The sequence below is a fragment of the Notothenia rossii genome, assembly GCF_949606895.1.
Source record: "Notothenia rossii genome assembly, chromosome: 12".
Lineage (NCBI taxonomy): Eukaryota > Metazoa > Chordata > Actinopteri > Perciformes > Nototheniidae > Notothenia > Notothenia rossii.
Genome location: NC_136911.1, coordinates 14,128,027 through 14,272,205, shown reverse-complemented (window position 1 = coordinate 14,272,205; position 144,179 = coordinate 14,128,027). Strand labels below are relative to the sequence as shown.

The 144,179-nt window shown below is 40.9% G+C and overlaps 6 protein-coding genes across 14 annotated transcripts in view; 3 read left to right on the top strand and 3 right to left on the bottom strand.

Moving 5' to 3' along the window:
* gpr158a (G protein-coupled receptor 158a) overlaps nucleotides 1-4,743 on the bottom strand; it is a 74,322-nt gene extending 69,579 nt beyond the window's left edge. The window contains exon 1 of one of the 2 annotated variants that reach the window (XM_079662080.1): nucleotides 3,397-4,743. In XM_079662080.1, the coding sequence (XP_079518206.1) occupies nucleotides 3,397-4,265 (869 nt within the window). In that variant the 5' untranslated portion in view covers nucleotides 4,266-4,743. The remainder of the gene's footprint in view (nucleotides 1-3,396) is intronic. The other variant, XM_079662081.1, reaches the window with a different exon arrangement.
* Nucleotides 4,744-29,160: 24,417 nt separating this feature from the next.
* thnsl1 (threonine synthase like 1) lies at nucleotides 29,161-34,422 on the bottom strand. 2 transcript variants are annotated; one of them, XM_079660960.1, is made up of 3 exons: nucleotides 34,313-34,422; nucleotides 32,130-33,512; nucleotides 29,161-30,666 (listed from the first exon to the last, which is right to left on the bottom strand). In XM_079660960.1, exons 2-3 carry the CDS (start codon nucleotides 33,480-33,482, stop codon nucleotides 29,863-29,865), a joined length of 2,157 nt encoding a protein of 718 aa, XP_079517086.1. In that variant the 5' UTR covers nucleotides 33,483-33,512; nucleotides 34,313-34,422; the 3' UTR covers nucleotides 29,161-29,862. The 2 variants fall into 2 exon arrangements, with proteins under 2 accessions (XP_079517086.1, XP_079517085.1); XM_079660959.1 differs by lacking the exon at nucleotides 34,313-34,422 and adding an exon at nucleotides 33,676-33,807.
* On the top strand, nucleotides 34,106-36,562 carry enkur (enkurin, TRPC channel interacting protein). The gene is made up of 5 exons (XM_079660961.1): nucleotides 34,106-34,440; nucleotides 34,950-35,095; nucleotides 35,188-35,402; nucleotides 35,558-35,704; nucleotides 36,079-36,562. The coding sequence occupies exons 1-5, from the start codon at nucleotides 34,361-34,363 to the stop codon at nucleotides 36,250-36,252; spliced, it is 762 nt and encodes a 253-aa protein (XP_079517087.1). The 5' UTR covers nucleotides 34,106-34,360; the 3' UTR covers nucleotides 36,253-36,562.
* A 422-nt stretch (nucleotides 36,563-36,984) lies between these two features.
* prtfdc1a (phosphoribosyl transferase domain containing 1a) lies at nucleotides 36,985-46,454 on the top strand. 3 transcript variants are annotated; one of them, XM_079660962.1, is made up of 11 exons: nucleotides 36,985-37,104; nucleotides 37,321-37,392; nucleotides 37,784-37,890; nucleotides 37,988-38,174; nucleotides 40,114-40,179; nucleotides 42,198-42,215; nucleotides 42,778-42,860; nucleotides 43,647-43,693; nucleotides 44,195-44,271; nucleotides 45,605-45,655; nucleotides 45,879-46,454. In XM_079660962.1, exons 2-10 carry the CDS (start codon nucleotides 37,360-37,362, stop codon nucleotides 45,650-45,652), a joined length of 666 nt encoding a protein of 221 aa, XP_079517088.1. In that variant the 5' UTR covers nucleotides 36,985-37,104; nucleotides 37,321-37,359; the 3' UTR covers nucleotides 45,653-45,655; nucleotides 45,879-46,454. The 3 variants fall into 3 exon arrangements, with proteins under 3 accessions (XP_079517088.1, XP_079517089.1, XP_079517090.1); XM_079660963.1 differs by having other exon boundaries at nucleotides 37,024-37,108; XM_079660964.1 differs by lacking the exon at nucleotides 36,985-37,104 and adding an exon at nucleotides 37,189-37,207.
* Nucleotides 46,455-47,839: 1,385 nt separating this feature from the next.
* LOC307025936 (uncharacterized protein) lies at nucleotides 47,840-51,832 on the bottom strand. Of its 2 annotated transcripts, none has more exons than XM_079660944.1 (5): nucleotides 51,762-51,832; nucleotides 51,292-51,357; nucleotides 50,900-51,055; nucleotides 48,922-49,017; nucleotides 47,840-48,445 (listed from the first exon to the last, which is right to left on the bottom strand). In XM_079660944.1, exons 2-5 carry the CDS (start codon nucleotides 51,331-51,333, stop codon nucleotides 48,323-48,325), a joined length of 417 nt encoding a protein of 138 aa, XP_079517070.1. In that variant the 5' UTR covers nucleotides 51,334-51,357; nucleotides 51,762-51,832; the 3' UTR covers nucleotides 47,840-48,322. The 2 variants fall into 2 exon arrangements, with proteins under 2 accessions (XP_079517070.1, XP_079517069.1); XM_079660943.1 differs by having other exon boundaries at nucleotides 51,732-51,808.
* Nucleotides 51,833-55,792: 3,960 nt separating this feature from the next.
* arhgap21a (Rho GTPase activating protein 21a) lies at nucleotides 55,793-142,177 on the top strand. 4 transcript variants are annotated; one of them, XM_079661543.1, is made up of 26 exons: nucleotides 55,793-56,189; nucleotides 57,138-57,359; nucleotides 103,086-103,274; nucleotides 106,169-106,190; nucleotides 118,702-118,794; nucleotides 119,754-119,832; nucleotides 120,169-120,223; nucleotides 122,529-122,552; nucleotides 124,016-126,020; nucleotides 130,207-130,353; nucleotides 130,457-130,559; nucleotides 130,653-130,689; nucleotides 131,111-131,230; nucleotides 131,496-131,795; nucleotides 133,430-133,494; nucleotides 133,616-133,764; nucleotides 133,879-134,021; nucleotides 134,117-134,275; nucleotides 134,457-134,535; nucleotides 134,659-134,732; nucleotides 134,971-135,060; nucleotides 135,149-135,274; nucleotides 135,367-135,408; nucleotides 136,008-136,113; nucleotides 138,236-138,267; nucleotides 139,449-142,177. In XM_079661543.1, the coding sequence occupies exons 2-26, from the start codon at nucleotides 57,282-57,284 to the stop codon at nucleotides 141,063-141,065; spliced, it is 5,934 nt and encodes a 1,977-aa protein (XP_079517669.1). In that variant the 5' UTR covers nucleotides 55,793-56,189; nucleotides 57,138-57,281; the 3' UTR covers nucleotides 141,066-142,177. The 4 variants fall into 4 exon arrangements, with proteins under 4 accessions (XP_079517669.1, XP_079517670.1, XP_079517667.1 ...); XM_079661544.1 differs by lacking the exon at nucleotides 122,529-122,552; XM_079661541.1 differs by lacking the exons at nucleotides 55,793-56,189; nucleotides 57,138-57,359 and adding an exon at nucleotides 98,680-99,182.
* The last annotated feature ends 2,002 nt before the right edge of the window (nucleotides 142,178-144,179 follow it).

Sequence of the window (144,179 nt, the reverse complement as noted above, 5' to 3'; positions counted from 1 at the left end):
CTTTTCTTGACCCAACACAGCAGTCTGTTGTCCCTTATAAGGCCTGTTCTATAATCTATTCACCAGATTATAAAGGATAAACCTACAGTAATGATATTACAGTTATAATCCTTTGAAAGGCAACCAAATGACATCACCATAATAGTATCAATATCACTGAGATTAGCCACCTCATTAGCAGTATCCGTAGGAATAGAATATCTCTGTATAGCAAGCCAGGAAGATGGTAGTTGGATTTTCTGTAACGTGACATTTAATGGCTGAAGGCATCGTATTGACTTAATGAGCAGCGGAGTCCCAGTGACGTCAGCAGTGAGCGAAGGACAACCTCAGGGATATTTAAACCTTGCTTTCTTTAGGTTGCACTTAGCAGAAAGTGTACAAGGTTAGACTCATTTCAGCTGTACTTGTGATTTCTTACATCTTTACTGGTTAAGAAAGCTTCCTTCTCTTAGCCCCGAGTCCCCACTAATTTTCCTCTTTGATGCTTTTTTTTCCGTCCTGCTTCAATTCATTTGAGCTTACCATCATATATTATCATGTTCAACCCAGGGAAATGTGGGGTTTCCTTCCTATTTGTTTCTGGATGGTGTCCATCTAAGCAGATGCTGCTGGCTGCTCCTGGAGCTCGAGGCCTCCCTCTCTGTTTTACTGCTGGGTGTCCCACAGCAGTCAGGCTGTCCAGATTTAAGCTGCCTGTACAGCAAAATAGGGCGATAAGCCAAGCGTAAATGAAGACGATCCTACCATCTAATTACAGTAGAACCTATTTGGCCTTTGGAGAAATATGCTGAAAAAATGTCTCTACAGTTTGCCTGATTATACTGCTGCTGCTGGAGCTTCAAGCCTCGAAGCAATTAACGTCCGTGTTGTGAAAGGTTATTTTGAAGTACAGCATGTTTTCACCTACAACACACCCCACCTTCTTCACCTCCTTTCCTTAAAAAACGACTTTTTGCATTTGTGCGCCTGTGTAGTTACAAGTTTTTGTCTGAAGTCTGAAGAGGGATCTGCCAATTAGGACGGTTCGTATCATGCTGAAACATTTCTCAACCTCTAACAATGGAAAAACACACACACACACACACACGCACGCACGCACGCACGCACGCACACACACACACACACACGCACACACACACACTGCATGCTTGAAAACAGCCACTCCTCCCTGTGGGGTGTAAGCTGCCTCCCCTGTGCCTCTAGTGCAACTGAAGAGACGGACGGGAAGAGAAGAGAGGAAATGTGAGAGGTGCGATTTCTTACACCTTTATAGAAACAAACGGTTGATCCATACCAAACACATGTCAACACACTCCTAGCATTAGATGTTAAACACCTTCAGGTTTCACAAACAAGCGGCAGGAAAAAAAATGCCTCAACTTTTTATTTATTTTCATGCATTAAACAAGTCACCTTGCTGCTTGAGACGTCATCACGCCCAACAGGAAGTGACATTAAAAGGAATCAAGATGGCCCATGCAGGGTGGTTGTTCTACATCATTCATTATTAATTCATTGTTGTATTGATTGTGTATTCATCTGAAGGGACGGCAGAGGAGAGCTGATGTCGGAGGCAGCTATATTATGCCCTCCTCTCCTGTTTCTTATCTGGACGTGTGCTGAAGTACAGGGAGGATGCAGGATGAGCCGCCTCCCACTTTGATATGAGCCTCTGAAAGACGGCTGTTAAGAGACAAACTGAGACAGAATGATGAAGAAATCTTACTGACTGAATAAGCACACAATTGTAACCAAAATCAATTATGACTATTGTAATAGCATACACTGAGATAATCCTAGCAAGGTGTTTAAGGCATTTGGTTAATGATGTGGAAACACGACTGCCTGGCAATCTACGATAAATATTCTCTTAGAAATTGCTAAAAAGCACAGCATGTTTGTTGTTGAATTTTGCTCAAATGGGTCAAACGTTTCGTCAAATACTTTGCATTTTGTTGAGAATTAGATGAGAAAATCTTAACCCATCTCATTTCTTTGCACTAAGAGATGAAGCAGCTTAGTGAGCTTATTTTAGCATAAGGAATGGAAAATGTCCAATGTATTAAGTTAAATATTTGCATTGGTCCTAATTATATAGAATAAATGTTCTACAAGCAACTCACATAATCTATGAGCATCCGTAATTTACAGTAAGGTTACGAGGAGTGTTGATTAAGCATTCAAATTGAATACTTATTTTGACTGGTGCTATACTTTTCCCCTTGTGAGGAAAACAAATGCATGGATGGAGGTTGCTCCCCTGCTCCTTCCTGCACAGTGGGGTGTTTCTTTCAGTGCTGCAGGACAGAACACTCTCCAAGGACTTAAAACAATACCAAACGCCCACGCATGTCACACCTTCGATCTAATGGAGGCCATGAAAGGGGAAACATTTAGAAAACGAATGGGAAGCTTCAACACCAGGAATTTGGCTTTACAGATAAATTGGAGTTCAGACTGTCCATTAGTTTAGTGTACCTTCCTATCAAACTGTTTCAGTATCTGACACTGAGTGTGTGAAGCTGCTCTGAGAGGCTTTACAGTGGGATAACACCAGGTGATAGCCTATTACAGTTTTAATCACTGCAGGTTTTGACTTTGCAATCCATGCCTGCCTGTGAGCAACTCAAGTGTATCAATTAAAGATTCATCATATAGGCTATACACACACACCTAGTTATCTGGATTAAATATTTATTACGAAGATGTTGGTCAGGGTCATAATGGAGCCTTTACACTTAATTATTCCAGTGTATATCAGAGCTGGTGGCATAAACGTGGCACATTTTCCGAGCAGGCTGCAGCAGGGGTGGCTTCAATACTTGGATTGCACAAAACAGCCAAATATTTCAACATTTATTAATCTGCAAATGCCTGCTGATGTGCTTTCTCTCATCTCAGAAAGGTTCTGACTCATTTAGATTTACAGAAAAGGGCACAGAACATTTCCTGAGTAGTAAAGCATGCAGTCTGTGAGTCTTTGAAAAATGAATTAGGGCCTGTAGCCAGGGGTTTCCACCACTGCTACATCCACTAACATTAAGGGTTATTTTTAGCATCCCGGCGCCTTCTCAGACTGGAGGGGAGTAGAAACCCCCCTGGTAAACAGGGGGAGGCCAGTGGGAGGCTTCGGTATGTTTGAGGAGGAAAGAGGCAGGTAAGCTTTATTTATGTTGGTTGCAGATGAAGTGGTGGTTTAACAGGCCAGAACTCACCTTTAGGTTGACATACATCTTTCTCACACATATACACATTTAATCATTCAAGTCATTCGTGCAAGGCTTATGAACAGGGTCTTTCTAATGACAATAAGTGATGTTTTGCTGAGCTTGTTGTTTACCAGATGTTCTATTTTAACCAACATAACTGTTCAGGTTTCATCTGTGTGCCTACCTGAATTCAGGAGCCAGGTTGGGCTTCAGGCCATAGAAAGCAGCCGATAAGGTCAAAAGCCAGCGGGGAACAAAATTCCCATGTTCACACTCCAGGTAGGGCGCAGACCATTTGACATGTTTCTTGTCCGGGATAAAACTCTCTCCCCTTTTTAGAGAATTGTCCAGTGATTTAAAATCTTGACTCATGACCCTCTTATGGAAATTGGGCTTCTTCCTGTCTTTGACACCGTGGTACCACTCTGTGTCTGCTGTGCGGTTGTGCAGATGGTGGTGTGCCATGCTGGAGAGGTCATGGAGAACTATCTCCCCACCGGACCTGGTGGCCTGGAGAAGCACCGAGGGCCCCTCCACAGACGAATCCGCGCTAAAAGTGACCACAGCCCGGTGGATCTTGGCGTCTCCCTCCAAAATACTCCTGACTAAGGCATGGTACCACTCAATGTCTCGCCGGAGACTCTGCTCCCTGGACCTGTTGGCTTGCAGGATCATGTTGAGGAAGTTTGTGGCGTGCAGCACCGTATCCAACACGCTGCTCATGGACTGATGCGGGGTTGATTCTGACCTTCCCCGCAGAGAGGTGAGGTCGTACCTCCGCGAGCAGTTGGCGTGCTTTAAGGTGGTCTTGTCCCCCGTGTGAAGAAAAGCGGTGACCACCCTGGGGAGAAGCTCCTCTAGGTTCTCCGGCGTCTCCCCCGGAGGAGGCTGAGGCGCACGGAGATGCCCCAGCTGCCGACGGTGCGTCTGAGCGCCGTAAACCGCCTCCCGTGCTCTCACATCTTCCCCATGCGCTGACCATTCCGCGTATTTATGGTTTGATCCGATCACAAATCCCACTTGCAGTAGCAACGACAGTCGGAAAACAGCCATCTCGCTCCAGGAAAAAGCTTCCACTGATGTACAGAGGATCAGAATTACAGTGGTTAGGGCGGGCGGGTAAAACAATCCAGCAAATTGCTCCGCTAAACCATCGCCTCACCACTTGTAGGATATTCTGGCGAGCTCCACGCCTCTGATCTTGAAATAAAAAAAGCAGAGGAGGGGGAAAACGGAACCCCCCTCGCTGTCTTCGCTTAAAAGCTCTTCTTCTTCTTGCCTTATACGATGCCTTATACAGCTTGTTGATGTTGAGTATCCGCTTGCAGCTGTTTCCCTCCACCTCTTCCTTTCTCTCTCTTCCTCTCTGTATCTCACTGTAGACTGTCTTGGCTTTGCTGTGCAGCGGACGCTCTCCCTCTGCGTGCACACTACTAAGACTGATTCAAAACGAGGAGGAAGGGAGGGGTAAAGGGGGCAGGTTATTGTTATATTTATATATTTGTATACGAGGCACCGAGTCAGGGAGTTTCTCACTTGGATGATAAACGCACTCCGCCCTCTTCCGACCACAACAGGCATTAAGTAGGCCTACCGAAGCTTCGAAGAGACACATCAGGAGCCCGTCTTCCTTCTCCTGATCATCGGCAGTTGGCTGCTTCTCCTGTCAATCACAACGCCAGTGGGGCGGGAGCTGTCCGGTGCTGAAAGAAATGAGGCCAGCGTCATCTAATTTATCTAAATGAAACACTTAATTTAGATCAATAGGTGGAGATTTTTCTCACTTTGGCATTCAAGAGTCGTTTTTTCAATTGAGCAGTGTTTAAAAGCTTTATCACTTCGAATTTAATTTCGAAGAGTATGCTGTTTGATCAAAAACAAGAAAACTAAACAATAATATGTGGGCAAAAACCTGGTAAACCCCACGCCTGTTTTTCAGGTTTGAGGCTCGAAAATGACATGCCCAGAACAATGACTATATCTTCACTTCTAAAAGTGGTAAATTAATAATGTATTTTCTCAAAACAATGATACACCAGTGAGTTGGATGTAGAAAAGTCAGAATCAATATAGATGTTTTTATTTTAAAGTCAATTCAGATTGAACATAGTAAAAAAAAAAGTAAATTATTGTTACAGCTCTCATACACTCTATATAAAAACTACTCTTATTGACATAAATGTTATGATGGATTATCAGTAATCATTTCAAAGTGACAAAGAGACATTGGATTAACCTTCAGCAGCGTTGAAGGTATATGCAGTATATGCGTTTTAATGCAATTGAACACAACTTTTGATCAGAAAACAGCAAATGTAAGACATATTTGCCGTTTTGGCCCTTAAAGAGAAGTTGTGTGTTGTCTTTGCTTGCCTTCGCTGCCGTTTTGGTCGCACAGTGATTATACCTATACCATTGGAATCTGTGGAATCTCAGCTTTCATATGGTATCTAGCTTGTGCAGATCTGATGAAGTATAAAATTGCTACCTTGAGTTACAGTATGTGCTAAGTGCGTTAGCACTCTTTCGCTTAGTGCTAATTCAGACGCAAAGCGTTTGAGTTGTGTTTTGGTAAACATTGTTCATATCGTCAGTTAGCTGAGTTTCTTCCCGTTAAGTGGGTATGACACATGAATAGGTTGTTAAATGTTAAGAAGCCCTGATACACATCTTCGTGAATATTGTTGTGTTGTGGGGGCATGGGGTTTAACAGGTTTAAAGACACAGGAGGATTTTTCCTATGTCAATAAGTACAATATGGGTTAAATTACGCATATAACCTGAACTGAATGGCTAAAGATATCCCTGATTATATCATTAATGGGTCTGGGCACCATATATTTATTTAAGAACATTACATATTTATGATAATAAGCAACAATCAATGTCCAGAAATCATCTTCAGTTGTTATTTAACACTTAAAAACTAAATAAATTCTCCATCAGGTTTGAATATGGTGTGGTAATATTTGATCCACAATGTCCATCTACTAATTAATACATTTCCGATTTAAATCACGATTGGTGGATGAATGTAAGGGATATTTTTTCTACATTATTGCCTATGGGATTAAGATGAGATTGTATGAAATAATCACATTTGGGTGTAATGTTCGAGCGCCCTTTTAGCCATTTAGTTTGCAAGATCAAGTTTGAAATATGTTTGTTTGGTCAAATAAAAATAAAAAGCAACTCAGCTATCTAACTTCATAGATGTCCTTTGAAACCAACCGCCAACACTGCATCAAGTAAACTATAACAAGCCAAAAACACCTGTCTTTGTAATACTCAAACATATTACTGCATATTCTTTTAATTCTTAAATAAAATTGGCAACCATATCCAAACCTATTTGTGGGAATTCAGCCAAGCCTTCCCTTCAACCTGGATATGTTTCTAATTTTAAAAATGTAAAATTTCTTTTTGTTGAGGCAGGCTGTTTCTCATTCAATATTTGCCAATTACAATACCCTACAGCAGCGTTTCTCAAAGTGTGGGGCGCGCCCCACTGGTGGGGCGCAGAGATGTGATAGGTGGGTCTCGAATGGACGCGTTGAACGGGACTTTTTTTTAATTTAAATTAAAAAAAAATTGGACCTCAGGCCGGAATCGGACCTGGGTCCTCGCGGGCGTTAGTGGACTGTTACAGCCGGAGAGTCGCAACGGCGGTAGACTTTCACAGCGCCGGATCCGCTGGAGCCTCGCAACGGCGGGTGTTTGCGGCGGCGGGTGCGGTACCTGCGCAGCGGCGCTGTGAAAGTCCACGGCCCACTTATGTCAGAGCCAGTGGCCCACCGGGAAAAGTCCCGAATCTCCCAATGGCCAATCCGAGCCTGCTCACACACACACACACACACACACACACACACACACACACACACACACACACACACACACACACACACACACACACACACACACACACACACACAACTGAAACCAAAATCATTTACAGCGTTGCAGTCGGGAAGAAAAGCAATGTGGAGCGGCACCTCACCACTTCATAAGGAGTTTAACCGTGACACTTTTCGAAATCCCGTTTGTGTCCCCCCACTTTACAAATAGGCCTATGTTTATTATAATTTTTTAACGCAAGCCGTCATCGCCACGGAGGAGCACACAGCCTCTGTGAGCGAGCGAGACAGAGAGAGCGAGAGAGCTAGAGAGAGCACACATTTATCTATTTAATATAGCCTAGGTGTAAAAAATAAAGTAAGAAATCATTCCAATGGAAAGTATAGGAAAGTAAAAAAAAAAAAAAAAGTTTAAAAGGGGAGTGATTCGTAAAATATGCATAAATAAAAAGAAAGCATGCCAACTAGGTAACATAAGATAAGAATAAACAAGTTTAAATGACTTGTTATTGGTTTTGATCAGATTCTAAAGAAGTTTGGATTATTGAAAAGTATACAGCTCCCTTTCAGTGTGGTGAGAGCTGTATCCATAAATTCATTTTTTGCTCAAAGTGCACCAGATTGAGGCATTTCACTTCAACATTAAAAAAAAAATCTTCCCAGGGGTGCATGCCCCCGGACCCCCTAGAGGAGGTGAGGTCCGTCCCCAAATAAAGCAGGTTAAAATAATTAAATTGCATACATTTTCTTTTAGTAAACATTGAAAACGGGTCCCACAGACCCAAACAGCACAAAAGGTTAAAGGTAAGCATATCATAATGTTCAAATGTGCTAAATATAGCCTACAGTGCAAAAAAACTAAAAAAAAGAGGAGTAAAAGTAGCTCACGACTTGTTTTATTTTTTGAAAGTAGCTTTTTTAGCTGAGTACCGGCAAGGTGCCAGTGCTCAGTAAAATAGCGGTACTCAGCCGCCGGCGGCACCTCATGACAACAAATAGGCGCAGCCGGAGGCCGGTGTCGGTACCAGATGTGTTCGGGGTACCATATGTGTTCGGGGTCCGTCTCTTACCAGTGACGTCACGACGTAATGACGTCACGCATTGTGATTGGCTCTACGGTAATTTACCCACGCTGTCTAGAGTATAGAGGGGTTTTTTGATCATTACATTACATTGTATTTAGCTGACGCTTAAGTGCATTCGACCAACAAGATAAAAACTTGAAGAAATACAATAAAACTTGAAGAAAAACAAAGACGAATGAGGAGAAGAACAAGAGAAATCGAAGGTAAGAAGTATAAAACGTAATATGGTAGGTAATATGTAATATGTTCAGTGCCGTTGGTACGTTAGTTCAAACAGTAACAACGGACTATTTTTCTTAGCGTATGCATGTCAATTTAAATCAATACATACAACTATTTCACATGTACAATATTTTCTTAGCCCTAATACTTAATACTACTTATTTCGTTTTGATTGTTATATTTGATTATATTATATATTATCAATAAATTATATATTATATATCAATATGATATACTTTTCTATATAATAGATTATCAAAAAAAGTATTTATTAAGTAAGGGATAATGTGCAGCAATCACAATCAAGTCCACAATCGAATCCATAAAGACAAAGTAAATCTGTTTACAGTTGTTTCATATGTATGTTGAGAGGTATCCATATATCTCTTCATTTTGCTCTCAAAGTGCACCAGATTGATGCATTTAACTTCAATATTTAAAAAAAATCACTCCAAATGGAGTGCTTGTTCTTCCTTCTGTCTGTCTGAATCTGCGTATTGTCATGTTCCGATTAACCCAGCCAAATTTTTCTTCTTTTGTGTCTTGATGTGATCTTGAGTCGAGGCTGATCCTCTTGCTGTGGTCCCGCATCCTGGATCCTCTATCCTGAGTTCTGGATTAAGTCGTGGACTTCGGGTCGTGGCTGAACATGTCTCTGCGGTCCTGCCTGGGTCTCGTCGTGCTGCCTCCCTGAAGGCTCCTACAGGATTGTTGACATCTTCGTGGATTCATCCTATTATTATAGACGCATGCATTTCCTAACATTTGGTCTACCTATGTTGCAAATGTATTATCTCCTCGATTTACACACGGCATCTATTGCACGTCTGTCCGTCCTGGGAGAGGGATCCCTCTTCTGTTGCTCTCCCCGAGGTTTCTCCCATTTTTCCCTTTAAACTGTGGGTTTTCTCTTGAAGTTTTTCCTTGTACGATGTGAGGGTCTAAGGACAGAGGGTGTCGTTTTCTTCTCATACTGATATTCTGAACAAACTGCTGTTGTATTTGCTGTAAAATGTCTTTACTGTAGGGTATTTTTTATTATTTGTACAGCACTTTGGCTCGACCAAAAATCGTTTATAAATGTGCTATATAAATAAAACTTGATTTGATTGATTTGATTTGAAAGGGTGTGCGCCAAGGTTCCATATTAGGACCAATAATTTCACCATATACTGTATGTAAATAATCTCGAATAATCTTTCAAATGCTGCTTTCCATTTTTATGCAGATGATACTGTTATTTATTGTTCATCCTCTTCTATAGAGCAAGTCTTGATTTCCTCCAGTCTGCCTTTGATGTTATTCCATCCCATTTATCTCAACTCAAGTTAGTATTAAATGCAGACAACTCCAAACTCATGATATTCTCAAATCGCAAAAAGTTAACTTATTTTCTCCCCAACATTTGTACTGTTCAAGGGACTGACATTGACATTGAAAGGGTCACTACATACACATATCTAGGTTTTATTATTGATCAGAACTTATCTTTCAAGTCACACACTGAAAATGTTGTTTTAAAATTAGGTTTCTCCTTTCAGACAAGGAAACATTTGATCTCTGCAACGTTTTTACCAGTATTGGATTCTGGTGATCTGCTTTACATGAATGCCTCTGACCAGTGCCTAAAGATTTTGGACACTGTGTACCATTATGCATTATGTTTTATTACATATACATATATATATATATGTATATATATATATATATTGTGAGTTTGGAATAAATATGCACTTCATGAAAATTATTAGTTGGTTACTGTTAGTAAAAAAACCGTAAGGTTAATACTGGATGTTTGTTACACTTGGATATGTTTTCTGTAACACTTGTAACATAATTATTCTCCAGTTTATGCATTTGAGTGACTTGCAGTTAATGCTCGACATTCAATTCAAAACCTTTATTTATCCAGGTAAAATCCTATTGAGATCAATGATCTATTTTTCAAGGGAGACCTGCAGCAGTAGGTTCCACATGAAGACATAAAAACATAAACAACAGAACAACAAAAGGACATCATACAGCAAAAAATACAGGGATTACAATTTACATATCTATCCACATGTACAGGTACCAACAGCATCTGACTGTGGAGCATCCAACCGAGCTTTAAAAACATGTAGTGGTACCAGCTTGGTAATTTTACATTCTTTTTGCAGACTGTTCCAAGTTAGTGGAGCTGCACATCTAAAAGCTTTCTTCCCTAAGACAGTCCTAGCACTTGGCACATTTAATAAAACCACAGCATGAGATCTCAGGCAATAAGTAGGCCTACTTTCAATTTGCCGAGAGATCAGGGAGCAGATATAAGATGGTACTTTATCCAACATGGCTTTTCTAAATGAAAATGTACCAGTGACTGAGCCTCAGTACAGTAAGTGATGGCAAAACCGCCTTGGTTTACAGTGTACAGTGATGCGTAAGTGCTTTACTGTTTGTCACAAATCTCAGTGCACTGTGATAGTAAAACCTTATTGTGGTGTAATTATATATCCAAAGCAGTCAGAAGTCAGAAAATCTTTAGTGATGTTTAACCACTCAGAAGACAGCCCATCAAAATGAACACATTGGGACCTTTCAGAGAGGTAGTTAATCTTCTACATATAATAACGGACAAAGTAAAGAATGAAGTGTAGGCTATGTTTAAATGTTCGGAATTTGACCGTGTATGATGGTCCTCTTGAGTTGCCGTACAGCCAATGGCGTACAGCCATGCTCCGTTTTCATGTTTTTTTTAACATGTTTTTCACAAACATTTTCACATGCTAGGAGCATAGGAATAATTCAATTCGGTTCGTCATGATCTGTAGATGTGATTTGCCCCCGAGCACCCCTGGGTAAATTACCGTACAGCCAATCACAATGCGTACAATGCGTGACGTCATTGGTAAGAGACAGCCCCCGAACACATATGGTACCCCGAACACATATGGTACCGACACCGGCAAATATGCCCAGCCGGCGGCATTTCATGACGCATCTATGACGCACCGCAGCGATAGACTAGAGCAGAAAAGACATCACATAACGTTAGCATTTCGAAAATGTTAGCGTGGCTTAATAATAGTGCGAAAAGACAGCGGTTGTCGCCGGACAAGGATTCCCTCTCTCCTTTCCTGCTGAAAGATGGTGAGTGTACTCAGGGACGAGGAGTCATTTAACCGGCTGCCAGTAGGAGTCAGGCTTTACTTTGTTTTATATCCATAAAGAAAAAGTAAATCTGTTTACAGTTGTTTCATATGGATGTTGAGAGGTATCCATATATATCTTCCTTTTGCTCCCAAAGTGCACCAGATTTATGCATCTAACTTCAATATTTTTTTTAAATCTTCCCGGGGGAGTATGCCCCTGGACCCCCCTAGGTTGTCAGGTCCACTCCCCATTTATAAAAATAGCACTTTACCACTGCACCCCCTCTAATCTCAGATGCACCCTGAGTCATTTTGTTTGCGTCCAGTGAGCTTTTCTAAAATATACAGTAAAGAGACAAACCCACCAGCATTATAGAATATAATATATGACTTTGAGCCAAATACTTGTTTTTGGGCTGTATAAATTAATTGACTTGAAACAGTTGCTGATTTAGAGTACTGGCACCTATTTTATTCCAATTCAAGCACTGGGAACAGGTGGGGCTTGAAAAGGCCCACCTGTTCAAAGTGGGGAATGACAGAAAAAGTTTGAGAACCACTGCCCAACAGGAAGTTTTTTTTACAAAGAAACAAAAAGGGGGGTCTGATCCATTTCTCGGCTTTGTCATCATTCTATCAGTGTCTCTATTCCGTGTTAGTTCAAGATCCAAGGTTGCTCTCTCTCTCTCTCTCTCTCTCTCTCAGTCTCTCTCTCTACCGGGTGTAGGGGCATGTCACTTCACGCTGTGTGGGCTAGAGGCATCTCGTCCCAGAAGGAGAGTGAGGAAGACGGGCGTGACGGTGGGTGACGGAGCTGACAGTCAACCTGTGTGATGCTGGGGGCCACCGGGGGGCTGGAAGTTGGAACCTAAAGACCTCCTAGATTTACTTGACCCACCTACATACAGCAGCATCCAAGAGGCTGCTTGCTTGTCCCAAAAGCTTGAGAATTGCAGTAAACCGGCATGAAATAGGACAGCAGCAGTTGCTATCCTGACGCAAATTTACATAAAATAGGCCTCAAATAGCTGTACTATATATTATCATTGCAAAGTATTTCCTTTTTTTATTCTGCTTTCTTTTCTATGTCCATGTTCAAGTTAAAGAGGGAAATATAAAAATATCGAAAATCCTAAACCATCAGTCATGGTGATGATGGCGGTGACGAAGGTGGACATAGCACCTTCTCTTGAGGTGTTAACCATCTGCATGGGTTGTTAATCTTATATGCTGCCAGTTTAAAATATGTATATGTCCTCAACACCAATTCCTTGATTTAAATGCACTTTAAAAAATGTGATAAGTAAGGTACCCTAAAGGAATATCAATTTGTTCTGCTCCATATTACAGGTTTAATATGTTTATTGTGGAAGATCTGCCCCTACTGGTTGTGGGACGGTGGTTACTGAAAGATCGGTTGACCAATTGCATTCACACATTATTAGGTTACATCATTGTAACATGTTGACGTTAACGAAGAAATATGAGTGACATAAGTGTAAATGGCTTGTATATTATGTAATCTTGAATGCCGAATACATTTTTTATAGACAAGATTATGAATGTGTTACAAAAACAAGTTACCTGGTAAGAGGTATCGTAGTTTGATAAACAAATGAGTGATAATAAAGTGTGATTGGCTGCATGTACAGCATAGCAAAAATGTACCATGTGTTCCTTCATTGCTAGGATGATCAGGTTTTTTTGTCATATATTGAAGAAAATACAAAGTCCATAAAAGACATACCTTAAAGAATAGCATAATGAAATGAATGTGAAAATGGAAAACTTCCAGAGTACTAATAGAAACTAACTTACATGTATCTATAAATCATTTGGTGAGAGGCTTTTTTTTTTATTAGAGAGGCTCTTTTTATACTGATTATTTATACTGATTTTCAAAGGACATTTTTAAAAATAAAACATTTGTATACGAACTGGAAATAAATGTGCCTACTATGTGTGAACACATGTATAGGGAATTGATTATAACGTCCAAAAGTGCATTGAAAGCAGTCTCCCCTGCAGTCTCTCAACCAATAAAACAGGTCACCAATAATGAGCAGAGGGGGTCTGGAATCAGCAGAAGAGAGGCAACCAATACCACTGTTTTCATGATTCAAAGACATCCCTAGTGTTTTAATTGATTGCTTGAAAAAAATTGAACAAATCAGAGAAGTGAGATAGATATTTGAGAAAAAATCTACCAATTGGAATCTTTTTAAGGTACATTGCTGAAGTTGATGCCTTTTGGTTTTATCCAGGAATTCCTCACCCACAATAACCATCACAGATGGGCTGTAATCAGAAAAATACCCTTCAAATTGAATCTCTTCACATGGGAATTATCAGCTGCCATATCATAGAGCTCAATCCCCTGTACGTGGACACATCGTACATACTTGTAGCTAAATATACCACATAAAGGGGGATTACAACTCCCTAGGGTTTGATCAAAAATGGGCCGTAATAATCCTTATAGAATGAACTCGCTGGTTGTTTTGTCTCTGCTCCAGTGGTCTTATCCTAAACACCTCCAACACAGTAGATTTTTAATGCAGGTTTAATCCTGGCTTCCCTCCTTCCGTTTAAAACTGGAAGAAGGTGGTTTCATTTAGATATACCTATATGAAGGAGGCGCTGGTGTACAGGCAGAAAGACTGCACTGATGGGAAATCGGCCATGGAACTTGAAGATGTTGGAGAGAAGACAATATTTATTTGTTGGAGTGAGCCATCTTGCAATTTTGTGTGCTGCAATTCGGACACCATGAACATGCTGTTATGATTGATTCCTGGACAAATGATATCAATGATGTTAACATTAATTTCAGTTTTGAGGTACCGGCTTTGTTCAATTATTTAGACTTCATATGTTTACTTTATATTTTTGTATGAAAAACATAAAATGCAATGTTCTGCTACAATCTTATCTTCCTAAGAATATTTCATGCAGTTATCAGTGATCACTTTAATGTCTGCAAGATAAACATTTTACACTGCCACTTTTATGTAAATGCAATATAATGCTTGATGGATGTAGCACTCCAACCTAATATTACAGTCTTGAACAAAAAAGGACAAGGGTGCTTCTGTTTTTACGAAGTTCCAAGAAAGGAATCAGAATACCTTTGTTCGTCCCACAGAGGGGACATTTACAAAGGAGAGCTTGGGACTGTAATAACAAATGGCACTCCAATGTATCGGAGCAGGTGAAAACAGAAAAGAACCGCCAGGCCTGAGGAGAAAACGCCACCCACACCTTGTTCCTTACATTGTCAAAACTGTCAAGGATTAGGGATGGGGTGAGTAATCAAAATCATTTGGCTAATAAATAAGCTAAAAATGTACTGTAAGTGAGGTCCATTTATACCCTCATGCACAGGTTACACACCATACACTAAATATTTCTAATGGTTTCATCCTATTCAATTCATATGGGTGGTAGCAATGCTCCAAGAAACATTGTTATCTGCCAGCCAAGGCAGAGAAGAGGGAGATCGCTAGCTAGCAAATATGCCTTTAAAGGTCACCTATTATGCAAAATTCACTTTTCCTGTCTTTTGAACATAAATATGTGTCTCCTTTCTGTAAAGAGACTTAGAAGTTTCAGGAATATTTTCTCTCTTTTTGTCCTGATCCATTTATATAAAAACCTGTCTGAAAATGAGCTGATCAAATTTTGGGCATGTTATGATGTCACAATGTTTTCTTGGGTTGTGCAACCATTGGCCAATACCCGCCCACCTTATCACCTGAATCTCTTCCTAGAGCACCATTGTGGTTTTTTTAAACAAATCATCTCTCGGAGGGGCGTGGCCAGCAGCAGCTCATTTGTATTTAAAGCAACAGACACAGAATCAGCACTTTTGAAACAGGGCTGAAAGGGGGGGTTTATGGGATGCTACAATCATCTGTTTGGTATTTCGTGTCAAACACTTCGGAGACATGTTTTGTATATATCTGAGACCTATAATATATTGTTAAAAATAATATAATAGGGGACCTTTAAACAATGCAGGATTTCATCTTAACCAAACACTTGATCGATGTTAATTTCTAATTTTCTTCTAAATAGCAGCCACTGTACATACAAGTGATACATATAGGACAATAATGCTAGAGGATGTCAAGCTTTATGTTCAGCAGTGCTTAAAGTGTTAGTATAAGTGTTACCTGCATGTTGTTTGCCTATATCAGTGACTTTGATAAAGTAGATCCCTGCATCCCAGATTGGCTTTCATTCAGGAAATCGCTCACTGTGTGACAGTCACTGATCACTTCTTACCTCAGGCAGGAAATCACCGAGAAGGTGATCGCACGGACATAAGTGATGAGGAATAAAGGGAAGCCATCTGTGGTGTGACTGTCAATCTCCTATAGCCTGGGTTTGGAGGTTTAGTAAGACACCTACAATAAAGTACAGCAGAGGGACGCCAACAGGGAGTCAGAGTAAAGTGTTGACACATGGATGTCACCAAAGCAATAAAACAGTGTGACAGCACAGCTTGGATTCAGGTGATTGTCTGCAACATCACCTGAAAGGAAGTGTAATCAGAGTAGACAAGCTGAAATATTTAGGAAATACATCTATATGCTTATTTTACCGCACATTCTAAGCACAATTTTACCATTAATTTCAATCGACAGCATTTTCAGCTATACCAGATCCACCTTTACATTTGCTCAATGCATTCAAAGTTTAATTTGTTCACAATGTGTTGTAATCCATGCCTAAACATATTAATGTTATATTATATCTGGTAATAGAAGTAGACCTTTAATGACATAAGTATCCAATTGCAAAATAATACCCATGTTTTTTTAATGCTAGGTCTGATATTTTTAGACATTATATCTTTGAATTCCTTTTAATACAATGTGAGGAACAAGGTGTGGGTGGCTGTGTTCTCCTCTGTTCTGGCTGTTCTCTTTTTTGTTGGCTTGCTGCTTCAAATACGAGCGCAATTTCTTATTTCAGCAGCAAGCTGATACTTAGGGAGTAAAAACACCCTTGTCCTTTTTTTATCTAGACTGTAGTTAAGCTCGGAGTGCTTTCATACCGCATTCACATTATAGTTACAGTAAAAACTAATACCACTTTATATTTTTTGGAGAGCATTTAACTGGGCACCTCAACCACTCTCTACTATTGGGAACATACTGTACTGTAATTCCTGTTGTGCTAACTAACATTATATTGTAACTATATTTGGAGATATGAAGTCTAAAATATAAGACTTTGTCTTAAAAAAAAACAACCTGTCATTGCTTACTTTTGTCTATTTGTAAAATAAAAGACAGCCTAGAATAGCCTTTAGATAATAGCCTAAGGGAAATCAAAAATATAAGTGGAAGGTTAGATGAATAAAAAATGTGAACAGAATTTTTTTTCCGAAACGTTGTTTCGTTCATTCCTGATTTGTAACTATGTCCTGGTTTTGTAGTTTACATGTGGGTGATTGAAGCAAAAGTCTTCTGCATTGCATTGTGGTCCAGGTGACTGCAGTTCAATCAGACTTCCTTAATTGCTTAAAGAACATTTATTGACACATGTGCCAGATATCAATGTGAATAGTCTTTGACGATTAGACCCCGATCGTGATATCATATATCTTAATGGGGAAAGGCAGAGGTGAGTATAATAGGAAACCCCCCCGGGATCTAGACACTGGTGGAGATGATGAAGAGATGGGAAGAAAAGGATGCTGAATATCTGGATTAGATGAAGAGATGGGATGAAGAGGAGGTGTGATGAGTTCTTTAGATTAGCTCTCCTTGGCACTTGACATGATGACAGGAGGTGGATGGGGTGGGGGTGGGCCGCAGCATCAACACCTGAAATCACAACTGACTGCAGGAGAAAGGAGAACAACTTCTCACTCTCAGTTTTTAGGAAATGCCTCAAGACCCACCTGTTCCGCACCGCATTTTACTGACTGTCCTTTATTTTATTTATTTATTTTAAACCTTTTATGCTCTTAAAGGTGGGGTAGGTAAGTCTGAGAAACCAGCTCGAGATACACTTTTTGTTATATTCCATGGAATGCTCTTAACATCCCGATAGCAATGAATATCTTAAGTGCTTTGACAACAAATCCATAAAAAGATTTCATCTGTGGAAGCCGTAGCGCTGTAAAAAGCACGACCAATCATTTTAGCCGGCCAGGCTAAAATAACTGGATGGCCTACCTGCCTGTCAGCCTTCCATCTGTGCACAAACTTATCTCGTGCCCTCATTGGTCATGTTTGCGTTCGTGTGTGTTGGAGGAGGGGCTCTGTAAGGAAGTGGCAGATTTCTTCCAGCTGTGTATTTTCAAATTCTAGCGCACTCGAGCTGGTTTCTCCAAAATTACCTACCCCACCTTTAACCTTTTATTTGTATCTTTTATATTACCATATTTTATTCAATATGCTCCTTAGATATCTTTTTATTTCATTATTTTCTCCTTATAGCTTTGTGAAGCACCTTGAGATGACGTTGTTTTTAAAGTGTGCTATATAAATCAAATGTATTATTATTATTATTATTAACTTAAAAAATGTGACTGCAGCACGATGATTGGCTGCTGGAGATTGTGGTGAAATGTAATTGGTTGAAAGAGAACACTCATGATGAGCTGATTATATGCAGCTGTGAGGTGAATGAATGTATAGCCAGTTTTCCTGCTTGAACTTACGCTCTTCATGTGGAGAAAAAGGTTCGAGTTTATCATTCCCAAAATGGATATCAGTCAGATAGTACAAATACATGGGAATAGCATGCTACTTCACACCCAAAACATTTTTAAATGTTCAATGCTCTTCTCATAGATTGTTGAGCTAACTTAAAACTATAATGTTTATATCTTAGTTAAAAGCTCAAAATTGAACAGAAAATAAAGGTAATTATTTAAATAAATTAAATAGATTTACAGGAAAGAAGATACTGGTTTCATCAAAGCGAATCATTTCCAGGAGAAAGTTTGATACACATTCTTCTTTGGCTTTTTGACACAGCGCTTGACAGTCTTTCATCTTGCACAGTGATATTGATGCTCTTATTGTTAAGTTTGATGATGTTCTCAAAGACATATTGTGCTGTTGGTTGATAAAGTAGAAGATGCAGGGTTCCCAAGAGCAGGCTGAACAACTACTGTATAAGCAGTCATTCCTGCTTCTTAACACTCACATGTAATGTAATATACTTTATTTTAATGTTAACTATGTTTGTATACGTACATGTATATGGAACTGCAGGACCGAGTCCAGAACAAATGTCCTTACGGGGACAATAACGTTTATCGTATCGCATCGTATCGTATAGTACCCATTAATGATTAGAGACAGAGTTGCCCTTGTCGTACAACCTTTCCTCTGAAAACATGGACCCATTGTGGGGGAAGTTGACTTTGAGAGTCCTTCCCTGGTTGTGAACTGCCGCTCAATGTCATTGCCCTCGCTGTCTTTGAGAAAATTGAAGCCTCTGCTGAGTGACACTGCGAGTATGAGAGGAATCACATAAAACTAGAAAGGACCGGAGCCCTCAAGAGATCCAAGAATGTTGCATTTCCAGCCAGTCGGTGCATTTTGCAGCTGGTTTTCAGGCTTGCAGGACACATTGCTCAGATATGGAGGAATGGCATATTATAGCCTCGTTCCCACTTAACTTTGGAAGGTCATTTGGGGAAAAAACACTTGATGTGTTCATTCAAACACACAGTTGATACTGTTAAATCAGTTTTACAAATTGTTTGTCTTAATTACATCGAATTGACCTTAACCGTGCATAAAACTGAATGCAGCATTATAAACAATATTTTGTTCTAAAATTCACATTAACATTACAAATACTTCTGAAACCCGCTCTTTAAAGGGTAATCGGAAAAAGTAATCATCGTGTTGATTCATTCATGTAGGCAAAGCAATTGAGGTACTTGTTCAACCAGGCTACATATGCAATCTGTTAAATATGTTACCTCTTTTTATAATGCTCTTTCAACAACTGCTGCAATTCTGAGTGTTAAATCTGACACCAACACAAGAATAGAAAGCTTGACAGGCGTAGCAATGAGGTGTCAGCTAATGGTCAATTACAGCAATATCTTGGGAATCAAGCCACATCCAGACATGAATCAACCCTGCCCTCAACAAAGGGTCCAGCAGGGTCAGTTTTACACCTCTGAGCCAGTTGCAGTTAACCCCTGTCAGTCAGCTGTCAATCTGAACTCAGCGAGTCCTCCGAGACATGGCTCATATCTCATTTCACACAGATCCATCTCAGGGTGCTTGTTTTCTCATTTTGCGAGTGAGAAATGGATTCTCTTCCTGGCAGACGGTCACCAGACGCCAGTTAAATGTAATCTGTTTCAGGACCATTCGGTTATTTGGTTCACCTTGAATTTAATCACAGTTTTCTCTCTATGTGCTTATCAAAAACTGTTAGCAGCAGATAGGCACCAACGGCTACTGTTCAGCCCCCAGTTTGCATCAAAATGCAAATAAGTTCAATCCAATCAAAATCATGTTCTGGTGGAGAGTTCCTGTTGACACCTTCATTAGCTCTTTGTTCTCTCCTCCTCTTCCTCGCACTTTCTTACAGAGGTTTATTGGGGTGCAAATCAATGTCTGAGGTAATTAGCAGGGAAGCCTCGGGTGAACACGATGTTGAGCTGTGTCTGATTGTTTTCTAGAAAGAAACCGTTGATCATGGAAAAAAACACATCGCTATGCAGTAATAATCAATATATCCATCCATCTTAAGTCTACTAATAACGTAGATGTAAAGACATGCATACACACTCTTTTCAACTTGTCGGACTCAGATCTGATGACTTGTTTTAGTATAAAACAAGCTTGTCTTATCATGAGATGTCATGTCACAAAATTGTTTAAGATACTCTATATTTCACAATCAACAATGATTTAATATCGTTGTTTTACACAAGGTTATATGTAGACCTGCATCTACAATGCAATATATTTATAGCTAATTGAAGAACAATAAAATCAAGGAAACAATTCTACATTTTCCTCTAAATGGGATCAAATGCAAAACATGTTTTGTTACATATTACACGTTATAATATCTTATGCCATCAGCTACACATCTTACTCAATTTCTAAAGGTTGTAAGTGTAATAACACACAATCCATAATGGAATAACTCATAATTATACTGCGGAATATTTTATTGCCCACACAATGCTCTATTTGTTTGTTCAAAATGTTTGCCTCTTGGTTGTTTTTCAGATTGTAATAATACAGCACAACATTAAAAAAAAAGTTTGTTTAATTCTTCAGTTTTTTCCCGTAGTCTAGTTCCAAGCTCCCTATACAGTATACCACAGTATATTAGCAGAACAAGACATTATCTCTCAGTGGCTTCCCACTCTGGTACTCACAATGGTATTGGCCAAGCCCCTTGGTCAAAGGCAGAGGCGCTGCTGCCAAGAATTCAGCTCAGCTCTTTGCAGTTATGGGCGTGTGTTTTACCTCCACTTCAGAACCAAAGCCTGGTGCCAGTACTTCATGCCAACATTTATAAATGTGACGATTGTCCGTGCCAATACCGACAAAGATTTTGAGTTCCCCTGTGGGTTTATCATTAGCAGGAGGAGAAAAACCTGTGAGATAGAATTTATTTGAACCATCATGGGACAGAACATTTTCACTGAGACCAAAGCTGATGATTCTCTGCAAGAATGCTTTGATCCAATTCACTTTCCCAATGGGGACATTTAGAAAAAGTCACTTACTAAACAAATGATATTTCATTATTAAAAGGTCTTCAACACTGTATTACACTACTGTGATAAGGTTGTACCAGTAGAAGAAACGTGACTAAATCAATTTTATTATGAAAAAAGTCAACTATAGGAAGAGAAGATTTAGAAAAAAGCAAATAAGTGTTTATCTTTTCTAACTGGCAAGGAGACTTAATTTGGAGGATGGGGCTACATCCCTGCACCCATGTAATCTGAAATGGAATTAAAATCTTTAGATATTCAACAGCATTCTATGCATTAGTGGTCAAGGAGTTGACTTGTCTGTTGTGAAATAACTTGAACTGAAATGAGTTTCCACCTTTGAGCTAGTGGAGGGAAAGAAAAATATGATGGACACAAACCCCTTAAAAAAGGATTCGGGGACCCCGTTAAGACAACAAAGGTGACAGTAGTTGTTAAATCTTTCATACATAAGTTTTCTCAATGAGTATATTTGGAATTCGTTAAGTTGGAAAAAAATGAAGGCAAAAAATTCTAAGTCATCCTGAAAAGACCACATTTGTAGGCAAAAGTGATGCCTATGTGCCAAAATACCGAAATCTCTATACTGCATTGTGGATTGCAGCAGAAGACAATACACTTTAGACTCAGGGATCTTAGGGGAAGAATCTCAAGTAAACCATATTGACCGGATCTTCTTTCTAAACTCCTCTGGTGTGTTCATTTCCTTCCTCTCTCTTTTCTATTTCCCTCCACTGTGAAAGAGCAGTTTCCATTATGCCACAGGTTCACATCAAGGAGATGGGAACAGGCTGGTACCTGCAATTATCCCTGCTCACCCAGCCGTGGGCCTCTAGTGCTGAGCAACAGCTGGCTCTCTCTCCTTCCCTTCACACTGGCACACACACACACACACACACACACACACACACACACACACACACACACACACACACACACACACACACACACACACACACACACACACACACACACACACACACACACACACACACACACACACACACACACACACACACACACACACACACACACACACACACACACACACACACACACACACACACACACACACACACAACTGCACACTCCTCCACCGTCAGACACTTTACCCACCCATTCCTCACATCCACCTGCCAAGCAGCTTGATTAATAAGGCCAAAAGCAGCCATGGACACAGAGAGGGAAGGCAAGAAGAAAAAGAGCTGTACACAGAGAGTATGTGAGCATGTGTTATGTAATGTTCATGCACAACAAACAATTAAAGTGACCAGTCATCCTATAAAAACACTTAGTCAGAGGGGTGATTGTTGAGTATGCACTAATTGAATACAAAATGTATTTTATCTTGATTTCAAGAAGGAAGCACCTTTTTCCTTCTCTGTGTGCCAAAAGCCCAAAAACAGTAAGAGCAATGGATCACTTCAAACCACAGACCTCTTTTTCACTAAAATACTGACAAGAAAACTACTGCAGTAGATGTTGCTCTTATTTCTCACTCACACTGCTGTGTTCTTCCTGACAGTATAATCTTGTTGTGTTTGTAATGTCTATGTTGATGCAGAAATAGCATATTGCTACTAAGATGTAATGTGGGAGATGCCAACCTATACGTAAATGATATAGACAAAACATTGTATTGACCCTTGTAGTTTTTTGGGGGGCTTGTATTAGGGTGATATCCTATTGAAATTAAAAGACATCTTAATGCTGCAGGATGGTATTTTAGCTTGTATGAGTTTTTATGAATAGAAATATTTAAAAGTAACCAGTAATTTTGCAAAAATCCTGTTAAAGGTTTCGCTCTACTAAGACTCAACTTGTGAAGTTATTGCGGTGTGCATTCAGCTCTGAGAGACCTTTGGGAGGAGATAGTGTCCCATACGACGTGTTCATTCCATTCTTGAAATAAAAGCGTGAAAGTAAATAGGGTACAATGATTCCAGAGTTAAAAAATAACACCAGTGACAAGTTGCATATGGCATGTTAATTTATTATTTTATATTTAAATGTAATTTTCTTTTACAATGTGCTTTAAGTTCCCTTAGAAGACAGATAGTTGCACAAATGTCTCTTACAGGTAATTTCCTTAGGATATGTCCTCAAATACACGTTTTCCTACATATTAGATGTCTCTTTTAAATTGTTAAAGGGTTGCACAATTATCTTTTTTACAACGACTACTAAGAAAAAACACTGCTTAACCTTGTGGTGATTGACTTTATTCACCCACGGATCTATGGTTTGGGGTATTGTTCCGCACGGGCATTTTAGTGAACCGGACTTCCTGTTTACGCCGGTTTTCGCTTCCCGGGCTTAAAAGCTGTTTTCATGTGTGTTCAGATGCTAAATAAAAGTCTAGCTTGTACCTTCGATACCCCGCCTCCGACTCCTGTCTCTCTGTACTACATTGGTGACCCCGACATAAGTCTTGTTGAAGGATCCAAGACTGAACCGAGCATGGGAAATAACGCCGTTTTTTTTCAAACTGCCGGAGTTTTGGGAGACATCTGCATGGTTCGCTCAGGCGGAGGCTCAGTTCGCCCTCCGCGGAGTGACTGATGACGCAGCACGCTATTTTCACGTTGTTTCGGCGCAGGGGAGCTCCACTGCGACCTGGACGGTGGGCTTTATTACATCTCCCCCTGCCCAGGATAAATATGCAGCGTTCAAGGCTTTCCTGCTAAAGACTTTTGAGCTGTCACGGTCGGAACGGGCCCGACGCCTGCTCGCTATTCATAGCCTGGGGGCAGCGTTTCCGCCAGGGGGCCGTCTTGCCGTCATTTGACGCCCTTATTCAGTTCGGGACGCCCTGAACGTGAGCCGAGGGCGTCCAAAAAATAATAATAATTCGAGAGAAGATCGAGAGTTTTTATCGCTTGAAATGACGAAAAGGAAAAAGGACAAGGACATCCCTCTGTTGGAGGGGCAAAGGAGTCTGGTGGGATTATTTTCGGAGTATTGAAGATTGTTTCCCCGACATTGAAAGTGCCTGCTACAGGACAACACGGAACGTGCGCGATTTGGACGGGCTGAGCGGGGGGGTTTTAGTGCACGCGCGTGAGCTGAGAGCACCAGAGCCTCGCAGCGGCGAAACTGAGGCTCCGTGGTAAACTGTGGTAACATGAAGAGCCGTTTGGGAGCCGTTTGGGAGCCGTTTGGGAGCCGAAACAGCCGGCGCTTTAAGAGAGCCGAGCCAAATGATCCGGCTCACTAACGTAAAAAGACAGTAGGCCTATCTATAAGGGACGGCTCAAGTCAAAATTCAAAACAACCCCCCCCACCGCTCTTGGGGTGGACGCCCTCTCAGCCCTGGTCTGGCGGAAACATTGCCTGGGGGACAAGCCTTCCGTCCTGCCGGCTACCGTGGAAGACGCCGCCGGTGGGGGCCACGGCCCACCTTTAACGTCCGCTAACGACACCCCGATTCCCACCTATGGCACGAAGACAGTGGACCTTTGCTTCGAGGGTCAGCGGTTTGAGTGGGATTTCGTCACGGCTGACATCTCCTTCGCCCTCCTCGGCGCAGACTTCCTGTGCGCTCACGGACTGCTGGTGGACGCCAAGAACAGCCGCCTGGTGGACGCACTGACGTTTGCCTCGTTCACATGTACCCGCGGCGAGGCGTCAATCAGTGGGCTCTCCAGCTCACTCTCACAGGGCGAAAAGTTTCAGCACCTTCTCAGTGAGTTTCCCGACTTGACGCAGCCCACCTTTTCCGCTGCCACTACCAAACACGGGGTAGTTTGACACATTGACACTGAAGGCCACATTGACACTGAAGGCCACATTGACACTGAAGCCCCCCCAGTCTAAGCTAGGGCCCGGCGGCTCAACCCTGACATGCTGGCAGTCGCCAAGTCAGAGTTCGTCAACATGGAGTGTCTGGGCATCATCCGCCGCTCAGACAGCCCTTGAGCTTCACCGCTTCACATGGTCCCTAAATCAGCCGGTGGCTGGGCCGCCCCCCCTCCCGTCGAAAGTGGAGGCCGTGTCCGCCTTTCCACGACCGCCTACAGCTCGGGCGCTCCGAGAGTTCCTCGGGATGGTGACGTTTTATCACCGGTTCATCCGCCGGGCGGCCCACACCATGCGCCCGCTGTACGAGGCCCTCAAGGACATCTCCGTCCCATCTCCGAGTACACAACGGACATACGACACATCGCTGGCAAGGCTAACATGGTCGCGGACTGCCTCTCAAGAGCGGTCATCGGAGCTGTGCAGCTGGGCCTCGATTACTTCTGCATGGGCGCTTACCAGGCCTCCGACCACGGGTTCCAGACCCTCAAGGCCTCTGTCACGGGATTACGCCTGGAGGTCACGGTCGGTGACTCGGGCACGAAGCTGTGGTGTGACGTCTCCACGGGCCAGCCTCGACCGCTAGTCCATGCGGACTGGCGCCGACCCGTTTTTGAGGGGGTTCACAATCTTTCCCACCCCGGTAGGAAGTCGTCCGTGAAGTTGGTGTCGCAGAAGTTTGTGTGGCAGGGGCTTAAGAAAGACGTGAGGTCCTGGGTCGACTCATGCGTGGCCTGTCAACAGTCAAAGTCCACCGCTATACTAGGGCCCCTTTTGAACTTTTTGCGGTTCCTGAGAGGAGGTTTGACCATGTCAATGTTGACCTCGTAGGTCCGCTTCCCCCCTCTCACGGTTTCCCCTACCTGTTTACAATGGTGGACAGGACGACCCGCTGGCCCGAGGCCGTTCCCCTCACCTCAAAGTCAGCTTCCGACGTCGCCCGCGCTTTCATCGGCACGTGGGTAGCGCGCTTCGGGACCCCGTCTGAACTCTCCTCTGACCGCGGTTCTCAGTTCACCTCGGAGCTGTGGAGCACTGTTGCTGTGGGTTTGGGGGTCAAGCTGCACCGCACCACCGCATATCACCCCCAGGCAAACGATATTATCAATATCCTCATATCCATAACCTTGGAGATGTCCCGCACCTTAACCTTTGACGTGAAATGTTTTGGAGTGATAGCCAATAGAAGTTTGAGTGATTCATAGTGATGGCACTATGATACATAAAGTGGGGCAAAAAAGTATTTAGTCAGCCACCAATTGTGCAAGTTCTCCCACTTAAAAAGATGAGAGAGGCCTGTAATTTTCATCCTAGGTATACCTCAACTATGAGAGACAAAATGAGAAGAAAAAAAACAGAAAATCACATTGTCTGATTTTTAAAGACTTTATTTGCAAATTATGGTGGACAATAAATATTTGGTCAATAACAAAAGTTCATCTCAATACTTTGTTATATACCCTTTGTTGGCAATGACAGAGGTCAAACGTTTTCTGTAAGTCTTCACAAGGTTTTCACACACTGTTGCTGGTATTTTGGCCCATTCCTCCATGCAGATCTCCTCTAGAGCAGTGATGTTTTGGGGCTGTCGCTGGGCAACATGGACTTTCAACTCCCTCCAAAGATTTTCTATGGGGTTGAGATCTGGAGACTGGCTAGGCCACTCCAGGACCTTGAAATGCTTCTTACGAAGCCACTCCTTCGCTGCCCGGGCGGTGTGTTTGAGATCATTGTCATGCTGAAAGACCCAGCCACGTTTCATCTTCAATGCCCTTGCTGATGGAAAGAGGTTGTCACTCAAAATCTCACGATACATGGCCCCATTCTTTCTTTCCTTTACACGGATCAGTCGTCCTGGTCCCTTTGCAGAAAAACAGCCCCAAAGCATGATGTTTCCACCCCCATGTTTCACAGTAGGTGTTCTTTGGATGCAACTCAGCATTCTTTCTCCTCCAAACACGTTTAGTTGAGTTTTTACCAAAAAGTTCTATTTTGGTTTCATCTGACCATATGACAATCTCCCAATCCTCTTCTGGATCATCTAAATGCTCTCTAGCAAACTTCAGACGGGCCTGGACATGTACTGGCTTAAGCAGGGGGACACGTCTGGCACTGCAGGATTTGAGTCCCTGGCGGCGTAGTGTGTTACTGATGGTAGCCTTTGTTACTTTGGTCCCAGCTCTCTGCAGTCTATTGACTAGGTCCCCCCGTGTGGTTCTGGGATTTTTGCTCACCGTTCTTGTGATCATTTTGACCCCACGGGGTGAGATCTTGCGTGGAGCCCCAGATCGAGAGAGACTATCAGTGCTCTTGTATGTATTCCATTTTCTAATAATTGCTCCCACAGTTGATTTCTTCACACCAAGCTGCTTACCTATTGCAGATTCAGTCTTCCCAGCCTGGTGCAGGTCTACAATTTTGTTTCTGGTGTCCTTTGACAGCTCTTTGGTCTTGGCCATAGTGGAGTTTGGAGTGTGACTGTTTGAGGTTGTGGACAGGTGTCTTTTATACTGATAACGAGTTCAAACAGGTGCCATTAATACAGTTAACAAGTGGAAGACAGAGGAGTCTCTTAAAGAAGAAGTTACAGGTCTGTGAGAGCCAGAAATCTTGTTTGTTTGTAGGTGACCAAATACTTATTTTCCACCATAATTTGCAAATAAATTCTTTAAAAATCAGACAATGTGATTTTCCGGATTTTTTTTCCTCATTTTGTTAGTTGAGGTAGTTAGTTAAGCTATACCTAGGATTAAAATTACAGGCCTCTCATCTTTTTAAGTGGGAGAACTTGCACAATTGTTGGCTGACTAAATACTTTTTTGCCCCAATGTAACTGAACAAAGGATTCCAATGGAGGGGTTTCAGGCGGGGAGGGGATGTGGGAGATAAACTAAAAAAAGCATAATAGGTCCCCTTTAAGGTGGACATTAACAAATGCTAAAAATAATACTACATAACTTTTAAAAAGGAGCTCTGTATCATGTTATCCACTTCTTCAACTAACGCCCCATACTCTGCCTGACACACAGTGTGTTCCTTCCTGCTGCAAAGAGCTGTGACACATAATATTATCAATATCCTCATATCCATCACCTTATACACCAAAGACAAAAGCTGTAATATTGCCATATACATGTTATGAAGTGTGCCAGAGGTTTTTTAATGACTCAAGAAAACATTTTTCAGACGTCTCCCTTTTTTTAAGTACAAATCAAACCTTTGTGCCCTACAATTCAGTTTACAGGTAAATAAGAGATAACATAACCAATTATTGAAAATGATAAATCAGACTTTTTTAATCATTATAATTCATAAATACAGCACATAGATTTAAACTGCAAAGCTCATTTTACTTGTTTTGAACTTCAAGGAATCAAGGCTGAAGGTCTGTTTAGTGTGTTGTCAAACTGTAAATGCCTTAGTTAAACATGTTTCTGAGGTATATGTTTGTAAAAAATCACAATGCCATTCCTTGTTGATGAAACATTTGCAAAAACAACGAAGTTGAGCCACTACCCCATGTCCATCAAAATGGTCAAACTCAGCCTCTTATACTGTTTCTCTCAATAGAACAAATAAAAGAGCTTGAACGCTCTTAATAAGGAATAAATGGTGCCGAATGTTAGCAGCTGAGAGGCACCTAAAAGGGAAACAAATCGCTAAATACCTTCAGTAAGGTAGGAAATGAGTGAGTGGACACTTATTGGAGGAGAAAACCAGCTGCTTGAGCTTCACCTCGATATTAGTGGACTATGTAGATCGATTCATTAGCTGTTTTTTAATGCCATGCTGAGGTCTTCCATGCTGCTTTGATAGCTATTCAGCAATCCTAACATCAGCGGAGAAACGTTTAAGTAATAAGAAAGAAGATGATGTAAATAGAAAGGGAATTGTTTTGTCTATTTGTATTACAATGTAGAGTACAATACAAAGTAGTGAAATGACTGCAGATATTGATTTGATAATCGCTATTCACTTGTTTATTTGACCTTCTAACCAGCAATACTACTCTGTTACTGCAACACTTTCACTAGTATTATCACACAGCATTGACCAAAAGGTAGACATCACCATCTAGTGGGCCAAGGTCCTGGATAATGATGTAAATAAATATTGGGTCATCAATCAGAATACAGAATCAGAATATCTTTATTTGTCCCACAGAGGGGAAATGTGCTCTTTCTTTGAATTGAGTCGAGAGATCTATTGGAGTATAATCAGAGTAAACACTTTTTTTCATCATGTAGGCTCAGGCACAATTTGTTTCTTGCCCCTTTTTATTTGAACACAAACCTATTTGTTAATATGCTTTAAAAAATGACCATCTTAAAGGAATGAAGAGTACACGATACTAAAGAACAGTACTGTTCAAGGATGCGTAATTCTGATTGAATTGAACAATAACTTAAAGAGGCACTATTATGCTCATTTTCAGGTTTATACTTTTATTTTCTGCCTCTATTGTGACATGATTACATGCTTTAATGTTTCAAAAATGTCATTATTTTTCTCATACTGCCTGTGAAAGACCTCTTCTCACCCTCTGTCTGAAACGGAAGCCCAGTGTGTTCTGATTGCTTAGCTGGCCGGTTTTGTTGTGATTGGTCAACCGCTTCGAGATGTCCCGCACCTTAACCTTTCACGTAAAATATTTTGGAGCGATAGCCAATAGAAGTTTGAGTGATTCATAGTGATGGCACTATGATACTGTACATAACTGAACAAAGGATTCCAATGGAGGGGTTTCAGGCAGGGAGGGGATGTGGGAGATAAACTCAAAAAAGCATAATAGGTCCCCTTTAAGGTGGACATTAACAAATGCTAAAAATAATACTACATAACTTTTAAAAAGGAGCTCTGTATCATGTTATCCACTTCTTCAACTAATGCCCCATACTCTGCCTGACACACAGTGTGTTCCTTCCTGCTGCTTCCCTCCAGGCACTTCATCATGTCTCTGTGTATTCCAGGTCTGGATGCAGTGGACCCGAGCTTCTTCAGCTGCTCAACAGGATCCTCAGGAATATTTTGGATTTGTAATGCTTTGAACACAGCGGGAGCAAATTTCCCATGGTGAGCGGTGGAACAAAGCACCATGGGGCATGAAGCGTCCTGCAGCCTATCAGCGACGACTTTAGCAACGGCGGTGTGTGTGTCCATGAGGTAGCCTGTGTGTGTGTGAACACTCTGGATGGCGGCCAAGCAGTCTTCTTCAGAGCACCAGCCAGCCAGCACTTCCTGCTGAATCCTGCCAAGAAGAGGCTCAGGAACCTGAAAGTGCTGCTGTCTGTCTAAGCGTGTGAACAGCTCCTTGACAAGATGGCCGTCTCCGTCCGAAACGTGGAAGAGAAACCTCTCAAGGTTGGAGGATTTCAGGATATCTATGGCAGGGGAGTGGGATAGCGCCAGAGGCCGTGAACGGAGATCATACTCGCCTGTGGTGATAAAGTCGGTGATGATGCGGTTGTGGTTGGACGCACAGATGATTCTTCTTATCGGGATGCCCATCTGCTTGGCGTAGACAGCAGACATGGCGTTGCCAAAGTTACCAGAGGGGATGCAAACATCAATGGGCTCCCCGAACTTGATAACTCCATCTCTGCATAGATCCAGATAGGCTGAGGAATGGTACACCACCTGCAAAAGGAGGAATGTGTCAATTTAAATGTGTGGCAAAAGCTTTACTCCTTACTGTCCTTGAAAAAAATCAAAACATACAATAATAGTCATTTAGTGCTATGCTTGGGCGCTATATAAATCCATGTTATTATTATTATTATTATTATTTGTGCTTTTTATAAATCTAGATCGTTCTGGTGTTATTTTTTGAATGTTAGAGATGTATATAATTGAACTATATGGCATGCGGTTTATTGGAGCTCAAAGCGCACCAAAAATATGGAAATACTCAACTCTTGAGTCCTCTTTCCAGATATCAAGACACAGTTACTCTCAGATAAATACAATTCTAATCCTTTGGAGCAGTTTCTTATAGGAACTATTTTTCTTTAATATGCACACATCCCTCTGCATCATGATATGGTTGAAGGGTGTAGAGAAAGAAAATAGTTCACACATGAAACAGCTCACAACAAGGTTTATGGAATATATAGTACGGAAGAGGATTAGGGGCACCTGAAAAAAAAAATGTGGGGATGTGAAAAAAATGTGGCCCTTATCCTCTTCCGTACTATAGTGAGCTCATGATCTTTCTTATTTGTATGATGCTTCAAACACAACGAGATGAGTGCAAACTAGGGCTGCTCAATTAATCGTATTTTAATCACAATTACGATTTTGGCTTGCAACGATTATGAAAACAACATAATAGAAATAATACGATTTTTTATTTTTTTTTAATTATTTTTTGTATTGGTTTTATAGTTGAATTATACTTAAAGTTCAGGGTAATCAACTGTTAAAAACATACCGTTCACATTTTCTTTTCAATAAATTGATGTTTTCAAACTAAATGGATTATCGTTTTTAATAATCGTGATATCAATTATTGACCCAAATAATCGAGATTATATGATTTTTGCCATAATCGAGCAGCCCTAGTGCAAACTTGTTCCGTAATATTAGGAGAAGGGAGACAGTTCTACAGCTGATATCTTTGACTATCTACAACCCACACCAATCCAGACTGATAAACAACAATCACACTAAAACATTTGAATTAATAATGTGTATTTTGGACGTTTGGGGGAACTTCACTTTTAGGAAATAACTACCTACTGCTTCCTGGGACTCTTGAACAGAAATGTTACCAGACCAACCACCAGTGTCAGGGACAGTTTTATCCCACAGGCGATAAGACGGCTAAACACCGTTAAATGCACCGATAAACCGACCTGGCACAAATCCTATTTATCATCTTGCAATCTTCTTATTTATATAAGTACATTTTGTATTTGATTATATATGTTGCATTGTTGGAGGAGCTCAGGTCAGAATGATTTAATTGCCATTTCTACACTGTAGCTTATGTGCATATGACAATAAAAGCTTTGAATGAATATTTGAAACACCTTATCTTTCCCAGTTATTAAGTTAAAATATCGCCAGTAAAAAAAGAAACGTTAATACAAATGTCCTACCTGTGGCAACAGTCGTGCCCAGTTGATGGAGTTTGCGGTGCTGAGAACGGTGCTGTACTCCACAGCGAGGTGACCCGTCAGCCCGCCCTCTCCAAACATCCTCTTTATGCTCCTCTGACAGAAGTCAAAGTCTGACAGGACGCTGACGGCCCTGGCGTTGCCCTCCCTGAAGCTCATCATCTGAAGCTTCTGAATCTCACTCACGCCTTCCTCTGGGAAAAACACCAGCACCCCGGTCCTGTGTGTGTCAGAGCCACTGAGCCTGCTGAAGCCACTGAGCACCGCACTTCCTGTGTCTCCAGATGTGGCTACCAGAATAAGGTAGTTGCACATCTGTGGGAGGCAATAGGCGAAGAGCTGTGGCATTAGCTGCAAGGCGAGGTCTTTGAATGAGGCAGTGGGGCCATGAAAAAGCTCCTGGATATACTGATTGTGGATGAGATGTTTTACAGGTGCTACTGCCTCACTAGAAAAGTTTGACCCATATGCCTTAAATATCATTGTTCTTAGATCCGAAGCAGGGACATCCAATGGGTGTATGCACTTTTCAAGTAAAATTAATGCTCGTTCTGGGTATGACATGTGAACTAGTCGCAGCCATTCACGAGCATCAATGTTTGGGAAGCCATTTTTGGGAACGTAGAGGCCTCCATCTGTGGCTAAACCCTCCACTACCACATCACTAAAGAGTGTTTTTGATTCCACGCTGTCACTCCTGGTTGACACAAAGGTTTCCGAAGCGTGGTTCTGATATCTCTCCATAGCCTTCAGCACCTTCTCTGCTACTTCCTCCACTGTGTCCCCTGTTCCACACAGCACCCGCAGATCAAGCCATCTCTCATAAAACTGTTTCCTGTAATGCAGAATGTCCCTCATGGACGTCCCAGTCTCCTGTCCCACTATCCTGTTCACTTTCATCCTGGTGAGTCTATGTACAATGTCTTCACTGTCCACGTCCAGATAGATGACCAGTCCAGACTCTTTGATGTGTTTCATCGCTCCAGTGTGCAGAGGGTTGGAGCCTGTCAGGGAAACAACACAGCCTGAGGCAGAGAAGTTACACAAAGCATCGCCTTCTTCCTCCAGGAAACGCTCTCCGCCTACTGCTGCCAGCTTTGCAGCCACAGGCATCTTCCATGACTTCTCCAAGACATCGTCATCGACGTCGATGACAGGCAGTCCCAGCCTGTGGGCCACTATCCTGCCCACTGTGGTCTTCCCTGCCCCAGGGGCACCCATGAGCAGGATGTTTCTGTCTCCCAGCAAGGAGGCTTTGGTGGAAAGCCATGATTTTGATGTTGAAAGAGGACTCAGGTAGCATCTGACAGCTCTTAGTGCATTCAGTAAACCCATTGAGGACTCAAATGACAGCAGCCTTTTCTCCTGTGAAATAAAAAGTGGAGTTTTAATTCACATTTATGTTAGGTAAACTGGCCACCTCGTATTTTGACATTGCATTAACTTTGGACTTGTGTTACAGCCAGCTAGTAGTTAACGTTACGTGTTAACATAAATGATAGTACATGAGCAAGACACTCTGACTCACGTGAAATGGTGTCTTTCCGTACTTTAAACCCGAAAATATTGTTTGTGTGGATTCTGTGTCAACTAAACAATGTATTTGTACGGGCAAAGCACCCAGCAGGACAGCTGCAGTAAACAACTACGGTAAGCCTGGAGGGACAAAACTGACCAGAAGTCGAAGCAGAGACGGCATAAATGATATTTGGTCACGGTTGCACACATTTCTCGTTGTAAAATTATATAACAGAATTATTTCATGTTTTATTTTTTGTAAAATCATTAAAAATTCGATAAAACGTTCTGCATGTTCGGTACGAATCTGCTTTTACGAGTGACATGTGTGCAACATTCAAATGCTTCTCAGAAAGTTGTTTTTCAGTGTGCCGTACCAGAATACAAATATGTGTTGTTAGTTTTATAAATAATAAGCATACATATAAAATTAGATGTTAATGAAGTCCAGATGATAAGCCACCAACGTTGGTGAAATGAACATGTGTATCACCGATATTTTCAATGTATCGCTTTACCACTGTAATGAAATGCAGCATTTCTTCCTTTAGTTACCTAGCAACTATGCAACAGCGTGTTGTCAAACAAATCTCACTGGACCAAGTATTGCTAGCGTTAGCTAATGTTAGCTCGGTCAAGTTAACTACCTTAGTCCACTAGTTTTTTCTCCTTTTTCCTGCTTGAAGACCATCAAAATGTCTAAAGATGTGTATCCGCGAGAAAGTGTCTACAATCTCGTTCCAAAGGAAGAGGTTCATCTGCAAAAAACCCAAAGGTAGCAAAAAATAGAAACCTAAATGTTGCGTTAAAGTATGCTAGTTAAAATTAATTTAGTTTTATTAAGGTAACTAGAGAACAAGGTTGTATTTAATATTGTAGACATACAGAGCAATGCATGACTTCTTATTATTTAGCTTAGATATTTCGCCACAAATGATTAAATGAGGCAAGCAAATGTTATCTGGCTCATTAACTATATTATATATATATATATATATATATTATCATTGGCTCATAACATTAGGTCCTTTTTTCGGGAATGTACAGAAATTACTAAGGCAAAATAAGTATTTGAATGTGGTTGTCTGTCTAAAGCTTCATATAAAACTGTAGTCTATAGATATTTTACTTTTTACTTTTTATTTATGAGTAGGCCTACGTGTATAAAAAAAGCAATTCTATCTTAACCAAAAAAGTACTTCTCACTTTAATCTGTTTGATGTCATTCATGTTAAATGAAATATACAATTAATGATAATTGTCTCTATTTTGCTGGATCTGTAGGTATGTGTCGAAGTTTAGGCCGACAGTTGTTCTTGAGAAGAAGTCCACCAAGGATGCAATGAGGACGATGGGACCAGCAAAAGTAGAGGTACCAACCCCTGATAAATACCTCAAGAAGCATTCAAATGAGCCCAAATTACCTGAACGTGAGTTCTCCTACAGACTATTTGAAGAATGTGCATGTGCGTCTTGAAGCAGGGATTCTATACTTTAACTTCATATTTATTTGTTTATTCAGAGGCGCAGAAAGTGGTTCGTAACAGCTACACTAGGAAATCAGCTGTCCCTGCAAGGACAGACAACCCACCGATGGGCTATCAAACCCAGAGAGACTTTATAAAGACAGCTACAGCGGTGCCAATGAAGCCCAAGCCTACATCTGTGGACACCAGTAAGGGACACAAGCAGCTCCTTGAGAATTCAGGACTTGTCCCCAAATACATTAAGAAAAAGGTATTTTTTCAATCATATCGCATAAAAAAATAGCAAACAGCCGAAAAAGTAAATGCAAAAAAAATAGTATATTAAACCTTTTATTGATGAAATCCATCCTTGAGTGCTGATTTAATTAGATTAGATTAATTTATTGCCCTGTTTCCTTTTTGCAGCATTATGGAGAAGTTCCTGAGTATCTGCAGCAACGCAATGAAGAAGAGCAGAGAGCTCAGGAGGAGTACGACATGTTTGTGGAAGAACAGAGGGAGCAGGGAGCCATGAAACATCTGTCGGATGAGGAGAGACACATCGTCCTGGAGGTACACAAACACATCGCAGCACATTTATTTCCCTGAATCAGCAGTTTCACACTGGAGGTGTATTGGAATTTGATCTGATGATTGTCCTTAACATGTCAGGAAAACTATTTTACGTAGCCCTATAACTAGTCAGGATAAAATGGCTTATGCATGTTCGTTATGTCGTTTTTTAGCCACACACGGCAAAATGAATACTAATATTACAACAATATTAACCACAATGCTTGAGAATAACCCCTGTAGTTGTTCCTGTAACACACTAACATTACTTCTGATTTGATGGCTATATAAAAGCTGTTAATCCATGACATTTGCATTACTAAATGAATGTATTGTAACAGTGATGTGTTTCTCTTTGTGTGTTCACCATGCAGGGCCTGAAGAAGAATTGGGATGACCTGCACCATGACTACCAGGGCCTGTCACTGGTCACAGACAACCTGTCCAAGAAGGCCCGCAGGGACAGTCTAGGGACGGCGATGAGGCAGCTAGAGAATGACATCAAACTCATTGAGAGGTTCAAGACTATCTACATACCCAGTTACTGATAGGACATACAAATCTTCATTAAATCAGATGTGCTGCACTGTTTGTTTTCATACTCTCCCCTTCAAATATGACATGGGCTTTAGTCAAATACAGTTCTGTGTTTGCATATTGTTGTGATATGTAATTTAATCAATGAAATGCATATACATTTCTATCCCCAAATTATTGTCATTCAGAAAAACCTTCTGGGGAATATGTTACTTATTAACACATTGAATAGCAGTCTTCTCAGTCATTGAGATATTTCACAGGACTATTGCCATTTTAAGGTCCACCTACACTGAAACAACTGAAACGTTGACTTTAATCAAATGTATTATGTTAAAAAGATTTTGCATAACAGTATGAGGTTAGTTGAAAGCAATAATATTAAGTTGAACCTGATGTTACCTAATATTTGTTGCTTTCAACTAACCGCGTGCAGTTATGTGAAATCTGTTGATATAATCCATCTGATTAAAGTCAAAGTTCCAGTTTTTTCCCAGTGTAGGGGAAGTAATGATCTTTCTAAAAATACTCTGTAAATCTAGGGGAAAAGGTGTCATTTGTAAAAACACTTCAATATATCTGCCCAAATAAAATGTGCTTCATGAAAAACTGAACCAAATATATTTTGCCGAGTGTTTTCATTGTCCTGCAGTGGCTCATTATACGGCCACAAGCCAGCATAGCATCACATGCAGCTGATTATCCCTGTAATTCCCCACGACTGCAACAACGCTGTCCTTTTACGCAAATGACTCAAGCGTGAGCCCACAGTCCATGTGACTGGCCAGAAGGTCTCCGGATTATTTTTTGACTTTCTTTGTTTTTGTGAATTGTCGCTGGAGGGAAAGGAAGGCAACAAAACTGTAAGTAAGTCTTTGGAAATAACAGATTGTTATTGTGGCTTAGCAGATAAATGTAGCTCACATTCACAGACAGAAAGTAACTTCAGGTCAAATTGAAACACTTGTGACTGAGTTACAGGAGATACTTTCATGTACCATAACATTTCAAAGTAAGGAAAGTGTTTCATTATTTGGTCCGGTGTAAGTAAGTAAACTTTCTGTGTATGTCCCTTGAAGGTCACTGCGGCCTGTATCCTACATTTTCATCGACTACAAATGGACAACGCAGGGATGAAAAAAGGAATTGTGGTATGTTTAACGCTAATATCATGAATTCAAAAGTTTCAATTCTCAAGTTTTGATCTCAACAGATAATGAGTCATTGTATGTGTGTGTAATTATTCGCTCAGCTTTTAGAACTGCTGTTAGGAGATAACATTTTCACTTAATTCCCCAAGTCATTTTTGGAGTCATTTAACAATAAGAAGCTTTTGAATAACCTTCACAGCTTCCCTTTATGACATCCTACAGCAAAATGTATACAGAAATGTGAAAGAGCCATAAAAACTAGACTTCTTTAGACATTGGAAATCCAACTGCCTTTTTAAAGTGCTTGAACCCTTTTTTCCTGTTTCCTAAATGTCTACAGTTATTTACTTCCATGCCCCAACTAACTAACTAACTGCTTCTTCTGTCCCAGCTGAAAGATGACTGGCCAGGATATAGTCTGGACCTGTTCACTTACCCTGAACACTACCATGAAGACATAGAGAGTGTTTACATTCCACATGGGATAATCACGAACAGGTAAAAAATACACAAAAAAAACAAAACAATGCAAAGTGATTTGTAAAAACGTTTTTTGCCTTCATTTGTATTTTTTTTCTATGCATTTCTCCTGCAGGGTGGAGCGTCTGGCCCACTACATCATGGATGACTTTGCTGACAACAAAAACATCATGGTGCTGTGCGTCCTGAAGGGAGGCTACAAGTTCTGTTCAGACCTGGTGGAGTTCATCAAGGTGCTCGGCCGCAACTCCAACCAGTACGTGGAGACTCGGGTGGAGTTCATCCGTCTCAAGAGCTACCTAGTAGGTGCATGGCATAATGTACACATAAATGGTACACACATTAATACATACAAACACACATTTGAGATATTAACACTACACAGCAGGCTTTGCATTTTATTTTGTGTCCCCAGATGTATTGGACCCTTACTCAAGTCCAATACATCCTCTACCTGTAAAAAAAACTAAAAACTTAAAAATGCTTTAAAAAAAGGATTTCAAAAAAGATGTCTCCGCTGCAAAAATGTACAGTGTGATTAGCAATTATTTTTATTAAATTCAGAGATTATTAATTGAGAAAAACAACATTTGTATTTATTTGTTGGGTGAAAAGTGACCAAAACAAGCATTTGAGGGCATCAAAATTGCCTCTGGGAATTTATAATAATTATTATTTTCATTATTTTTTTACATGTTATCAACACAATGAATGACACGTTTATATAAATATATTTAAAAAAAAAATTAATGACAGTTAATCAGTACTCAAAATGATCCTTATTATTAAAGGCCCTACATTCATCATGCACTAAAGACACTTTTTAACACCTTATTTGTGACTGTCTGCTACATCTGACTTCTCGCTCAGCCACCAGGTGTCATTGTTGCTCATATTTAGTGAGGAAAGATTACATTCAGGACACCTCAAGGACGATTGATTATGGAGCCACTGCAGAGCTCTGGTCAGGAAAACACCACCCTAATTGGTGCTGTTTTGCTGCCAAGAGAAACAGCTTATGGCACTGTCTATAACCTGGAATGTAACTGAGGAAATAACTCTGGGAATGACACAGTGATGTTTACAATGATTTCACTACGCACTTGTCACCGCAGTTACTTATTTTCTTGAGTGTATTTTGGCAGAGAGCACCTAAAATGATGTGATTTACATGTCTCTGCATGTGGTCACATTCCTCCTCTCCTTTTTCAGCGCAGGGGAGGCTTTATTATTTATGTTTCCAGAATTGGCTTTCACAAAGGTCCAAGGGATTTAATGCATTCTTATCTGAATTATAGATCATTTCCACTTGCTGGGTCAGGTAAACCATGAGGTCAAACGATAATGTCCGATGTTTGCTCAAAGTCACAACACATTTTCATTTAATATATGATATATCATGATCATTATTCAAGTAGCAATGCAACAAGGACAATTAGGACAATATTATGTATCAAGATTAACAGATAAAAACACAAAAAATTGAAAAAAACAATAACTTATAAAAGGACAATATATATAAAAAAGATAATAATATAAAAAATCACAACATATTTCGAAGTAAGCTTGAAGCGTATATGTGAATTAGGTAATAATTACATTAATAAATAAATGAATACATCAGAAAACAGGAAAAAAAACGCAACATTATTTTTGGTATCAACATACAACAGGGCAGTTAGCAGCTTTTGTTATTAGAGGAAGGGTCTGAGTAATGACGCTGTGAGTCCATCTCAACCTCTCTGGTCATAATGGAGTCATGTGACCTGCCCCCAGGGTTGGGATTTTGTCCATGTCACTGCTCCTCTTATCTGAGTGATGCATCTGTGGCCCAAAAATCTAACTTCAAAGCTGTCATCCTTTGAAGCTTTCGGTGGAAACAGAGAGCGTGGCTTTGTTTATGCAAAGAATAATATTTTACACTCATAGTCTCGTATTATTAATCTCCCTGTGTGCATTTGTCTCGCTGCAGACAGCTCTTTCTTGAGTAACGTGCCTTTGAGAAAACATACATTATGCTATTTCTCAATCCGGATTTTCATTGTAATTCCTGGCGGCAAAAAAATGAATATTTCTTCAAAATCTCCTTGAGGAACAAGCAATAGCGCAAGGAATCTGTGTTGCAAAAATAAAATAAACTAAAAAAAATTATATACATTACTTATAATGATTGCATAATATTGAAAAAAATACTTTGTAACAATACCAATCATCTTTCTCTTGCCATCTTTTCCTGCCCAGAATGACCAATCAACAGAGCAGCTGCAAATCATAGGAAGTGGAGATCTGTCGTTCCTACGTGGAAAGGTGTGCATAAATAATTGTGCATAAAAAAATGTGTGTTTTTTTTGTTTTTGAGATGAAATGAAACTTTGGCCTCAAGGGGGGGTTGTCAGTTAAACTTTCAGAAAGTAATCACCTTGTAACAAAAGAGAAATGACTCATTAGTTTCCCTTTTGAGAATAAACATTTTAGATAACATAAACAGAAGAATAACATGTTTTGTTTCAAATATGTTTTCATTGCCCCGTGGACAGGATCACACCCCTATACTTCCACTGTTGAAGCTTTCTCTCCTCTTTGATCCCACCACACGTTGGTCACTTTGTTCAAGCCCCCTGACCAGCCTAACTATGAATTAGGAATTTTAGGAAAATGAATGTTCCCCAAAAGCCAGATTTACTGACTGTTCATCCCTTTTGAGCTCTGACATGGATGACAGAGGAGTCTGTAGGAATGATCCCTTCTCACATGAGATCACTAACTCAGCTCGCGTAAATATGCCCACACGTGTTTGCTTAAAAAAGACTAATGTTGAATTCCTTTAACTGAGATGCATTCTAGCCGCGGTTTAAAAGGTCAATGGGAGTAAAAACAAAAAGGCTGACAACCACCTTGCACAGAACACATGAATCACTCACTTACAATCCTTCACAAGAATGAAAATATCACAGTAAACCTCCCACAAAGTCTCAAATCAAAAAACGAACCATGTGTCATCAGTCATAATCAGAACTGTTGTTGAGTCACAGCTTCAGGTATGAGGGCGGTGATACTGACACCTTCATGCTTGACAGTGGATACACTAATAGCATCCCTTTATTTTCACAAAGTAATGAAAATATAATTTGTTATGATCATTTTTTAAGCCAGGCTAAAATTGGAGCTTAGGACAGGGCAATGTGAGACTGTCTGTGTTGTCCTAAACTTTGTTCCAGAATGAAATAACGCTATAACTATTAGATCGACTGACGTTCATTTATTTTATGGTCCCCAGAGGATGAATACTAAGTACCTTTGTTATCCCCTTACTCTTCATTTAGACCATCGTAAGATAAACATTGGTGATATGTAGTGAAATGTCACAACAACCATTTCATAGATGGTCATGAAATGTTGGGTCACACATTCTTCCACTTTGGATGAATTGTTATAACTTTCATGATTCTATGCCTTTCGTCCAGCGCCATCATCAGGTCAAAATCTGTCATTATAGGCCTATCTGATAAACATCATGATAGTTAGTTATGTCATTTTGAACATGTGAAAGTAAATACAAAAACAACACTATCACCAATTTGTGTATTGGCCTCCTGCAGTTTAATGTACTTAGAGAGCATTTTGGTTACTGCCTGCATTTTGGTTACTGCCTTCATACACTAGCAATGATTGGATAATATCAAAGCTTTTTCTACAGTCATGATTAATTGACTAAACTACAACAATCCCACACTCATGATATATGGATCCTAAGAGAACTATAAATTATTTTAAATGGTTCTATATGCTGCAAAATGACTGCCAATGCACGATTGTTGCCCAACTGACCGTATAGTATGTTTATATTCTCCTGCATGCAGCAGTCATGTTTGAGTTTTTTGTTTTTTTTTACACGTCCCCATCCACTTTCCCTGAGTGTTGTGTAACAGGGTTCAGGTGTAGACGGAGAGAACATTGGCCAAGCGCCTGCATTCTCTCCGATCACTCTCCCCAAACCATAGATACTCTCCACTGGTCTCACAAAGAGCCCCATACACCGGCCAAGGGAACAAGGAGTCATTTGAAACCCTGCAGCAGGGAAAGTGAGCAACACCCGGACACTTAGAAGTGACTTTTGCTCACTGTAGACACAGATGTTCATTACTGGGGAGGAGAGAATAAGCTCTGTTTTTGTTCAGATGCTGGCAACATTGTTGCTATAGACACCATCTGTAAGAAATGTACATTTCACACAAACACGCTAGCCTTTATTCTCACTTAGCTCCAACTCTGTTCAAATCCAAAGGTTACTAATGTTTTTTTTCTTTTTCTTTACATGTACCAAGAGTGTGCTCATTGTCGAGGTGAGTGTTCCATCTGCTCTGACTTGCAAAGCAGTTTCTTTATTTCAACTCAATTAATTCTATCAAGCATGTCCTTCAAATTTGCACCTTGCTAATGTTTTGTTTGCACTTCTTCTGGGTGTCGTGTTGATCGAGAGGCCATTGTGCTTCTAAGAGCCTCTTTTGTTTTTGGTGTACAAAAGGACAAAAAGACTAAAGAAGTATTCTCTCTTTGAGATCATGTTTCATTTGAAAAGGGTTCCGAACTCAGAGCGAAAAAACATATCACAATGGTTGTTAACTCCAATGAAACAGTTGGGAGGCATTTTAAAATAATGTCATTGAAATCTTTTACTGTTCCTCGGCTTATGGAAAAATGATGATATGTAAAACATGCACTCCATGTACTTCTTTTAGTACGGTAATCAATCTCGTAAAAACGTAAAGTTGGAAAAAGTTTTTCATCCTACAATCTACATATTTGGTTTTCAGTTTTCTCCCCTTTCAAAGCATTCTCCACTCAAAGCCCCAGCTCCCTCCTCTTCATCTCTCCCCTCTTCCTTCATCTCTTCCCTCCCCTCAGGCCATAGTTGACACAGGAAAGACCATGAAGGCCCTTCTGAAGCATGTGGAGACCTTTGAACCAAAGATGGTCAAGGTCGCAGGGTGAGCCAGTTTTTCAGTCATCTGTGTTTTCCCCACCGAGGGAAATACCGAGTGTGTGACAACACAAGAAGAAGATATCACTTTGTCCCTATCTCCGGTCTGTGTCTGTTCGGATGCACAGAAACAAGATAAACATCTGTCCTGGGTCATGTTGAGACTTTATCTGCTCAACTGTTTGTTTAACACTTAAGTGTAAGCATGTTGGGTACATATAAGTAGATTTGGTATTTGTTACAGTTCAATCTTTGAAATTAAATGAACAGCAAGACAATTTATAATACTTTTTAAATACTAGGTAAGTCCTGGGCAGTGATGAAATAAATACTTTACTTGATTTAAATGATTCATAATTCAGTCAAAAGATACTCTGTCCTGCACTCATTTCTGAATATAATAGTAGAAAGTATTCATTATGCAGAATGGCCAATGACTTATTATAATTATTATTGAATGAATATGCCTTCAGTGCTAACTTGGTAACGATTAGGTTTATTTGATTACTATTACTGCTGGGTAGCTTATCTTATACAAAATAAGTAATGATTCATTTGTTGATATATACTTTGTATCTTTTATTAAATCAAAAAAGATGTAGCCACTAAAGCTAGCAACTAAATATAGTGACACATGATTTGTATGCTAAAATGTAACACATTATAATATAAAGTAGCAATTGAAGAACCTGAAAGTTGTTATTACTTGTGTACAATGTCTTGGGTCCTGATTAGTTACAGTAAACGTGAGTTGTAGAGTTTGGAAATTAAGTTTATATTTCATGTGTTTCAGTTTGTTGGTGAAGAGGGTTCCTAACATGGCTGAAAGTATGACTGACTGTGAGTACCTCTGCTCAGTCTCCTGTGTCTGATATGTACGCCACTAAGTTACAGGGAATGTGTTGCTATGCAAATGTTGTTACTTGGTAAAGAGAGAAGTAGTACTGTGTTTATTATCAAAACTCTTTTGTGACCTGATAAGCCCGCTCCAGTCAATTCTGATATACATAACTGAAGCAAAAAAGTAAATTTAAATGGCAGATAAGATAATAAGATATACTTTATTTTTCGCAAATTGGGAAAGTGGTCATAATATTCTAAATATTGTGCCCACGTAAACTGATATTGATTTTTTTTTGGTGCTTTTTTTAGGTGTCACATATTTTTTGCTGCTGCCACTTCAAAATATCCAAATGCTCCCTAATTCCAGTAGAATATAACGGCAATTTCCCTGATTGGATTTCAGCTGGGGACATTTGATTCAAATCTTGTGAAATTATGGTGTTAATTAAAAAATACCATTTCAGAATTTAGTGTCCATGTCTGTGTTTGCCTTTACAGATGTTGGATTTGAGATCCCGAACCACTTTGTTGTGGGCTATGCTCTGGACTACAATGAACACTTCCGTGACCTGAATGTAAGTCCACTGCAGCACACAGTACATGACCTTTTGAAGAGCTAAGAGAAAGAGATGAAAGAGACAGGAGGCTGGGGGGGGGGGGGGTAAACATAGCAACTCAAAGAGATGCACTCCTCTTCCTGGAACCTAAACTCAACCAAACAGATATCCTCTCTGCCGGAGGTGACTACATTAAGGCAAAGAAGCTCAGTTAAAGTAGGGAGGTCATCAGGTCAAAATAAGCATTTTTTAAATAAGCATTATTCAGTAAAATGTGTATTTAAAAAAAGGGGTGGGGGACGGGTGAGACAGATAAAGACAGATCACAGCCTAGAAAAAATAAATAATAATAATGACCAATTAAGCCGTCGTACACACTAAAATAAATGCTGAACTTCATGTTTTGAACATTAGAATATAAAAATATGTATTGAAAGTATTTTGCCATACCTATGTTATGATACAGATCATTTATAGACATTATGATGACTTGATAATAAGTTAAACGACTGGCAGTATACTATAGACAGACTCCCCCTTTTTCCTTTCTTATTTTAACATGTATTCACCCTTCAAAGAAATCATACTCATTCTGCATCTAAAAGCATATATGGAATTGTTGGCAGTCTTTCTATTTTCTCTTCTGAATACCTCACTGTTGCTTTAAAGAAAGCTTACTCATCTACAGGCTTTAAGTGCAACTCAGCTCTACTATACTGTTTTCTTTATTGCACTCCTGACAGCTCATTTCAAGCCCGATTTCTCAGTCAGAAATTAGTAAGTGCAAACTTATGTGAACTTTGTCATTTTTATATTTGTAAAGACGTGGCCTCAACTTTACCTCTGACTCAAGTAAAACACTAAGCCGACACTGACTCCCATAGCTTTGTGTGTGAGTGTGTATTCACATGGGGGTGTGTCCTACAAGTACTGTATGTAGTGTACGGTTGTGTGTTTGAGGGGGTTGGTATTCATTCCGAGAGTTTGAAAGGGGGTGACCTGTGGAATGCTGAGGTTAGGATCTCATTATCAGGCAGAGTTAAAGCTTCCCCTCTTATCTGTCCTCATCCTACACAGAAATATGAGTTGAACCCCTGGGACGCCCTAAGTTAGATTAATGAATGTGTCCTATCTTTGTAGATTACCTACCTTGCTTTCAAATTATTGCGAGATGCATCTTATCGTTGAGTAAATGGCATTTTGAGAGTCTTAGGACATACTGGAATTTCCTATAGGTCAGGGTGATCTTAGACAAATATCTTGCCATCATCACATGCAACGTTTTGGGCAAGATTGAAACTTAATATCTACACATGCTCGTTTTTCTCTCTCCCACATATTTCCCTTTCAGCATCTCTGTATCATCAGCAAGACTGGAAAGATGAAGTACAAGGTTTAAAAAGTAATTTCTTTTTATATCAGCAGCAACTAACGGTTTGACTCCCTTCTTCAGCAATGAGTAAAGATTCATTTTTATTAACCTCTCTAAATGATTTGCACTGTTTTGTTTAAATTTGCAATTTTTTGAAGAAAAGTATTTATATTAATGTCGAAATAATTTAATGTCATTTTTAACTCATCCTCTTCCTTTCTTGTATTTTGCTGTGATGCACTCGGGAACAAAGAAAAGGATAAATGAATGAATGAAAGAAAGAAATCCTGCCAACCGGGAGAGGACTGTTGGTGACAGATGGACAGAGCTTATGGACGCTGGCATCCCCGTGCCCAGATGACGCCCACTCTGACTCATGGAAACACACAGTGGGTGCAGCAGGAAGGAAGAACAGTGTCTCCTCACCAGGCTGTGTCTATTTGTCCCCAACTTAAATCAGGCCTTAATGGGAATCCCAACCAAATACATGTGAATTCAACAAATTCAGTGGCAAAACAATGCCACCTGAAATCAAACCTGGAGTCTGTTTATCAAAAGAAAAGCAATCTCATCACCATAGAAGTAGTCAGTCATTAAAATTGACATCTAGACGTTGGGTTATGTTATAAATTACAAATACAAACTACTCCAGAGAGAAAAAGACAAATAGAAACAACTTTTTTCAAATGTATTCCAACCTCCATTATTTAATAAGAAAACAGTGTATTGTTGCAATTGAACTCTAAGCCCTTGATATAAAGGGTGAAAGTGTTCAACATTTAAACTAACATTTAGAAATAAACAACAGGAACAAAGTTCATCTGCAAAACGTGTATTTCTTTCATTGCTTTACCTCGCTGTGAAATGATAAGATCTATGTTTTCAACGGCGAACTGAAGCAGTTATCTGTCCAAATTTGATAGAAGAAAATCGTCGAAATGTTTTTCTTAAAAACCTGAAGTGCTGTGAACCACACACACACACACACACACACACACACACACACACACACACACACACACACACACACACACACACACACACACACACACACACACACACACACACACACACACACACACACACACACACACACACACACACACACACACACACACACACACACACACAGAGAGGTATTTTGTGTGTTTTGTAGCCATCGTCGGTGTGACTAAGAGTCAATTGTGCATGTCGACAGACCGACCAAGACATGCTTCACATCAGACAGCGTGCACTCTGGGATTTGTATCAAGTGGCTACGCACTCTTGATTCTTAATCACCTGAAACTACAAACAGCAGTCACATCATGTGTCAGGAACTAATGCACACACAAGTATAGTTCTAATATGTTTGTGGGCTTTTCATTATGAAAGATGGTGCGTAATCAAAGTGTGTCTTAACCCTGAGACCCCTCAGTGCTCCATGTGCAGACCACCTAGTTTTGACATGACTAATGGCTGAGGTTACAATAATATTTCACATTATTTCCTAACTTTTATGTTGTATAAATATTAGTAAACCGAGTCTTTTCGTCAACTTGTTTTTAAGCCAAATATAATGGTCCAGCTATAGCTACAAGGCCTTTCTGGGTTAAATGACCTGATAAATTTGTTGCTATGGGGATAATATTAGAGTCTGCAAACAAAAGAGAGTTCTGTGAAGTTCAGAGCACTCGGATTCCATGTTGTGCTTTCAAACTACTCTCAGGCTCGAGGTCTTGAGTTGTAAACAACACCTTCACTAATACACTTAGAGGATCCCTAAATTCAATCATGTTTTATAACTTGCCTTTGACCCCTACACTTTTAAAACTACTGGGTTAAAAAATAAGTAACCCAATCATAACCCAGCTGCTGAGTCACTATAGGACAGAACACACGCTGGGTTGTCTTAACCCATGTGCTGGGCTGGATAATTTTAACCCATGTGCTGCATTGTTTATTTGACCCAAGCTAGTGATTGAAATTAACTATATCACTGGGTTAAATATAAACCATACATTGGGTTGTTTATTTGACCCAAGCTAGTGATTGAAATTAACTATATCACTGGGTTAAATATAAACCATACATTGGGTTGTTTATTTGACCCAAGCTAGTGATTGAAATTAACTATATTGTTGGGCTAAATAGAATATAATAATAATAATAATAATAATAATGTATAATAGTGTAATGAATTATCTCCAAACACACTGTATATATATATATATATATATATATAAAATGCATTTATTGATAATTTGAACAGCTTTGGCAAATCGCCAACATTCCATTTCCACTATAAAAGAACAATGCATTTTAGCACAATACAAATTCACGTAACATGAAGCATGTGATTTAAAAAGCTGAGGAGGATGTAACCTTCCTCACATTAATACATGAAACTTGTCTTCAAAGTCCATCAACATTTCCACATTCTTCTCCCAACCTTTGAGGTTTGACTAGTGTTTTTTTTTTTTTTAAATGGCATCGGTTCACAAGAGCGGCTGAAGAAATCCTACAGTCCAGCATGTATCTTGTTCTTCAGTCCAAGGACTTTGGGGGAAAGCCTTTCACCATCCATTTGCAAGAGCACTTTCTGAATGAATTCATTGTAGTACCTTAGCTCTTTGGGGTAAGCAATGTTTAGTGTATAGATGACTCCCAGCATGATGGCACAAGCTCGGGCTACAGATCCAATGTTGTCCAGAATGATTAGTCCTTCAACAAAATCCCAACGTTGTCATAATGTCCAGGTTCTCCACCCTCCTTGTTGATGACATATATGCCCATGGTAGATTTCTGCAGGTCTCTGGTGACGTCATCTCCTTCGATGTCCTGTATATTTAAAGAAAAAACATGCATTTATTCAATATATGTAATTTTAATGACGTATACATTTTTTGTAATATTGCTCCTATTAATCCCTTAAAACAAAGCTGGTCATATTGTATATATTTCTGAATCAAACTAAATATGTGTGAGGTGTTTTTAAAGATTTACGTAGGAACCAATAAGCTTGGTGCTGAGTGTCAGAAGTCAGAGAGGATTGACAGATGGACTAAGACATTGTTGATTATGGTCTTTCCATTGGACAATAAGAAAAATAATGAATAAAGCCAACCTCATCGTATAAAGAACCAAGCTGATGGTTTGAAATGCTTTAGTCTGTTGATGAATATCAACATTCATACATATAAATATTCTCAACCGTCATGCTCCTTATAAGGTAAGACATAATTATTTAAAATTGATGCCTGACACTAGGATCTTAAAACACTACATGTGACTGGCAAATGCAATTTGTGACTTACCATATACTCCCCGAATGAGATGTCCATCGTCCTCACCAAGGTGGATGCAAAGTGCTTGAGGATTGCTTCCCTTTTAAGGTTAACATCACTTGTTGCCTGTGTACAAAAATTACAATTATTAAAATATTTCTAAATACATCAATAATAACAAAATTGTCTATACATTGTAGAAGATTTACAACCTGTAGTAACCTAAATATACAATATATATTAGGGGTGCACCGAATGGGTAATTCTTGGCCGAAACCGATACCGAAAATAGGAAACGGTTGGCCGAAAACCGAATGCCGAAAATGATTAATAGAAATATATATATATATATAAAATGTATACATTTTTTAACAATGTTGTTCAGCTACCTGATTATGGAAAAATAAATGATTATGGCAAAACTTAACTTAAATAATAATCACTATTATGGGTCCATAAAACATTTATTCAGCACTTTTGAATGCATACAGTACATTAATTCCAAGTCAAGTGCATTTTCTTTTCTCTGTAGGATAACTACAACAGAGTGCATTCAGAACAAGAACACGGTGCTTTAAAACTGCATAAACATCTAGGCCAGTAGGCCTACATCAAAATAGTGTAAATAAAGACTGTAACAGCCAGGCCTTCAACAACAACAAATGCACCTATAAGTGCATGCATACAAATGTGCAAACTGGATAAATCCACATGAATGTAACTATTTACAAATGAAATTACAATTGAATTTCAAAAATCTGTAAATAAGTAGTAAACATTGTACAGATACATAAAGTGAAAACTGGATACAAAATCCACAATCAATTACAAATTAAATTGCAATTTCAAGAATCTGCAAATAAGGTGGTCTGTCCCATAGGTCTGCCCTTATGAAGAATGTAAACAACATTGTATCATTTAGATACCGAAAGTACAATATATTGAACACTGTGCTGCTGTCATTTCCCCCTAATGATAACCTGAGATGGTGAATTATAACTCACAATGAAAATTGTTCAGGAAAGTGGGTATAGAGTAGACATGTAGAAATAGATAAGCTTATGATAAGCCAGCCTTGTCTACTTATTAAGGAAAAGTGGGAGGTTCTTTTTAATGAACAGTAGCTTCTCTGCTTTATCAGCAATAAGTCTGTTCCTCTTCTCATCAAGCACATGAGAGGCATCGCTGAACAGTCTCTCGCTGTCAGTGCTTGTGATTTGATCTTACTCCGCCTATTTGTCCGGGTGTTTGGATTTCAAGTGGTGGAGTAATCCCGAAGTGGTGAAAGTCTTTGCAGTTACACCCCCTCGAGAAATGTCAGCTGAACACGTTTTACAAATCGCAATCCGCGCCTCTTTCTCTGATATTTTTAAATATCTCCAAGCGGCAGACATGTTGGCTGTGAGCCAGCCGCGAGCATGGTCGCGCGCCGTGCTTGTCGCCGCGTTTTGATTACGTCATCACAACAACACGTTAGCTTACCAACGTAACCCTGTTCTCTGACATTCGGTGATATTTTTCGGTGCTAGAACCCTTTCGCCCGAAAGGGCCTTTTTAACCATTTTCGGCCGATAATTTTCGGCGGCCGAATATTCGGTGCATCCCTAATATATATTACAAATTCTACTCATCCAGGGACTTTTCACCAAGAGCAATGCTCTGTTCTTCACAGTTCACACCTGGAATCTGCCTAGTACAACCACAGTCTGATCTGTTGGCAACTGAAGATTAAGTGACTTGCTCAAGGCAGGTTCTGCTTATTCACTTTCCCCACCTGGGGATTGCATTTGCACCTTTCCAGTCACAAGCCTGCTTCTCTAACCAGTATGCCACTATTGCCTTATTAAGATCAGATTTCCTTAGAAATGTGTCTTACATTCTTGCACCTGGCAAGTAATCCAGGCTGTTGTGAGGCAAATGGGGCTCTATACGGTAGTAGACAGGTACCTTTCATAAAATTGCTCCACAGAGTATAGGACAATTTGTATAAAACAGTGTATACACACACCTTTTGCAAGATCGCCAGATGTTTGGCTAGTTTCTGACCAACAACTCCTCCCTTCTTCTGGAAGACAGATGTCAGCTGAGGTAGATGGCTGTCCAACTGCGCCATGAAGGCTGTTTCAAGTGGGATAGTTGTTATGCGCTGGAATTCAGCATGTATCTGTTATGCAAAAACAAAATGACAGAAGACAAAGAGCACATTCAGCTGGTGGTGTAATGATATTTTGTATCTACTATATAATTAAAGGATAGATTCTAAAAGTTAGTGAATATTGGACTTATCAGATGGACAGAAACACCATTTCAAATGTATGATCATGTTGCTCTGTATCAGCTCGATGTGTACAGTAAATAGGCATTTCACCATACATTCACCATGTGAAATATATAACTTACCTCATCAATGTGGAGTATTGTGAGTAAGGTTCTGTTCCACATCACACCAACATCAGATAGCAAAACCTGCAATAAAAATAAAGATGAGCAAAAAAAGCATAGTAACAGGCAGTTAACATTCAACTTGTATTATCCACAAACTAATAAGAAAGTCTAACAAGACAAAGATTGAATTTATCACGGATTTAATTTGAAAGCATTATCAAGTTATATTATAATGTTAATGATGCATGTTACACTTCAATTAGGTTACTTAAACATTACTACACAACTAAGCTAGGTTAACAGTAGGCTAACAGTTAGCTAGCTGCTGTAGGCCTATGTTAACGGTTGCTAATGTTAATCTATCAAAACACACAGTCGATAGCGTTAATGTTAGCTATAAAGCTACCTGTTTAAGTATAATATAATACACCCAAGGCTATAAATGAGCTATTTACTTAAAACGGAGGCCCGTGGAGAACGTTCACCTCATGACAGCGGAGCTACGCAGGCAGCTGAGTCCGGTCCTTCAGATTTGGAATGGAAAATGGAGGGAAAATTGGCGGGCTGCTTGTGTATGCACATGCGCAGACAGGACAGTATATGTGGTAATTCAATTGTACATATTTTTTTCTAATTAGGCTACTTTTAAATGAATTAAATGAGCTAATTTTAAACAGTAACAATATATGTTAAGATTAATTAAAAAAGATAAGAAGGATGCAATAACACATTCAAATCTATTAAAAAAAGGCTAGATTAAAACATGTAACATCTAAAAGGGGTCATAATCAGTTTTTTCAGTGTGTTTTGATGTGAGAAATGACAAAAAGATGGTTCCAGAATGATTCAGAAGTGGGAAAATGAATAAAGCAACCTCTGGGTTAAAAATAACCCAGGCAGGTGTTCAACTGCAATTGAAGCCCTAATAACCCCTTTGACCCAGCATGAACAAACCACCAGTGTGTTTACAGTATCCCAAATAACCCATAATTATGACCGAGCCAAATCAACCCAGCAATGTGTTTATAGAAATAACCCAGCATTTTTTAGAGGGTAAGGTGCAGAAGAGGGAGATAAGCGGAAAGAAACTCTACTTTTGGTCTGGGTGTTATCTGTGCAGCCTTAGCCACAAAGAACCCCATTGTACCTCCGGCTGTGTGTCCTTATCATAAAGCATCAGTAGGCTACTTGGCAGTAGTGGTTAACTTATTCCAGCACTGATGCCCCCCACACTGCCATGGGAACCCAGAGGCCATTGTCTTTCACCTTGATGCAAGGTTTGGTGAAAGCGAGATGGGACAAAAAGCAGAGCAGGTTTCAAATGCTGCGGCTTTGTGGTGCTCCGTCAGGGGAACTGAGGATGGATCCGACCGCAGAAAGTAGGCTACAGGTAAACTGCACTCAGCACAAAAGGAACAAAACGGGAATTGTACATTTGAATGGCCACACATTCATGCATTTGACATATGAAGCCTGTAGTTAGAGACAAAGCAGAGGGGTTTTATTTCACATCACCAGCGCAACAGCATGTTTACTTTCAAAACTTTGCTTTATTATTCGGCCTCTAACAGAGTACTTTGACCATTTTAGGAAATATGCTAAATTGGCTACAGCCAGGGGGGTGGGGGGTGAGTTTAGCTTAGTTTAAAGACAGGATCTAGGATATCAGTTAGGATATCAGTTAGCCTGGCACAACAACCTCCTGATCTGTACACTTTGATTGTTGTACATATTGGAGGTAGTCAGCCATTTTAGTCCAACTCACTTTTTCGAATCTAGCAAATGTTTCCATACATACTTTAAACAGCCAAACTACAAGAGGCAGTGTGGTTTTACGATGGACGGACTCAAGATTTCTGTTTCCCCCTGTTTCTGTTATTTATGCTAGGCTACGCTTGATCTCTCAATTTTTCTTCTCATCCAACTCTTTAAAAAAAAGAAGGAAATAAGCAGGTTTCACATGAACTGTAGAACTTCTTTCAGAGAGATTTAATCTCTTCAGTGTCAAAGCTATATAGAACTCTTTGTGTGCTTCTGCTGAATTTGTAATATGAATGAACATGCCTTCATTTAGAACATTTATTTGATCATCATGTAGCTAGCAATAGCTAAATGATGATATTCCAAGTTTTGAACATAATATACACTGCTTCACTGACGCATCTTGGTACACAAATAGAAAGAACATTCTCTCCAGTGTTCATTGTGTTCCAATTGGAGACTGACTGGCCAGAGGGCTTGATAGATTGACTGCTGCTGGGTTTCATCCAGTCATCAAACGCAGTGCCAGATCTCCTTATACAACATGTGGAGACTAGTCCTCATCCTCTATAAATCCTACACTGTATACTGTCTTGGGTGTTTTACATGAAACAGCATTCTGTGCTGCAGTCGTTTCCACCTGTCGTAATTCAAACAGTGCTGGGCTTTGAACTCTTCAAAGGCTTCATGTGATGCCTTAATCCAGCCAAACATTTTTGCTGCGGTGAGAACTCGTATTCTTTCTTCTGCAAGAATGTTTGAGTACTTTTTAACTATACATTCGGTATTACAAAATTAATCTGTGAATAGCCATACAATTGTTTCAACAAGAAGTTATGATTGTGAAGTATTAGAAAAATGTGAATCGAAAAGAGTGAAATAAAGTTACAAGCATGATTCAGAAAGTAAAACATATAGAAAATACAGTATATCAAGTAACACAACAGCAACATAAACTATAGTCATTCAGAATTCAGAACATCAGTGAGTTATATTCACCGCTCACTGATCTGAAATCCTCTCTCCTCACTTTGCCATTCATAAAAACAGCACTGCACTCTATAGTTGTCTCGAGCTCCGCACAGAGGAGATTGTACTTGCATTGTAGTAAGTGGGCCAACTGCCTTTCTGGAAAAGTAACACAAACACAATCACTGCTGGCTCTTGAGATGGTAAACCCGTAAAACATTTGTATAGTTTTTTTTCATACACACATGTTATCGAGAAAGGTACAGATTATGAGTTTTTTTTTAAGGAAAACACGACACCATCCATATGTTATATTGCTGGGAAACTTAACTAACCATAATGTTGTTGTGGTGGAATCACACTTTATGTGAATCAATAACATCTTGCTGCATTAATTTGAGTTTGATAAAACAAATTGTATTAAGTGAAAATGAAACCCATGTTTGCCATCACATAATGCAGAGTCCCACTTACATCAGTTTAAGTTCTCCTTTGTCTGGGTGAGGGTGCACCAGCTCTTTAGACAATAGCTTCTCTCTGAAACCAGGGAAACCTCGCCACAGTGTGGGTCAAAAGAGTCCTATTGTCCTATCTTCCATTGTGCTGCTGGAGTAGCCAGCAAACAGAACACTGTCAGGCTTTGTCTTCTCAGGATCAGCTGTGCGGACTTTTTTTTGTCATGCTCTGAGGAGTCCCATGTGGCTGCCATGCCCTACATGTCACCATAATATAGTTAAGGACACTGCTGTTACAGTTGTTAATGGATGGGCAAACATGTTTCACCAGTTGAATGATAGGAAATTGCAGATTTCAGCATATGTGTGATGCCTCGGGGCATTTCCTCTTCCCTCACAATGATGTCCCTGTGATTTCCTTTGCTCACTTTAAAGGTCTAACAGGCTTAATGATGGAACAAAGTGTTTATCAGCTGAGGGCTATCTGATTATTGAAATGCACTCTCTAAGGGAAAAGTGTGTCTTTAAGGATGCTTGATCATATTCCATCAGTGGTAGAAGAAACTATGAGTTGTCAGGAATATTATAGTTCTACACTTACATTCAAATCCATAGTTAAGTTATAAAAAGTAAAAATAGACTATTCATTCATTGAATGTATATAATAGGGTGTTCATTTATTATAGGAGATTACAACAATTAAATAGTTCTCCCTTAAAAGGAAGGGGACTAGAAATATAGCCCAAAATAAAGCATTTAAATAAAGTACCAAACTTTGAAAAAGAGTAAAAGTACACAAATATTAGCAGACAAAATTAAATATTAAAAATTGAAAAGTGCTCATAATGCAGAGCAGTCCATTTAAGAGGTGTATTACATTGTCATACATGTCAAAGTAATGGATTAATATAGTGTAAGCAGCGTTCCAATTTCAAATTTGACCACCCTATTTTGCATAGTTTTAGGCATTTTCATCTAGAACAATTTTGATTAATAAACACAATATTGTATTATCATATGAAATAATATTATAAAAATAAATAAAAGGTTCTGAGAGTAAATGTAACCATTTGAACTGACGACCTTTCAACACTGAAAATAACATAAAAGACAAAGTTCTTACAAAGTGAATTGTAGCCACTGACAAGAATGGACCAAGGATCCTTAGAATGGACTAGCTTCCACCCTTTATTGAAATTGTTATGTAACAACGCCTCCAATTGGCCTGCTTCAAAATTCCAAATGTAATCCGCTCATTTGATTGGACGACTCCCTTCGAGAGGGCAAGTGGAGGGGCGGTGCTTCACCAGAGTCGGGAGGTTTGTCAATCTATATACAGATTGTCGCGCCGCCAACCGGGACCACGTAGGAGTACATGTTACTTTTTGTTTATATTTTTGACTATTTAAGCTTCGTTGTAAGGATTGGGAATGATGGGGAAATAATGAACACAAGAGGTGTATTTTTTATCGGGTCCCAGTGACGAATACATGCACACTGAAGGGCGTTTACCGTGTTTTCCAGCGTGTTTTTCCTAACAGGTAGTGAGCCTCAGCGGTCAGTCAGTGTGGCTCTAAAAGGAGACCGAATATCCCGCTCTGTAATCTCTTGACAGCCTTTTTTTACCCATCTTTGGATCGACCGAGGCTCTCAGCGGAGTACCCTTCTCTTCCTAGCAACATGGACAATGTGTTGTTTTTGTGGAGTAGTTTTCTGCTTTTGTAACAGGTAGGGTTTCTTATGTTATTCACAATTATAACCCCAGCAACAACCTGTCGTCCGCCTTTTTAGCTATCATCCGCAACAGCAACCCCTAGTAACAACGACAAGAGTGGTTTCTTGCAAAAAATAGTGAGAATTAGTCGGTTTTGGATAGTGGGTCTCATGTCATAATAGTGCATAATGAAACATCAAATGCTGGCGGTTTATATTTGGCGTATGGCTTATTTGTGGCTGGAGTGGGGCTTTTACACCGTTATCCTAATGTGCGCTCTCCCCCTCAGAGAGCTATGAATTCCGCTTGTATTTGATATGCACGTCGCGTTTCTTCCTACCAGTGTTTAAATAATGTTACAGAGGTTTCACTCGTTGGTCATTTTTGTATCAAAAGGATTTCAAAAAAAACCTCTACTATCCACCTGCCATTAAACGCATTAAGGCAGATCCACTGTCAATTAATTAAATAGATTAAATAGATTAAGCGAATGTTGACCATTCAATTGATTTTTAGTGAAACCCTTCAGGCATGTTTGACCACCTGAAAAAGACCAGCATAATATTCCTGTTTAGTCTCTATAATGACCTTAACATCAGCATTCAGGCTTTTTAGATAGTTGTACATTTGTCATTATGTCTTAACAGCATTCTTCTTTTAGAGTAAGTAAGATGTCAGAGTTAATATGTTTGACCATCCTTTGTTGACCCGGCTCATCATTGGAGCTTCCATGGGACATTTAATGGTTATAGAAATGTTCAGAAATACATTTGAGTTTATCTTCTTCTGTCTTTTGTACTTAATGGTGCTGATTTGTAGCTACACTTGGATGCCTAGCCTCAATAGTCCTGGTAAAAACCCTTACAAATTACAATAGCTGTTATATTTGGCACTGGGACCTTCATGGGACAGGACAGTGTGCCAATATCTGCACTTCACTAACTCCTGTTCTCTGTGTTTAGATTTCCTCCACTGATGGACATGAAGAAGGCGGACGGTGTGGATTAGGATCTTTTTCCTCTTCCTTTTTTTTTTGTTTGGCTTCATCCTCCTCACCTCAATGTGGTCTCTAAAGGACTTCTTCCTCCTCTGCGGTTCGAAATGAAATGATGGCTGCACGTTGGAGTGATTCACCAAAGGACAATGAAGAGTGTAAACAAACAGCCGTAACTCCGTCTTGCGAGGTAGGAATTTGGATAGAGATGTGTTTGTTTTGTTTGCATTATAGGTGTGCTTGCTTACAGCTCTGGCAAAGTGTTTATTTATTGATTTCACAGTTATCTGCTGACATATTTAATTGTGTGAACTTTAGCAGTGTAGCAGAGGAGTTATGATCCGGAAATGTTGTGCCAGAATCCGTTTGGAACATCTATTTCTGGCACAACAGCAGCTTTATGCTACTGGAAAACATGTGGATTCACTATATATAGAAACGTTACTTGGATAAATATAAAGCTTTCATGAAAACCATCAGTCTACTTATCAACTGTAACTTCATCAAAAGGTGTCCTCACTTTCTGAAGGCTGGTGACATGCCACAGAAGTGGCTCAGGGTGACTCTAAAGGAAAACAGAGTGAGTGCGAGCTAAGTGTTGCCGCACATCGCATCCGCCAGGGTTCGGGGGTGACTAAGTTCACTTTTTTTCTCACTTTCACAACTGTTAAAGTGCACAAAGAGAGTGTTCTACTTGCAGTGCAGCCTTTTGTGGGTCTGCATTCCAAATGGCACTTTGCAGAGCTCATCCTTTTCCTCTTAGGCACGTTAGCTTCAACAGTTACATCATCATAATCGTCATCATACTCCAGCTAGGCTTGATGCATGTCATAACTGCAGTGCAGCGGTGGCATGTTTTGGATAATCCATCATCAGAAAATGGCAACAGTGTGGCTCCGTGTGTGTGGCTGTAATCCTCTTACTATTAGAAGCAGCTAAGGATGGGGGACGTAAGTCGTTGGGAATGGGGTAAGGCATCAATCTAACAGTCAAGTCGTTTTAGAGACAGTTGACGTATTAAAGGATGGGACAGTTATTTGTTTATCATTGAGATTAAGAAGGATTCATGTTTGGCAGAGGCACATGAGTGGAACGTGTGCTTCATTGAACGTGGTTTGGTCATGGAAGCAATTCATTTCTCAAAAATGTTGTGTACTGTCAACATTTTGAAGATCATGAAAAACCTTCTCTTTTAGCTGCCTTATTTATCTCTGCAATGTGGTGTGCCTCACATCCGTTCCTGCAATTAAACGTTTCCCATAACATCACTAATTCTCCGTCACTGAGTAAAAATACAACCACAACAGCCTTCTGAGCTTCCAGCTGTTGGGCAGAAGCATCAAAAACACATTAATTACTTCTCCAAACAAGCTCCTTAGACTCTGACACTGGCACGCTTTGGTTAGCTCAAAATCAGCTTAACCCACAGATGAAGCCAGATCTTTAAAGACTGTTTGGAAAATAGGGGATGGAGCATGGTATGTGCGGAAGTTTGCTTTGCAGGTGCATTGCTGCCCACTGAATAACCAGACTGCCCAGATATTAGTGACATTTGATTCCATACGTTTCTGATAACCCGAGGAACAAAACACACTCCACAGCGCTGCAGGGGATGTGAGTCACCTGTGAGTCAGTGCCGGTGTTTAGCCTGAGTGTTTGAGTCTGGTCCTTTTTTATCTACCTGATGCCTCGTACAACACAAACACAATTTCTCACCCAACTTTCAGGCTTCGCTGCTTATGAACTGCTGTTACCCCTGGGGTCTAATGAGAGTGGCCTCCCCTCTCCTCTCTCCACCAGCCAACACTGCTGCATCATTTCGACTCGCTAATGAGCGAGATTGCAAGGGGCGTTTCCTTCCCCCAACACACACACAAACCACCCCCACCCCTTCCTACTGCCAAACTGATGGTAGCAACGCAGGGGCACAGCTGCCCTGATCATTAGGGGAAAAACACCCCACGTGTACAACGTCTGCTTCTCCCTCTCTGTTGGCCTCATTCACTCTCCCTACCTTACTTGACCTGCCATCACAGACCCGCTGATACCAACAGTGTGATGATAGAGCAGCTGAGGCTCGGCTATATACTGTACATCTCAGAGAAAGACGAATGGAAAAAGATATGTATAAAAGGTGTCCTTTTTGGGACTTAAATAACGTTTTTTTTCTTTGTTCATTATTCTGTCAGTTATTTTCAAAAAAGGGCATATAACGTCTAAAAATTGTGAAAACATGCGTCAAGTCTGAAACTGACATTTTGGGCATTTTTTTCACTTTTTTGTGTAAATCAACTTAGACGATTATCAAATGATTTATTAGTTGTCTAAACGTTTTAGTTCTACTTGCCACAGTGTTTGGACTTATTTTTTTCTCATTTTATCGAACAAAATATAAAAAAATCTGCCGATAAATTGATTTAGAAAATAATCATTGGTAAATGCCTTCACAAGCAATTCACTTTTGCTGGTTGTCTTTCTACATCCCTCCCCTTCTTACTCACTCAAATTCCGTTTTACATTTTATTTCATTAAACCAAACCTGTGATATTGAAAGCAAAACATGTGGATAAAGGATAGGGGAGGGATAAAGAAAAACAAGCAAGAACACAATGAAACACTCTCCACCATATATTGATCCCATGGCTCATTCATGTGGAGCCCATGGCGGTGCTGTGAGTGCTGCTGATGCTTTGTGCTTCGCTCTAAATATAGCCCCTCCCAACGCCATAAATCCCTGTCCTTTTTTTCCCTCTCCCCCGTCCACATGCATGTCTTTCACCCGTCCTCTATTCCCGCGTGTTTTTAGTGATGCTATATTTAACCCGTGGAAAGATGAATGCCGGAGAGGGAAAAATGGAATCACTGTACTGGAATCGCTCTCCATTTTCTCCGGAATGCTCTTACAAGCAGTGAATGTGGGGATGTTGGTCAGGACAGTGGCATTTTTAGAGGTCGGGGAATGTGACAGCGGTCAGTTTTTGCCACGTAAAAGCTTGTTATTTTCAGTAACATTCATTTTTTCCACATACACAACCCGCTGGTGACAACTCACATTTCCAGTGTCACAACCCAGCTCACCATGATCTCACTTCTTAAAAGTCAGATAGTTTATTTAAATCATTGGAAGACGACAAAAAAGAAACATCAGGAAAGAGAGATTACAGTGTCTCAAAAAGGAAATGAGCTACACTTTTATCAGTGTTTAGATCCTGGGCGGTTCATCAATCAGAGCAGCAACAAAACCATTTTGATTTGCATACATTTAAATAGCAAATGTGTCCCGTGCAGACATCAGGGCTCTTTCCTATTCAGCAAACACGAAACTAACCCGGACGTGACCTGGCTTCTGTGTTAGCACATACACTCGTAGAGAGAAAGTGTTGTGGGAATAACACTCTCAAAAGGGTTTCCCCCGGTTTCGAAACACCTCTCAGTTATCATCATGAAACTGAAACCGGTGTGTGTTTTGGCATCTCTTATCGGAGTCAAACTTCCCAGCTGTTGTCGCTAAAAGGGAAATCTGTACGAGTGCTGCGTGGACCTCAAGGTCAACCTAAACATGTGTGTTGGGTGGCCCCCTTATCTTTTTCATGTAGAGGTGACATCCATGTCTCCTCTGCATGTCATCCTTCAGTTTGCCTAAAGCCCAGACTGTCCACAATCACTCTAGACGCCATTATTCCGCTGACTACAGACATGGCATGAATGATGGAAGTATGGAGGGAGGAAGCGGGAAGAGGGCAGGGATTGTTGTCAAATCAGATGGGAGTAGAACCATTGGGCGAGAAAGGCCACCCGTACAATATTCTTTGGTTCTCTCTTTTGCCAATTGGCTCGATATCAAATCCTCTTCTGCCTGGATACTCTTGCCCCTTCAGAAGATAAAGGAAGGGCAGCAAGAAGAGGGTGAGAGGTGGTGGTTTGCGGGGGAAGGGGTTTCACATACGCAGGCAGACAGGCAGAACTGAACCAGTCTAATGCTCAGTGAGGCTGAGGCGCTATCCATTACACATGCCCAAGGCATCCCCGTCACAACACTCGCCCCCTATCTGACTCTATCTTTGGCTCCGAGACATGACATACACCAGTCAGGAGTGTGTGTGAAGAGCATTTAATGATCTTTGCCGCTCAGTCCTTCAGGCGGTGACGAGTTTTCTCCTTTCAGGCTTTATATGCTAAGAATTACACTGAAGTGGCTGACCATCTTCACACAGAACGTTTTTTAAATATTTCACATAACAGTGCAAGTACATGTAATTTTCCGCCATCTCCTGCAATAAAGATTTTTTCTTATTACTCATTTTTCCTTACTCTATTTTACTTCTTTTTAAAAAATCCTATTTAGTATATCATATGTTGCACTGTTGGCGGGGCCTGGCAATTTAATTATTTTAATATTTATTTTATTTTGGATGTAAAACCACATTATAACCAATGTGTTTGTTTTTAATTGACCCTTATGTAACAGATAGTTATCAGTACATATCTTAACCCGCGGTTTTAGTGTGGGCTTTGGGGTCTTGGCAGGAAACGACATTATTTCCTGTCAGCGTCAGCAGTGGAAATGAACAAGGGCAGGCTGATGAAGGAATGATTTCATGAATGGCTGGCAGAGAAGCCACAGAATGGCAGAGCCGCTGTCCCCTTTGATTGGCTGTGGAAGTTTCACGAGTCCCAGCAAACTGGTGTGTGATATGATATATCATTTCCACAAATGGACCACAACTGCTTAATAGTAGACTTGCCGTTATTGCTATAAAAAGCATTGGTTTATGTCAGGGATGGGCAACTTTGAGGATTGTGAGGGCCAAAAAAAAATGTCCTCACTACCAGAGGGCCACTTCGTGACCATTCACTTCCATCGGCAGGATACTATATCCACAACATTTAAATAGCCAACTTTAGCTACTAATTTAATGAAAATAACTAAATATCTATAGGCAATAAATGTTTATTGTACCAAACACTAACACTGAGTTTAACAACGAATATTCATCTTTGTATTGTGTTTCTATGCTTCCCTCACATTCCATACATAAAACCAAGAACATATGCATTTTTCTGAACTTCACCCACAGCTGGATCAGTAAGCTATACATCTTAATGAGATACTTGTGGCCTCTCCTGCTGCTGCACAATAGACTGAATGTCAATCAACATTTGTACATCCGATTTGCATGAGATGGAACAGTGTCTCATCTGTCAGTCTGTTTCTCTCCCTTGACTTGATGTGCTTCATCATAGAGAAGTTGCTCTCGCAGATGTAAGTGCTGCCAAACATGCTGGCCATTGAGAGCGCAAAATCCCTGAGGAGTGGAAAGCGGGACTCGGGTAGCAGTCTCCAAAAGGAAATTCCCCTCTCCTGGCGCTTTGCTAGAAAGGGGTCTGACTGTAGTTCGCACATTTCAAGCTGCAACTCAGGGGGCTGCTCGATGATTGCAGCCGAGAGGGGGTTAGTGAATAACTCGATGCGTGGCTGCATGGTGTGGAAATCTTGAAAGCGCTTCTTAAACTGCTGCTGCAGTGTTTCTATGTCGGCTCTGTACTTGGGTAATGTTTTCTCACATTCGGGGGCATTTTTGCGCATCTCTTCACATGACGGGAAGTGCGCCAGATTAGGACGGTCGGCTGAAAATCCGTCTTTAAACAGAGTCAGTTTAGTAACAAATGCGTTCATGTGCGCATATAGATCCAACACGGTTTGGCAACCGCATATTCAGGTGATTAAGATGCGAGGTAATGTCCGCAAGGAAAGCCATGTCGAGAAGAAAATCTGTATTCCTGAGTTTTGCGCAGTACGCACTTGTATCACATTGGATGGTGTCCTCCAAGAACACAGGGATTTCTGCGCGTAGCGCAAAAAACCTCTCCAAGCATTTTCCACGGCTCATCCACCTTATCTGTAAATCACCGTATGCGGCGTTCACTTCATCCAAAAAGGCTATAAACTTCCTGTGATTGAGAGACTGGTTCCCTCCTCGAATGAGATTAGTAGTCTTGGTAACTAAATCCATGACATGGCTAACGTTCGTTGATTTGGCACACAGAGCCTCCTGCAATATCAAAACGAAATTTGATTTAGCCTGATTTTTTTTTTACAAAGAATGCCCACATTCAAAACCATTAGAATAGATAACAATAATGTTACCCACCTGATGTATGATGCAGTGCACTATTGGACAGTCAACGCCACTCTGGCGGAGGAGGCCGGCAAATCCAGTGCGCTTTCCTTGCATTGCTGGCGCACCATCGGTAACAACAGCTGAGAGCTTGTGAAATCCTCAGTGCGCACTTACAACATTTTCAACAGCGGCGAAAATATCTTGTCCTTTGGTAGTGCCATGCAAAGAAGCCAGTTTCAATAACTCCTTGTGCACTTCAAATGAACTGTTAATGTCCCGTGTGTAGATGAGAAGCTGGCTCACATCAGTCACATCAGTGCTCTCATCCAACGCTAAGGAAAAGTATGCACAGTAGGGATGTGCATCTCCATCACTGAGGCCGATGCGATGCGCATCTCGATACGTTACCACGATACGATACATTAACGATACCTTTGAAACACCAGGCGATGCGATACGATACGATTCACCCCTGTTGCGATACAGTTCGATACGATTTGATTCAACATTATGCGATTCGGGGCGATACGATGCGATTCAACACGATGCAAAAATAATGATACTTCAATATGGTACGACAGAGGATTTTTGTTTTATTCCTTATATTAAGCAAATCATATATTAACAAAAAAGTGCTTTACATATTTGGTACTGCACATCCCATCATGCCGTTTATTTTTTTACCTTTAAAAGCTCTCCAGAGTACAATTGTATAACACCTCACAGTTAAACAATGTAAGGATGCATTGCTCATGATTAACAATGTGCAAATAACAGCTACCATAGAGCAATGCCCATCTGCCAGCCTGATGTGCTTAACACTCAGAGGCTAACACACCAGTGAGCAGAAAGCATTGGTTTCTATCTGAACAATAAAGAAAACAAATAACCTTTCACAAACAGGTATTTCATAACTGCTTACAGTAAGGAAGACATTTAAATTGTTATTGGCCGTCACAGGCTGCTGTAAGCTAAACACCTCTCTCTGACAGAACACCTCACTGAGTGATTTAACTCATATGTCTCACTTTCAGGTTTCTCTTTTCAGCCGCAGACCCCATGTCGCCTCTTTATGTGCGTCGCTAAGTTCCTCGTAGCCTACTACTTGTGTACTTTAAAGCGGCTCGGCATCGTTAACAATTTGCGAGTGATTTTTCAAGTTGACCGTCTGTAGTAATAGTGCCGCGCACATATACCATCAGGACGTTACTGATGGGGTGCGGCTGCGGAGTGATACTGTGTATATGCAAGTCCGCATCTAGGACGGATCTATGTATCATGGCTGTAGACCTGTTAAGTAATAAAGATACCTCATACAAAGGTCCACGGATACCTTATTACTCTCCATGACCTGCGGTCAACTATATAGCATAAATGACTATTACACCGTCTTTCTTGAACAATCCGAAGTGTTGCCAAACGTTTGATTTGTAGGTATTTTTCGCTGCGCTGTGTTTCTCTTTCTCCTCAACTTCCGTGTGTGTTGATAACTGAGACTCTCGTTCTCCGTAGTGGCGAAGCAAATATCAAAGATCGTCTCTGCTGAACGTTGACAAGATAAGGGGATTTTATATGAATGAATCGGTTTTTTACCGATGCAAAGACGCTACGCAATCGATGCATCGCGAGTTCAACCCAAACTGTAGCCGATGTGCACTCTTTCAACCGGTGCACTCGCATCTTGAACGTTTATGCCGGTGCACCGATGCGAATCGGTGAATCTTAACATCTCTAATGCACAGTCATGCATGACTTGTTTTACCTTTTGTTCGACATGATTTTGTATTTCAAATATTCTTCGTGTCACTGTCCGACGGGACAAAGAGACGGTTTCAAAGTTTTTAGCCATGTTGTCATCTCCGAATGCTTTAGCCATCTGGACTGCACAACTTTTCACCATTTCGCCGTCAGACAGGGGCTTCTTAGCTTTAGCAAGCTCAAGGGAAACGGCATAAGACGCCGTGAGAGACGATTGCTGTGTAGTCGTGGCTCTGGTAAAAAAGGTCTGCTGCATATTTTCCCTTTCAGGTCAGCAACGATGGCGACTCTGGCAGCTCCTGTGTGCTTTTCATATTTGTCTTTATGGGTGCTGTTGTAGTGGCGACTTAAATTGTAGTCCTTCATTGCCGATTTAGTTTCAAGACACACCAAACACATAGGTTTGCCTTTGAATTCTGTAAACAGATAATCTATTTCCCATTTTGGCTGAAAGAGACGGTTTTCTAGGTTCAGTTTTCTTTTTTGGGCGCTCATGTTTCTTTTCCCGCTAACGGAGGAAAGCCGAGAGGTAAACAGAAGACAATATACACTTGGCTGCAGGCCTCATGAATTTGGGGGGAGCGCCCTCTAGCGGTGAATATTATTAATTACAAGTGGGGTCTGGTTCAAATGATTTGCTTGTTTACAACTGTGAAACCAATATATTTTTGTAAATTGACTCGCGGGCCGCCCAAAGTGAGGGCGGTGGCCACATGCGGCCCGCGGGCCGCCAGTTGCCCATCCCTGGTTTATGTAGTCTAAAAGAAGGCCAGCATGCTGCCTGTTAAAACGGCTGCATTTGTCAGCACATTTAAAGCCAATAAATTAATAAGTAAATCAAGTATTCGACCAGTTATACTGCCACTTGGAACACGGATTCAAATGGATTGATGATGAAAGTATATACAACAAACGTATTGGTATGTGACCTCACTCAATGTTCATTTGATTATCACTAGTGCTGAAATCAGGAGACTAAAAATATATATAAAGGATTTCCTTTCTTCCATGAGTTTTATAAAATTGTGATTTAAAGATTCTAAATTGTGGACTGCTGGTTTGAAAGAACAATCAATTTGAAGACGTAACATCGTGTTCTGAAACTTGTGGTGGGCATCATTTTCTTATATTATAACAACATACTAATTAAGAATGTGCAGTAAAAAGATACAATAAGATATATTAATCATATTAATAAATCTGACTGGAAAAATGTGTAACAACTGGCTTTTCATCACTTGAATTTAATATCTCGTCTGTAAACCATCTTGATAAGCCTCAGGTTGACTCCCCTCATGTCCGTCATGGAGTTCTGTTTCTCTGCCTGACTGTCAGTGGAATGACCTCAGCATCCCAAACATGCATGCACTCCCTGTTGTTTTGTACTGTAGGAGGGTGTGTGGCTCTGCCTGCGTGTGTCCAGAGATCAGATCCATAACTCAGGATTCATTGGATTATATTGGCTTCAATGTGGGGGGGGTTTACTGTTTACTGGCCTGATGCTGGCTTGTGATGTGGGGGTTTTGCAGCCTCAGCTCATGCACATGTTGCTGCATGATGTCACAGCGGTTTGCTCTTGTTATTCACTGACAGTTGTCTCTCATTAGTTTGCAATAATTCCAACATGAGGTCATTTGCACTATCGTGATTTAGTCCACATAGCTACACATTTAGACAAAGTGTAGCATTACTTATAAAGAGATAGCAAGCGATGCAAGTCTACTTTTAAAAATGTGAATTCCAATGAAATGTGTTTTTGATATTAACATTTCATTCAGCAGCTTTAACATTTAATTTAAAAGGCAGTTTATTATTTTGAATTATTGCACTGGAAAAATTGCCTGGCTTAGGTATCCGAATAAAATAGCACTGCTGCAGATCTTAGTAGAAGATTTGCTCGTATTTAAGTAAATCCCTTTTGACTTCTAGCTGATAGCAAAACAGGAACTTTAATGTGTTTCATTTCGCCAAGAGGAATTAATCTTTGAACAGCTGTGTGTTTTGGACTGACATCACATATTAAGTGATGTTATTTTCTGGGTCATATCTTGACATGTTTTCCCCGAACGTGATGGATGTCAGAACAATGTTTTCTGTTTGTCCTGCGGAGGTTTAGCTTATTGTTTCATCAGTATGACGATACGCACTGGCGGCCTCCCAAGTTAAAGAAAGTAAAACGATTGTGTGTTGCTAATGGGGAACACTAGCTGGTTAAAGAGATATGGGGGGCAACCAGAGGTTCCCAAACCGGTGTAATGAAAGTGTGTTGTTGGGCCCCGGGTTGCCATGTCTGGTCACTAAGTGTGGCCTATAAGAGTTGGATGACCTTTCTGTCTAGACTGTGTGTGTAGCCCTATGACCTTACAGAGTGGGGTGTCTGTTTTATCTCTGAGGTTATCTTTACCCAGCTTTTTGTGATACATCTATCTCTGATACACAGTCTCAGACAACATTTGGTGCACAAAAGACGATTACAGTACCCACTGAATAAAAGCTTAGAACTGGACATTAATGTACCTGCAGAATTACCAGTTGTGACAATGGTGTGTTGATTACAGTGTTTTACATGGTTTAGGTGGTTATTGACTTTGATTTGCCTGTGGGGATCCCTGTAATTGAAAGAAAGACAAAATAAGTCCAAGGCTGATCGACATTTAGTTGTAAGGGGTTATTAAAATTGTATGACTATCTTAAACCCCACCTCAGGCTACTCCTTGCTCCTAAGTAGTTTTGGCAGTCATCATTTCAAGTGAGCTTAAAGCATCTCACTGATGAAGCCGCCTTGCAGCCAGTGTCACAATCACAACCATCTGGACGTCACACAGCATCAAAGGGTGGAAGGAACATAAACAATCCCAGACAACTATTTACTGGCATCCAGTAGTTCTCTCTTCATGCATTTCCGGCACATTTTCCTCCCTCACACGCTTGATTTCTTTGACATCCTACGGTGACAGGAAGTCTTTAAGTTGACGTTCGTTTACATAGCCAAGCTGAGGTTTGTCTTTGCTGTGCAGCGGTGGGGGCTATGGCATGTATGTTGCATTCTGTCAGGAAGTCTTCCCTCTGCATAGGACAGTAAAGATTTCTTCTCAGGCAGGGTAAGGAAATAAATAACTCGGGCAGGATAGATTTCCGCATTGCTGGTAAAGTGCATGATCAGTCAGGTTTGGAGGAAGAGACAGAGAGGCTGCGCTGTCTCTCCTCTGTAGGTTTTCGCAGGATGACACAGACATCTTAAACCCTCTGAAGGTGATACAAGCCTTAGGTGTATTTTCTTGTAAACAAGGGACAGCAGTGAAAGGTCAATGATGGACACCTTTCTGGCAGTTTCCAGAAAGAGAAGAGGGAAACCATTCGGTCTCTGGGTATGTCCTGCAGTGCGGCCTGATGCTTGATTTTTACATGTGAGCCTTTGCTGCTCCGCTCAGGCTGCCTCAGCCTGGTACGACTGCGGAGACGAGCACAGGGAGGCACAGCCAGCTGGGAAGAGAGAGCAACACAGAAAGAGACACGGAGGGAATCAAAGAAAAGGGAGGGTAACCAAAACGCACAGGCAGATGACAAGAAAAAGTGCAGTCTGCTTCGTCGTCTTTCAGGCTTCTCCTTAACCGGCCAGTCTGCTGCGTAACCATGGCGATTGCCTGTCCCGCTCCGGACTGCTGACAACTCTTTCGTGCTGCATCCCTCGCTCAGGAAGGCTGATTTCTAATGTTACATCTACGATAATCCCCTGAGAGTTTGCGGAGCATGAATCATTAACATACTGCTAATGAAGCATGGCTGGGGCGACGGCCACGCCGGATAGGACGCCTGCTGGGCTTGCAGATGGGCACGGATATGCACCCTTTGCCTGCCGGTGATCCCCTCCCGCCTCCTTACACCCTCCTCTCCGTCAAGGTGGCATCAGGGAGCGCTGCTGCCAGCAGGGCGCCGCTGGGAACAGCAGGGTTTGGAACACACAGCTGAGGGGCAGGTGTCTGGTCCGATTGGATTTCTTCAGTGAAACCTAAAATGGCTCATCTAAATGTTCTCGACTGCATGATTAACAACAACTGGAGTCGGATCTGTGATCTGTACTGCGCCTGGAACAATCAGGTCAGTTTTCTATTGATGTTGCAAGCATTTGACTTCTTGGATTGACCAGGCATGTTGACATTTGTGGCTGGAATTATTTGGAGAGAGAAACAAGAAATAAATTATCCACTTGCTCCAGTCCCAATTCAAACCGGGGATGTTGCAATAATCGTATATAGTATAGATCTTACGCCACTCCTATGTCGCATTTATTTCTTCTCATATGGCAACTCGCAGCTATTAGGGCACTAAACTAGTAATTATCTTATGTCGAGACACATCGGGTGACTGTGTACTCTTTACTGAGGTGGTCATGATGCATTGAACGGCATCCATACAATAGTCCTTATTGCATCTGTTTTTTCTACTCTACCTGTATTTTGGACACCCTCCCTCATCCTTTGTATACCTTCCCCTCTGTCCCATGTTATCTGTGGAGTTCTCCAGGAATGGCATCCCTGACATACCGTGTATTAATAGCTGGAATTCATTCAGCAGTGCAGCATGGAACTGGAGACTCTGGAGTGCTTGGCATGTTGACCCCTGAGTGTCCCTGCTCTTTCAGACAGAGTGCCTCGTGCTGCCTCAGGTGGCTCCAGACTGAACTTGATTTTGAAGACTCTTTTGTGGTAGTTTACTGGGGGTAGTTATTGATTCCACGAAAACAACTGAAACTTAAACCCATCTTTAACATAGATCCAGGTTTTCAATAGTGTGTGCAAATGAAACTGCTGGCACATGGTCAACCTGTAAACTCGGCTGGCAGGTATTTAAAACGTATATGTCTGATTAGTCGCGAAAGGTTTGCGTTGGGTGAAGGTGAGGAACAGATATTAAACAATTGCCTACAAGATTTCTGGAAAACAATCATTTTGGGCTGGATAGGAAAAAACACATTTGCAGACATTTGACACTCTTTAACTGCATCCACATTTTTGGGAATGATTCCCCCCATTGGCAGTTTGGGAAACCATTGTTGATGCAGTTTTAGATCAAAGGCTGGCTGGTTAAATCCAGGGGAAGATGTACACTTCTAATGGGATGGGATGTTAAGTGCAAGGGTGCAAAGGTCGAGGCCTGTCTATGTTCAGAGAGTGACGTATTTTCCTGTGAATCTCATCATATGAATGTGGTCCTTCTCTCCATCATACAGCTCTCTTTGTGGTGCTATCTAGTATGTTGAAGTCAGAGAAGTCAACTTGGCACCCTTACTAACACTTCATATCTCATTTTCATGCCTTTTAGTTCTTTCCACTGGCAACTCAAACAGAGGGCTTATTGTTGCAGGCATTTGTTCCCCCTTCTCTTCTTTTTCATTTCACCATGGAATGTCTGATGTGAAGGGTAAAGAAGTCTTGCTGTGTCAAGCTTTGCGGCAGAGCTGCTCTCTGGTATGCCCCTTCCCCTAATTTAATTTTAGCAGTGCTGAAAATTGTTTGCGTCCCATTCCGAACTGATAGGCCTCTGTTTCCAGAGAGCCTCTGCTGTCCGGCGCATTGAAAACGGCCTTTGTGCGCCAGTAGCACAGCACAGAGGCCTCATGAAATATTTACAGGCTAACACCTGGTGTGAGACAGAGAGAGGAGCCAGGGAACAACACTGCCACCAATAACAGCAAGGCCTGCCAGACATATGGTTTGTTGTCATTTGATCATAAGCATTGACATAACCAATCGCAAAACTATTTAGAGCTGGAATGGTTGGACACATAACAGGTATTTTGATCAACAGGAAAAAGTTGTAATTTATTTTTTAAGTGAGGAATTGTGGAAAGATGCACTCTCTTGTTCTTACTTCATAATTGAGAGGAACCTGTCACTTTTTCTTTGCATTACATTATGGTAAATTGACTACCTTTTCTAACGAAACAAGACATTTGAAGACATCATCTTGTCCTTTTGAAAGTGTGTCACAGTTTTTCACTTGATATTGAACATAACCGATAGTCTTTAAAAAAACAAGCACTGTTACAAAATAGGTTGTATCATTATGCTCTGAGAGGTTTAAACTAAATCTTGCTATATACCATAAAATAATATCCCTTCCTGTCACGGCTCCTACACACGGCGGCGTGCGTTGTCGCTTGCCGGCGGGGGGGGGCTGAAACTCGACCAACAACCAATCACATGAATCTCCCGCCCCAGACACACAAGCACGCGGTTTGATTGGCTAGAGCTTGCACTGGCATATGATTCAATTGGCTGACGCCTCTGTCGAGGCGGCAAAAGTAGAACATTGCTCTACTTTTGCAGCGAGCACCGCGAGAGAAGCTACGCTTTGCTCCCACAATGCAGTTCGGCGAATCGTGACATCACCCCATTCAAAGTGAATGGGCAGAAGCGTTGAAGCGGCGACGCACGCCGCCGTGTGTAGGGGCCGTCACTGTTAATGCACCATTGGATTTACTGTAAAGTGATGGATTAATGTAATGCATTATTTACTGCTGCAGCATCAATTTTAGCAGGACAATATGATAGATATAGATCTTAGACAAAAGTACATCTATTTTGTAGCATACTCTCTACATTATTGTAAAGTTCCCATCATAAAGGATCTTCTTTTGACATTCACACAGCATTAATGCACCCCAGGTTTTCATGTGAGCTCCTGGATTTGTCTGAGTGTCCCCACTTTATTGTGTGGAGCCGTTTTAACACGGCACTAGGGGGTTAAACAGGAGAGTCTTATGTCATAGGGTGCACTGTCACAACCTTACCCTGTCAAAAAGCTCAAAGAGCAACCTGGATTAATAATTCATAGATGAGGAAACCAATTATACAGGGCTTTGCCTGCATCTGGGTGGGGGGACCCAGGGGACCCTAATTGGCCCACCTGCTCTCCGTCTCTGAAGGGTGGGGCTGATGTGGGTGGCTAGTAGGGCTGTGCAATTAATCCTATTTTAATCGCGATTACCATTATGGCTTGCGACGATTATGAAAACAGCATAATTGACAAAATACGACTATTTTGCTGGGTGCGCTTTCGCCCCTCCCTAAAAGCCCACTCGGTCACGTGGGAGTGACATGCGTTGTGAGTGTTCAGCGCGAGCGAAAATGTCAGAACAAGAGCAGCAACTCGTTAAAAAGAAGGGTCGCAGGGAGATTCCCAGTCGATCGCGAGATGTGTCTAAAAATAGAACAACAATATTCAGTTTTATCGTTAATGTCCTATAACATAATCTTCCTTTCCCAGAATAATGCACTTGAACGCATCAAAGCTTTGTGATTGACCGGCGTGACCCCATGTGTCGGGTAGTGGCTGGTGGGCAGTGGGCATAGTTCGCTCACGTTGTCCGTGTCAACCTATGGTGTCAACAGGAGTGACAGTCCGCACACACACAAGACCGCAATTATGGCAGAAGCAAAAAAGCCCAAAATATATAATTTTCACTCCGAGTGGGAGGATGATTATTTTGTTATCTATTCCAATTCAAAGTCCATCTGTCTCATCTGCAATGCGAGCGTGGCTTTATCGAAGAAGGGTAATTTAGGAGCGGCATTTCAAAACTGCACAAACGCTACGAGACAGAATTCCCTCCTAATTCTTCCAAAATGGGAGGGACCTGAAAGGACAGCTAAATGCACAACAGTCCATTTTCACAAGCCCCAACAACAAGAGCAAGGCTGCAGTGCTTATTGTAGAAAAAATTGTATAAGAATGCAAACATTAAGATCTTTTCTGTTTAAATTGATTATAGTCTATTATCAATTCAGGTTAAGAAACTAGTGTTGCTTGCATCCTATTTTAAAGGCATTTCTTTTTATACTCTAATAAAATGCAACAAAAAATGGGTTTGATTCGATTAATTTTGTCTTTTTTATTGCACTTTGGCAGCAGATTCCTGTGTACCTTCAGATCTGAGTTGTCTTATTAGTAAGCCTAATTTCTACTTTTGTAGCAACACTATTTTTATATAATGGCAAAGAAAGGGTTCAGAGTCTTTTCTTTTTTTCCTGTGTCATATGTGGCAGCACTGCCACAAGTTCCTCTTCAGAGAGGGTCTTCAGTACAGGTGGCAATATTGTCACCTGCCTGCGCTCATCTCTGAAACCAGACCATGTAAACAGGCTGGTGTTTCTTGCAAAAAATCGACATGAGCAGCCCTACCAGCATTTGCCATGGTGGTCAAAACATTTTTATTTGGTCTTAAATTGTAGTTCAACATTTATTTCCTGTTACTTCTGGACAATGACGGTTGGCCAGCCTTCAACGTTTAACTGAGTGGAATATGTTGAATATGTTTTACCAAAATGTTGGCTATGTTAAGGAGTTTTCAGTAGGTTGTGACAGTGCACTGCAACATATTTGATTTATTTTTATTTATCATATTAATATATGTTTAGTATGGTTTTGGAAGTGCGCTCCAACATATTTGTTGATCTTGTTTATTGGTAAAATATTATTTATTTTAAAGTTCAATAAATGGTCAATGAATAATCGTCCAAATAATCGTGATATCAATTATTGACCCAAATAATCGTGATTATGATTTTTGCCATAATCGCACAGCCCTAGTGGCTGGATGTGATGTGGTGTGTGTGTGTCCTCTCTTTGTTTAGATTGCCCCATGTCTTTTATGTGGGGGGATGGCTTCCCCAGTGGTGCATTAGTAGCCACCTCTACTGACATCCCTGTAGTGATGGACCACACCCAACCCAGCCGAAAGGGCCTTCCATGTGCCATGCAGTGCTGTTTTAGATAATAACAAAGCAAGCAAAATAATTATAAAGATTTAAGTAGATAATACAAATATTAGATTTGTGGTTAGACAAGGCATTTGTAAATGTCCTCATGGACTCTGGGAGTATTGATGAGCATTCATTTGACTATTTTCTGACAATACATAGAATAAACCATACATGGAAAAATAGACTAAATACAGAAGGTTAATCAATAGTGAAATAATCGTTAGTTGCAGCCCGGATGGTTTCTTCTATAAAATGACAGAAAATAGTGAGAAAATGTATCTACCCAACAGCCCTTGCCACACGATAACGATAACGGACCGCAATCTTTATCAAAAAAGTCTTCCATCCACACGCAACAGGCTCCAGAAACGTGTCCGTTCACACGAGACCGCTCGAAAGCGCTGGAGACGCTGTAGTACATATGCGAAGCCTGTAAGTGGCACATCCTGCCACAAAAGCAGGGAAGAAGACTTCCCGCACATGGTTGCCCTTCTGTTTATTCTCCGCTGTGGACGCTCTGGCTCTTTTTCTCCCTCCCCGAGGCAAGCGTTTGCTCCTACTCTCCGTTAGTCCACCAGCAGATGACAAAAACACCCATCTCAGCCTCTTCCAAGGGACGAGGGAGCCGTTCGGCAGAGTTTCAGTTAGATTTTTTTCCGTCGGTCAACATGTCCGTTAAAGTTTCAATATTTCAGACACAATTAGAAAAGTGCCGGTCAGATGTCTTCTTTGTTATTTATTGAGCTTTAAAACAAATGAATAACGACTCTATATAATAATATAATAATAAAAAACGGAGCCTCTCTTTTCCTCCCTCTCTTCTGAGAGCCCAGCAGCTGATCTTTGAGCAGGAGAGGTGGAGAGAGGCGGGGTTATTGCGTCATCGTTATCAGGACATGATCGTATAGACGTAAACACGGAGCCGTTTGCCCCCCCAGAGCATTTCGTTTACAGATCTACACACCTAGGGACCGGTTATCGTTATCGTTTTCTGCGTTTCCGTGTCGGCCTCGTGTGGCCGAACCGTCTATCTGATAGAGAACTGTAGCAGATACGACCGTTATCGTCCTCGTGTGGCTGCAGCCTTATACACAGACAGTCAGTTGAGAATCACATCACTTTTCTATACATTTTCTAATACATGAAGAAAGCTGATGTTGCACGATTGACAATTCTGTAGTGGGTTTGTTGGAATCAAAATTAGAGCTAAAACAACCCAATAATTAAATCGATCAAAGGGCAGATAATGAATCTGCAACAATTTTGATAAGCAATGTATCATGTTATTTATAAAGAGGAGTAGAAATCTGAATGTGCCTTTTTCTCTTAGTCTTGTATGTTATTAAATGCAATATATTTTTGGGGAAAAACTTATAAAATATTATTTATTTGGCTTTGTGGTTGAACCATGGTTGGCTGCAGCCCTCAGCAGACTCAACCTAGCATGCTAAACTAACATACTAGAAACACAGAAGAGTATGAGCCACACTCTGGCTCTTTGTGCTCTCGTAGAGAACCCTTGTGTGGACAGTGATTTGGGCCTCTGATGTGCATCAGCCACTTTCCTCTGGTCTCTCTTTCTGTCTGTCCGTCTCTTTCTCTCCCCTCTCCTTCCATCTCCATTTCTCCTTTGTGGAGAGGAATTCCAGGCTGTTGGCCCGCACAATTGCCCATCTATTAGCATATGAAAGAAGCCGAGGGGCAGCGAGTGAGGCGGGAAAAGGGCGGGGTCATAAAACTTCCAAATCAGTCCCAAGCAGACAACTTTTAATCAGCCTCATGGCAGCACATGTGCCTATGTGGCAGAAATGTCCCTTAGGGAAGTGCTTTTCACTAAAAGGCAAAAAGACCACGATGAGCTGTATTTCTTTCAAGCTTGTGGTTCTATTCATAGAAATTAAAGTAAAAAGACTGCTTTGTGTTGATCTGTTCTGTCTGACGGTTGCAGCATGTCTATGATACTGACAGCTTATCTTCTCAGACTCTGGCAAAGACACTTCCCTTCCGCCTAAGATGTGATATAGCCTGCACCTTATACACTTATCTCAGGCTTTAAATCAATCAATCTAAAAGGATTTGCTGCTCTCCCTTCACGTCTTAATGTGGTTCAGAATGAGGCCACATATCTGAGTTGAATAGGTCTGACGCTGCTGTGTATTTTTTTTTAAATGACTTGTCTAGAGTGTTCTCCTTAGTCCTCTTAGGTATATTGCCTTCTTCTTGTAATTATTTCGTAGGAATAAGTAGAACTGAACTGGTTATTGTGTCCTCTTGTTCTGCATAGTCAGTGTTGTATTTCATTGTGGCAGAGCATGCCATTTAGGAGTACTTATTCTGATGGGTTTAGGGTTAGGGTTTAGGGTTAGGGTTTTTGATAGTAATACAATAGTGAATTAATCTGCTTTTAAAACACCCATACATTTAAATGTCAACACAGGAAGTAGTTTAGGATGATTTAAAGACCTGTCAACAGTTCTGCACCTTATCATGGAAATGCGAACATGTTTTTGTTATGGAGAAGCTTTGTTTTGCACTGTTCACACTGCAGAGTTTTTTCAGATCTATTAATTGTGGATAGCACACTATTTAAATAATTGTTTTTAAGTGTGAAGGCTCTCTTTAGAGGTAAAGATAAATGTCTCCATTCATTCAGCTGACTGGCATGTGTTATGTCAGGGAGTTAGTATTTACTGAGGCATCAAACTATGAAGTAATACCCCCCACTGAGGCAGGTTAATGTTTACACACAAGTGGAGTTTTAAGATCCGCAACAGATACCTGAACCTCTCACTTGCATTTCTAAGCAGCAATGAGCTGTTTTATTGGAGGCATACCGTTTGGTAAAGTTAATTTGTAATTTAGAAGGATTTCATGTTAAGAAGATGAAGGTATACTTAATCACGCCCGCAAGGGAAATTACAATTTAGATTTTGTACATGTTGTCATAAGCCCTCTTGATGTTAATCCATAAGAAAACTAAATTAAAGTTCACTGTAACTTATTTTTGAACTAGGAAAAACAACAAAAGAGTCACAAAAAAGGAATCAAATGATCAGAACAATAAAGATTGTGCTGAATTCATTGTTATGAATCAGCTTAGTGGCTTAGTAGTTTTCCCTTAGCTTCATAAATAGGTCAAATGTGATACTCCAGCATCAGGATATATAAGATGTGTGGCTACTATTGCTGTGTCATGGTGCCGCCATGCAGCTGCATACTATGGGGTTGTCTTTTTTGGGGCATGTCTGGCCTTACTCGTACATTTGAGCTATACTGTACTCCTCAGCAGAGTGTGTAGTGAACAGAATGCTGATTCACCTCAAACTGCCACAGTAACCCCTCAGCCCCCCCCCCCCTCCCCACGCCTACAGGGACATAATCCCCACGACATACAGTGTGCGCAGCGCTGCAGTAAACATACATGGATGCCATTTGTCTGTGTGAGGCAGAATTACAACAAAACACGCTGAAAAGAGAGTCTCTGGGGGCTTGGCTCAGCAAAACGAAGAAAGTGTAACCTTGGTAACACAGTAAAAGGATGACACACAAAGACGCCATTCTTCTGTAATATTTCAAGTATTCTTCACTGCCACAAGGAAAAAAGGGAGTGTAAAAACACAGCAGAGGATGTGAATAAGAAGTAGCTGGATGCTGCCGAGTCTCTTTGGCCCGGATGATGAAAAAGTGCCTTGGAAAAGATGCAGCTCTCTTTGGTGCAATGCAGACAGGGCGGGGAGGAGCCTCTGCGAGGGGTGGAGCTGTGTGTGCATGCATGTGTGTGTGCAAGAGAGCGTGTGAATGTTTTTTAAGAAGGTGTGGTTTTGTTTTCATCCATAAGTGATTACACATTTGCCCCCCTCTGGCGCTCCTGAAGTGAGGTTGTAAATAGCACGCTGGAAGAGAAGATGGATTTTTTTTTTTACACGTGTGTGCCTGAACTGCGGCTGTGGTGCAAGGTATATCTAAACTCGATCAGCCTTCTAAGAGCAGTTACGTCATGCAAGACATTCAGAGGGGTGGAGCAGGGGGAATGAATAATCCCTCTGCAGCGCCCTGACAGAGAATCCATAGATCTCTGGTGTCAGTCACTCTCTGCTCATGCTATCAGATGAAAGCAATTCATTTAGCTGCCATGGAGGAATCAATAACAGTTAGCTTGCGGTACAATTTGATATACCGGTATCTGCATTCTACAAAAAGTCCATCATGTCCTTCTCCCATGCTTGTAGCTCTTAGGGCTGTCCCGAATACCATTTTTCGGGCTCCGGATATTCAGTAGTAATCAGCAGCGAATATTCGGTGCGGAGAGATTTGTATTTATTTTTGTATAAAATTCTTTAAAAAAAAAAAAAAACTTCCCGAAAATGTTTGCTCATTTTTTTTCTTTTTCAAAAAGGTTTCATAACACGCTCCGAATCCGAGACACCTGACAACACGCTGTTAAGCAGAAGCGCAGAAATAGCATATTATTACGATTTATATTTATTTATTGTCTCAGTACTAGCAAACATTAAAACTAAATGTGTCCTCTGTAGGGTAACTGTAGGGTCTGCTGTATTGTTGAGGATGTTGATGGCTGGGATGCGTGAATGCACCTATGGACACAAGTTATTATTAGGCTGAGCTACTCAACTTTATGCCATTGCCTTAGCCCCAGATGTTCCCACACTACTCTATTATTTTCACTATTCGGATAAAATTAAAAAACTAATATAAAAAAACAATTCGCTTGCTTGCAACTATTTTCCAAGCAAAGTAAGTGCACGTTTTTATCATGTGTAACGTTACTGTTTAAACGGCGGATAAAGCAGCTTCATCATGGCAACTTGACAACAGCTAAGCTAAGCTAGGCTACTACTTACTCAACTCAACTCAACTCAACTTTATTTATTAAGCCCTTTTCAAAACAGCCGGAGCTGAAACAAAGTGCTGTACACGCCATAAAAAACAAAAACAAAACAACAATAAATAACAATATAAAAACAACAAAACCAATGAAGCATATAAAAACAAACAGAAACAGAGTCTCATGCTGGGTTAAAAGCCAAGGAATAAAAATGGGTTTTTAGGCGAGTTTTAAAAATGGACAGTGAAGGGGCTTGGCTAATGGTCAATGGGAGGCCATTCCACAGTTTGGGACCGGCAGCGGAAAAGGCTCTATCCCCTCTGAGCTTCCGTTTAGACCTCGGTACCTCCAGGAGCAGCTGATCAGCTGACCTGAGGCACTTACAGCATCCAGGTGACTTTTCAGAGTTGTTGTGCCACCGTGGTAGGCCAGTTTCTTATCGCATATTTGGCACATATTCTTCTTACCGTCATCCAATTTAAAATGGTCCCACACAGCTGAAGTCTTCGGAATTTTGTGGGTGAAACGAGGTGAAGCAAGGTGAAGCGTGCGGTTTGCGTTCGTGACTGAGTGAACGCGATGTCAGGAGGAGCAGAGGCTGAGATTGTATATATTTCCGCATTTTAACAGTGCAATTCAAAAGTATAAATATAGTATAAGAATATGGCAATTCGCCTTTATTAATAGCATACATTTAGAATTAAAAAAAGAAAAAAACGAATATCCGAATAATGAAATTGAAACCCGAATAGTTGGCCAACGAACGAATATTCGAATCGTCGAATATTCGGGTACAGCCCAGCTCTTCCATAAAATGCTGTGCATATGTTCCTCACACAGCCCTGAGGCATCCCAGTAAAAGAGGCGTTAATTGGCCACCTGCTCAGTGCCAGAGCACGCGATTGGCCAGGCAGTAGAGGCTTCAACAGAGATCCAGACGGTGATAATGATGCCCTCCGTCCCATGTCAGTCAGTGTGCACATGCTGCTTTGTTCTGATGTTGCGGAGACACCCCCTGCATTAGCATTCAGAGCACCTCCACACCTATGGTCCTGAGACAGAGACAGGCTGAGCCCTGATTTAATCATCAACAGTGATGAATTGCCAGCAAACCAATCTGACATTGTCACAGGAGAAGGTCCCCAAAGGAGGAAAGGTGCCAAATTAGCTATGTTTGCAAAAGTGAAAAACCGCTCTCGGAAAGCTATTCCATCGCCATTGTCTGTCCTTAAAACACAAATGACATCCATCTGTTCCTCCCTCGTTGTTTTCCTTTGGCTTTTTATATTTTAAAGGGGCCTATGCGTGCATGCCAGAGAGAATGGCTCACTCAGTTGACAGAGTGTTTACTGTGGTGACGGAGAATGCAGTGGACACTCCCTCTCCTCTATTGGATGATTAGAAAACAGTATGATGAAGGCAGACAAAGGGAATAGGGTTGCCAAGGAGAAAGGCAGAAAGAGAAGGAGTCACCTGATTGAAATGCTCAAGTTGAGGGGTTACACTGCTGTGAAGTGCAGTGAGAAGGGGCAACAATAAAGGACAGGAGATGGAGGGAAAGAGGACGAGATGAGGCTGTTATTGTTTCCAGCTGGGGCTGGGTGTGGTCATTATGGCCTGGAGACCTGCTGTGTTCACTTCTGCTCCTTCGGTCTCCGACCCATCTGCCAAATGACTTCTCTGTGTGTTGATTTGTGTGGTGCATATGGAACTGCACGGGTTTTACTTCATGGTGATCTATTTGTGGTGTTGTGTGATAATATTATTCCTTGTTGAAATATCAACAATTTAGGGATTTCTGTGCAAATTGGAGCAGGTTGAGGCATTTTTTTTACGCTGCAGGATACATCCGCTGCTGCAGAAATCATGATCTGTTGAACTAGTAGGAAACCCAGCAAGGGGAATATGTGTCTCCAGGCTATAAATCTAATTCAATGGCTGCTCATATTTTCTGCAGTTTGCTGTGACTACCATCAGGTTTTGACATGTTTTATTGTCCGTTGGGGGTCAGCCGAGGTAGTGACAGTGGTGTAGCTTAGTCAGCGCTTCCTTTCCAGGCTGGCATATATCCAATCATCACCAGTGTCTCCTTATTATATGGCTGGAAGACAAACTGCTAATACACTTTGCCACTTTAACAGAGTAAGATTTTTCTGTTAAGGTTTCACAAAAAGTGCCAAACACCTGGTAAGTGCTGTAAAGCTAATTTGCAAGAAAACATTCCCTGTTGTTGTGTTGCGCCACAGTTTGAATTGTATTCAACACAGTGTACAAATAGGATGGAAAAAAGCAACAAATACGTCCAAAAAATACAAACAGTTACGGGAAGAAAACTGACTGCCAGATGGACTTTTAAAAAAGGCTCCATTAGTGAAAACGCCAGTTAACAAGGTTTGCATTTGCTTGTATTAGCCAAACTAAATTATGAAGCATGGATTTAATTACATAGCAGGATGCTACACTTAAAAACTGTCACTTACGTGCTCACAGTGATGGATAGATTGTGACAAAGGGAGGTGGGGTGGTCAGTTTTCTTTACAAGAATGAGATAATATAAGTGTTACTGACAGACATGTTGCCACGGTGCCTATAAAAAGGCCCGCTTTAAAACCAAAGTATTCGCTCTTCACCGCAGAGTCCTCCTCTGGCAGCCTTTTGGTGCAGTCCTCCACCGTGTGGTTTTTCCTCTCCCCTCATCGCTTCATTATTCAATTAAGCAGTAAAACACATGTTAAGCTTAACATTAACCGCACGGAGGATCCCCTATTGAGACGAGAGCAGTTAAGATGGACCCGGGTCTCTCGTGTCATGCTCCATCGGCACTGATGAGACTCAGCCTGGTTTTCATTTGGATAAAGGTGATGCTGCTCGACGGGTGCACCCTGTAAAAAAAAAACCTTCTGGTTTGGAGGGTGCGACTTCAGAGAGCTAGGTTGCCAGATCTGGGTTTGGATGAGCTGAGATGTGTGAGTAGAAGAGCCAGGAAGATACTTTTAAGCTTAAGTGGAGGTTAAGTTTTGCTTGTCTTAAACAGTATATCTGTTTTGGCTATTGTGTGTGTGCCTGGCCTACTGTTTATAGACCTCATTAACCTTCAGACCCTACTGAGGAGGGCATAGAGCTCTGATTCGTGTGCACAGGTGCTCCCATACAGCCATCCCATCAGTCCCTACGGGGGCATCTATCATACAAGCTGCAGGGCTTTTTCTTCTCTGATTTGATTGATTGCTAATGGATGGCACTGATGGACATGTGGCTGCATAAACCACTGTGATGCAATACAAACACATGGGTCGATGCACACATCAGCATGCAGAGTATCTACAGGCACGCTGTAGAAATTCACACTCTTAGACACACTTATTCCGGGCCTTTCCACAGTCTCCACATTCCACTGGCCGTATCTCACCGAAGGCCCCAACTGCTTTTAATCAGCTGGGTCACGAGGCGCTCCAGATGGGCCTCAGCATTGGGTGGGACTGCTGCGGACGTTTTGGAGGAGGAGGAGGAAGGGGGGCTGGAACTCGTAATAGTCAACATATTTGTGCCCCCTCTCCTCAATCCTCAACATCCCCTCCCGTCCTGTATTGCGTCACCCTCCGCAGAGACCCGTGCTGGACAGCATGAGCTACACTGCCGTATTCATCGCATGCATTTCTAATGCTCTCACTTTTCCAGCGTTTTTTACTAGCTAACATTTTCCATCATCAGACTGCATGCTCCGAGTGTTTTGAAAAGGGCACTGTGTGCTTTTGTGAAAGCGCCGTTGCAGGATATGCTTTTACAGTGTGAGGAAAAATGTAAGGTGTACATTGCAATTTAGTACTTTTTACTCACTCAGACGTCTGTAACGTTGAGTTCATCGAGTACAAAGTGTCTCCATCTCGGACATACAGTATGAGGCAGAATATGTGCAGAATGCTACACGCAGTTTTTATCAGCTTATCAGGGTAGAAATAAGTCAGTGGTCAGCATCCCACAACATCTATCCAGTGAAAGTTTAGAAAGTTGAGGACATTGAGGGAGAAGGAGATATTGTTTATTTGTCTGGAATGTGATCAACCAGTGAAAAAAGATCAGCAAGTGCAACGATTATGGTCTTTTGGCAGGTGTAGTATTGACTTTCTTTCTTGCATAGTATTCAAAGCAACACACAGCATGCACATAAACAAGCAGAGTAATTCCATCTCTTCAGTTGTTTAACTGCCACAATAGCTGCTCTTTGTCAGGCTGTTATTATAGAGTCTTGTGCTTTGATTCTCCCCATGTTCAGTCTTGCTTTGACAGTGTTTATGACTGTTACCTGGATACCGTAGTACTAATCTCCCCTTTCCTCACTCCCCTCGTCACCTCTCCCACTCTCCGATGAGGTCTCACGTTACAGGGGCTGACGTCGCCCCGTTCTCAGCTCAGGCCTATTGGGTTTTAACTCACGGGGCACACACCCCGGGTGAAGGTCACAACACATCCGCGCTACAGGAAACGTCTGGGATGGTCTCACATATTTCAAGCGGAATATGATCTGATAGTATTGAGTTATTCCTGAAAGTTCATCCCCAGCAGAGCTGTTCCTGTCCACATACTGAGAATGGTTTAGTGCCAAAATGTGACACAACCAACTGCCCCATGATGCTCTATCGGCAGGCAGAGATGGACGAGAGAATGGAGAAGATACAATAACAAGGGAAGTTGTTGAATGTGCAGCAAGCAAACTTCAGTCAAATCTCAGGTCCTTGTGAGTACCCTTCTTGGAAAATATCCTTCCAAATAAGTGGAGCACATGCCATACTGTATCTTTGTTGTCATACCCCATCTCTTTCTTTCCCTGACATATTTGCACAGTCATGTCAAATAAAGGCAGAAATGCAAATGTCTAAAGCAGAAAATGCTTCTCCCGGTTTTATTTATTTAAATGGACTTGTTGTCTTATATCCGTTTGCTTGTAAAACCTATCAATGTAATTAGGTTCTGCAGCCAGTTCACGGCAGGGACCGCCTCATGCAGCAGAGCAGATAGAGTGACATCTGCCAATATCCCTGTCACACTGTGGTGGAACATACTTGTCAATGGGATTGATTGAGTAAGGTTTGCTCAGTTGAGCAGCTGATCCCGGCTCTCCTAAGAGATTAGGAGTGGGTGCACCTATAGTGTAGCCGGGGCATCCCTTTGATGGTTTCTACTGTAGCTTAAATTCCTCTGTGACTGCCAAACTGTCTTGCACTCTCATCCACATCATCGATGTGCCTTGGCAAGGCTGTAAGCTAAAGAGCTCTGGATTTAGCTAACCCCCTGCTGCTATTTCTCTGTGTCTCCGTCCACTTTCTCTTTGCTAGCCATTTAATCATGACTGGTTGCTATGTCAACAATCCCCAGTCCTCTTAAGACGTTGATGGCCACTTTAGAGACAATTCCTGTGTCACTGATAGGATATGAACAACTTATTTGATTGCTTCAGGTACTTTTCTCCACTTATATGATTGCCCGTAATTTGGCATTGGAATCAAATAGGTTAAATGCAGGAAGCTCTTTACTGTGATGTAACACTACCTATTAGGGATGTAACTATATCAAAAACTCACGGTACGATAATATCGCGATAAAAAGTCCACGGTACGATATTTAAGGTGATATTGAAAAATAAAGAAAAAAATGTGATTCTTTTTTTTTTACTCTAAAATATAAATAGGCCTAAAGGTTTAAAAAAAAAATGTAATTACATTTTTTTCTTTTAAAAAAAAAATCGTGGTAGATTTTGTCAGTCTCACGACGGTATTGGGACTTTTATTTATCGCGATATTCGATATATCGTTAACTCCCTACTACCTATTATAGAAGGATAGCTTCAAAGCCATCAGAAAATGCCTTGTCTTTTGTATTCAACATATACCTGATGAATCTTGAAAGAAATAATAATATAGACAACGCTATTGGGCCCTGTCACAAATTAGGTTGGGTTTTTGCCCTTTTAGTATCAGAAATACTTACTTAGGTTACGGAAAAAGATTATAAATATTTCTTTGCCGGTGGACTCCTAGACACCTAGCCACCTGCTGCGAGTCAGACATTGGCCCTTTATGTGAATAAAAGGGGTTTCATATGGTCAGGTTCTCCATTAAGGCCACATGTCTTGTCTGGTCTTGCTCATACGTAACCCTTCACCTTAAACCTTGAAACCTAATTCCATTTAACCCACCAGTTAAAGCTCAGTCTGTTTGCACACAACAGAGTTTTCCTCAACTGTTAACCATTAATATGTAATCCCAGTAGAAACAGATTAGAAGCAATGACAAATATTTAAAAGACAACCATTTATTTATCTTCCTATAATATACAGTATATGGTCATGCAGTTTCAAGTCACTGACAATCCAGAACTGGCAGAAAGACCAGGGATGTGCCTGATAATTTAGTTTTCTGCGGAAGCCATCTGGCCCCCAATCTGGGCTTGTTGTACCACCAGCAGACCTTTTCTGTTTGCCACTTACAGTAACACATACGCTCACACTCGTGTCACAACCCGCAGCTGAGTCACAATGTGACCATTCTCCTTATTGTTATAACGTTTATTTTATATTTGTGTTCAAAGTCTTTTTAAGTTGGGCTTCGTAGCTTTATAGCAAGGGTCTACACAGTATGTGAATCCACCTATTTCGTTGCCGTGTCATTTTTGATGTTGGACGCATACCTGATGTAATTGCTCCCAGCTGCCTAACGGTCTGGGCTGATGACTGAGAAAACAACATGTTTTGACTTTTAACTAACTGTACAACTGCACATACTGTGCCTTTTTATAAAGAGCACAATGTTTTAGCACATGCACTGGTGTTGAGCTGCAGGATGCCTCTGGGGCAAGTATTTTACAGTAACACTCTTTTTATTCAGCTGTTTAGTTCATCCAAATGACTGATTAGCAAGTAAAAGTAAAGGAGACACTACAATTAATTGACATACGTAACTTGAGTTGTGAATTCCTTAGAGTTTGTTGTGCACTTATATCATATTAAAACTGATGTTTAAGATACATACACATTGCCCTTTCTCCCCTATAATGACAAGCAAGTCAAAATGTCCTCTTGATGGAAAAACAATGTTTATTTGACTCTGTGTTTGACGGGTAAAAATGAATCAGTGAGGAATATGTATTATGAAGTGTTTCCTATAAAGCGTTACTCATCAGTTAAAATGTTTACCCTCGATTAGGAAAAGACAGACTGACAGGCAGACAAACACACACTCACACAGATTAGTGATTCGTCAGCGCTGTGGCTTCGGGGTATCGGTCCCCCTGGACAAACATGGGAGGAAAACATTCCAGTGAATAATGGCCGAGCTGCTCCACATTGCAGAGAGAGAGGTGGAGAGCTAAATAGTCTTTATCTTCAGCTCATCTGGGCAAGGTCCTCATTACACAACTGCGTTTCATTGGACAGACAAATGTAGAGCAGGGTCAAGAAAAGCAGGGACTGTAAAGAGACTCTGATGTCAGCAGCACTGAAAGAAGACTTTGTTGCAATTTGGTGTTTTGAATGAAACTAGACTGAGATATGTGTCAATACATCACATGTGTTTGGCTGCTTGCTAACAGGCAGACACACATCAAACCAGCAGACGTCCTATTAACTATTCTCTACCGAGTGACGTTAGCTCTCGGCTGAAAGACAACATTCTTCTCTCCTCAGCTAAAACAGGACATTACTGTTCGTTCGGTCACACCTGCCCCGCCCTGTATAAACCCCATGTCTGAATGTCTGCAGCAGGTCACATGAACTCTCTTGAACCACGCTGAACGGCAGTCTCCGCTGACGTTAGCAACAGCTACGAAACGTCCAAATCATTTATCAACGCAGTCCACTCTCCTGGTAGCTCTCAGGTCATCTATAACCCCTTTTTTTCACTGAATCCATCACTTTATCTCAATCTTTAATCCTAGCGCACCTCTCCTTCTGAGGACACTGACCCTTAGCTTCTAATTGCGGCTCCATTCCTGTTGTAATTCCCAGCTTCTTGCGTTAAGTTCTCATCCCCATCTCTAAGTCTAGCCCTACAGCCCCCGGCTCCAGCCGCTGACCCTGCATTGACTTTGCTGAGGAGTACCAGCTGACATTAGACAGCAGCTCAGACAAGAAAAGTCAGATTTTAAAAAGTGGTGCTGATCCACTGAATTCATTTGGCCATACATCAGACCTGCTTCCTCTGAAATGCTGCCAAATGAACTCAGAAGATAGGCCTTTCCCTGCAGCAACACAAAGGCAGCTGACTGACATTAACATTTTAATAATGCTAAACTGTGTGATCCTATCCCAGGCTTCTTGTTGAGACAACGATTCCCCCCCCTACTACATCACAACTAGAGCTACACCTATTGATTATTTCAATTGTTGATATCTCCAAATGTCTATTTCGTCTTTGAATTTCCTAAAGTGGTAAAAAGTATGCACATCCTAGTTTCTGCAGGTCAAAGTTCATGTCTTGTACAGCCCAAATTACGATCAATTTAGTTTGCTATTTAAAAAATAAATATATGCCTCAAATCTCCTCAAATTAGAAAAGCTACAAACTGATTATCGTTAAATTGACTGTTAGCTTTAATGTTAATTATTTGGTTCAGCAACAGTTCAGCTAATCTGCTGTTCTGGATCTTAACCATACAAAGACTGTGGGTTTGCTTTACACTCAAACACCATCATGGTCCACTTGATTCAATGCAGCATGATGTCACTAAGTGCATTTCTGGGCGGGCACGCCAACGTCTTAATTAATGCATTTGCTGCGGCTAAACTCTGAGGTCTGATGTAGAGCAAAGGGTGACTGCAGAAGGGGGGGGGTAGTTCAGAAGACACACCCATGGGCAGTAAAAGTGAAAGATTGAAGGAGGGGGTAAAGGAAGAGGGGGAGAGCAGAGCTTAAGTACTGCATGTGCTCAGAATCAGATGTGCACATAGGAAAGCTCATGGTGCTTTCTGAGGACAGTCGTTCCTCTCTTTTAGACACTTGGAGCCTCCACAGTGACTTCCTCTCACTTTTCCTGTCTGTTTCTCTATACTTGCTCTCACATTTCTCCCTCACAGTCCTCCTCTCGCGTGGATCATAATTGTGGTGTAATTTACAGCTCTTGGTCAGTCCGGGGCTGTGTGTGTGCGTGCGTGCGTGCGTGCGTGCGTGTGTGTGTGTGTGTGTGTTGTTTAAAGGGCGTGTCCCCCAGACCTCATCAGTGTTGGCTCCAGTGCAGAGCGCCTCTCTTTATAACCAATACCAGATCTGTCTCATACCAATTTTTTTTTACAGTCCAGTGAATGCCTTTACAAAGACGCAATGTCTTCAGTATTGTTGATAAAAATGTATTTTGTTTAATTGTTAAAATGTTTAACTATTTCAGTGGATGGGGTCCAGCATGTGAATATCTTGAGCACCAAAACCCTGTAGTGTGGTGTAATGCAGAAGACAATATAATGACATAAAAACGTACCATTTCACCAAAAATAATGCTTTCAAAAAGGTTCCAGTGCAGATGTTTACCACAAATTGCACGGCAGTCAAAAGGCAAAGGAAGCGGAGAAAACGGCACACGCTAGATGTATTGCACTGGCTAGAGAGTTCTTACATCAGTAAGAAGCATCACTACGTCGGTGTAATGGCACACCTAATGTATAACAAATGTTCTGCACTCCTTTGTCTTAGATTTGATGTTAACAGAGAAAAGGCATTTTGCCCATCTTGCTTCTTTTCAAGTTTCTTGAACTTGCACAGGATTCGGGGATAGCGGACAAAGTCACCCCTGATTGAACAGATACTCCTCCCATTGTAATAGTGGCACCAAGATTACTACACTACTACAGGCATTACTTTAACATACATTATAGAGAGGAATCGCAGCGGCTTTCCGTGACAGGTGTCGGAACATCGCTGGACTTCTAGCCAATGTCTCCAAAAATGATGATAAAGTAAAAAGAATCCTCTGATTTTCTTCTACCAATTAGTCACCTATGTCTTTATAAAAACACCACACATGTATTTGTTTTATCTCCTGCCAAATACAGTATTTTAGCCTTGTGATTCATCATGATGATTAATGTGATAAATAGTTCTTATTTGATAAGATAAAGACCACTTGATATAACTCATATAAAAATGCAGTACATCAGGGACTTTAAAAGCCAATACCAGAAAACATCGTATTTTTGCGTGATGATTTGCTTAACATTAAATATCAAGAGTTTTTGATATCTTGCTTTACTCACTACTCATCGTATCAGCACTAAGAATCAACATGAGAGGGTCACATTAAAGAGCAAACAGCCTTACAAGTGTTGAGAGGATCTTGCATGCAGAGCCATATTTCCTCTGCTGAGTTCTGTTCCAACCCCCCATCAGGTGGGAAGAGTTTCTACAGTAATAATTATAATTGGGAGAATAGCAGCTGCTGTTTTGGCGGCAGCACTAAGCAGCATACTGTAGCAGGAACACATGTTAGAGATGCTGCACGTGAGGGAAGTAACCACGAGGTTTCCAGACATGACAAAATACTTCATATTAAGATGAATGTTTCATACTCCATCACGTTGTAGGGAGTATTTTTAGACTTTGGGAGCATCTCTCCAGTTGCTTATGAATTTTAAATGGCAGCCGTGAATATTTCAGAAGTGGACTGGGAGAGCCAGGCTGAAGGGTTTTATAACAATCAATGTGGATATGTGTGTTTCTGTAGGCCTGAGGAGGATTAGGATTTTATCATTGATTATTCTGTCGATTTTCTTTCCATTAAATGGAAACATTTTTACTGTATAATATAATTATAAAGCTTCTTTCACAAGCTTCCAGAGGAAAGTTAATATCTTTCAAAATGTATTTTTTAAGAATAGAATGCTTATAATCAAAGCATTGGTGGCTTCATAGTGTTTGGTTAAGGACATGTGTTGTGTGATTGCAGCCTCTAAGTTTGATTTTAGCTAAGGGCCTTGTTATGTCATACATAGTCATGTGTTACCTCTCTGTATACTTTCACTATACCAAAAATACATATAAGTCTGTTTCATGCGATTCAAAAGGAAGAAAACCGGCTTAAAATTGGCAAATATATGACATTTTTGTTTGATTATTCACTTAAACAATTAATCTTTTACCATTATTGGTGTGAATGTAGTGGTTGCCATCCAACTTCTTTATTTATACATTAATCATTTTAGCCCTACCTGTATGTTTACTAAATGTAATATTACTCTCTAGGGGCATTTCAAAAAAGAAGATAACTTATAGATTGTATGTTATTTATGTAATATTTTGTTGATGGAACAAAAAGATGGCACTCAATTGTTAACTACACTTTATTTTTACAATTGTATATGGTGGTAGTGGCTAGCTTGTTTCCAAATGTGAAAAAGAAAATCGGGTTTGAATCAAGAAATTGATTCTGAATCAAATTCTGACATCTAAAAAACGGATCTTATCTAAAAGTGAGATTCCCAAAGATGTCTTCCCGTATAAGTTAACTTTAAGTAACATTGTATTTGTACATGTACCTTAGTTCCTTAATCTTGTAGATTCCATTACACAGGTGAAAAAGTCCTACAATAACACTCAGCCACTCACTAAATGCACTTAAACAACAGACAACCTGGATTATTATTCTTATCCATTTGAATGCATCACACCTTAATGGATGAGTTTGTATTATGATGAGTTTGTTTCCCTTCCATATGGTTGTCACCTTTAGCTGTACAGGTAAAAGGCATGTGTCTGTAATGAGTGGACCCTCCACCCTCTGAACCTACAGCAGCCCAACCTCAAACCTCAGCCAAGGGAATTCCAAGATCGGCTTACATCGCTGCTATATGGGCTCTTTATGGAGCACACGCTGGCTAACGGCAGTGTCACAGTTTTCTTAAAGGAGCCCTTTCAGTCGTGAGTGGCTTGGTTTACATTCAGGGCGGACAGGTTAGTGTATACGTCCTATTCTCACATTAGTAGCCTGGCGTTTTGAATCAGGTGTTTGTCTGCCAGTTTCAGTGTCAGATGGATGATGTCTATATGTGGAGTTTCCAGACATGGGCGGTTAATGGTGTTGGGTGGGTTCTGCATGGAATACTAGTGTCTTATGTGGGGTGAATCCTGCTTTCCTTTAGGGCATTTCTGACGTGTTAAAGCTGACCCACTGATAGAGACCGCTCTTACAGGTTAATCCCGGTCACACACGCAACCCTGCTGCTGCTACAGATTTGTCAACATAAGTTTATTAAAAGTGGTTGCTGTAGCGCTGACACTGGAAATAGCACAGGTGACTGTTTGGATGAAATGGAAGTTATATAATTAGGTTATTCGAGCTTTTAATAAAAGAATAATACAACATCTTACAGCCAGATTGAAAATGACTGTTGTTGATAGTCAGTGGTGTCTCTAATGTAAAACCTTAGCTATTCATTCTGCAAAGTAGCATATCACATGACTAATGTAACCTATTCCATCTGTAGTGTGGCAGTCATTTTCTCAGTACTGGACCGTAGGCTATACTTTTGAACATGTTCTAAAGATCTCTGTAGAGACCTCCATGTTCGATAAGTGGGACAAAGTTGACTTAAAATAACTACTTTATTCCTTATATTTCATATGTGAAAACAGATACACACTTGCGTTGTTGTGAAAGAAAAAAATGTGGAGGTGCATAGAGCAGACAACGACAACTGCCATTTGCAACAACATTTCTACATAGCAGCCTGCGATTTAAAACGATATCAAAACATTAACAGCAGGAAACAAAAACGAGTTTTATTGTGATCTGTCACAATAAAACTGATGCTACAGGGGACACACCTGGCAGACACAGTCATGCTTGCTATGCTCTGGTGTCAAATAAGGTCACATAATGCATGTTCACCCTCTGATGTTGACACAAACAAAGGCTTATCTTACATCACTGGGTCTGACAGGAGTGTAACTGTGTCTTCATTAGCGCTTTGTGTTGATCTCAGGCACTTTCTCCGCTCACTTCCCTCTAACCATGTGGCGCCTCCCTTAGGGGGACCTTGCTGAGCAATGAGGGGGCTTCTTTATTCAGGAGGTGTTTCTGATGGGGTGGGGTACTGCTGTCATCACAAACATATTTGCCCCTTTTTTTTTGCCGTCTGTGCGCAGCTGCTGAGGAGTGAATGAGCGAGCTACTGAATGCCTGATTGGCAGAAGCATTTGTGTGGAAGTGTCGAGGGACCTCGGAGACAATTGTCCAGATCAAGCAGGGCTCCATCACTGGGGAGCCCGCTAATACAGCCCCCCCCTCTCAGCTCTGTGCTTTTGTCTTCCCTGCCTTCAACCACTGCCTCTCCTTTCTGCGGACACAGCTCTGTTTGGAAGGAAATCCCCTGGATTTTTTTTCCCTGGACATTTTGCGATGATGTGTGTTTCTTTTCTGCTGCACACAGATGGCCTCTATAGCAAACTGTGCATTTTGATTCTCGTTGTTTTTGCCAGTGGAAGAAAAGAGATGCAATAGCTGACTCATGCATTCGTTGAGGGTAAACTCCCAGGGAGTTAAACTGGTAGCTTTTGGAGTTGTTGCGCCATGACTTGTGTTGGAGTCGGATACTTAAAATTAAAGGCAAGCTGGTGCCAACTTCCTCCTCACAACAAAAGCATGCCTGAGAAACAGGCAGTCATTGTGTTGCTAGTGGATTTTATAATGACTTCTAATGGTAACTTTGACATTTGTTGTACATAATGTATTTGTAACCTTTCTTCCTTGACATTGAAACTTCAATATGTTTCTAGTCAAAGCAATCCTAGATTTTTCATTTGACAAACTAATACGTCTGCAACAATATATTTTCTGTGATAGTAATGCATGTTAAAGTAATTCCATGTGGCTTCCTCAATGCACCCAAGTGGCAAGCTAACATACTCATTACACACCACTATCTACATGAGATACAACTGGAGCTGCAACAAAGGATAATCAAATAATATAAAGCCTACTTTATTGTCCCTAAGGAGACATTTTGTATGGTCGATCCATTAATCAGCCCATTATATTCTTGATTAATCATTTACTATACAACATCTCAGAAGAAGGTAATTATACATTTCTAAAAAATAATTAAAATAGGTTTATTTTTCAGTATTAAACAATAGGCCCATTGATGTTCTGTCCAACAACTCATTAATAATTGACTTATTGTTCCATCACTTTCCAATACATAATGCTTGTCATAAATTATCAGCAGGTTTTTGTGTTGCTTCTACATGTGTATCCTTAAACCACCAAAAAGACAATAATGTCAGATTGTATATTTATTTGAATTGCTTGAAGCAGATTGTTATTATAACATTTCCACTTCCACTCACTTTCTTTGTCCTTATTAGCTGTCTCAGGTTCTTCCCTTCTCTCCTGGAAAAATAGTCTGTCTTTGTGTGTGCAAAACACACTCCTCTCTTCCGACTTTATATCACTTATGCAAAACGAGCACTATTATATGATAGGCCCTCATATATGCAGTATTGCTTCCTACCTCCAGTATCTGCCTGATCAGCACTGTGCAGCAGTCCCATGGGTACTGGATGGTGGGGTTGGTGCCCCTCTGTACCCCCTCAGGACCGTATGAAGCAGGGCATTGTGGGTGTGCAGTGGTGTGGGGGCATAGAGGAAGCAGTCTGTTCCCCGGCCCTCATTAGCTAGTCCTTTGTTACAGTAAGCCATACCTCGCGGAGCCCAGATGCAGCATGTCCAGATTAGATCTCACACCCGCCAGGAGTCCTGAAAAGCCACCGCGAATCGAGCCTAATCCTCCTGCAAGACTTTCTCTTTTCTTCTTGCTCTCTGTACCACACACAGACACACACACAAAAAGTTGGTTACACACGAGCTCCGATTGGAGACTTCAAAATTACTTATTGTAGTTGTTAGAGCCCTGTCGGTGCCTTGTGTCTTTAATCCCGGTCCAGAGATCCTGTCAGCTGCTTTAAGACCACAGGCTTTTTTTCCCTCCTCCTTTGTTACACAAATCAGAGCTGCAGATAATCATCTAATAAATCCTAGACTCCAAGATTTGAGTGGATTAAAATGAATCGGCATCTTGAAACAACCTGGTTTTCATTATGTTGTTTTCTCCACAAATGTAAACATCTGAAATGGGTTTCACATCACGGGGAACACAACTTTGACTTTCAGCATTTGGATTTTAAAGATTTTCTGCGGTGGAGTTTTCCATCTTAAAAACTCATGAGTGGTCTTAGCAACTCCGCAGCAGTTTTTAAAAAGCTAGTCGATTTCTCCATCCTTGTCTTTATTTCACCACAGCTGCAGTCGGGATGTCAAAATATGTCCCCCTGCTGATAATTTGCAGAATTATCAGCAGGGGGACTACAAGACCAAATTGCACTGGGTCCAGCAGCCTCGAGTGGTTGCGCTGCAAAGAGAGCGACTGAGACCTTTAAATGTTACAACAAATACACAAGCAAACCTTCCGTCTCTTGGTCTGTTATTCATGGCACCGCCCTCATCACCCACTCGGAGAATTTCACAAGCGCCTGAGGCCACGCTGATCTTATCAACTGTCCAACACTGGTACTGTTTGTTATTTTGAGCTTTTATAGGATGGACAACGTTGTTCCAATTTTCACCTTTGTGTTATGTCCTACAGTTCTTCAAAGCACTTTTCTAGCTGATGTTAGAGAGCTGTGGCCATTTTATTGTGTGTTTGAACATGTCATGGCCGTCAACCCATAAACTTCACTGCTTTGTTTCATATCAAAGGGAACTAGTGCATTGTTTAAAGAAAGCCAGAACATGCTTTTTCTAGGATGATATGTATAAAATTGCGTTGCTATATTAAAAGGGAAGACCATGGATTTATCATGACAACTGGTGGATATTTCCACAGTTCGCTTACTGACATAGATACATAAAGTAAAAAGATACATGTGTATCACATTAGAGATGGATGCATTCACACCTCTTCAACATCTGGCATACTTTTTATTTCAATCCCTCTAGAATGCTTCTTGGATGCACTTGGATGCCATCATCTTCTCACATTGTATAGGGTGACTAGGCTGTAGTTATTAGCTCCACAGTTCTACAAGACAATATAAAATTATCAGGGTGCGCAATCTTTTTGGAACATTTTGAACATTCTTGTTTCTCTTTTTGTGTTCAGCTAGGCCTCCAATTGAATATTGCCATGAAATGTCTCTGTAAACAAAGCCCTTTGATTGTTTACAGTAATTCCTTAATATGCCAGAACATGACTCTTCTGCTTACTTTACTTTGCAACCACAATCCAGGAGTTGAGCAGAATTATACTTTAAGCTGTGTCAGTCTGATCCTTACTCATGAGTAAGACCAAGAGGGCACAGTTGAATCCAGTACACATACACATGAATCCATCTTTTTACTTTTGCACATCAAGCTCATCAACAAGAGTTGTTTTCAACGTCGCTCAAATCACCTCCACGCTATTTACTGTCTTTCATGACGCCCTTAGGCACAATGATCCATACACAAACACAGACACAGAAAAACCAAGAAATCCCATGAGCGCCCACTGAGAACACACCAGTCCAGTGGCCAACATTGTTGTGGTGTAGTTCATTGCCATGACAACGACACAATATTTCTGGGCGGCATGTCTAGTTTTTGTGTCTGCATGGCACCAAATCCACTTCCTAGCAAACAGGAATTCCATACAGGGAACTTTTTTTTTCTTTTGTCATGTGTTTTAGATCCACAGAAAAACATGTAGAGACATATATGATCTGGCTTGAAACCCTATGGTCCGAAAGGTATAAGTGGAGGTAAAAAGTACTGTACTGTGAAGTTGTACCTCGAGTTGTGATGTGGGCTTGTAATGCTTATATACAAAATTGCTTTTTCAGAAATTAACTTTCATATATGCAGACAACTATCCAGTTCTACCATTCTTATGAGACTTAATCCTTGTTTTGGCTTGCTTAAGTCAACTGTCTCAACCGACTGTTTGGTGACTTCTATTTCTGCTGCCTTTTCCATACAGAATGCCACATGCTATATTGAGCCAAGCGAATGTGGTAACAAGATGCTCATAACAAATCGCTGAGAGAGAACATTCCACCACTGGGTTCCTGATGTTGTTTTCATGGTCGCCGCCGTCTCGGATGGCAAATATTCCTCCCAATCAAAATAAACTTATATTTACGTTTCGGCCATTCAGCAAACAATCTTATTCAAAGCGACCATAAAAACCATGCTCACTGTTGACAGACTCTTTATTATATATTTTTGAAAGTGAACTGGTAAACCTATAATTTTAGGACAATCTGAACAATAAACCCTGGAGACATTGTGGGGGAATTCAAAAAGAAGGACCCAATGTCCTCATACAATGTTATGAAGACTTATTCAACATTTAGTAACAGGCCATATCACATCACAGCAATCTGATGTCTCTGTTGGAGCAGCACACAAGCTCCAGAGAGCCATAAGATGAACGTGTGATTACATATTAAGTTGATATTTTGGCCCCACATTCTACCAGAGAGACTTACTAAAAGGTATCAGGGCTAAGTCTATCCTGCATCCAAAAGTCTCCCTGCTCCTGACATAAAGGCAGTTGCCAAGCCTCTGTGGAGTTTGTTTACCTTGAAGGATTGAGAAGATATAGCATCCATCATCTTGCCTAATTCTTACATGATAAGTGTGAAGTGAGAATTGGTGATAGTGGGTGGTTGAGGTAAGATGAGGCTGTAACTCAGAGCAGATTGTTTTCGGTGAGAATGTCGGGTTCACTCATAGTCAATATCATTTTAGCCAATTTTGGACAGTTTTACCATTTCAATTTTAGGATTTGGGACAGGTGTCTAGATTTGTCCCAGTCAGCATTTCACACAACTAATATAGATTTGAGAGCTTGTTTATAACAGAACTTTGGTTCAAATAACTTGTCGGTGAAGCTAGATAATTGTTGGTGACAAATAAAACAATATAAAACTAAATGCTTTAATTTGGTCAAAACGTGTCGTTACTTGACCTCAGAAGTAAGTTTAAAGTTGAATGGAGCTATGCTGTGAAATAAGGGATCAATCAAACTCTATGAACTTATAACAAATGATAAGGGTTCAATTGTCCCGCCCTAAATAGTAAAGGCGCTGTCAGTGTCAATCCAGATAATCTTGGGAAAAAGTCGCTGTTGCAAAAGAGTACAATATCAGGCGTCATAATTTGTTCTTCTTTTCTTTCTTTTTTACGACACAGTCACCCCCGCCCAGGGCCGGCCCTTGGCATAGGCAGTATAGGCGAATGCTAAGGGCGCATCAATCAATGGGGGGCGTCGAACATTTAAAAAAAAAAAAAAAGTTAGAATTTTTTTTAATTATTTCATAACAACACAATTTCCCGATTTTGGATCAACAAAGCACATCTTATTATGTTATACTAACAGACAGAACTACGCCTATATTGCGTACAGCGCCCATAAACTATGGCGCACCCCCCCCCCCCCCCCCAAAATCAAGTTGAACTGCCCCAACCCCAGTAAAAACCAGAGGTTTATGTGAAATTGTTCTTTTTTTGAAATAATGGTTTTTGTGTGCAATTATAGGTTTTAATTTTGTATTTGTGTTCATTTAAAATAAATCAAACTCTCAAAAAACGTATTCAGCTTTTATTAACATTGGAATTTACTGTGTAAGCGGCCGCGGGGCGGGGCTCTGAACCTCAGCTCAGTGAGGTAAAGGCATATGATCATTATAGTTATAAAAAAATAAGAGAATAGATTTTCATCTATTCTCTTATAGTATAAAATACTATATGACAATACAAAAAGTTGTTATTAATAAACAAAAATACAGTTTGAAAGGGGAGTGATTTGTAAAATATCCATAAATAAAAAGAAAATCTGCTTACAGTTCTGTTTCATCTGGGTATTGAGAGATGTATCCATAGATCTCTTCATGTTGCTCTCAACGTGCACCAGATTGATGCTTTTAACTTCAATATTAAAAAAAAATCTTCCCGGGGGAGCATGCCCCCGGACCCCCCAAGAGGAGGATGAGAATGTCTGGCGGGCCTGATGTGGCCCGCGGACCGACAGTTGATGGTCACTGATCTAGGTGGATGGACTGTGGTTGGTTTGGTGCGGTCCTTATCTATTAAATGAAATCCTTAAAAATCTTCATCACATTGATACAAAAGTACTATAAATCAAATTGGTTAACAAGCAAATCCCCTGGCACCCAAAGAAAGAAATGTTCCCTGAAATGTTTACCTTACAACCTTATTCCAACATCTGTCTTTTGTATTTGGTGTATGTAAATCGATCTAAACCTTTGCTTTAAATATTGTAAAAATGGGTTGAAAGCCCTACTGTACCTGGGGCTTGGGTTGCACACTTCCTTTGACTCGACAACCTATAAACATTACATATGTTGCATTGCTTATCCTTATGTAACAGTGTTAATACACATGGGCCCTGTTAAATAAACACATATATAAACAGGAGTTACTGTGTGTGTGTGCAACTGCTGGGAGTCTCTTTGTCTCCAAAGCCTGCCACCCAGACATGAGTCTTTGTAGTCACCAGATGATCTGCAGCCGGCATGCGGAGGTGGGTGGGTCGGCTGTGCATTTTTGTGCCCTATAGATTTCAAAGAACCCATATGCTTCCTTATCTGTATTAGCCCCACTTGACTTCTTCCACAGCCTGAAAAAACAATCCGAGTTATTCCCGTCTCCTGACAGATAACGACAATATGCTCCTTGTGCTTCCTACGATAAAACACTTTTTTCACTGTGCGTCATACTTAACTTTCATTTGTTCTCATCATTTATTGATTAGCCTCGACACGTGAAGGGAGAGAGGGATGAAGGAGACAGGAAGGGAAGAGCATTCATTTCAGGCCGCCTGGTGTGCGCATGTGAACGTGTGTGTGTGTGTGCATACTTCAGAGAGAGTTTTGTGTGGTGAGTGGGTGGGTGCGTCAGTCGGCCCCGGCTCTCTGCAGTGCACTCAGCCGCTGTGCTCTCCTCTCGGCTGAGTGGAAACATCATGTGTCTGTGGGACGCCCCGAAGAACAGCCCTGCTTCCAAAACTGAGGACAGAATAGACAGTTAGAGACGGACCGCGGGAGGAAGAGGGTGGAAAATGGACTCAACCAGAAAACTGGAGTAATAAAGGAACCACAAGAAATTGAAACTAGATTATTTAGTATATCTTTCCTGCCCTTTGATCTGACCACCTTCACCCTGGCTATGCCATGCTGGCCCAGAGGAACGGGCTACCTTCAGGCTGTAAGCCGGTTCCTCTGAAGGACCACCCGGACCTTCGGGATGTAGACGTGAGCACAGAAGGGTGCTGCTCCCTCTCTTCTTCCCCATCCTCTGGAGGTTGCCCCTGGGCTCGGCTGGCCGGGCTGGACGGCTGCCTGTCGGAACCGTACTGTCTTTGGTTCCAGCTTTTAGCCAGAGCCTACTGGGGAGAGGTGGAACTGGGGCTCAGCAGTCCCAACCGCAGCGTGTCCTGGGCTCGGCTCAGAGAAGCCTCCAGAAAGAACTGTGTCCGCTCTCGGGTAAGGACAGCTGTGTGTGAGAATGATGGAGAGCATCCTTGTGAGTTGACATTTTGAGGAGGTTGATTCTGCTTCAGTTTTGATGCATTTACGGACACCCTGACTTGCTGAAATATATATTGAGGCAATAAAGGAGATGTGTAGGTGCAGAGAGGAAGGATTTGATAGTGGAGGCAAGGTTAGGGGCGGCTACACTTTGTTGTGCTGTCTGAGGAATTTAGTGTGCGTCATCTTGCTCTCCAGCGGCAGGGTAGTCCTGTTTCACTTACCCATCTTTTGTAATATGAGTGTGTCTGTGTGTGTGGGTTTTAGGTTTCATTTAGTGTTGATAGTTCAAGACAGACAATTTGCAGTATGCTGAAAAGGAAGAGGTTTATCCTCCAGCTGTGAATACTTGAGTATTTCTTCTTCTGCTCATTCCTTTTTATAGACTTGAGCTAAGTGCATTTCAACCATTGTGCAGTGATGGCCCAGAATAAAGCACTGAAGGCATATTTTCCTATAGTATAGGGAATTACGGTGACTAATGTTAACGTCTGTGGTCAGAGAGGGAGAGAGGTTTGGAAAGAAAGTGCGCCAGGGAGGGAAAGAGGTAGATCCATGATGTCAGACAACCCGGGGGTGACTCACACACACGAAAAAGAGGAAGAAATAGTGTGGAGGAAATCTGAGTCCACAAGCGACACAATGCAAATTCACTCATCTCATGTACATAAAGAAGCAGGCATGCAAATGCACTATCCCGCAGGCCAAAGCACCATATGGCAGCGTGCAGAGCAAACCATCATCATGGAGGCTGCTTTTATGAACAGACTGCATGCATAATTGATTTATCAGGTGATTGTGTATGCTTGTTTGGAGCAGATTTACAGTATTGAACCTTTTGAATGACAGCCTTTTACTCAGGCACTATATAGTTTTCCTTCACACTGTGCAATGCTTCTCTTGCTGTGTTATTCAGCATATTATATTAAGAGGGATATGGAAAATGTGTGTGCGCGTGTACCTGCTCCATGGGCCATCGGAGCCAAATGGCTTAGCTATTGCATAATACGACATTCAAATGTAAGCCAGGAATCAAAACAAACAGCTGAGTTGGACTGTCAGCTCTCTCCCTCTCCTGTGGCTGACTTCCAGCTCCACACCACTGGGTATTGGTGGTGATTTCACCAGTCATACCATTAAGCCCAAACCCATCTCACTCTCTGGAGGCCTCTACATCTGCTGCTCCCAGACAAGGCCGGGGAAAGGTGTGGATAGAGAAGCCTGAGGGGCGTTGGGGGAGAATGTCTTTATTTTGGATCCACACCTAAGATGTATTTTGGTAGGAGAAGAGCCCGCGGAGGGGTTCTGGGTTGAGGCTGAAACTCTTGGCAGGCCTTCGTAGCCCCGAGTCGTTATGGTGGTGTTCCCAATAACCGCTAACACACGCCCCATGGTGCAGCGGTTCAGCTCTGTCATTACTTTGGTGATGGATGTGACAGAAGTCTCGCTGCTCAGACAGCTCGCAGCAGCATGAGAGGTCACAGGGTTTCTCAGTGATGGCACAATATAGAGCCGTAGTGATGAAGAGTTTAAAATATCTTGCTGTATCTGGGTTATCAAGTTATTCAAATAGCGTTGAAGTTCTGGATAATTACAGTTCTGAGAGTGCCATTAATGTTTTGTATGCTTGGACTATTGCAACACTTGACATTCTTTGACTCAAGACCAAGAAAAGCTCATAAAGGAAATCATTGTTTGTAGGGCTGATAGTATCAAATACTTCACTTTCTGTTATCTTCACCAAATAACAAAAACATTTTCTTTCCCAGAGCACATTGTGACATATTCAGTTAAATGTCTTTTTCTATTGCTGGGGAAATGACATTTTATTGAAAAGTAGTTGCTGAATACGTTTCTCGTAAACAATTGATATTGATTTACTAATTGTTTCTAATATGTTTTTTCTTCTATCTAGATGGATATATTCGCATTGTATTCTTTAAAATGGTTGATTGGGACACAGGTTTCTAATATACTTTTCTACGGAATGATAAGATGATTAGAAATTGTATCTATTATTAAATCAAAATAAAATTGATCGTACAAATAATAAACATTAACTTGCATTTTTGTTTTGGTCCAGAATGTGATTACTTTCAGTGTGAGTTAGTTTTATATAATAATAAGATAAAATATCTTTGGGATTTTAGTCTGGTAGTCAGATAAAAAAAGATATTTGAAGATGTCGACCGTGAAATAATAGTCGACAATAAATTGGAACAAAATTCAATTAATCTTCTGAATATTTTCCTGATGCTTAATACTGTAAGCCTTTTATCACACTGCATTATCTAAGTTAGTATATCTTATGTGACCACCCATATTTACTCTATGCGTGTGTGTGTGTGTGTGTGTGTGTGTGTGTGTGTGTGTGTGTGTGTGTGTGTGTGTGTGTGTTCTTGCCTTTCTGTGTGCTTTTTAACATCATCTTCAGGAACAGAGTCATGAATGTGAGTCACTGTATTTTCATCTTAGCTACAGTTGTCTTTTTAGACAGTCAGCATAAACACTATTTGTAATAGAACATTTAAAATCAGATTGTTGCTGCTGATGTGTAGCATGTGTTTAGTTAAAGGGGCATACAAGTAATGTTACGCAAGCTGCGAGCTGCCAGCATTTATGGGTTGTTTTCATCCCGTGTTAGTCACAGCAGGAATGTAGGAGATAAGTCTGTCATCATGCCAACACGCCAAATAGTCCTGCGAAGCCCCAAATGCGCAATAACCGAAGCCATGTGTACGGTTGTATGGAGCTTTTGGCAGTACAAATGTGGCTTGAATGACAATCCTGATTGTTTTGACAGATATTGTGATCACTCACAAGAACCACAACTTGGGAATGAAACTATTTGACTGCATTTTTGGCCTCTGTCACTGACATCGTAACAGTTTTCATCTGAGGATACATGGTGTACTGAGTGAATTGCAAGCTGAAAGTGATTTGATGGCTTAATCAACTGCTTCTAGTGAATGTGGTATCTATTCTCACCGTTTAGACAGATAGTAGCAGAAGTAGAGGAGATCAATTTGCTGGTATTTGGGACCTTTTTTGTTTAACTGCCATTACAGAGTATTGGAGCTCTGTGAAGGGCTTGACAAAAATACAAATACAACCTAGTGACTGATATAGCTGCATTTGGTATTTGTGACTTTGGGCAGAAGTGGTTTTGGATCCAATTATATTAATACAAAACAATTCAGGACATTTAAATTGATGTATTCATATGTTAGATGTTGTTTTACCAAGTTATGAAAGCAATAAGTCAAGCCTGATGTTTCCTCATAAAAGAAGAAGGTTCTTCAATTCTTCTCACAGAAATGCTACAGCTTATGCATTGAACACTAGAAATTGGATCGGAACATGGAAAGTAGACAGTACCCATGCTGATTTGATTGTATTTGTACTTTTTTAGCCAAGCAGGTCTTCCAATGAATTCTGGGAAACTTTAATAATCTCTACTAGGGGATTTCATGTGTTTTTAAACACTTGATTAATAACATCTACAGTATGCCTAGCCGTGGGTTATTGCATCTGTCGAGCCACCATTTTCTTTCCCATTGTTTTATCAAAACGTATTTCCTTTACACAATTACCAGGGCTGAAATTAATAGTGAACTGTAAAGAAGTTTGAAAGCCTCTTCTTTTAAATGTGTTGCTTTAATCTAATTAATTTAAAGACTGGACGTGCGGAGGGGGGGGGGGGGGAGTGATATCAATCTTCTTATTTAACTCTCAGCAGGAAAATGCTCTTCTGCTTTCCAGTTCCTATCTGTGTCAACACCACAGTAAAGGTTGTAATACACACAGTAAATATTCAGAAGATTGACTTTAATGTGCGATTGTTTGTCCTCATTTCAGGCCAAGCAGAAGGATGGGCCCGATCAGAGCGAGGCGTCGACCATGGCTTCTCCCGGGGCAGAGGAGGAGCCTTTCTCCTGGCCGGGGCCCAAAACTCTTCACCTGCGGCGAACCTCTCAGGGCTTCGGCTTCACACTGCGACACTTCATAGTCTACCCGCCTGAGTCTGCTGTCCACAACTCTCTGAAGGTGACTGAATGTTATCCCTTACCCTTCTGATGACACCAGCAACTAAAGAAACAAAAAGAAAAAACGTTATCCCATCTATCGGTTGCAATTTTGAGCTCTGTAATTGTTTCAAATAGACAAGACATTCTGAAAGTAAATGTTAGAAAATATACACACACTTCTAAAGTAAATACACTTTTGTTGACTCAAGTGATCTGCTTCAGCCTTCAAGGAACTTAGAGGATCAAAATTAGTTTAGGATGCTGTCATAGCAATCTTTGCTAAAAGAGACATTATATTAAAAACATTTAAATAATCTCCATGTCAGTTTAAAGGAAATGTAAGTAAATCAATCTTAATTTGATGGTTTTGTTATTTGGAATTTCTACCATCAGGATCAGTCACTTTGCTCTTGTGATTGCAACGATTAGAAAACACCTGATTCATTTGACACAAGGGGAAAACATAATTAGAAACATTACTTTAAGACAAACACCTCGATATTTAGTGCTGCTGGGACATTAGAGATTCACACTAGTTACTTATTGCATACAGTATGCACTATTAATCATTCTAAATAAAGCATACAAATAGATACAGCATAGCTCAGACTGACTGGAAAGCGATGGAAAAGAGGTGGCTCTTAAGGCGGGACTTAAATGCACCAAATGTTTATTTTTATGAAATCCTCAATGTAAGTTACACCGAAACAAGAGACTCTCTGTGTCTCCTCGTCTGCATACTTAGATCTTTGATATTTAATGGAGTCACGGAAAAACCTACTTGGAATTTGTATGTTATATAGAATTGGGATACAGCTTATTTCAATGCTATCTATAGTACATACTTCATTAGCACTCAACCTGTTCATCAAGTGTTCGACTGGCACATTGTTTTAATGTTTAAATGTTATGTCGGGAATGTAGCAAGCGTCCCTGACTTCTATCATCCCACCTTGGAAGTCTGCCAGCCATTCTCTGGATAACATCCGTACCAATCTAGCCTTTGGTATTAATCTTTAAGTTGCATCACTTCCTGGTCCTAATGGGCACAGTGTAAAACACACTCAAGGGCTTCTCCAAGAGTAAAAGACGCTCGTCAGCTTTCTCAGAGCTTATCATGGCCTCCTGACGATTAGGTTTTGTTAGTGATAATTCTGGAAGAGTTGCGTTTACTTTTCACTGAAGTGTATTTTGACAACCTCTTCAGTTTGCACAGAAGGATTTCCTACAAAGTTAGCATAGTTCCTTCTGTTTATAGCTTTTGGCTTAGGTTCTGCACTTTGAAAAAGAAACTGTGGCATGACAATTAGGATTGTCAGACATGTGTGTAAGCAGAAAGATATACAGTTTGTCCCAGAAGACTTCTTGGGTATCACAATGTTGTCTCTGCCTCCTCTAAAGTCCAACACATTTTGTTTGTTATCTGAAAAACTAGACATTTCTCATGCAGTGGTCTAAGATGCATACAAGGCAAATGAAGGCATTCAATTCATTGTAGAACTCTGGAGAGTAATGGTTCTTCCTAATTATTCTCCTACTCTGTATTTACAGCTTCACTCTAATCCCTTCTCTGTGTCTTAAAAAAAAACATTACCTTGCAATTACTACGTTCAATAAAGCAATATCACGCAATAATCACAAGACGCCACAGTGGTAGACATGGGATTTCCACATCTTTACAGCTGGCAATATGATTAACGTGACATCATATGTACCATCTTAAGTTATACCCTAGTCTCCTGCAGTCTCCTTGAGTCTGCTCTGGCCTTCTTATCATAAGACATGATTCTGGGAAATGTTCAAACTGAAGCTTTACATTTCAATCCGTCAGGTCACACTCACTGTACAGCCACAAGCGTTACTTGCATTACGTAACCCTAACCGGGGGAGGGTAACGAAAAACTCGTAAAATTCATCACATTTCATTGTAATTACTTTCAGCGTCTTGGGTTGGAGCGCTTGATTAATCACAGTTTGAGGATATTGGGGTTAGCTTCGAGAGGGTCAGATCGTCTTAAGGAAAGCCTTGTGAGAGATGGGAGCCTTTAAGGATACATGGAGAACATATGTGTCACTGAGGGGTGATGGATTAGAGAGGGAGTGTGTGGATTTTCACTGGGACTCGGAAGGAAACTACGGTTTTATGCGTTGAGGAAATGGAAAACAAACCAACGAGGCTTTGAAGTGGCTTTTTGATTGCTTGCCATAGCCACAAGGCTTGTCACCTCTTGTGTTGTTTGCCACAACAGCTTTAATTATGTAGATCTGTTCCATGATAATGAACACTTTTTCTCTGTGGGTCATCTCCTTTTATGGTTGTGACCAACTATTCTTTTGATAATCTATTAGTTGTTCAGTCTATAAAATGTCAAAAGATCTTTAAAACCTCGATAACAAAACCATTTTTGCCACCAACAGAAAGTCGACAGTTTGTGCCCAACATTCAATAGCTCTGGTTTTGGTCTCTACCAACTGCTGAGGGAAAAACAAATCTCTTGCTAACTTTTTCTGCTGGTCAGTGCTTGGCAGATAAGCTTACTAGCTGATAAGCAAAAGGATTCATGTGGAAATTGGCCTAAAAAAGTGCATATTTTTTCATGAAACAAACAATAATAATGCAAATTGGAGTTTTAGTCAAAGGGGATTTGTCTGTCTAGGCCTAAACACTCAACTTGATATTACATTTATAAAACATTTACAGGGATGTAAACAAGCAAAAAATGGAAATCACATTTACAATTAGTGCCGTTTTTCTAGATCCAAGGTTGATTGAAGTTGATTTGTTAATGAAAAAGGATTTGGGAATGAAGACACATTTTAACTAAAGATGGTGTACCAGAATACTAAAAAGGAAACTTGTGAATGCAATTTGAATTACAAATCAATATTGACTGACTTTCTCTTTGCTTACAGGATGAAGACAATGGCAGCCGTGGTAAGTGTAAAAAAAACGTTTACTTTTCTCTCTCTTTTTTTTTTTTATCACTGATGCGTTTGAGACACACTCTGCTCTGGGACATCAGGTGTTGCAATATCAGCAGCACAGAAACAATTAACTCTCGGCTATTCTTCAGTAGCTTCCAAATAAAGGGGGGAAATTAGGATTGACAGTCCATTAGTCTAATGTATTCTCACTCCTTGTAGAGTGAAATGTATTCATTTTGATGATTCGTTCTGTGTCCGTCTGCACATTTCATTCGCTTTTGTAGTTCAGTTGCATTGATTGCTTTATAAATGAACTGAAGTGACCCAGGAATGGATCTGAAGCCAGTGTGAATAGGATGTTTCAGGTGAAGCAACCTTTTCTGCAGCCTGTTCTGTGGTGTTCAAAGCTTTGCTCTCCAGAATGGCAGTCGGAGCTTTGCCGTTGGCTTGGCAAGGCCTCAGCATTCCTCAGAGCATCCAGCTTGTCATTCCGGTCCCTTAGTATTCTGTTCACGTCTGCAGCCCAGCATGAATGCAGGAGGATTGCTCCGCCGCGCTTCACCACAAGCATTCTTAAACATCTGAAGTCTATGTGGCATGTAGAAACACAAACAGGCTCTGATAAACATACAGAATGAACAGTGGTCTTACAAAAATAACCTATTGCATTATTATTTCAATAAAGGTCCAGCAATGTTTCCTATACTCCAGTGTTTGATAGAGCTTTCCTTTTCAAAACAAACCGATAACTTTCTGGCAGACACACCACTTTTTGCCTGTAATAAATGGGAAACAGGGAGAAGATTATCATCATTAGCTGTTTGTTTGGCTTGTAATGAACCCAAAGCCCTACCAGGTGTGATCCGGTGGATTGTTTTGGCATGAGTGGACAGTGAAAGTGAAGAAACCAGGGTTAGAGGAGGGTGAGCGCCGCGCTTTGTGATAATTCTGACTCTTAAAACCCCTCTCAACGGGAAATTGAGAGATTCCTGTAAGTGTCCCTCATCATCCCGCTTGGCCCTTGGTATCACATTCCTCACACTACCCCCCTCCCGACCCTTTTTAACCCCTCTGTGTCCACTCTCCTCATTCAACACTGGCCTCGAAAACATTAAACAACTCACACACCAGGGCCCTGCTGTGGCAACAGGAAACCCTGCAGGGAATTGATGTGTCTACACATTTTCAAACTTGAATTCCCTACCTATAAGAAGTCATGTAGAACCCATGTGTGATTGTGTGTGTGTCGTTTGTCATTAAGTAGTATCTGGGAAGGGCATGTGAACCATTTTGCTAAGCTCAATAGATGTTGAATAATGCTCCTCGCCTGCAGAGCCCCCTGCTGCCACAGGAAGTCACTTGGCTCTCTTCCAGCCTCACAAACCCTCCTCTGCCTCTCAGCAGGATCAGAGACTCAGCAAAGGGAATGCTGACAGGTAGCAGGGCCACAGCTGATTGCAACATTGATCTATAATTAACATTATATAAAGTGATACAATTCTTCTGTCAAGTGAAAATCTTGTTTTTCCAAATCTTTGGATATATTTTTTGTAATGGTATCTTGCAGTAATTGAGCATTAGGTTTGAAGAAAAATTATGTTGAGTCTTAAGCCGACAAAAATTTAAAAAAACAATTGAAATATCCAAATTTTCTTTCGAAAGAGACAGCGTTTTACAAGGTGATGAAAGGTTTACATTTACATCAATGTTTTAAAAGGAAAGTGATGAACACTAACATACAAAGTGTTACAAATAAATGTGACTTCTTGACACAGAGCTAGGGTTTTAACAAATACAATCAAAACGTTACCAGTTAAGACATAATGAGTTTTAAAGGTATATCATATAGTAGTATTAACCAGTAATAGAAGTAAGTACTTATTTTAAATTAAATAAAAAATAGAAACTTAAAGACTGAGGCACAATGTGATATCATGAGTGAGAAGATTTATTTGTAGGCTTATATTCTACGTCATAGGGAAATGGAGGTATAAAAAAGCAGATTTGATATGGGTTTTCAACTTCTAGACATTTTGCTTTTGTGTCACTTCTTACTGATGACATCAAGTTGTTGTTGTTGCTATGTGATAATACCACAGACTGCTGTTCACAAACACCCCTAACATCATCAAAAAAACACGTAAACAAACAAAGACCTACAGATCACACTTTGAAAAATTAAAAATTAAATTGGATTATGCATATCTCACTTGTTTTCTGTGCACGAGTGAGGTCTGTGAGGTTCACTGCAGCCTCATGCCTCCCCAGCGCTCTGCACTGCAGTTTATTTGCTTGACTCTGGGCCAGTGTGTGATGAGGTTGTTGGTGTTTGGAAAGAGAAGGGGGGGGTGCCTGCTGACCGCATGTTGACTAGCTGGGTGTTGCCGCTGGAAACGCTTCAAACCTCCAGAAATAACACACACACAGACCCACACACATTGACGCAGATACAAACGTAAACATTGATGTACAGTGTGTAGGTGCATGGTGGAAACAGAGGAATCATGTGTGTCTGTGTCCAGTATGGATCTGTTTATTTCCTCACACAGCAGTTGTCTACATACCAAATCTTCCCCTCTATCTCACTTCCTCTCTTCTTCCCTCCCTCCTCTGTCTGTCTGTCTCTCCCTTTCCTGTATCTCTTTTTCTTCAGCTGCATATTTTTGCAAGTTGTTGAAGGGTAAAATCCAAATGAGGCATTTTGTGTTATGCTTATGAAGCCGTGGTACCACAGAATCATGAAAAAGTCTCCATCTGTTCAAATATTTGTTTTTCATTCAATGTGAAACACTTTTCTCTGCAGATACCTGCTTTATTTCCCCTTTTTTGACAAATGTTGGTTCGTTCCCATGAAGTCTGCAGAGCCAATGTAATGTAGCGCAAGCAACAATAATTCCCCAGTATTCTCCAGTGGGCCTTGTAATGCCCCACCTTCTTTAACAAAGCTGTGTCCAAAGTTTTGTCTTACTCTGCTTTTCTCCTTCTATCCGATTTAAATTGTACACTTGGTGATGTCTTTCTTTCTCTTTCTGTTCCTTTATTGTTTTGAATTTACTTCAGCACTCACTAAATGCTTTACTTGATCCAATTAGGCCTTACACTCTTAAAATAACTTGTGTTTTATTCAACTTAATTCTGGATACAAGTATATTTTACAACCATTTCTATTTTCTTTGAGTAGGAGTAGGAGTAGTTGTACATTTCCCACCCACATAGAAGTTGTTAAACATTATGACTTTTTTAGGCAAATATCCAAACTGTTGGCCCTTCTCTCGTTACTGTTCCCTTTTTATCTCACACATGCAGTTTACAATTATAATAATGGCAGGTTTATCACTTAAAACTCCAAGTTATTTGAGAAAGTTGGTTCTTGGTCATTTTAGTCAGAGGTAGACAAAAGCAGGTTTTCGTTTCTAGCTGCCAATCGTACATGTTCTAGTCGCTAGCAGATTAGCTTAGATAGCTAGCTAATGAAGCTAACTTCAACTGCATGTTTAGATAAGACTGAAAACACAGTGGGTGTTTCTCAATGTCGAGGGCGCTTCCTTGGTAGGACAAGTCCCTCCGAGTCAGGTCCTTCAGAAGCGAGGCAAGAATCCTTCCTAGCCTCGGAAAACGAAGAATTGTGGAACAGGCTAACAGGTGTGCAGGTGTGCGTCATATGAGAGGCCCCACCTTAAAGGGAGCGCGATTTCTTTGAAAGATTTGGAAATTGGTCCGTGCGCAAAGCATTGTGGGGATTTTAAGACCGCGGAGGATACACATGTGCAGCCTCGAAATTTCCCGCAACGAAGGCCGCCGGCCTCGATAGAATTCCGAGCATCCTGGACATTGGAACAGTCCTTCGGCGGGACTTGATGACGTAGCATCCTTGAAATAGTGGCTCTGGAGCAGCCTTCCTCGACATTGAGAAACACCCAGGCCGTTTCAATCGCGAGGATGCTTGCTTGGTAGCACATGTCTTCCGAGTCACTTGCTTCAGAAGCTAGGCAAGAATCCTTCCTGGCATTTAGAAAACGAAGAGTGGAACAGGCTAGCAAGTGTGCAAGTGTGCGTCATATGAGAGGCCCCTCCTTACATTTTCCGCCACAGATTTGGAGAAATTGGTCCGTGCGCATAGCATTGTGGGGATTTTAAGGACGCAAAGTCTACCCATGTGCAGCCTCGAAACTACCCCCAAACCAAGGACGCGGCCTCGGTGGAATTCCAAGTATGCTGGAGATTGGAACAGTCCTTCGGCGGCACTCGATGACGTAGCATCCTTGAAATATTGGCTTGGAAGACAGTTTCCTCGAGATTGAGAAACGGCCCCAGTCTTCGACTGACTCAATAAATGTTTGGAACTGAACATACTTACAGTAGAGGGGTTTTTAACACATTTGATTCCTATACTTGGTTTAATGTAAAAAGTGTGAGGCTGAAGCTACATTTTTCAAGGCAAAAAGTTAGAAACTTCATCCCATGGTGATTGGTGTAGAGTTGTTATTTTTTTTGTAGCTAGGTAGTTTGTGTATCCTTTAATAAATGGGTATTAAGGAAAATGCAAGATCAGTAACATGCTGTTTGATATAAATAAAATAAAGTTTCAGGGAGCAACTTCCACACAGAAGGGATACTTTTTAGCCTAAACCCCCACACACGTATGTTGTTAGTGCTGTTTTAGGTATTAAGCTTGTAAGCTGTACATGCTAATGATTGGAGCTAACATTAGAGCATGAAAAAAGGTTTGGTCCATTCCGTTCACTTTTGCTCATGTGTTTTTATTTTTGGAAAGGCTACATAAAATTGACCCCACCCCAAGTTCTCATTCATTTGGCTTATTTACATTTTTCTTAAAGCAATAGACAGTATTTTAGGCTTAAATCAACCCATCTGTTTCCAGATGTTTGTCACTTGTTCTCTCAGTTGAGAGTCAACTTAAACTGCCTTGATGGATATTTTTGCTTGTTTTAAAGAAACAAAACAAAACACTTTTTTTGCCATGTGGTCAGTACATATCCTCTTTCCCCTGGGTGGAATTTGATATTTGGAATTCCAAAAAAAAGTGATGGAAAGAACTTCTCTACCTTCCTGTCTGTCCTGGAAAAACACCAGATCTGTGTGTCTGTGTGTTTTTGTGTGAATGTGATATAGCAGTGTTTCTACATTGGCATGTCTCTCCAAGGATAGGAATGTTATATTCATGGAAGTGACTTATTTTGAAATGATCCCATCAGGAATTAAAATGTTCCTGTCAAATTTTTGTTATCAACCCAAATATATTTGTATTGTTTTACTCATTGGCAAATAATTACAACAAGTATGAAACAAGTTAGCGATGTCCGAGGTAATTTGGAAGCAGTTTGACAAAAAACCCTAACTCAATGTCCACTTACAAGCTTTTTCCAGAGCTTTTAACAACTACTCTTCATCAGCTGATAGAGTTTGCTCCGTTGCCATGGCAGTAGCTCAGTTGTCTCTGTTTTTGGTCTGTGGGCTCTGGCCTCAAATATGAATGGATGGGTCATGGGATAAGAAATAAGTTGTCTCTGTGACAACAACTGAGACAAACACTCGAGGACACACTGAATAGGACAAATGTAGGCTGATGTTTTTGAGCTGACTTTTGAAACAACATCCACAACATTAATCTTGCTGCAATTTAGAAATGATTTATATAATATATCATATTCAATCACTTGAATATAGATTATTATTGCTCTATTCCACTATTTCACTTTTTTTTGTATTTACTTGCACTATCTTTTTCAGTTTTTCTGTTTTATTGTGTTGCACTGTTGGAGGAGCCTGTGACCTAATATTTTCATCGTCATAACTACACTGTAGCTATGTACGTATGACCAATAAAAGCCTTGAACCTTGAACCTTGAATGTATTGTTACCAAATCATTTAAAGGTCAACTATTATGCAAATTCCACTTTTTCATGTATTGTATACATAAACATGTGTGCCCTTTGTTTAAAGAGATTCGGAAAGTTTCAGGAAAAAAGATTTGCTCACTTTTTGTCCTGATCCATTTATATAAAAACTTGTCTGAAAATGAGCTGATCAGATTTTGGCCACTTTCTGATGTCATAACGAAGTTTTGGCTTGCTTAACCATTAACCAATAACCAACCAAGCTAATACCCGCCCACCTTATCACCTGAATCTCCGGCTGAAGTCGAATAGTCCATTTAGCTTAGGAACTTTCCTAACGGAGTGAAATGACCCGGAAGTCCCTCAGTGGCAGCCATGATAAGTGCCGTTCGAATTCTCTAGATGATAGGAAAGGAGGTTTCAAACTTCCTTTATAACCTCCTTTAGCTTAGGAACCACTGGACCTTCCTAACCGAAAGGAGAGGAGAAAATGCTGCCCCACAATGCCTTGCAGCCGCAGCATTTGCCGTCACACAACATTCGGCCGTTCACGGAAACAAACGATTATGACGGAGAAATTATATCATGAAAGTTACGGTGCTTATTAAGCTTTTTAAAACGTATGTGGTAAGTTGCCAAAGTGCTTTGTTTTGAACGTTCATCAGCATTATAATCAAAAAGAGAAATATGAACGTTAGTTAGCTGAAATGATCAAATAAAGTCAACATTTCACAGAGCTGTTTGGGGTTTGTTCAACTTTTAAAAGATGTTTGAATGGTGATATACACAGTGATAGATGTTAAGGACTAACGTTTATAATAAATACATTTGTATTTATTTTTAAGATCTTTTCATAGTTCATACAATCATACGTATTGGGATCATTGGTATTAATGTGGACCGGAGGGAGAGGGTGACGAGCATAAGTTTCACTTTTCTTTTTTTATTTCAATTCCAGTTTTGGTCATGAATAATATGTTTCTCTGTTGTCCACGTTCATAACGCATAAAACAACAGCATCAGAGCACGGTGCAGAGTCTCTAGATGAGTCCCTTGTTCTTATTATACATCCATGTTGTAGTCCGCTGTATAGAAAAGTGTAGTTTCCATAGTTTCCCCACAGCAGCAGACACACATTTATGACGTCCGCTGGCGCATCATAAACACGTCGGATAGTGAAAGTGCAGTAAGATTCTCTAAAGTACCACAGTCTCTTCTCCTAAATCCTTTTGAATTCTCCTATCCACTATCCCTTAACTCCGTGACGTTTCACTCAGAGCTCAAGGAATAGACGATAGGGTTAGACGTTAGGAGCTGATTTTTGGATTATCCGACCGCAACCTCCTCCTAGAGCACCATTGTGTTATTTTTAACCAAATATCTCGCAGAGGGGTGTGGGGAGTGGCTCCTTATTTTCATCTAACAGCAACAAGTAACAGGCACAGAATCAGCACTTTTGAAACAGGGCTGAAACAGAGGGGTTTATGGCATGCTACAATGCACACTCTGTTTGGTATTTTGAGCCAAACACTCCAGAGACATGTTTGTATATATCTGAGACCTATTATATATTGATGAAAAACAGCATAATAGGGGACCTTTAAAATAGAGTTTTGTTTCTAAATGTTGGTACTGGAATCCAAAATGGATGTACCTATTTACTTACATGCCATGACAAACTGCTGACTTGTCATTGTCACTGATGATGGGGGCTTGAAGTTGTATTGACATTCCCTCCCCCAGTGGTGAGGTTTGTGACATAAAGCTGTGGGCGTTTTCAGAGTGCAGCGATTAGTTAAATGAGACCTGTCCATCTGAGAGTGGCACCTCAAAGTCGTTTTGACATCCGACAAAGACTATTGGCTCACAAGGATGTGGGTTTACTACTTATTTCAAGGAAGGTCAGGACTGGGGTACGCAGGTGTTTTAGCAGCGTTTAAGCTTTCAAAGTAGAGTTGTGTTTGGACTAGTTTGTGTGTGAACTGCACAGAGTGTTTCTGCATGGGAATGGGAGAAAAACGGACAGAATTACAGTATTTATTTTCATAATGGCTTCATCTGCTATCTTAAAGCAATACCTTTTCTTTGAGGAGCAGTTTGACAATGAGCGCTCTGTTCTTTTGAAGAAAGTCGGGGATTATGAATTTATGTAAAGTGTACTTGTGCTTTGACCTTTTAACTCCATGGGGGGAATACACTATGCCAGGATTTTGTGCCATATTTCTCTGCTGAAAGAGAGCCAACATAGATAGCCATCTAAACACATTCAACCCTCCTCCTCCTCACTGTTTGAAGTGTTGGGAAAGATGAAGAAAATCCTCCTATTCTCAGTGTGACAGCGAATAACAAGCTGCACATTTGTATATTTTCGTATCCTCTTTTTACATCTGTATGTGTGTTTGTAAATGCGAGTGACACTAATGGGAAAGAGCAGCGAGTTGGAGGAGGCATTACACCAGGGTTAATGCAGTGAGTGGGCAGTGGGCCCAGCCCTCTGAAGAATAACATTATCTAACCCAAAACAACAGGGGGGGGGCCGGCCGACACAAGCGGGCCCAGCTGTGCAGCCATGGTCGACAGCCAAACCAGAGCCTGTTGAGGCCAGAGAGCCGACATGCAGCCAGTGGACGGCCAAGCAGTGCTCAATGAACCCAGATAGGGTTTAATAAAACTTCACAGTAAAGAAAAGAAATGAAGTGTCTCGCTTGAAATATGATTGAAATGAGAAGGGTACTTCACATTTTGCTGTTTTCTTGTGCTCAATAATGAAACAAATTTGGAGAAGCCAACAAACCAGATACATTTGTTGCATTTAGTTTAAACCTAGAAGAGGCCGTATCAAGTTTTAAATGAATAAGACAGTGTTGCGTCATCATTGCAGTTTCAAACAAGTTAAAGACTTTCAAATGTGAGGTTTTGATGCTTTTCTTTGTCATATATGAATAGTAAGTGGGTAAAAAGAGCGGAAACTACTTTCTTTTGGGAGATAATATATTTTATAACGTTTACATTTACATATTACATTTTAAACATAATAATAATAATAATTTTCAGATGATAGAGATGAAAGATAACAGAGATCAGAATATGTGTTAGTCGCAGGTCTACCTGAAGAATTGTTATTGTCAATGTTTTTATTACAAGTAACAACTTAAAGAAGAATGTGTTGTAATTTAAAAAAGAAAACTAAGACTTATTGCCAAATCAGGCTGTTTACACAACTGCATTAAATAGTTTTTGTCTTTTTGGAAAGAATTTGCCACATACATAAATGAAGCAGCTCCTGAATAGAATAGGACATTAGTTTATTTAAAGTGTACTACAGTGGAATCTTACATAATGCCATACTAATAAGTTTATTTAAAGTTTACTATAGTTGAATCTTACATAATGCCATACTAAGTGGTGTTGATGTGGTGAACTGCCTTTATGAGTCATCTGGTGTAGCTTGAAAATATTTGCAATTATGTAAATATACTTTGAGGCCACGCTCGGTTTCAATCATGCACCTGCTTTCCATAGTGCTAAGTTATGTAGTGACGTGTCAATTAAAGGTGGGGTAGGTACTTTTGGAGTAACCAGCTCGAGTGCGCTAGAATTTGAAAATACACAACCGGAAAAAATCGGCCACTTTCTTACAGAGCCCCTCCTCCAACACACACGAACGTGCACATGACCAATGAGGGCACGAGATAAGTTTGTGCACGAGATGCAAGGCTGACAGGCAGGTAGGCCATCCAGTTATTTTAGCCGAGCCGGCTAAAATGATTGGTCATGCTTTTTACAATACTACGGCTTCCACAGATTACATTTTTTTATGTATTTATAGTCAAAGCATTTAATATATTCATTGCTATCGGGATGTTAAGAGCATTCCATGGAATATAACAAAAAGTGTTTCTGAAATAAATTACATACCCCACCTTTAAGTGCAACTAGTAGATAGGGCTGAACGATTAATCAATTATAAATCAAAATCGCGATTTGAAATTATGCGATTATTATGATCTTTTTCTTCTTGTGTGTCAGTCATCCACACCAATCAGAAGTGCTGTGCTCCACATGTATCAGCCATTGTTAACCATTCAGAAGTGGCCCATGATAGAAGGTGATTGACAGATTGATCCAATCACCTGCCAAGTCTTTTTGAAAGTGCCTCCCCTTTCCAAATGGCTTCCAATGGAGCTCTCCTAGATGGTTTGGTGAATCAAACCATCTGAGTCAGGTTAGTAATGCTCCATCACATGTTTTACATCTATTACAGTGTGAATCTTAAACTGAAGCTTGACTTTAAAGCAACCCAACGGAAGTTTAGTTATTTCGCTCGTAGCTCGGGCTGCCGGGGTGCTAGCGACGGGAGCACGTTGATACGACCTTCCTAGCCGGAGATATGGTGCATTTTACAATAAACTTCCGTTGGGTCGCTTAAAAACAAATATCGCAAATCAAATCAGAACAATCGCAATTAGATTATTTCCCCAAATCTACTAGTAGAACATATTTCCCCAAGTAGCATTCAAAAGTAGCTGTGGTTACACAACTCTGTGTTTTTGACCAACCAGAGTCATTTTGAGGCAGGCTGATGTATTTCCTTAATCCACGCATTAGTTTATGCTATGGTAAGACAGTTGGGAGCATTACAAATATCCAGAGCTTTAGATTTCCACATTTAATCCCGTTCATCCAGCTGTGTGGCATGGAAACTTCCAGAAATCCAATTTGTGCTGCAGAGATTGGCTCGGGATTGGGAATCTGCCGAGTACAAGAAGCGAGGGATGGGAAGGAGGAAGAGGGAGGGAACATTTGTTAACATCTGTACCTTCACCTCGGGTCAGTCCCAGCCTGTCCTACATTGTGTCAGTGATGTTCCACATAAATATTGTTTTATGATCATTCTCTGTGAGGGGCTACAGTGGAGTTTTTCATATAAAAAGCATGCAGTCAGCCACCCATTCACTAAAAATATCAAATTCATTGTTGGGTTTAACATATTCCACTGTTCCTCACTAAGAAAGGTGTCATTTGATGTGCTGCACTGCCTTCTACTGGATCAAAAACAAAGCTGCAACTGTTGTCCACATCTCATTCAAACCCCAGGTTTATAATACTTTACATTGAAGGAGCAGGTTAGGCATGGGTATCAAACCTGTTATATCCATATTTTAGAAGTCTCTTTTGGTGCTGAACTGTCTTTGTATGTTTTAATGAGTCCAGTGTTACTAAAACTCTCTTTAATGTAAACATCTCTTTGTCAGAAAATGGAACATTAAAAGTTTAAAGACTTTGAGGTTGAGGTTAGGGTTAGGGTCCCATTTAACGTGACATGCTGACATCAAAACAGCTCATATTTTGAATATTGGCATGTTTCTTGCCCAAAGGAAACACAAATATAAAGATGCAAGAGAAAATTAGTACAGTCATGTTACAGGTGTGGATTCTTATACAAAGTTGAGTAAACTGATATTTCAACAACTCTTTCCCCTCTTCACCTTTGAAGTTGCTCCACAGCAACACTTTAAACCAACATCTGCTACATTCCAGCTGCTCAAGGCTTCATAGAGAGCTCGGCTCATAAATACATATATCTGCTGCTGTGTGAATGGGAAGCGGGCGTTCATGAAAAGAGCATGCGACCCCTGAGGAAAGAACAGTGGGATGCTCTGATGTTGCACTTCCGCATAGCCTCTGGGCTCTGAGAGGCAGCTGAGGCCAGCTCCGATTGAGGCTTATGGCTCAGGGAAAGACGATTTTGCTGTTTTAATCACAAGCACAAACATCATCACTCCCTCTTTTTTGCATGCACATAATTGCTTTAAAAAGACTTTATTACACAAGCAACTTAATTCAACTTGGACTTAATAAGCTGGACTTACTCCACTAGCTTGCTCAGCACACGGCATGGCGTGTGTTCCTCGAAAACAAACTCTTGTGGCTGCCTTTAGTCTTGTTAGCACACTTGGACCTCTCAGGACACATCTGACTGCAGAGTGAATGGATGGATGTACTAAAGGACTACAGAAGAAGAACCTGATACAGTGTTTGGGACGTAAAGGAACATTTTGAGATGAGGAATCATTTGTTTTCTATCGTTCTTTCATAATACCTTGGAAGCTATTCGCCTCAAGGTATTTTGCAATAATTCACAGCAGTGAGGATATGAAACAATTACTAGGTCTAAAAAAATAAAAAAGCATCTGTTTTGATTATTCAAAAATCATTTTAGAGCATTCGAGGATCATTTCCTAGTATAACTGGCTTTTGGACTGTTGCTCTTACACAAAATGTTACACCCTCTTTTTGACCTCATGACATTTATTCATTTGGCTCACCGTTTTTACAAGAAAACTCAGTATAATTTTTGGTACAGTAAAATCTAAAGTATGAGAAACAACTAAATATAACTGCCAAAATGCTCTAAATACTGTAAACATTTCACATTGTTGCATCAAGTTATCAGATTTGTTCACTTAACAACCAGAAAATATCTCATTTGTAGCGTGTGTTTGTGTAAGAAAACTGTCATGTTGGAAAAGTTGGAGAAAATATATACCACATTGTTGCTTCCAGTTCCAGTTCAATGTGATCTAGTTCAGATTCTGCTGCTGTTTCTCTTCCTCCCTGTGTGACCAATCGCCTTGGTGCATGTGCTCTCTTGTTGCCAGGGAGACAGCGGAACCGCCTGGAGCCAATGGACACCATTTTCGTCAAGCAAGTGAAGGAGGGAGGCCCCGCCCACGGAGCTGGACTCTGTACAGGTACACACACACACACACACACACACACACACACACACACACACACACACACACACACACACGCACACACACACACACACACACACACACACACACACACAAACACACACACACACACACACACGCACACGCACAGTCTCCATGGAAAACATTGCACGGTTTCTATAAAAGCGGCTGATCTGATGATTAACTGCCCGTCTCAGAGTTGATCTCAAAGTGCCGTTTGATGCCAAGATTTCTTCACGTTTGTACTGTAGGTACTTCCTTGTAACCTGCCAGGCCAAACAGATATGAGTTACAAAATAACAGATGGCTCCTTCGTGGGAGGTTGAACAAAGTGTAATATGCACACTGTTATTCCAACCTACCCTTGATTCTGTTTTTTCTAAGTCTCCCTACTTTGTTTCTGCCCTTATTGATTTGTGAATCACTTCTTATTCTAAGCGGAGAGTATAAAAACACTTGAACAAGCTCCCTTCCAGTGAAAAAGTGAATCAGCTGCTTCCAGTTTCTCTGAAATGGAGGTGACGGCTGGCGGCTTTGTCAGCGTTATTGCCAGATTAGCACTCTGTATTACAGGAAATGTTAAGTGGCCCAGACCTGCCCTGTAAACTGTCTGCTTTTATCTGTTTGCTCTCCTCTCCTGGGATAAGGGAGTGCACTTTTTTCCCATAATTATCTCTCCTAAACTCACCTCGCCTCTCTTCCTGTAAGATGGCCATCAGAAAACTTGAATGGAGATAGATCTTCACATGAAGTCATTCAAATAAACAAGTATTGGTATTCTCCTTTTGATCTGGGCCGGAAGGAGCTGCTATAGAGTGTTTTCTCAGTCAATAAACATATTGATCAGGTTTTAAGATCTTTTTTTCTGAGCAGCTGAATACGGAAACACATGTTGTCATGTTGCTGTTTGCAGTCGACAGCAGCTTTCTAATGTGTTCTATAATTCTTCCCAGGGGACCGGATTGTGAAGGTGAATGGAGAGAGCATCATTGGGAAGACATACTCGCAAGTCATAGCCTTGATCCAGAACAGGTATGAAATGTGGCATTCCACATTTAATCGTATTGGTTTATATAAAGAGAAATATGCCCCGTCTAATCTCCTCACTGCCCTGCACGTCTGTGGAGCAACAACACAGAAAATGAGACATTGTGAAACTTCTGGGGGAAAACACATTTCAATTTTCCACAGAGAATAATTTCCTCATTTCTGACAAGCACACGTTCACATTCACAGTTCATTAAACTCCAGTTATAATTTACAGATGTTTCTTGAAAAGTGCCGTGCATTTCCACAGTGTGAGCCATGTTCTGAAAACTGTTTCTCTCTCTTTATCTCTTCCAATCTACACAACCTTTCCTCCTTTAGCGATGCCTCACTGGAACTCTGTGTGATGCCAAAGGATGAGGATATTTTGCAGCTGGTAAGCATTCATTTATCAGTAAATATTGTACGTGTGATTAAAAATGACCTGTCGTCTATACAGCAGGAAATTATGCATTAAAGATGATGACCAAGAGCAGTTTGAATACCAGAACAGTGGTAAAAACATTGTTTATTTAACACGTGGTTGAACTCATTCTCAGTGAAATCAATGTGTCCATCCACAATTTTTTGCTGTGCTGTGTCTTCTACTTTAACACAGGTATGTCAGATATGGTCAGTGAGCTGTGAGCTGTGCAGGATAAATGTTGTCAACTTTGCCTTCTCACTCTGACGACAACTTTTAGGAATGTTGCAAACAGTCACGGCACGCAGCAGTCAAACCCCCTACAAATATACACATGTTTTATTCCTGTTAACAGGTTTAAAAATATATAAATAACATGATAATTGGTAAGGAGCCTATCAAGCTGCTTTCCCCATGTTTCCAGGCTATATGCTAAACTAATCTCAAATGTAGTCAATTCATATTAAGACACAGAGATGAGATTGATGTGTATGTTTATCTTTCAAAAATGTGAAACTACTCCTTTAAGCGTAGCCTGAGAAACTTGAAGCGATACAAAAAACCTCTGAGTCACGTTGGATTCATTTGGTAAAAACAAGCTTTTTCAGGCTTTCCATACTATTGCTAATACGCTTCTATTGGATACAAGCTGAAGTTAACCGAAGGTGTTTCATTGGAATTAGATTACTAGATAGCACTGTGGTTAAGAGTGGAAGACTATATGATTGTAAATATATAAAACACGGTTACAATGCGGCCTGATATTTACTGAGTCACAGGGTTCATCCATTTAAGAACGTGGATACTTCGGGGTCATTATAGATAATAGTATTGTATTGGATCTCAGCTGGAGCATCAAAACCGACATTTTTGATGTGAGCTTCCAAAAAAGTGAGAAAAATGCTCAAGGAGCCGAGCTAGAGTGGATACCACAGCTCAACAACCCCCCCCCCCCCCCCCCTCCCCCCCCCCCAAGAGTGATGCAAACAGCCATCCCACGCCATCAGTCAGGGTCCAGAGCCCCACAGACGATAAAAGAGCGCCAGGCTACGTCAAACAACCTTTGTTATTCACCTCCGTTTGGACATTTCTCTTGGAGCAGAGAACTGAGTCAGATCCCACTGTTTTGCTAAATTCCACACATAGCTTGTTAGCTCTGCCGCAACTCACCAAAAACCACAGAAACTTGCTTTTGGCGTTTTGGAATTAGTCTGAGCACTCACATGGCTGAGGGAGTCAAATGAAGCAATTTGCTCTTTCTTCCCATAAAGGAAAACATGAGTCAAAATCAAGACAATCTTTGATGTGTCAAACCTTGTTTTCTTACTTATCAGTTCCATTCAATCTGGCTTCCAATGGAAAAAAGTGGTCCAAACTGTTGCACAAACCTGAAGTAAAATAGAGGATAGTGGAATTAAACATGTGATCTGACTATAAAGGGTTACTGTTTGTATGATTTAATTATCAGTTGACGTATCGTCGTGAATCACAATCAAGTCATAAACAATATACAGTAAACCCTAAATGCTTCTCTGTGTAACCTTTCAACTATATTTAAACAAGGAGAACCGTGTGTATTTCCTGATTTAAGCATAATGGAGGGGTGTACATAGTGGTGTTTATAGAAGTTTCTCTGTCTATGTTTTTAAATGGGTTCATGTTTGTGTGTTCCTGTGTTTTGGGAGTCATTGAGCCCACACACTACCAGAGGGAGTGCAGCTGCAGTCAGCTGACTCTTCTCAGCTCGCTGTTGACATGAGTGAGCAAGGGAAGCAAGCCAGTGTAGATCAGGCAAGCGTGCTGTTATGCCCACCCAAAAGTGAGCATATGATGGATCAAGCAGTGTCTAACAGACGAATAAGAGGATGAAAGAAGCTCGTAGCGTGTGTGCAGGAGAGGGGGAGGGGAGGTACCACAGTGAGCAGGTGAGAATGACAGTGCAAAGGAAAGAAATGCTGAGTGTGTTGGGAGTGAGAGAAAACATTCATGTTGACTGGTGGAGGTCGGTAAGAAGAGCAAATCATGGGAACGAAGACCAACTCAGAGGATTTCCATGTCTGAGAAGGACACCAGACCTGCTGAAGTTCACCTCTATTCTTTATCCTTCTACTTCCTCCGACTGTGATGCCTGTGTTCAGCGAGTGTATTTTTAGCATGTCCTGAAACCAGAGAAGTCTAACGATGGCGATATACCTCTCATTTCCTTATGCTCACCTGTTTACGCCTCTTATTCCCTGTTTTTCTCTTTGCTTGCCCTTCTCTATCCTGTGGACTGCAGTTTTCCAGGGATATCACTGCTCTGGTAAGATGGGAACCTACGCTCACTAATCCCCTTCCTTTAAATTCCCTTTCCTGATGATGCCCCGCTATTTCAGCGAATGAAGAAGCTAGGAAACCCCGTTAAACCCCAAATAAACTCCCCCGGCTTACTTAGTACTTGCAAGTTCTTTTTTCTGGTTGTATTTCTCGTAATATAGCAATTTAAGAGAAAGTCAGCAGAGCTCTCTTTTGAGGAAATTGGCTTCTATTTGACTGCATGACTTTAACAAAGCCAATGGGAGGCACCAAGCTGTAGATGTACAGTGGCTGCTGCTGCTGCTGTCAGTGCAACTGTAACCTGACACCTCAGGTGGAGTGCTATCGATTAAAGTCCGACACCACAACTCTCTCTCTTTCATTTTCTCAAGAGCTCTTGCGCTGAAAGGACGAGGAAATATATTGTGTTTAATATGAAAACAGCCATTCATTGAAGAGTGCGCAGGGTAATAAGCAGCTCGATTTTTTTTCAAGTTGTAATCAAGGAAAGTACCTCAGTTACTACAGTGACAGTAGAGTTGTGGAGAGATGCTGACAGAGGTAGCGCTCGCGGGCAAAGGAAGACACAGGCGTCCGCCGTTCAGCCTCTCCTCATGCCTCAGGGCACATTCTCCACTACGGAAGGTGGGTAAACCCTAACAGCTTAATCCTCACTCCTGGATTCAAGGGTTTACTCCTGGATCTTTTTCTCTACTTGTTTGCTTTTCTGGCTATCCCCTTTTCCCCACTCTTTCACATCTGTTACTTCTCAGGGCAGTTCATTTGTATCATGGCATGATGTAACATTTGTTTGTGGTCTCTGAGGAAAAGATTGAGAAACTGTTACTGAAAGAGATTGTGTTTGATTTGGAGAAATGGTTCTAGAGAGCTGTAGCATGCTGTGTTTTTGTTGTTGTATACCAGATTAAACCAGTTGTTCCTGACAGTTCTATTTAGGGAATGCAGTAACAGTTTGTTTGGCTGATAATCTCGTCAGTTCACTCAGAGACTTTTTGTAAATAAATGACACAAGTGGGTTACTATTGTTTGTTGTTTTTAAATGTGAGCGGCCACATTTATTAACAAAAGATGAATACTGTAGCGGCAGAGGAAAGTTATACATAATGTGAGATATGGCAGTAACTTTAGTCAGTTAGTAATAGAAGACGTTGTGCCCAAGTCAAACTGTACTGCCTCACCAGGAAATGTAAGAAATAAAATGACCATGCTGAAACAACATAGATCAGTCTTTGCTTTTCTGGGATTTTAATTTGCAGTAATTGTGATTATTGCAGAATATTTTCAAATACTGATCTACAGCTCTACCTTTTCAGTACAAGTGTTTAAGTGAAATATATAGTATCCTGTCTGTGGTTGGGTGTGATGTACTGCCAGGAGTTAATCTGATCTACTTTAGCTTTCCAACCTCTCAGCAACCAAAGTGACATAATGTCCTATAATCTCTTGCAGGCGTATTCCCAGGATGCATACCTCAAAGGAAATGATGCGTACAGCGGAAATGCCCAGAACATCCCGGAGCCCCCTCCGATATGCTACCCACGAATAGAAGTTAAGGCTGCGGGCATGGCTCAGACATCAGAGCCCGCCGCAGTCATTGAGACCGCCCAAGGTCCGGCTCAGGGACCAGAAAGAAGAGGGGGAGTGGAAGAGAAAAGCTCCAGGGTTGAAATCCCTGTTCCGCCATCGCCTACAATCCAACCGACGTCAAAGTCTCAGACAGTGGCGTGTGTCTGCAATGACAATGTGAGGACAGTAGCCATGCCTCCTGATCCAGTTGACAGGGGGTCCTGGGTGTCTCGGGCTGGACCTAGCCACAGGACAGAGGAACATCGGTACAGTCCTTCAAAGGATGCTGGCTCAGCTAAACCAAGACCCCTTATTCCCTCAATACCTGGGGGTGCACAGTTGCAGTACCCCTCTTCCCGTCCCACGGAAAGCTCAGGCCACTCCCCTTCATCAAAACCTGGTCCGATCTATCCTGACACGTTGTCGCCACCTGTACGGGCCGCCGCTGCCTCACCGGACAGGTTCTCCCCTGCCATATCACCCAGCGCCAACCAATACTCCCCCTCTCCCACAGCCCCCTCCCTCTCTCCTCATCAGAACATAGACTGGAAAAACTACACAACTTATAAGGACTATATTGACGCCAAGAGGCTGCACACGTATGGCTGCCGCACCATACAGGAACGCTTGGACAGCTTGCGGGCAGCTGCTAATTCCAGCTCCGCTTACACACAGCAACGTACACAGTCTCCTCCTAGCACCAGTCCAAGAGCGGAACTGGGCTCCCAAGCGAGAAGGAAAAGCACCTCCAATGACCGCGAGGTAGATTCTTATAGCCAGGGCACTTCAGTCACTCCATTACGTAGCGTTTCCCAAGAGAGGCTTGGGAATGGGGCAGACCGGTCAAGACCAATCAGGAATTGGCCAAGGAGTGCTTCCGAGGATGCTCTGCCTTTCTCAAGCCCCACAGGAGTGCACAAACCTCGGGCGAGGTCTTGTGACTACCTGGGGCAGCAGTCTGGAGAACCAGGTGGCTTGGCAGTGTTTGGAGATAGAGTAGGGTTGGAGGACCGGTTGTTGCTGTGTCGGGGAGAGGATGCCAGAGCTAGCAGGCAGGGAACAGGAGGAAGAGCTTTACCTCATCTAAACAGGAGTCTCACTGGACAGGGGGAAGAAGGGCGAGAAGGTGGATTATCCAACTCCTCTTTAGCTGTTCCTGTGTTTACTAAAGGTACATTGGATTCTGTACTGCCATCAAGGACGGACGGTGTCATAATGAGACCGTCACGTCTGCCTGTCAAAAACTCTATCTTAGACCCTTCAGCTGCCTTATCCTCCACCAAGACCACAGACCCTCTTAAAGACCAAAGAGCTAACATCATGGCCAACCACCTGGGCTACTCCTCGCCTCTGCACCTGCAGCTCAGAGACAGGGCTGACAGTCTGAAACTAGAGAGCAGGTTAGAGGCTGGGTTGGCAGCCAGGTCCTCCTCTTGCTCTGGTACTTCCTCTAAACTGCCCATGCAGAGACAGCAACCAAGTTTAGATGTTGCTTCTTCTTCTTCTGGTTTCTCCACCACTAATGGAGCTGTGACTCAAAAGCCAAAAGTCAGAGAAATCTCCAGCTCCACCGGCGCTCTTATACGGACTAATGGCAGTCTGGCAGAGGGCGTACAAGGCCTAGATGCAACAGTCGTTGTTTTAAGAAGAGACAAAAACTCCGGACATCCCCACATCCGCCCTCCATCCTATGTACTAGCTGTTAATGAGCAGGGAGGAGTGACACACAAGTCACCACCATTGGTGAAGGCAGGCTCTGCCGATGGAGCTATATGCTGGACATCAAATGACAGCTTTAGGGAGATGCATCTCAGAAGGCTGGGAGACACACGACATAAGTCTGGCTCCAACAACTTGGATGACTCCCTGGATTCTATCCCATTCATAGGTAAGACTGCTCTAACCTTATTTTTAAATGCTTCCTCTTTATATAGCAACACCAGTAAAATGATTGTCCTGTGAAACAAATGCAAGTTTTATGCAAGAAGTCTTGGCTCTCTCTTTAACCAAAGAATCTTTAGCCAATTGTAATCCAGTACGGTCTTAACAACTGACCAGAATGTGTGGATCAACTATTGAAAGTTGCTTGGTCAGATCCTAATCCTGTTTACGCGTTGATGTGACGTTTCCTTATCTAAATCAGGAAATGCTGTAGATGCAAATCAGGACACTTAAGACTGATTGTGCAACGTTTGGCTTATTTTGTTACTGGGAAAGAAAACGGTTTTGTGTAAAAATATTTTTATTTTATTTTCAGTTCTATTATAAAAAAAGGTACTGGTGTGAAAAAAACTAAAATGATACCCAGCCCGTATGAACAGTAGATGAAAAGCGGGCATTATTTTCATAGGATAGATTTATATTTAAAAAATGCAATGATGGGTTTGACATGCTCTGATGCTTGTAGCATTTGAAAGAGAGAATAACTCAGCTGCAGTGGCAAAGAAGAGGGTGTGTCCGTGTGTATTATGTTCAAAGCATGTTAGAGGAAGTTCGGATAGATGCAGTTTAAAAGGAGGACATTCTCAAGGCTTTTATTGGTCGAGCACGCTGTAAACTTAACAGTTCTAAGGCGGCTATCTGGTATTTCCATCAAATATTAGTGGGTCGGACTTCAATGTGGTTGTACTTTTAATATATCCCTGTTTTCTACAGTAAGCACTCCTCTCTCCATAGAACCCAAAATACACAAAAATGACCTCAGGCCCCCTAATGCTTCAAGGGTTGGTCAATTCATTCAAAAAGAATGCATGAAAATAAAGTTTGAGCTATGTCATTGTGGCCTTACTTATCATACTACAAGGACACATCTTGTGTCGAAATGTCACAAACTGTTTAAAATACCGCAGAATTTTGTTTACTTTTTAAAACAGTGTTTGATTTTAGAAAGGTGCTTCTTTTTTTTTTTTTTACAAAAAAACAACACTGTTGCCTTGAAACCACTTGTCAAAGGTCATCAAGGCAGTGTGATTTAGGCATACTGACTTTACTGTGTTTACAGACACAGCAGACCATGTTATTTGGGTATTCAAATGCTCAAATTAATGAATTCCTTGCGACATTTTGAACTCAGGGTGACATGGAGTCAGGTGTTTGATTATATGACAGCATTATACTGTACTGTGGGCGAGCATGACATATTCAAACCACCCCTTTGGCATCTGAGTAGAGCAGCACACACACACACACACACACACACACACACACACACACACACACACACACACACACACACACACACACACACACACACACACACACACACACACACACACACACACACTCACACACACACACACACACACACACACACACACACACACACACACACACACACTCATACACAGAGCTGCTCTCCAACTCACTACACCCCCCACCCCCTTGCTGAAATGTCTCATATTTCTCCCTGAATAGTACAGCAAAAGAAACCCAAGAACATTGTCCCTAATGAACTGTGACATGGTGGAGAAATAAGAGCATTCCTGCAGCTTCAATTAGATTTCATAAAGTCCCAAACAATAAGTGGAACAACTGCTGCACATTAGCTGTCTGCCAAACATGTTGTACTGGGAACAGATGACAACGTGTACAGCTTGTTTGTGCAAAATGTCACATACTCCCAAATGAGAAATTGGCGATTTGTGGTGTTTTTCCTAAGAAAACTAAATACATTCATCACAAAGCAAAGGCATCATCACCATCTAACTTGTGTTTGTGGCCCTGAACCTGGAGATTCATTTCCAGCACTATTTCCCTATGTAAACACAAACACGCCTCTGCTCTCGCTTTTAAGTTCTCTAAATTTAGATAATGATTAGATCAGATTACAACATCAGCACTTCCCATTTTTTCTGTGGTCAAGTGAAGTGTTGTATACATTATATCGGCAAACCTTTGAGGAATAGTCATTCTGGGAAATGTGTTTTTGCCAACAGTTAATGTCAATATGTTGTTTATAAGTATAAAGAACAGCTAGAATGTCTCGGTACATAATTAAAAAAACATCCCCCTAAAAGAAACCTCTAAATCAGAGTTATTAAAACCCATCTTCTTGTTTGTTTACGTACAAATGTTTAAAAAAAAACTTCAAATTGTGCTTCTACTTGTGGTTTTTAGCTGTACTCTTCCTTTTTACTATTCCTTAGCTAAGTGTGCTCTCAGAAAGGATGCCAGAAAGTCACTGTGCTCTTCAAAGAAATACTTTGCAACCTACAGTAGTTAGTCTAACTGCTTCTCTGTGTTCCACTCTTTATGCTAAGCAAAGCTTTCCTTACTGTCGATATTTAAAGTTGTATCTATTGCACAATACTATGCACAATTAAAAACAAGTTTACAAGTAAGTATATAAGTATAAGTAAGTATAGTATATAAGTAGAAGTAAGTTGTTTTTTCTACAATGGCATTCCTTATTTGCTTCCCACTCTGAATGCGGTTAGCAAGGAAACACGAGGTATAAGGAATTTCAAGAAAATAAGCAAAGAACACTTTGTACAACATAAAGGAAAAGATATGGGAGTGGGATGGGTCTCTTCTTCTACCTCTATGCAAAAAGTCAATAACTATTTGATTTATAGATCTGCATTTTCAATTTGAGGCCCAGTCAACTTTGATCCCCTTAACTAACAAGAAATTGTAATTGTACATGATTTACTCTGCCGTTTTCCAAGAAATAGGATATATATATATATATATATATATATATATATATATATAAATAAGTGATTACATGGAATAGGCATCTGCCAGCCAGGGCAGAAAATGAGGTGTGCAGTTTCATGGGACTTGACTTTGAGAGAAATTTGACAGCAGCGGTTTTTACCAAACTAACAAGCAGATCAGATGTGCCATTTAAAGTTGTTGCACGGAAATGTTAAGATTTGCATCAATGGATAGAAATGAGTCTTCTTTTATTTTCTGATTGACTTTTTTCAGTTTGTTTTTTGTGTTGAGGGCAGTTTATAACAACATATATAATTGTTTGATTAAATAAGGTATGAAGGAAGTGCTGCACTGCTGTACTAAAGGATTGTTAGTAGTGCTAATGTTACATTAGGTTTTGCCTTCTTTTTGTTTTACAGTCACCACTGTCACAGATATGATTCATTGCTTCTCTTCATTTGTTTTTAGGGCTTGCCATCTTGCTGATATTACATATCAGAAGTTATGACACAGCTGTGACTGTGATGTAATGTTAGCTGACTACCTGTGTGTGTTTAAAGGGAAGGTGTGTTCCAGCTTATCGGAACAGAAACACCTCTCTACTTGCTGACTGCACGTCTGTCTGCCTTACTTCCCCCCCCAGCATGCACCATTATCATAACGTTTTATTACTATCTGCTGCAATGTTTATTCAAGTAGAGATTAATTAGACTTTGTTTTTAGATGATTTTATTTACATGAAACATTGCAGCTGAATTTATGACACAAATGTATAAGAGTTCATGCCACTCTAATGTGCTTCTACAAACTGGAGAAATAGCACAAAGTGGGTTTGCTAGTCGGGAACCATTGATTTGTTTCCCTTCTTTTTTGTGCTAGCATCACAAACTGGTTAGCTAGCTATTGATATGCCGATAGCTTGGGAAGTCACACTCGGGTACTGGTAGACAAATGTGAAAAGGGAAGCATTTTCCAGTTTTCAAAATCAAGGAGGACAACATTTTATCATTCCAATGGTTTTCTGGCTTGCATCAAATAAACATAATAAGCGCGTTTTGAAACCCAAAACATAAGCAAGTGTTTATTGTGATGTGAGCCAATGAACCAGTGGAATGATAGTGCTTTGTCCTCGTTGACTTTGGAAACTGGGATATGCAACTCTTTCAAATATTTTTGAAATGATGTTCATTTGAATTTGTATAGCACTCCTGCGTAATATTACTGTCACTACATCCCAAAATAGATGAGTTTAGCATACACCCCTTAATAGATGCAGCCAAAAACAAAGATTTTTTTGGGAGAATAACAAAATGTCTTTGTCTTATTTTTATAGCTTTAGCAAAAAAAGCTGCAAATATTTTGTGAATTTGCCCTTTTCTTGCGCTGTACCAAAATCATAATCTTTCCATCCTCAGATGAACCATCGAGTCCAAGTACTGACCAGGACAGTACACACATTCCTGCCTCCGCTGTTATATCCACAACGCCCGTCATCACCACCATCCCTCCCAGCCCAACCGTTCCGGCCCCTTTCATTCGACGCCAGCTGTCACATGACCAAGGTATGTTCATGTCAAAGCAGCAAAATGAGGCGTATAACAATTATTGACATGGCCGAATCAATTGGAAACAGTTACAAATAATGTCCTACTCCTCCTTTAATAGATTCTCTACGTCTCACAATCATCGAGTCAGATTCTGGTACTAAAACAGAGCGGTCCAAGTCATATGATGAAGGCCTCGATAACTACCGGGAAGAAAGCAAAGGGTAACCCACAACAGCGTTGACCCAAATATGAATAAAGGCTTGATTGTGGAAATAACACTCTTTAAATAACTTAACCTCTTCTTTTCCATTTAGGAGGGGCTTGATACCTGGTCTGAAAAATCTTAGGAAGGTGAGTTCAGTCCCTTTTCTTTTAATCTAGCATTAGTTTGCTTAGTGCCAGCTAAGGTGGCCACCTGCCATACGAGAGGTCTATCTGTATATCCTGGTTTGAACGTTTATCAGCTCATTAGTTCACACCCAGAAGATAAAACTTCTCACATTGAAATATTAATATGTTATTGGAAAAAAGGCATGGATTTATTATTATTATTATTATTATTATTATTATTATTATTATTATTATTATTATTATATTGACTGTTTCTCTGTATTGAAATCCACCTAAATAGCATGGACAATTCTACTGTCAATCCTTAATTAAAACGCTGGTGATGACATCATTCTTTCTCTCCATACTTGGATGTATCCAACAGAACACTTTAGTCTTTGGTATGTTTTCTAGGCTTACATTATTTTCTTATCCATCCCAGGCGTTGGACAGGTCATCCGAAGATTCGGGTTCAAGGAGGGACTCTTCATCAGACATCTTCTGTGACGCCACCAAGGAGGGTTTTATGCATTTCAAACAGCTGAACACAGATAAGGGCAAGGTGTGGACCGTCTCTGTTTAGACAATGCATCACACTACTCACACACTGACACAGAAAGCACCCTTTCAAGGACTCGCTGATCTTCTGTCTGACTTTTTTATTTTCTGTACTGTATGTTTCAACGATTGCACCAGTTTGTCCTCCTTGTATGAGGTCTCTTAAAGGCAGTGATTGTGTGTTATGATGCCAACAATACAAATGTTTACAGAAATTGCCTCCACTTTGTTTTGTAAATGTGTTTCCTCTTCATGACCTATTTCTGCAGCGCGTTGGAGGAGGTATGCGTCCATGGAAACAGATGTACGCCGTGTTGAGAGGTCCCTACCTCTGCCTGTACAAAGACAAAAAGGAGGGGCAGGCTCATGCCAACTGCCAAACAGTGGACGAGCCCCTGCCAATCAGCATCAAGGCCTGTCTGATTGACATCTCGTACAGCGACACGAAGAGAAAGAACGTGCTAAGGCTGACCACGTCCGACTGCGAGTACCTGTTCCAGGCCGAGGACCGGGAGGACATGCTGGCCTGGATCAGAGTCATACAGGAGAACAGCAACCTGGATGAGGAGGTGAGAGGAGAACCGCAAGAACCACACATACAAGCAGATGAATTGCTAAATTGCATCTGAGAGTGATTTAAAAGTCAAAGAATATTCAAAATGTCAATTATAATTAGGGATGTCCCGATCACCTTTTTTTGCTCCCGATCCGATTCCGATCATTTGATTTGGACAATTTGCCGATACCGATTTTTCCCGATCCGATCTTTATGCAATTTATTAAGAGAAAAAAAAGCATTCAAGTTGTCCCTTAAGGTTATTTTTTTTATTTAAATTGGATATTCTATCCAACATGGATATAGCTTCTTTCTTTCACAGCAGCATTGGATCAGTTCAGTTGTGCAGCATTGGATCAAAACAAAATAAAGCTTTCAGTACTCGTTAGCTTACTGCTACAATTAGACACTGCGCCCTGCCCACTCTGTTGCCAGATTTGAGAGAAATAAGCAACCAGGTCTATGAAAACAAGCCCCAAAGAAGCAACACATACATGATGTTCTGTCATTTGAAACCAAAACTAAGGCCTCAGGATGACTTTAAGACTTGAACATGGTCTTTTTTGTTTTGTAGCATTGAATACAAAATGTAAAAAAAAGTATTTAAATTTTTTTTTGAAATCCCGATCCCCGATTTTTTTCCTCCCGATTCCGATCTTTTGAAAATCACGTGATCTGCTCCGATCACGTGATGGAATCGGGACATCTCTAATTATAATCCTTTTATATGAATGAAGTATGAATGAATTTATAGTATGAATATATGCCCAAATCAACTGAAAGTATATTAATCATCATGTCATTGGTCGATAATTGAATAAGGGTAAGGGTCTTTATGCACCGTGCTGTCCATGTCTAAAAACCTGTTTTATAACCTGACAGGGTGACATCACCCTCAGTGTAATTGTCCTCTTGCCCTACAATGATGGTTACATCATCTTGGCCTCCTCCCATTTTTTAAATCCTGACCCACTTTGCTGTAGCAGGACATTTATTTTTAGCATATTACTATATCCCACATGGTTCCCTTTTTGTGTCTGTGACTGAAATAAAAAGGGTTTTTCTCATGGATTTAGAAATTGGATAAGAAGCTGTTCCCTATCTTGCACAGGGCCCATTGTTTTTTTGTTCATTTGATACACTGCTGTTGACATTCACAGTAAGACCTGTCATAACAATACTAAGCATATACTGTGAATACACTGTATTATGATATATCTTGCTATATTCGCCACTGGGTTAAAAAATAGCCATTTTGGAAATATAAGCCCATATTTACCCTCTCTATAGGAGATAGTCCTACCTGTGTCACCTGATAGCAGCAGGTTATATTAAGGTCTGTTATGTCCCGTTAGAGAGGGGAGGAACTGATGCACACGATGCCTTTAGCGTCACATATTGTGTCCTTTGTCGGACGATTTTGGCTTGCAACGATTATGAAAACAACATAATCTAAATAAAACGATTATTTTTATTTTTATTATTTTTAATTATTATTTTTTAAATATTTTTTGTTTTCGTTTTTCAGTTGAATTATACTAAAAGTTCATGGCAGTCCACTGTTAAAAACATACTGTTCACATTTCTTTTAATCGAGCAGCCCTACTCTTCACCCTTTTCTTATCTCTAATTTTCTTCTTTTTATAGAATGCAGTGTTCACCAGCCATGACCTCATCAGCAGGAAGATCAAAGAGTACAACACCTTGATGAGGTAAGGGGGCAAGGGAGGTCACATAAAGAAAGGAAGTGGAGAAAGTTCAAGTGAACTTAACACATGACTGGATAAGTTAGCAACAATTGGAAAGCTAATTGTGTGTTCATGTCGTACCCAGCCCGACAGGAAGCAAGACAGAGGCATCACCCAAACCTTCACGCCAGTCACTGAGCATCAGACACACACTGCTGGGAGGGAAGGGGGACACCAAAGCAACAAGCCCAACCACACCCAAATCTGAGCAGGAGAGGAAGAACATGCACAAAGGTATGAAAATCAAACAATTAGATATATTTGACACCCACCAAATATCTTACATTTAAAAGTAACAATAGTATAAATGTCATACTTATTGTACTGTGTGTTTCTCTGTGCACTCAGATGACACAAGCCCTCCTAAGGACAAAGGGACATGGAGGAAGGGCATCCCGGGGCTGATGAGGAAACCTTTTGAGAAGAAACCGTCTCCAGGAGTCACGTTTGGAGTGAGGCTGGACGATTGTCCTCCTGCGCTGAACAACAAGGTCTGCAATGACTTGAACAAATCCTATCTCTTTATTTTCAGATGAGGCGTTATATGCAATAAGGTAAAGACTCTTTTTATTCCTCTGCATTGTAGTTTGTGCCCCTGATCGTGGAGGTGTGTTGTAACCTGGTGGAGGACCGGGGGTTGGAGTACACCGGCATATACAGAGTGCCTGGAAACAACGCAGCAATCTCACACATGCAGGAGGAGCTCAATAACAAGGGCATGAACGATATCGATATCCAGGATGATGTGAGTGGTCCATCGACCTTTGTTGCTTTATTTAAACTCACCTTGGAGTTTCATATTCGACAGTGGTGCCTGTAATGTGTCTGGGACTGATACAAATGTAGGGGGGGGGGGGTGACCTATTCTTCTATTCTTGTGTGCTTAGAAATCATCTTACATCTAATATGTCTCTCATGTTTTACAGAAATGGAGGGACCTGAATGTGATCAGCAGTTTGTTGAAGTCCTTCTTCCGTAAACTTCCAGAGCCATTATTCACTAATGGTAAGTTGCTTTTTTCCTTGTAGTGCATGCCACCTAGTGGTCATAAATAAGAACTACAAACCAGTACATCTGTGAATGCATTTCAATCCACCTCCCGCCTATTCTTTTCATTTCTGTGTGCAGATAGGTACGGAGATTTTATAGAAGCCAACCGAACAGTAGACCCAGTGGAGAGACTCAAAGTGCTAAAGAGGCTGGTGAGTTGCTTTGACAATACATGTTGTGCTATTATTATTATTATTATTATTATTATTATTATACATTATCCCTTTTTTTATTCTTAGGGTTACAGTTAGACTTATTTATTAGTTTTGTTTGCATTTGGAGTAAAGCTTCGGAAGTCTTCATAGTCAAAGTCCTCATGAAATGCAACATCGTTTTGTGTTTCTTTATCTTTCTCTGCTTATTGCATCATTTCTCTGTTTTTTTGAACAGCTTCATGAGTTGCCGGATCATCATTACGAGACCCTCAAGTTCCTCTCAGCTCATCTCAAAACTGTGGCTGACAACTCAGACAAGAATAAGGTAGTTATATAACTTTATACATGTACTTATTATGTTTTGATGAGAGCAATTGAAAGTTCATGATTAAAATGGTTTTATTGTATTTTAGATGGAACCAAGAAACCTTGCCATCGTGTTTGGTCCCACGCTGGTGCGCACCACAGAGGACAACATGACACATATGGTGACACACATGCCCGACCAGTACAGGATAGTGGAGGCCCTCATTCAGAATGTGAGCATTAACAGCTATTATAGACATTAAACCACATATGCACATGTAAAACAGAGAAAAGGTCATTGTAATGCTTCTTTTCTTTCCTATAGTATCACTGGTTTTTCACTGAAGAAGGAAATGAAGATCCAGCGGTGGGTTCAGGCTTCACTGCCAATTCTTTTTTGATGTCCTCTTTTTAGAGCTGAATTCAATTCTAAATACATGATTGCAATCGTACACATATGAGTTTGCAAACACAATATAGAAAAACCATCTACAAGATATCATCATGTAAGAACATTTTAAATAAACACGATTTAACAGCCAATCTATCGCTGAACAGCAATTCCAACACTAAGGGGAAACGCCAGCTTTTGTACTGCAGCTTCTCCCAGTTCTTATGGCTTCTGGAATAAAACTAACATGTTTTTAATTGGTCTTACATACAGATGATATTATAGCATTTTATTAAAAGTCTCCTATTATACTATTTCTAGGCATATATTATAGGTCTTAGATATATAAGAGACATGTCTATGAAGTGTTTTGCTCAGAATACCAAAAAGATCACCCATTCTAGCCATGCCTCATACCCCTCTATTTCAGCCCTGTTAGAGAAGTGCTGATCCTGGGTCTGTAGCTTTCAATTTGTCATAAAAGGGGGCCTTTAAAGCAACTCGTTAACACAAACGTTTAGGGCTACAAATCTCTCTTCAACGTTCTTGTGAATCTGGTCCTCACTGTGTTTCAGACTATGTCCCATTATGGGAGCGCGGTGGAGTCTCAGCCCGTCCCCAACATCGACCACCTGCTCACCAACATCGGCCGTACGGGCACCTCGCAGGGTGAAGTATCAGGTAACGTGCTGCCTTTGGCAGACCGACTCTTTGGTGGGTTCACCTTTCTCTGCCCTTTTCTCTGCTGAGTCAAACAAGGAACGGTGTGTAACCCAGTTACAAATGTTGATGATAACGCTGCTTCTTCCCTAGGCCACGCCTCCTCTTTTGCTTCTTTGGCTGTTGCCATTAGATAGAAATGTCTATGGCTAACCATGAGTCCAAATGCCTGTGTGGGTTTCAGTGGGCAATTTACTTGCATCAATAAGAGTTAAAAGGATGCAATAAATTGTTTTGCTTCCTCATTTGCTTTAAGAGATCTGTCCCCCCTACTCGATATTTAACATATTTAGATTTTTCTTTTTTATTCCCCCTATCCCTTTAACACCCGTTTTAGTTAAACTCCACAACCGGGCTGTTTTTTCTCCCTCCCTTTTTCCTGCCTACTGTTGCACTTATAAGGTATGTTCTTTCCCACGTCAGAAATAGATGGTTTTACACTGAAAGGCGACCTCTGATTCCTCTGTCTCTAGTGAGGCTCTGTCGGGTGTCCTAAAGGCTTTCCCAGCATTCACACATACTGATCTTGACACAGGCCAAGTGGGAGGAGTCTATCACACCATGATGACACTGATGGACTCTATAATGTCCGTGATGGACAGCTGGAACTGTAGGAAGAAGGAGGATTGTTGCCCGCAGTGTAGCTGCCTAGTCTGCAGGAACCCGCAGTTCGGTTAAGTGCCAAAGTCAGAAAGAAAAAAAGCAATAAAGAAAGAAACCGTGAGGAAAAGATGAATCGGAGCGGCTACACGGTACTGTGCAGTCTCCGGTGTTGTGGGTTTTCTATCAGTTATACCTAACAAAGGCCGGTGCCACTGTCTCTCCGCTGTCTCTCCTTACTGTCTCGCAAGCTCGCCAACAGGAGAGATAGCATGGTATGGTTCCTACGTCTCCAGTCAGTGTGCACTTGCATATTGTGCCGTCATCTGTATTGTAAGGGGTGTATAGGGGGGCTCGGCTATGTCACACAAACAAAGAAAAACAAATTTTAGCTAGCAGGATGAGAGGAAGTAGATATGATTACAGAGCAGGTGAGGACTGATCTTAGGTTTTCCTTGCTGACACTCTCTCTCTCATGTAGTGTCCCCTCTTTTCATATAGCTAGCCCCTCTGTGACCCCCCTGTCACTTATTATTGTCACTGCTATATTTTGGTTTCCTCCATTGCCGTCTCTGTCATCACTGTGTCGTTGTTGTCATTGCAGCTCATCTCACTTTCAGCTTAAAAAGCAAGAAATCAAGGGTTTTGTATAGTTTCTATAGTGTACACATGCGTAACTTGGTTTTCAGTGACTTATTCATATCAAGATGTTGACACACTTTAGAGTCTAACATGACACATAATAAATGTGATGATCCAAATGTTTTCAGTTAAATTGAAGAGTTTATTGTCAGGCTAATTCTACCTAGATAAACCTTTTAGATCAGATGAATACCGTACTGTAAAGTTTCCTTTTTGGAGGATGATATGGTTTTCACATACTTTTGTTACAGAAAAAGTCTTTTTAGGTGAAAATGTAAATGAAATTTTAAAAAAGTTAAACGTATTTGAGCAGGCACACTAAACTTACATTTGTACACAACACTCAGCCTTTTCTAGAAGTGGTTTCAGATGTTTCCCAGCAATGTATACATGTTACAATTGGGTTCACGTCTGCATACCTGGATATCCTTCACCATCACCATCCTTGTGTTGCATGTAACATTATCTGCCTCATTGTTCAACTGTACGTGTTCGTCGCTAAAGTTGCACTCAGTATCACTAAGAAACATAAGAACAGTTTATAACTATCTTTACTTGGCGTGTGTTGTGGAAGAACGTCACATGTAGATGTGGACCTGAGTGTAACGTAGAGCTCATCTGCCCTGTGTGAAGCATGGCCTGTCGTCTGCTCGTGTGTGTGTGTGTGTGTGTGCCCACGCGTCTCGTCTGCTGTGTTTTCACCCCCCTTCTCATCAACATTGTTCTCTTTCCCTTTCTTCTCCTCCCTGATTCATTCCCCCCCCGTTGCACCTTGTACATGTGGCCATCTTGGTTTTGAAATCATCTAACATGTCCTTCTCTTTCTCTCTTTTACCCACAGATTCACCCACTAGTGACTCAGCGAAATCAAAGGTGAGTGTGTGTGCACTGTGTTAACCCTCTCAGGCCACTGTGTGTAGGATGACAGGAGGTAGGTGACAAGCAGGAGAGAATGCCAGACAAGATCAGCTTAAAAAAAAACTACATTTAAACAGTTTTTTCACACACAAAATACGTCTTACCTCCTGTGCTTTGTCTTGGCCCAATGCAGATGGTTTTGGCTAATGCGCCGAGCGTAGTTATACGACCTTTCTGCTTCTACCCTAATATAATCATTTGAAAAAGAATGGTGGTGCATACATGCATTTAAGAAGTTAGAAGCAACAGCTATCTACACAAACAAGCGTTGTCTTTTTTCTATCATAATGCTATAGTTCACAATTCAAATTGGCATACCTCAAATTAGACATGTCACTGATAGCAAGTACGTTTCTGTTTGCCTCGTGGCCTGCTCAAAAGATTGCTCCTCCTAGGCGGGAAATAACTAGTTTCTGCATGTTTTTGATTGGAAATACTTTCTACTAAAGGAATAGTCCAAATGAAAACTGCTGACAGTGGCTCTTCTATCTAGAGGATCCAGTATAGATTTGACTGGGAGTGTTTCTGTTTAGCTTTTTCAAATGTAATTCCTCAATAATGTGAGCACCACTTCATTTAGATCTATAGTATCAGGTTGCAAGCAGAAATTCACTCCTAAAGGATATATCAAAACAATATGAATGGGTGAATACCATCAGGGCTTAGTGAGATCTCCCATTTGAAATGATGAATCCTTTGTTCTGCTTCATGACACATTGAACTTAACACTCCTGAAGAGCTCAGGATTGTGCAGCAGTCGTTCATGAAGAGACAAAATCAATGTTTAAGATGATGTCATTATCTAAAGCGAGCCTTTCATCACTGCTCGGCTTTGTTTGTGGCTGCTTTCCTTCAGCTTTTAAACAAGTCATGCGAGAGCCCAGGCTTGCGTAGGAATGCCTCAGTCCATGCTGCTGCTTCTGCTGCTTCTCCATTAAGGCTGGAATGGAAACAATAATGTGCTTCCTGTTAATGACACCTGCTAATGTTCCTCTCTCTGTCTGTCCACTTCTCTGGTTTGTGTTGCATCACGGGAGCAGATGGAGTACAGGTTTTTAGCCAGGGGTGAAGGGGTCTTCGTTCTCTCAGCATCAGAAATACTCATGTACTCAAATGGTGTCTTCTTCTTTCCGCAGGGTTCCTGGGGCTCAGGGAAGGACCAGTGCAGCCGAGAGCTCCTGGTCTCCTCCATCTTTGCTGCAGCCAGCCGCAAAAGAAAGAAATCAAAGGAGAAGCCGCAGCATAGCAGCTCAGATGACGATCTGGATTCAGTTTTTACCAAGAAGGAAATCACTGGACAGAATCCGAACCACCTCCAGATTGAGGTACTGAGCGACAGTCGTCCTAGCCCCAACGCAAAACCCAACGCTAAGCAACCAGAGGAGAGGAAAGAGAACGGGAGAGCTGTGGAGATCACACCTAAAGCCAAGAGAGAGCACAGAAACTCCTTGTTCCTGAAGGAGAAGACTCCACCCAGACCCTCACCTTCCCCAAAGATCTCAGGCCCCCAAACAGCTCCTCAGAGGAAGTCCTCCTCTGTGTCGGACCCCCCGTCCTGGCTTGATGAGAACACCTCCGGGACCACGAGTTCTGGAGTGTCTCTGTCCCGCTCGAGGCCCAAAAGGTGGACTGGAGCATCTCCTGATCTTCCTGCGGGAGCGAGTGTCGGACTGGCTTCAAGTCAAGGGGCGTCCGCGGGCGCAGAGGTGAGCTCCATCACCTCCGACTACTCCACCACTTCCTCCATCACGTTCTTGACCGGAGCCGAGTCCAGCATCCTCAGTCCGGAGCTGCAGTGTGGGGAGGAGGCCGACGACGAGCGCAGTGAGCTCATCAGCGAGGGGCGGCCCATGGAGACGGACAGCGAGAGTGACTTCCCGGTGTTCGCCCCGAGCGGAGGCAGCAGCCAATCCACGCCCTGCCCAGAAGACAAGAGTGAAGCGAGAGGAAGTGGAGCAGCAGAGGGGAGCGCCGCGCCGAAAATGGAAGCACGACGCCTCTTCCCGTCGCAGAGGATGATCGAGTGCGACACGCTCTCCAGAAGGTGGTCCCTGAGACAGAAAACAGACAGTGAGTCCTCGGTGGAGGGTGTTTCTGGAAGTGGGGAGCGTAGCGAGAGCAGGTCGGAGTCTTCCACCAGGCTCTCTCGAGTTCTGGAGGTGATGAAGAAAGGCCGGTCGACAAGCAGCCTCAGCTCGTCTTCACGCAGCGAGTCGGAACGCGCCGAACCAGCCTGGCACGTAAAAATCACCGAGCGGCTCAAGTTGAGGCTACGCACATCTGCGGACGACATGTTCACCCAGAAGAACCGAGGCACGGAGGCTCGAGGGAAGAAGAAGAACATCCGCCGGAGACACACCATGGGCGGGCAGAGGGACTTCGCAGAGCTGGCGGTCATCAACGACTGGAGGGAGCAGGGGGGGGTGGACCAGACCGCCGATCTGTCCGCTCTGGACCGCCTCAAGCCCAGATGTTCCTCTCAGGACTTCTCCATCCAGAACTGGATCACAAGAGAGCGATGTAGAGGATCGGATTCAAGTGTCGAGGTCGCGCCTAAAGCCCTCCCGGAGGAAGTAGCTTCTGAAAGACCTCCTGCTCCGTCTGAGTCTCCGAGCGTACAGCCGCCAGCGGGGGAGCAGGTGAACGGTAGCGGGCTGCAAAGTAAAAACAAAGCCAGCCTCGGGGCGGACCCTCACCCACACAAACTGTCCGGGGCACAGGTTGTACGCTCACGGTTCTACCAGTATCTGTGAAACGGTGGTGTGTAAAACGGAATGAATGTGTAAATGTACGAATGTAGGTATTTTAGCTAAGGTTACTGCACAATATTTTTTCTACAAAGTATACTTTATGTATCTACTGTACATACTGTGTATATGCTTATGTGATTGTTACTGGAATAATGCTGAAGAGATGTTTATGTGTGAAACTCCATACTGGAACAGACGTGGACAAAACTTCCTCCTGCAAGATCGGACCCTACCAATGTGACTGTTAAGAAGGGGTGAAGAAATGGACTTATGAAAAGCAACAGGGTCAACTTGACTCCAACTGAATGCAGGAGGAAGCTTTTTTTATGGAATCTTGGTTCAGTGCTTCCTATTATAAGCGGTATGAAGAATGTATTATTCTCTTTGGACTAACACTAGTTTTTTTGTGACAATATTGTCATTTTCAAACCAATATGTATGTGTTTGTTGCCTGTACTTGAAGTATGTGGATGTAACTGAGGGCTGCTTTCTGAGCTGGGTGCTGTGGGAAGTTTCTTTTTTCACAGCACAATCACAACAGCCAGATATTAGCTTGATGGACTGGAGAATTATTATAGTTTTATCAAATAAAAACTGACAAACAGTAATGAAATGCTGATACTATAGTATGTAATGCTTGGTACAGTAGTTTTCTTTTCAAAACTTTGTCCAGTTATAGTAAGTTTTTACACGTTTTTTTTATCTCAACAAGAAAAAGTGCCTCTTTTTTTCATTTTTTAAGAGCGTTTTTACCCACAGTTGAAAAAACAAAACCTTTTTAGGAAAAACAATAATCACAGGCATTCCAGAGATGTTTTTTTGTTGTGAGGTCTTTCCTGTTATTAGTTAAACTCACATCAAGCGGAGCTTTGAGATGTATGTCAGTGTCTGTGTTTCATTATAGTTTTACTCCAAACCCCCCCCCCCCCCCCCCCTCCCCTTGTATGCAGTCAAATGTATGGGCGCTTAAAACCTGGGAGAATAAACAACAAGTTATCTTTAAAACTGCATGAAACAATGTTTTCTGATCAGTAAACATCTTTCCTGTTTCCAGCAAAACATGGGTTTGCAATGCCCTTCTCAACAAACACTGGAAATAAATAACCTTTATTAGATGTTTGTGTCTGTCTGTCTTCATTTCTTCATACCCTAGAAACCTTTATGCATAAATGAGTAGAATTTGCCCCAAAACAATGTATATAGTACACTCATACTATCTTTACTAAGTGGGTCACATTGGTTATGTGCAAAGACGTACATAACAAATACATATAATGAAATCATATATAGGTACATAATACATTACATTATCATGAATATATTGTAGTTGTTATTACAGTATATTATATTATTATAATCTATATAAAATATATTAATATTATATTTCTAATATATTTTAACAATGACAGAATATTATACTGTAATAAAAGCTACAATATATTTATTTAAAGGTAATGTATCTATGTCTAAATGTGTTGTAGTTTTTATAACAGTATAATACTGTCATTACTTGAAAAGGCACTAGATTTGTAGTACCTACAGTATACATTATTAAATAAATATTAAAAATGATGTCCGTCAAAATGCATTATCAGAATATTTTTGAAGTGACAGAACACAATAGAAGAATTGCAGTGATTTACTTAAGGAGTCACATATTTTGACACTTCGATTGTTAATTGGTAAACTGTATAAATATGTTCTAATGCATCTTACATGTACAATTATAAAATGTCTCTGTAAAAGAAATGTTTAAAAAGTATATAGTACGTCTGTTCAAATCCACTGTTTAGTTACTGCATGACATGTCTAAAGGGAAAGGGAGGGTAGTATGCTTCTGTTCAAATAGGTAAGGCTGCAAAAGAAATAGCATTCAATGTCCAGTACGTAAAACACTGATGAAACAATATAAGCAATAGCTGTGTATTCATTCACACTCACACACTGTGAGGTGCTTAGTGCACAAGTGTCTACACAACATGTGTAGTTGAGTTATGGAAGAGGGCGTGGACAAGTACTCAGATCTTGTAGTAAAGTAAAAGTAGAAGTACCAGGGTAGGAATACTCTGTTACAAGTCAAAGCAATCAAAATCTTACTCAAGTAAAAGTGTACAAGTATTGGCATCAAAATATACTTAGTAAAATGTAGTAATTATGCAAATCAGCCTATTTCAGAATAGTTTATTATATGTTTTGATTATAATGATTGATGCATTTAAGTGTTGGTAAAGCTGGTAAAGGTGCAGCTTGTTTTAATTGATTTGTATTCTGCAGGCAGGGTAGCTTCTGAATTTACTCCAGGTGTAACTGAAGTCTGATTTAAGTTTTATTTGTATACAATACATTATTGATCCAAATCTGCAAAGTAACTAAAGATATTTAATAGATGTAGTTTAGTAAAAGTACACTATTCACCTGTAGTGTTGTAGTGGACTAAAATGTCAAAGTAGCACACATTTGAAATACTCAAGTAGAGTACAAGTCTCTCAAAAGTGTACTTAATTTCAGTCCTTGAGTAAATGTACTTAGTTACTTTACACCACTGACCCACTCCAATGAAAAATAACTATGCTCAGTGCATGATGCATCCCCTAGTATCTACAACAAACGGATCACATGGTATGAAAAGGCCAACACTTACGTGTATAGGGCAGGGCATCCTAATGACAAATAAGTACATGTTAGAGTCTATAGATAATTTGGCCATAGTACTTGAATCCTTTCAGAAGTTAAACTCTTCTGTGATATTGGCCCTGACTGTCACTCACCCTTTTTGCACTACAACCCACACGTTTTTATCTATGGATGTTTTGTACTCTTAGTGCTGTCCCGGCCGGACACACCCCTGAGTCATGGGACAGATATGTTTTCCACATCGGCTCCCCTATGAACATGAAGCCCCGCCCACTGGCAGACACACCTGCAGCTTCAGGCATCTGCTTTGTTCTTCATTCGCACAGTGAATTATGAGTTTTTCATGTTTTTTTTCTAATGAAATGTAACAAATCACAGCTAATAATATACACTTATTTAAAAAGTACGATGACACAACAAACGTTAAAGGGAGTTAATGTAATTCATTCTTTACAACCTTGCCTGTATGGATATGTTCTTTGC

What these genes read in the sequence shown, in the direction of transcription:
- thnsl1 (XM_079660960.1), bottom strand. Translation starts at nt 33,482, where the DNA reads ATGGGTTTACTGAATGCACTAAGAGCTGTCAGATGCTACCTGAGTCCT. An exon ending in GGGCACGACTGTTGCCACAG is followed by an intron (nt 30,667 to 32,129) that starts GTAGGACATTTG and finishes CTCCTTTTGCAG; the next exon opens with GTGGTGTACCATTCCTCAGC.
- enkur (XM_079660961.1), top strand. Translation starts at nt 34,361, where the DNA reads ATGTCTAAAGATGTGTATCCGCGAGAAAGTGTCTACAATCTCGTTCCA. An exon ending in CATCTGCAAAAAACCCAAAG is followed by an intron (nt 34,441 to 34,949) that starts GTAGCAAAAAAT and finishes CTGGATCTGTAG; the next exon opens with GTATGTGTCGAAGTTTAGGC. An exon ending in AGAGACACATCGTCCTGGAG is followed by an intron (nt 35,705 to 36,078) that starts GTACACAAACAC and finishes TTCACCATGCAG; the next exon opens with GGCCTGAAGAAGAATTGGGA.
- prtfdc1a (XM_079660962.1), top strand. Translation starts at nt 37,360, where the DNA reads ATGGACAACGCAGGGATGAAAAAAGGAATTGTG. An exon ending in TCCGTCTCAAGAGCTACCTA is followed by an intron (nt 38,175 to 40,113) that starts GTAGGTGCATGG and finishes TTTCCTGCCCAG; the next exon opens with AATGACCAATCAACAGAGCA. An exon ending in AAGATGGTCAAGGTCGCAGG is followed by an intron (nt 42,861 to 43,646) that starts GTGAGCCAGTTT and finishes CATGTGTTTCAG; the next exon opens with TTTGTTGGTGAAGAGGGTTC.
- LOC307025936 (XM_079660944.1), bottom strand. Translation starts at nt 51,333, where the DNA reads ATGTGGAACAGAACCTTACTCACAATACTCCACATTGATGAG. An exon ending in ATCTGGCGATCTTGCAAAAG is followed by an intron (nt 49,018 to 50,899) that starts GTGTGTGTATAC and finishes TTTTGTACACAG; the next exon opens with GCAACAAGTGATGTTAACCT. An exon ending in TCTCATTCGGGGAGTATATG is followed by an intron (nt 48,446 to 48,921) that starts GTAAGTCACAAA and finishes TTAAATATACAG; the next exon opens with GACATCGAAGGAGATGACGT.
- arhgap21a (XM_079661541.1), top strand. Translation starts at nt 98,871, where the DNA reads ATGCTGGCCCAGAGGAACGGGCTACCTTCAGGCTGTAAGCCGGTTCCT. An exon ending in ATAGCCTTGATCCAGAACAG is followed by an intron (nt 119,833 to 120,168) that starts GTATGAAATGTG and finishes TTCCTCCTTTAG; the next exon opens with CGATGCCTCACTGGAACTCT. An exon ending in GTCTGAAAAATCTTAGGAAG is followed by an intron (nt 130,690 to 131,110) that starts GTGAGTTCAGTC and finishes TATCCATCCCAG; the next exon opens with GCGTTGGACAGGTCATCCGA.